Here is a 122,299-nt window from a genome sequence, read left to right on the forward strand (position 1 = left end):
AAAATGCAAGACAGTGGAAAAACATGTTCATATTAATTAATTCAAATTAATTTGAAGCATTTTTCAAGTAAAAATTTCTACTTCTACTTGGAGAGAGGAAAAAAAAAAAAGAAAGGAAAAAAACCCTTCTCTTTTAAAAATATTATTCATCCTAGATGCAAGTTTTCACATTTAAAAAAAAAAACGGGGAAGTAGGTATTTTCTATGAAAAATGTTAAAAAGCAATTTCCATTAAAGTTTTGACAAACATTTCCACCAGTCTCTCATAAAAATAATGATCAGAGTATGTTTTATGGTCACTAATGATGTCATCTCATAAGTACTTGTGAAGTGTTTACCAGGAAACAAAATAATTACATCACTTTTTTCATACATTTGGCATGCTTTAGATACATATTCTTCAACATAAAAGCAGATTGAATAGTAGCTACTTAATTATAGCTTTTTTTTATTCTGAAAAATGTTATAAGGTAAGGTGGTGTTCATATACCACCTATAATACCACCATATACCACTGGGCTAATACAAGGTGTGCATCAGGAAGCCCAGCCCATGCATCCTCCTTCCAGCTGGGTACTCAAATCACTAGCTAGTACCAGGTGCCTTCTGACCTCCTTTCCTTCCCCATGAACCTTGCAGTGTTGACTTGTTGTGGGGTAGATGGGATCCTGGTGCTTTGTGTTGTAACTCATGCAGTGGAGGATGTGTGACCCTTCTGAAATAGACCAGCTCAGACTCTCTTCATTCAGATGCTGCTTCCTCCTTCCTTGGTGGCTGTTTCAGTAGTCAGGGTGCTGTGAAAAGTGTGGCTGAACTTCCAACCACCCTGCACATGGAGGTGAGGTAGCTGAATGTTGAGCAAATGCCTATTTGTAACATTTCTGTTCTATTCCCTGTCCTCTCTGCTGGTAAGGTGCCCTACAAACATGGAAACTGGGATTTCGTTTCCCAGAATTTTGTTTTTTTTCACTGTGTGGTAGATAAAATTCACTTTACAGCATTTCAGTCCCTGGCAGAAGGGATGATTTTGCTGCTTTGGGAGGATGAATCTGTGCTGTAGTTATGCTTGGGTAATCTGTGGTTGTGCTTCAGTCCATCAGAGTTGGCTGTTAATGGGGATGAAAGCCAATGTGACCTCTAAAGGTGAAAAGTCTTAATTTCCTAGTGATCTATGGGATGAAGAAATGGCTAAACAGTAGCCTGAAAGCATGTAAAAGAAGGAAGGTGCTGAGCAGGGCTTTCTGTCCTTGGCTCCAGCCCACCTGTTACCACATCATGCAAAGAACAGGGCTGAGGCAAAGCAGGCTTGTGCTGGGTCTTCCTGGTGATGCAAGCAGTGAATGTGCTTTTCTGAGCTAAACACCTCAGACTGTGCCTGATCTGGAGCAAAGCCACCTAAACATGTTTCCAGAAGCAGAGGCTGGGTTTATTTGCTACTGTTCAGGGGTGGCCGTGGCGTTGAGCCCTGCCATGATGAAGTCCTGGGTGTTGGCCTGCTACTGATGCAGCAAATACTTCCAGTTAACTGAAGTAGAGAACCAGCAAATTCTGTATAGAAGAGGGAATGCCTGACTGTTCATTCAACAAAGCAGCTGGAGAGGGCAGCTGCAACTAAATGATCTCAAAACCTGCAGTACCAAGTCTTAACCTGCTAACACAGTCCTTGGACAGAAATTATTTTTCTCCACAGGTGCAGCTGTTTCACAGCACTCTCTGTGATGCTACAGCCCCTATTCTCAAAGCCTCTGCCTCTGCTGTTTGATCCTGCAGCACCTTCAGATCCGTGGTGGCCGCCAAGGAGGACGCAGCGGTGTGGGCTTCCCAACGAAGTCAAGTATAGGCGATGGGCACCTGGCTGCAGCAAAGATGCCTGCCACTGCTGTGCCATGCCAGGGGCAGTGCCACCCCCATCATCAGACAGCATGGTGATGGACAGAGTAAATAAGATATTTTATGGTTGACTTTTCTTATTGCCACAGGATACGTCAGAACAGCTCAGTATCAAAGTCATTCAGATGGCCTTTCATGCTTAAAGGCGCCTTCCTTTTCTTGTTTTAATATCTCTTCTTATGGAGTGCATACAGGGTGGTAGAATTGTAAAGAGGACGAAAGATACCTCATTGAATTACCAAATTATGTGCAAAGTGTATTTTCCTCCTAGTCCAACCTTATATCAATCTGCCATGTAGGTAGCAGAGATTCTTCCTGTACTTCATTTTCAGGAAGATTTTGAGACGAAAAGAAAGGGTCTAGTGAATATTATTAGTTTATGCTCTTAAAACTCCAGATGTCGTCAAAGAGCAGAGAGCTGAAGCCATGTCTGCAAGATCAACGTGAGATGAGTGGTGCAGTTCAGTAAACTCTTGTTATTCATCATCCAAAGAACTTGAGACAGGTTGTAACAGTTCGCAGTCATGAATTTCATGGGATAGGATGAACGATTTTTCCTGCCTCTGCAGCTTGGGGATCTGGAAAGCACCAGGGGATGTCACTTAACTGAAGAGCTGTTTGACTTCTGTTTTGCTTACCTCCCAGAAAATGTTGTGGTGTTTGCCTCCTTCCTTCTGTTCCTCCCTCTTTACAGTTCTAGAGTTTCTCCCTTGAAGAGAGCTTTGGAATGAAAGCAGAGGCTGCTCTCAGAAGGGTGTTAGAGGTTGACTTAGGAGGATAATATGTTTTTTCTGAGTAGGAGGAATTAGATATAAGATGAAATAGACGAGGCGTGACCTTGTGAAACCCAGCTACAAATGCTACAATCTCAGGCAGAATGCTACTATACTTACTGAATTTCTCCCCTCCCTTTGAGATAACATTCTTTGAAAAATGATCATTTATAAACACATTGCAGCAGAGATGAAGGGATGTTATGTTTGTTTTGCTAGAGAAATATTTGTTCTAGAAATAACAAAATTGAGGACACAAATATGTGTACAGACGCTTTCAAAGTCTGAGTGCTGTAAAATGGAATGCAGTTCGACACTGACCTCTCTGAGTTGCTCTCAATTTGATTTCAGTGACAATGCTTTGGTCTTTGGGGAATACTGCACCAGAGCTTGTGACCAGAGACTTGATAGGGCACCCCATCACATGTGTATGAATGCCTAAAGGACCACAGTCTGCAGGAAGAGCATCTTTTGGTGATGATGTTTTTCCTGTGAAAATCAGTTCTTACAGACACCCTTTGCATGAGACATCATTGACATATTGCTGACTAAATTTCTAAGTGCTTGTATCTCTAAGCGGACTTTGATTTCTTATACTTCTAAAAGGTCATGAGGAAAGGTATAAGGGAAGGATGCACACGTGGAAGTGCTGGAGTGCTGGTTTCCAGCCAGGGCAGAAGAGAGTGAGATTTCTCTGATGGTATCCTACAGACAAAGCATGCAAGGAATTGAAGTATGTATATGAAAAGCAGTATCACAAGGTGAGATGCCATGCTTGGGAAAAGCTTTCTTTAGTCACTTTGATTTGAAGAGTGCCGACTTTGTTATCCTGATCCAGGTCCTTCATGCTTTTGATCAGCTCACATGTTTGCAGATGAGCTGACAATCTCCAGTTTCAGGCAAATGAGTTAAGTTCACATGAACCCCCAACTAAGGATTCAATATGAATGTACTCATGCTGTCCTCAAGCCCTGACTTCGTTGCATAGTCCACCAATGCCAGTCTACACCAAGCATTTCTCTGATGATGCTAACTGTGGTGCTTCTCTGATAGCTTTTTCTCTAATTACGAATAACAGAGACTTTCATAAACTGGATGAAGCACCTTTTCCTTGTAATAAATTTAAAATTCATAAACCTTTTTAGTAATTCCTTGTATTCCTGTTAAGAAAAAGTGTAAAAGTGTTTCCTCTGCTAGAATCTTTTAGCCATCTTCATTATGCTACTATGAACACTGACTTGCAGCTCACAGTTGTGGTTTGTTTCTACAAGCCTGGGAGAAGCCAGGCATCTCCTCTTTGGGGTCCCACTATGGCTAGAGGGCTGCCCTTGGTGACCTGGGAGTGCTAAGGTTTAGAAGCTCACTGGAATGTAGATGCCAATATTTTTCACTTAAGTTTACAAATCACACTCAGAGGCAACCATGGCACCAGGGTGATGACTATTTTGATTTCTTTTGACAAGTTTACAACATGTAATAAGGATCTGGCAGAACATCAGGTTGCTAATTGTGTCCTCAAGTTGTGTAACAGCACTTCTTTGGCCAAACCTAGAATTAAAAAAAAACAAACCAAAACCAACAAACTGCAAAGGCAACTGGAAAATGAAGCTATGAAGGAAGCTCTGAGTTTTTCTTTTCAAGGATATATATAACCATGGGTCCCAGCAAGTCGGGAAATTTGTTTCGAAAACTTTGACATCTTGACATGTTTCTGCCAGTCTGCTGGTATGAAGGGGGATTCAATGCAGCATTCCCTCTGGTTAGGATGCATACTGAGTATTTGAGAGGTTTGGGGTCATGTTCCAGACACTCATTATTTTTTTAGGGCAATCTGCTTTCTTGGTTTGTGCTTCTCATTGCTGTCTCTGTTCTGCATGGGTGTGCTCTCTCACTTTCCATTTTAATTCCTGACCTATGCTCTCAGTCTTGGGATAGTGCCTGTGTTGCAGGGAAGAGGCTCTCAGCAGCTCGTCTGCTGTCTGCATTTGCCAAGGGTCACTATGCTCCCAGAGCTCATCACAGAGGGGAGAAGCCAAAGAGCTGTATATAACCTCAAATATAGTTTGGATTTTATTTTCTCTGGGTGGCCCACATTTGCAGAGAGGGTGCAGCAGCAGATACATGTTTTTTCCCTGGCCTGGACTCTGTTTCCTAGAGAAAGCAATAACGAATTAATAGACATGTGCCACCTTACAAGATTTCTCTCTTGCCTTCAGACTGGAAGAGAGAGAAGAGAAGGTTATGCAGCTCTATCTGGCAGCACAAGGAGACTTGCAGTATACATTGAGGCATTAAGGACTAATACAGAGGTATTTTTATTCCTCTCAGCTCCTGATGGGCAGCTATATTTATATAAATTTATATAAATTACTGTTTCTCCACAATTTTCTAGAATATGTCTCTCTTGGTGTACTGGTGGAGAGGCAGTTTTATTCTGACCATTTCTGCCACTAGACTACGTCTGCCTTCATTAATGGATAACCAAATCAAACAAACCTCCAAACTTTAGCATAAAATACTGCAGCAAACCATGCCAATGTCACACCAGTCTGCAAAGTTGACTGACTTTGCAGCTAACTGTCTTACAATGAATTAATAAGGAAGATTTTTTGTTAGCTTCAAGGCACATGGGTTACAAGACATATAAGGAAGAGTTTTGTGTTCATTTTTTTTTCCTTGACGATGTTGAATTAATCTCTCATTTGTGTACATTTTAATGGCTGTTGATTTGCTTCTGATGTTTTGATTGTTTGCACTTTTGCTCACAGACGAGAATAAATGGTGCTTTTCTATATCCAGTACAGCAAAGGAATAAGCAAATTAATCGTTCTGTAGGGCTTCATCTCTTTTCTAAGCCAGCAACTCAGGTAAGCAAAAAGATGCCTCTTCTCCTCCTATTTCATTAGCTAGACTGTTAATTTCTCTGTTTCCAGTTTTACCATATTTTGGGTTTACTTATACTTGGATCTCTCTGAAAGGCATGTTCATTGATGAATTATTGTGTAAAAAGTGCTCTGAGTCCTCACTACAACAGCTGTGTGAAGACTTACTGGCTTTCTTTACCAAAGGAGGAAGCAACGTTTAGACTTGACATAACTTCATTTTTCTCAGCAAGGTATAAAAATCATGATAGCATATATGGCTAAAAACCTAAAATAGAAAACAATTCACATTTCGTTTCAAACTTTCAAAAAAGAATTTTTTTTGAGTATTGTTTTAAAATAAATATTTTCTTTTAAAACTTCCTATTGGCTTTTCATTTTTTGAAGCAAAACAATACAATAAAGATAATATTCTACTGTAATCGTGTATCAAATTTAGTGTTGATTCAATCAATGAATAAACAGTTTGTCTGGAAAAAGTTTTTCAAGTTTACTAACATTATTACTTCCTAAAGACTGCCTATAACCTTCTGCCTCATCAAATAAAGTTTAATTGACCACTGCTGTAGAAAGTGGTTATTTTTTCTGTCTTCTCCTGTTGGTAGAAAATTCGGATATGCTTTGAATAGTGATGGTTTGCAGTTTGGACAGGCTAGTCAAAACTAAGAACAACAGAACGCTAAAAGAATAATTCACTCCAGCAAAACACTTATACAAAGGGGATTCATAGGCATGTGAAAATGGTTACAGGGTAATAGATGAGCTCATTGCTCTTAATTTCCTGTTTGATTTTTTTCACATTTTATGAGTTATCTCATGCTTTTATTCTTATTCCTAGATAATATTTTTGAGAATACCTCTAAGCAAGAAGAGCAATCGTAGGTTTTTATTTGTCACATTCAAAATTATTTATAAGTGATTTCTTCAATAGAAATAATGTGCAGGCATGATTAGTACTCCTGATAAATAAGTGTCCAAAAAGGCCATTGAGAATTTTGGTCCTTAAAGTATTAATTAAATTACTGATAAATGTGTGTCTTGCATTATTGCCCTTTTCTAGGTACATTGCCTAGCAACTTTGCATCATAAAGCAGATTTATAGACTTTTCAAATTAGAAGAAATGTCTCTCTAAAGATACAGGCATAACTGTAAATGAGTTTCCTGAGCTTTTGTTATCTGCCCATGTGCTTTAGATGGACACCTTCACTACAGACAAGACTATGTTAATTCACCTGATCCTTCTGAGCCTCGTGATTGAGAGCAGCCAGGGGTGCTACTGTGAACATTACCCATGGGGGTTGTGGTCTGCCTGTTCACAAACCTGCAATTATGGCACACAGACGAGGCACAGGTAGGGCCAACCTATCTCATTACTTCTGTGCCTCTGCTTAATCCCTGAGAAAAAGACCCCAGCACTTCTGAGGAGGGGGACCTGTGCCTGAAGCTCCAGCTTCCGTAATATCCTGAGAAAATGTGTCATACCAGTTTACCAGATGAATATATTATATTTTAATTGCAAAACTAAAAAAATACAATATTATATATATACAGCATTACAGTGCCTCCAACAAACCTGTATCTGCCAACAGATGTAGTGAGGGTGAGCCCCCTATAAGAGGGGGACCAGTGCCCAGTGCCCTGGTCTGGGAGCTCTGCCCAGCTCAGAGCATTATCATGGGAGAAGTCAGCTCCAGCTGGCAAGTGTACAAAAAGTTTCTCCCTGTATGGTTAATTTTATTAATCTTATTAAAGTCAAATAAAGATTCAGCAGCACCAAATTAGATGTAATGCGGTGGTATACTCTAAATTTATGAGAAATCCCCTCTTTTCCTCCTGGCTTTTTCTGTACTATTCTCTGGGACAGTAGAAGTGAAGTGGAAAAAGTTGCTCTGTAAACATAAAGCATATTTATATTTTCCTTTTAATCAACATTCTGCAACTACCTATTATCTCTCAAGTTGTTTTCATTGGGCTCAAAATAATTTTCTGTATCAGCCTTCACACACAGTTAGAATATACCTATGATTCCTTCCTAGCATAACTTGTAAATTTGTTTTTAGGCAAATAAGAATGGATGAATATTATAGTCAAAACTTCTGTGACCAGCTGTGCACAAAGCAGGAATCTCGTGCATGTAACCAACAAATATGTCCTATCAACTGTCAGCTTGGAGACTTTGGCCCTTGGTCAGAATGTGACCCATGCATTAAAAAACAAGTAGGTAGAAAAAAAAAGAGTAAATTCATTTATGAGAACTTGCTTCAAAAGTTCCATTGTCACAATTACAGTTGATTTTTCCATATAAAGGATAAATCAAGCTGTAGAGTTTGCATTTTTATTTAAGCAGGAGAAAGTCACAGTATCTTTGGCTTATCCATAGCATGCTATATGTTCTAAAGGTAAGAAAAATGAGATGTAATCATCTACTAAAAAGAGTTTACCCACAAATCCTAACCAGTAGTGGCTAGAAATGCTCAGGCTGTGTGTCAGACTGGTAGTCAGGATCAATTTGAGATTGTTTTTAAGAAATCCAGAGCACCATTCCTCCAACCTTTTAAGCCTATACAAAACTGAAGGGGATGTGCTTAATATCTGTGGAATAAAACCCCAGGATGTTTTTTTTGTTTCCTCTTGGTCTTGTGTCTGTTGACTGTTGGTATACTTAGAGGTGAGATGGCAGAGAGGGAAGAGGTGAAAAGTCAAGTTCAAGTGGATTTGACCTAAAGGAACCAAGTCCTGGCCAATGTAAGGTTCTAGGAAGTGGAGGGGACTGCAGATTGCATGGGGTAGTTATGTGGCTGGGTCTGAGCTTTGAGATCAACTGTGACAGCAGCTCTGTTTCTGTGCAGATGCAGTATACGACTCTGAATGTCCTGCTCAGCTTCCAAAATCCATTCTGTGCCTGAAAAACAGTCTTGAAAAACCTGTCAGATACCCTAAGTGTATCTTTACATACATATATAACTTTCTGATGCCCAGGCAGGATAAGGAAAACATGAAGAATCTGTTCTAGGTGTGAATGTGAACCACCATATGGGGTTCCTATCCTGCAACAGGGATTGAGAGTATGAGGGCAGAGCAGGGAGAAACAGTGAAAGTGGGAGACAGTGAACTGCAAGAGCTAGAAGGGGAATTTTTTGGTAATGAATATCTTCCTAAATGGCTGAGTTTCTTACATATGCATATGTAGAAGCATTGTTCGTATTTGTTAACTTCAAATATTGGTGCAACAGATTAGGTGCTTCAAGAAAAAAAGGTGCTTTTGTGGACTGTGATCCATTTTTCCCTCCAGCATATAAAGATCACTGCTTGTGATAAATACAAGCAACTGTCAAAATGACATGACTTACAAGGTTAAGTGTGAAGATTAGTGTAAACAAGGTCCAAGTGAGGGGAAGAGATGAAGAAGTGGAAGCTCACACAAATAATATTGTGAGTGCTCTGGACCCCAAATGGAGTAATTGTTATCTTGAGCTCAAAAGCTTTCAGATGATCTGGTGTTGCTCTTTGCATTCTCCCTTCATAGTCACTTGGTTACTGATTTTTACTAGACATCTTCCTGCACTGTTTGAGTTCAGTAGTTCTCTACAGGAAGAGAAGTAACAGAAGTCTGCAAGGAACTGTGCTTTCCAGTGGGAAAAAATTCTTGGAGGAGCAACTGTTCAGTCTCATGCAGATAGGTCTCACTACCAGTCTCTTAGAGTGAAAAATATATCTGAAGTGATTTGTCTAGCAGCATTTATTCAGCATTGTTATTCTGCAAGGATGTTAGTGACTTTGGGAAAGAAAACTCAGTCAGCTTTAGCTTTTGCTCCCATATCATGTTTGGTAACAGAAACTGTCAGGAGAACCGTTTTTTTCTTCCAGTTCATCCAGTGCACTTCAGACAAGAGGCCCCACGTGTGGGAGCCAAGCCAGATGGTTTGGGGATGGCATTACATGTCCCTGTCAGAGTATTTCTATTTCAACAGAGATGATAAAGAACATGAAAAATCTCCGTTAAGATTGTTGCACACCATTTCCTGCTGTGCCATTAAAACTGAACACATAGGGACTGAACTTTAGATTCTTCCAGTGATGTAGCCCAGGTTGTCAAGTGCTTCATCATGTGTGCTCTGTCGGGGCTAGTGGGGCCCTTGGATTCCAGATCACTGCCCCCCTTACGTGGGATGATGGCATGGTAGCATGTAAGGAAAAAAAAAAATTATTTCCTTTGGGACCCTAGTTTTGATAAAAGCTTCAGCAGCCCTGAGGCATGTGACTGTGCCTGAGGGGGCACTCAGCTACAAAAACAGCTCACACAAAGCACCCTGGTTTTACTTCTTCTGCCTTACAGTTTCGTGTCCCGACATTCCTGCGACCATCACAGTTTGGGGGTCAGGCCTGTACGGAGTCACTGGTGGATTCCCGCCCATGCTTCCCAGCTAAGCTCTGCAATGTAGTGGAAATTGATTGCAAGAATAAATTTCAGTGTGAAAATGGTAATGATAATCTTCATTGCACAATTGTTGCACTATTAGGTAGTCAAGTGATTAGACATTGAGGCAAGAAAGGTCCAGGTAATCTAGGTTTTGTATATTCCATACAAAAATTCCAGGGGAAAGAAGCAGGGACAGAAGTCTGCTTCAGAACTTCATATGAATTAGTAGCAGCTTATGTTTACAGTTTCTTCTGTAACTAGAAGTAATTCAAGTGCAGTCTCTAGCCTGGGATGTCAGTATGACCATGAGAGATAGACAGCAGCACTGTTCCAATAATATTTCTTTGCACAAATTCTTCATGTACAAACATATCCATAGAGTTTGTCTGAACATAAACTTGCACTGTTTTTGTTGAATTTCTGGTATTTCTTGTTTACTTCAATTTAAATATACCTCATTAGCCTTAAAATAGCTTTATCTTCATACCCTTTTGCTAATCCTAAAATGAAGCCTTCACATCTTCAAAGCAAGGCAAAACTGGCAGAACTGAAATATTCATTTCTCAAAGGAATAATCTATGCATTATACTGCCTCATTATTAACTCCTAAGACAAGTTCACACCTTTACTAGGGAAAAAAAACACACTACCCTTTTCTGTATTCAGACATGCTGAATCTTCACATTGCTGATGCTGTTTCTCTGGTGCAGGCCGTTGTATTGCAAAAAAAATGGAATGTAATGGAGAAAATGATTGTGGGGACAACTCTGATGAAAGAAATTGTGGGAGGATAAAGACCGTGTGTAACAGAAAGTATGAGAGCATCCCAGGTGTGCAGTTAATAGGCAGTGGGTAAGCCATCTTTTCTTATTTTTCGAAAACCTGAAATTCTTACCTCACTAATTTACATAAAAACATAATCCCCAATTAGCATTTGAAAGTATCACATTAAAATACATAATCTCTCATATTAAAATTAAGCAGAAATTGTAAAAATGAAGCCAAACCTTCAGGCTAATCCTTGCCCACAGCATCTGTCAGTCTTGCTCTGAAGAGCTGGTGGACTAGACAAATTACTGTCAAGGAGCACTGCACTCTGAGTTACCCTTCCTGCCTCACAGCAACCTTAGCATTGCATACTGGCAACGTCCATCTCAGTTATTCTTAGTGCCTCAGAAATTTTCAGGGTGTTGAGGGTGTTGCTTTTTTTGTCTATGATACCTTTCACATGATACCAACCATCACTTCTTCCAGACTACTAATTTAAGCAGTGTAAGATCTAAACAAGGGATGCTTATCCCAAGTAGTCATTCATTTTTTAACTGAATTTTGAACTCGGTGCACTCTGCTTAACATCAGTTATGGCAGAAATGGAGAACTGCTTGTTCATTTTACTAGGCCATTCTCTGTTTAAGAGTGACTGTCTCATAATGGTATTGGAATTACCTAGACAGCTAAGCACAGATGAAAAGTAGGAAAAATGGCTGCTACTGCAGCATTTTTCAGGTGAATTAGATGTCCTTGTAGAGGAACTTCTTTCAAAGCACTTACATAACACAGATGTTAATGCCATTTCATTCAAACCTACAAAATCTTCAGTGCAGCTATATACCACAGAAAGTTTCAAGTCTATATGTCTTTCTGGAATTGTTTGATCTCTGGTTATATTTTTTTGTTAGATTTCACATTCTGGCAGGAGAGAGCCGAGGGGAAGTCCTTGGCAACTCGTTCAATGGAGGACAATGCACCACAGTTAAGCGCAAAGAGACAAGGAAATCGTATCGTGTTCCTGCAAACCTGGAGGCTGTCAGCTTTCAGGTATTCTCAAGTAGCAGCTCCTGGCTGAAAAACTATTTCCATAATTACAGTCCAAGTTGTGTGCTCAAGTCTTAGGCAGTAATTTGTGGTTTAGGACAAGATTTCTCAACTTCGTGAGGTCAGGACATTCTTCAAGTGATGTGTGGAAATTGGAAAAATTAAGCTGTCACGTGGCTCTACTCACACCTTTAAGATCTGTGTTTACTCACTGCACAGTCAAATGATTGATTTGGGCTTCTCTCTTGCTTCCCTACGGCTGTGGCCATGTCTTTGTTTTGATTTGAGCCTTGCTCCTTCAAAATGCAGGATGTGAAAAATCTCAACTAACGTGTGAAAACTGAACTGCTGATTTTTGCCAGGAGTGCTGTGCGTTTTTAGTATTACTTGAAGGGGAGCAACTGAAGAAAGGACACCCTAATATGTTCCATGGAAATTGCAATTGGATTGGCCATGACATAGAATAGCAGGCTGGAAGGGATCTCAAGGATCACCTGGTCACTCTTCCTGGCAAAGGCATGGTCTAGACAAGATGTCCCAGTGTCATGTCCAGCCAAACCTTTAAAGTGTCCAGCGTTACTGGAATTTGCCACTTCCCTGGGGAGATTATTCAAAGCCTTTTTGTTCTCATTGTGAAACATGTAGGTTTTATAAATAATGGTGAAAAATTACTGTGTGCATAAATATCCAGTGTGGAAAAACAAGCCTTGGTTTGCCCAGGTCACTTTAAAGCTGTGTGGTTTATTAATTTACAGATGTCCATTTCCAGAAGTGTTAAGGGTTTGTGAATCTGACCTTTAAGAGTATATCTATATCTTCTTAACATTTAGACCAGCCTTTGGTATAGAAGGGTCACTGGATCAGGCTTTCTTTTTGGAACTCCAGTATGTTTTCATGCAAAAGCATATGACTTCTTGCAGAACGGAAATGGGGAAATGGATCACCTCACCTCTGAGGTTCCTTAGCAATACTATTAATTAAACAAGTCTAGAGAAGGAAATCAAAAGGCATCTTTCAGACATGTGGGTTTTGGGAAATTAGTAACTTCTGATCTGATTCTAAAGTTTTCCTTGTGCAACAGCACCATTGAGGCTTATCAACTTGATCAGGCAGGTTTGCTCCCAGCTCCTCTCCACCTACTGGGAATTAAACTGGGAATTATGAAGAAAAGACAGAAAACATGAAGCTCTTTGCCTTGTACAATACAGAAGCCATGGGACTGGGACTTAGTCATAGTGTGGACGTAGCATGAAGGTCTGACAGTCTTTGAAATGTCTGTTGAAATACTTTGTTGAAATTATTCCTAAGCTTTGAGGCATGAGGGTGAAAAATTTAAAATAAAAAAAAAAAAAGAAAGTATTACATGCCTTTTTCTTGTTTTCTCTCTTGCATAAATGCCTGTTAGTAATGCTACTTCTTATCTAGTACTCACTTCACCTATTAACCTTTCTCAGCCTCATCTTTAGGGTTAAGAACAATTTTCAGCTTACTGCCAAGTCTCAACTAATCAGGCATGTTTCTTCCTTAAAAATCAAAAATTCATTGCTTACTAGGCTTCTGTTTCAGGTTATTATTTGGGAAAATGTGTTTTGCTTTACTAAATCTACAGGTGAAAGATGAAGAGGATGATGTAACATCAGATTTCTACAATGATTTAACTCCCCTGAGTGATAGTGCTCATGGACATAGTTCATCCACTCATGGTGCTCAAAGATCTTCTGGTGTTCCATTTTTATTCTCAAGAAAGAAACGGGTTAAAGTCACATCATCTTCCTCCTTCAAGAAAGCTGTTGAAGCCTCATATGAAAAGGTAACTGAATGTTGCCTCAAATTTCTTCATTTGATTTGATTTCTGTCTGTTCATTTCAGAACTGAGCTACCAGGGGCTTCTTTCCTTATCAAGGCATTGGCACAGCATTTAAAAAAACAAGTAAGCAAACAAATAACTATGCTACTAGAATCACACATTAAAAAGTTTTTCTGAAACTATGGGATGCTCCAGGTTATAACATATTTTCCACAATGCAACATGCACTGCTCATTTTAGTATAGAAATCATAACTTACTCCATTTAAAAAAGTATAGATTTAACATAGAAATGAGATTATCAGATCAGGTAAAACACTCCTTTTCCTGTCATAATTATAGAGCAAGTAGGGAGAATGCCATGTAGTAACAGTAGCAAACAACTCTGAAAAGAAATGAAGTGCACTCAAGAATGTTGTACATATGCATGTGCTGGGAATTATTCTACATTAGTTTCTGATTTGGTGACTAACTTGCATATTGGAGTCTTATGGCTGCCAAGATATACTTGATGATAATCTTGGAAATAACACATCCACAGAAAAGTGTCTGAGAACCGAAAACCTTTTTACCATGAAATTCTGCACCTTTAATACAGTTGAATACTGTGGGATATAAGACTGTGCCCTTTTATAGTTTAATGGCAGTAAGGGGTGGGCTATTGTTTACACAGCTGAGTCTAGATGACCACTTCCCACCCTTCTCTATCCTAAATGTAACAAAAAATTCTTACCATAGGACTGGAATATTAAGTAACACATTTTTCTATTCTTTCATTATAAACTACTCCAGTTTGTTGCTATTACATACTATTTATTTTCTTCCTTTTCCTGTCACTGAATTCCCATGCTGTTATTCCAAAGGACTTCTGAAGGCTCTGTATCAGAATTTGTGCCCATTCCCTTAACCTGTGTTTCAAGTGTTTCTGGTGGTAGCTAATTGAGCGGGACTGCTTGAACTACAATTGAAAAACTGAGAGCTCAAAGATAAGAGGCCATCTCTGTCACTGGTGATGTGCCATGGCTTAAGCCCAGCCTGTCACTCAGAAACCCCACAGCTGTTCATTCACTCTCTGCCCCGCCCCTCCCCCCCCCCCCTTTCTCCCACCACTCCCTGAGGGATGGGGTGGAAAATCAAAAGAATGTAACTCCCACAGGTTGAGATAAAAACAGTGCAGTAACTAAGGTATAACACAAACCACTACTGCTACCGCCAATAATAATAATGATAAGGGAAATAACAAGGGAAGAAAATACAACCGCTCACCACCGACCGATCAATACCCAGTCCAACCAGAGCAGTGATCTAACCCTTCCGGGTAACTGCCCCCAGCTTATATAGTGGGCATGACATGCTGTGGTATGGAATACCTCTTTGGTTAGTTTGGGTCAGGTGTCCTGTTTCTGCTTCCTCCCGGCTTCCTTTCCTCCGTGGCAGAGCATGAGACTCAGAAAAGCCGTGGTCAGACTAAAGATTACCAAGCAGCAACTAAAAACATCGGTGTTATCAGCACTGTTCCCAGGCTGAAAGTCAAAAAACACGGCACTGCACCAACTACTAAGAAAGAATAAAATGACTGCTATGGCTGAACCCAGGACATGATGTCAGGCAGGGACAGACATGATTCTGTGGCAAATCTGCTTATGATATTTGGGATAAAAGATTACTTAATCAGCATGTTCAGGTGATACCCTGCTTTGTAGAAAATTTCCAGTTAAAACTACTCACCTCAACATCAGTCCAGCTCAGGTTGTGTTTGGTTCCCTTTTGTCAATGAAGTTGTTTGTGTATCAAAACTGAACTTGGATACTCTCCTGGGTTCAGCTGTAGCAGTCATTTTCCTTCTTCTTAGTAGCTGGTGAAGTGCTTTGTTTTAAATGTGTTGATCTGAACCAAGGACAAGTACTCATGTTTGATTCAGAGCAGGCTTTCTTTAGGAACAATAATTTCCGATCTACTAATATTTTATATTAATACCTGTTACTCATGGATCAAGCTTGCTACAGGCACCAAGTTTTACCACTATGATTAAACATGTGCCCAGAAATAACTAGAGACTTTGGAATCCAGTTTCTTGGGATTGTTCTACAAGTGAGGGTTTCCAATACTGTGTGAGCCTCAGGGATTTAACAGAGAAAACACTAGGTTTGACAACTGTAAGGTAAATTGCTAGTAATAAAAACAATTAATTGCTAGTAATAAAAGCACTTAAGATCAGTAGCAGCAAATGCAAATGCATGATGTATGTCAAGCAGAAATTCATATTTAGTATGCAAGAGATGAAAAGCATGCCACAACCAGCTAAGGTTTTAGAATCCACGTTTGCCAAAGAGGCTTGTAATTCTGTATGTTGTAATTGAAATGTTAGCTGGCACAGCTGAAAATTGAGAATAAGAACCTAAATCACCTGAAAATCCTAAAAATGGATTAACCACAGGGTATTTTAGGAGCTAAGTGCAACTATGGGAAGTGTTACATAACTATTTCTTCCATGCTAATTCTTACTGCAGCAGAAAGCTGCATATCCTTAGCTTATTTTCCAATGTGCAAATGAGGGCAATGAAATGAACACTGCTGTGCAGGACTGAGAGCCAAAATCCAGTTCATGTGCTATGTTGCTCAGTCCTGGCTTGGACCTCCCTGTCTAAATGCATCCTTGAATCTTCCAAGCCAAGTGACCTTGAAGACAGAAATAGAGGAGAGCCAAACTACCAGCAGCAAAATTCAGCAGAAGCACCTATATATAATTCAGTACCAATTTTTTTTTATAATGATTTTTTTCTATCTGCTGGGTGGTCATTTGTTCCAGTTTTATGCCCCTCCTGTTGCTCGTGATCTTTTTGCTTTGGCCTTGTACTGTCTGTTCCTTTTAACACTTCGTAAATCCCTTTCAGTATTTTCTGTTCCTCTCCTTTCTATTTAGTTGAAAGCCTCTAGCACTAGAAAAATATATGAATTAGATGTCTCAAAACCACTAGTTTTTTGTAAGATAGTAGAGGTTTCCAGTTTCTGAACTTTCTTTTCTTTTGCCTCTAGTATTAATAGCCCGACACTTGAACTCAATGAGATCTTTAACACTGTGGTTTAGTTTTAGTTTTAGCAGACTGACATATTCTGAAACTTCATGACATTGACTTAGTATCCAGAATAGCCACTCACCAGATTGCTTGCAAATCAAGCCAAGCCTTTCCTCTGAAATTTTTGTTTGTTTTATCAGTTCCTGGTATATTTGTTTTGGCAGGAATCCTTTTGCTTTCTGTTTGGTAGATGCTCAGGGAGTCCTGATTTTCTTTAGAATGCTGTATACACCCACAGTGTAAAGGAATAATGAGCATTGTCCTCAAGAACCTCACAGGGATCTTGGAATCTCCAGGTATAGTTTGTTCATGGTTAAAGCAGCATGATACACATGATTAATCAGTTCTAGCAACGTATCTCAGGACATAATTTTGGCTTCTCTACTTTTTGCAATTAACTACCTATGTAGATGCTATGACTACCCTTTTCTTTCTTCTAGAATTCCAACTTTATTAGAGTCCACAAAATAACTTCTGTTGCAAATTTCACAATGAAACAGTCAGATCTGCAGCTCTCAGACGTCTTTCTAAAAGCACTTAACCACCTGCCCTTGGAGTACAATTATGCTTTATACAGCAGAATATTTGATAACTTTGGCACTCACTACTACACCTCTGGGAAGGTGGGCGGTTCCTATGACATTCTTTACCAGTATAGCTCTGAGGAACTGAAGAACTCAGGTATGTAATCTTTAAGAAGAAATTATCACAATATGCTTACTAGCTTTTCCTATCACAGTTTTTAGGTCTTTCACCATGTAGTATGTCCTTCAACAGCAAAAAATATTGTTTAGACTTGCATAGATCCAGGAATTACTTACACTGCCTGGATAAAGAACAAGAATAAATTTTGCTTACATTATATTAATTTGAAGAGTTCGAGAGGTCCCTTACTTGATAAAAGTAATTAAGGAAACTTAAGACCTTTAGGTCAAGACCAGGTGCCACCAGGAAAAGGTGTTCCAGCATACTCCAGTGTAGGACTCAAGTCTGATAGGTGTAAATGGTATTTTTAGGGATACAGTCATTGAAATTGTTGGTATTTATTAGAAATTACTAAAAATATTTCCATGACTGCCAGACTATCAAAATGAAAACACAATACAACAAAATTGGAATTTTTAAGTTAAAAGCTGTAATCCTTAATGCTGTTGCTGTAACTTGCATGGATATGGGAGGGTACCTAAACGGTATAGCAGGCATGACGCAGTCCAGTGCTGTTTGTACCTGGGGAAGCAAGCACCTGCAGCAGCAAAATCTTCAGTGGTGGGTGAGGAGCAGGGAGACCTGTGATGGCTCACCTCTATGTGGGAGCCTGGGGGCATGGTGCCATCATGTAATGTGGTTACAGGGATGAAGCTGCTTCTCTGTGATATTTCTAGGCCTGGCAGTGGATGAATCAACAGAGTGTGTCCGAACAGAAACAACAAGGCGTGTGTTCCTCAGGAAGAAAAAGAAAGTCAGTACCAGATGCACCACAAACAGGATGACTGTGAAACATGAAGGTGACTGTGATGAAAACAGGGCTCATGTCCTGTTACTTACCCTGACAGATACCATTTCCCTTAGCTCCAGGGTGTCTCCCAGCTTTGCTGAACTGCAGATGCTCATCCAGAGAAGCCACTGTCTCTGAAGAGAGCACTGGAAACATATAAAAGAAATTATGATGTAGAAACACTACTCTTCTGCTCTGAAGCACCACCACTGGAGATCCAGTGGCACTGGCTCTTCCAGTCAGTCACAGATCTGGCAAACATTCCCCATAGCCCTGGGTCCAGGGCCAAGCGTACTGAAATTGGAAATGGACACATGATCATGACTGAATCTATGATCTTTAAGGGTTGCTCAGGGCTCATTGAGAGAGTTGGGCAACAATAATATACTCCCTGATCTTCCTCTTCTGTTTTTCTCATGTCAGCAGACATCTAGGATTTCCCTGGCCATGTCAGAAATGTGTCTCAGGAACTGTGGAAAGATGGTGCATTCTGCAAGAATAGCAAGAGTCATATTCTGCACCAATGAAAACAGGAATTTCATCACCACCTACATGTTTTTGTCCTCATTTTATAATCATTTCCCATTACTCAGGTGTTAACAGCTAGGAAAAAGATCCTGTCTCGCAGTGTGTATTCTAGTGAAGCCTGCTGTACCTCCTGCAATTTTTTCAGTGTCTTGTGTACTTCTGAATATCTGTATCACTGAAGTCTCAGGCATTTTCTTTTGAAAGACTGACAGGCTGCTGTCATAGCAGGGATTGTTTGTCTGAGCTTAGACTTTATTATTCCAATCTTCAAAAAATCTTAGTATGTTGTTTTCTATCCTCTTACACTTTCAGACTGTTGTTACATCCACCATCTTTAGAGCCTTTGTCTGACAATATTGTGGTGAAATTCCCTTTCAGGTTCCATTCTGGAGTCAGCTGAGCGGTCTGTCTCTCTGGTAAAGGGTGGCAGATCAGAGCATGCTGCATCTCTGGCCTGGGAGAAAAAGGCGGCTTTTCCAGAACACACAGTCTTCACAGACTGGCTGGAATCAGTAAAGGACAATCCTGTTGTGATTGAATTTGAGGTAAGAGAAGAATAAGAAAAATGTTGAGGTAGCAAAGCGCTCACCAGTTAGCAGTTTTCAGAGAGCTCTGCGAGTGTTTTCTCTTTTAATGTAATGCTGTGTGTGATATGAATGTATATGGGCTTAAATACACAAAGCATTTATTTGAACTGCTTCTTGTGCATGTAGGTTTCTAAGCTACACCAGGTTTGCATTGTCCATGGACAATTAGAGTAAGAAGGAGGAATGCAAATGAATTGCCGTGTCACCAGAAGGAGCTCAGGCATGGACAAGGATTAGTTACTGTGCAGGAAAGCAGTCTGAGGTGCTGGGAACACTTTTTATCCCTGTGCTCTTTCACTTGTTGCAAGGTATGGCACATAGCCAAACTGAAGCAAAGCAACAGTCCCCTGTTATCTCTGTCCTGCTCATATAATGCCAGCATGCCAGCACTGTTGTGAGTGCAGTGAGCTGCCTCCTTCCACAGCTGGCACAGCAGCCACTCTGCAGCAGTGTCAAAGCACTCAAGGCAAGTAGCAAAACCAGCCTGAATGCAGTGATCTTTAACTGCAGATGCTGAGCTTCTGAAGGCAGTGTAAGTTTGTCTCACACGGCAGGAACCACATGTAAACAAACCTTATGTCATCTATAGTGCTCTGACTTATTAGACATAGTATTCCACTTGTTTCATTTTCCACCAGCTCACAGAGCCCTAAACTGGGGAAAAGAAGTATAAACGGGGTAAGCATAGAATCACAGAATGCTTTGAGCTGGAAGAGACCTTGAAGATTATCTAGTCCTAATCCCCTACCATTGGCAGGGGCTCCTTCCACTAGACCAGGTTGCTCAAAGCCCCGTCTAACTTGGCCTTAAATACTTCCATATGGATGTATAGCACTGTCATGCTCCTTTAAAGCATCTGCAACTTTCAGCATGCCTGACTCCTGGTGTCCCTGCCCATGCCAGGGGTGTTGGAACTAGATGATCGTAAGGTCCTTTCCAACCCTAACTATTCTATGATTCTATATGGCTTCATATGCAGGCCCTAGTGCCTTTAGAAGTGCTGCAGCTCTCCCAGCAGGACTCTGTTGTGTCTACGTAACTGCTTACTGAACAGCTGCCTTCCAGGTGTCACCCATCATGGATTTGGTGAAGAATGTGCCGTGTGCTGTGACCAAACGTCGCAACCTGCAGAGAGCCCTGAAAGAGTACGTGGGAAGGTTTGACCCTTGCCAGTGTGCCCCATGCCCCAACAATGGCAGGCCTGTGCTTTTTGGGACAGAGTGCCTCTGCCTGTGCAAGGCTGGCACCTATGGCAAAAGCTGTGAGACACAAGCTCCAGGATACAAATCAGGTATTTGGGGTGATACTGTCGTAGTGTAAATATGGTTCTTCTGGTATCTATTAACCAAGGATTAATCTGAAATAACCTTCCATTACTAAATCCATAACATTTACCACACGGTGATGGTCAGAAAGAGTAAGAATAAAAGTAGGATTGAAAATAAAGGATCAAATTGAATAGGCACAGCTGAAAAGAAATTGTAAGACATGGTAGAAGATTCCTTAGCTACATAATTAAGATAATAGCAAATGAGCTTTTCAGCAATATGTAGGAAGTTGAGATCAAAGATAATCGATGTAAAAATTATGAAACCAGTTCCTTAGTTTTCCCTATAGCCTATTATACTCAAGACTAAATGGCTAATGGAGATAAGAATTGATTACATGTTGAAGGAAAACTCAGTTGTCTTGAGGAGAGGGAACATAATCATCATTCTGAAGAATTTAAAGAACTACTTCATGCAAACAGTGTTTTTAATTAAATTGGCACTAGTGCCATGCCTATGGGAAACAGAAGAGACTTCCAGCATTATACTTATGATTATGTATATTTGTATTCAAGGACCAAAAGAGGACAAAGGGAAAATCACTAAGGCAGGTTTCATTTTGTGACCCTGATAAAGAAATACTTGGAAAAGAATGAACAATCGAAGACATGCAGATAGAGATGAATGTAGAAAGTATATTTTACGCAGAAAAGAAAGGATGTGTAAATATTTTTTTTATATATATGCTTCATGGTGCCACAGACAAAAAACCACAAGGGCTAAAAGAAGACAGTAGTGTTTTAGTTTTGCTTGCATATGGTGTGTATTAGGGATTTAGACATGGTGCTAGAGTTCAGGTTTATTTAATAACTTATTAAATACTGCCCTATGTAAAAAGGTTGACAGCATTGTAAAAACTCAAACATCTGTATGTGCAATTGAAATAAAAATTAGCTGATTCTGGGTTTGAGTGTTACCTGTGATCAAAACTATAAAGAAAGGTATATTTTAGGTTTTCATAAACCAGCTGGAATTTGGCTGACCTCTTTTGAAAAACCACTTTTCTAGATACAATCTAATCCCTTAAGAGTAAAAATTTTAAACCTCTGAAAAACGCCATAATGAATTTACCATCATTTCTTTTGTATGTGGCCTTAAGAGAAATACTATGTATGGTACAGATCTACCAAAAGATGAGATTTCTTTTATTTCCTGAAGTTGCTGTAGATGGCCGCTGGGGGTGCTGGTCTGAATGGAGTTCATGCAATGCTTCCTTTAAAAGAAGAAGGACCCGGGAGTGTAATAACCCCACCCCTGTGAATGGTGGGAAGCCTTGTGAAGGTGAACAGGAAGAAGAGGAGGACTGTTATGTCTCTGTGTTCACAGACAGGTAAGAAGATGGTAATTCGAAAGATCTCCTTAGTCATGAGGCAGATACAAGGAGCTCTCCAGAATGGCTTTGTGACTACCAAAGAGAAATAGCAGACATCTGTCCTCTCTGAACTTCTGTGCTGTGGTTGAGAGAAGGAAATACCTGAAAATCTTTGAACTTGCTGCAAGTTTGGTTGTATTCATTGTTCATTCCTAGAAACAACTGATGAATTACATATAAAGTGTGCCTGTAGACCTCTCAACACTGCTTTACATGGCTTCTTGTCCAAAACCATGGAGAACTCATCTGTTTCCTTTCATGGGAGTTTGCAGGTTCTGTTTTTTGAATACCACACCTTATTCTCTTGGACATTTAGGTCTGAACTTAATCTCAGAGAGAATTACACCGAAACCACCGACCTTTTTGTATTTTCACTCTATGTCTGATGTACCTGTTTTGCATGGTTTGAATTTAAACCCTAACTCCAACTCCAGACTGGCTCAGTTTCTTGCATCTTCAAGAGCAAGGCTTTGTGCAGCTTCAGTCTTTCTACTGGAACCAAGAGCTGAAGCAGGATTTTCATCATCCCTGCTGTAATGACTACAGAGGAGATTCTGGAGCAAATAGCAGAGGATTAAAAGCAATGGGCTCCACAGTTGCTACTCATCTCAGTTAGACACCATGGCTGTACAGCTCCATGCTCACAGAGATTAGCCTCCTTTTGCCATTGCCTGATGGCAGCAGGGGGGAGTTGACTAAACCCAGCCAAATCACATGGGTTTCTCAGGGACTTCTGCCATCTGTTGTTCTTCACCTCTTTTTCTTAGCCCATTGTCACGGTTTAAACCCAGCCAGCCAGCTAGTTCACTCACTCCCCCCTCCTTTTCCTCCCTCTTTCTTTCCTTCCCCACACCCCCCCACCCCCCCCGCTCCTGGAGAGATGGGGAGGAGAATCGAAAGAATGCAACTCCCACGAGTTGAGACAAGAACAGTCCAGCAACCAATGTACAACACAAATCACCACCGCTACCACCAACGACAGCAATGATAAGAGAAAATAACAAGGGAAGAGAATACAATACCACCTGCCGAAAAAACGAGTCTGATCCAGAAGACCCCGTGTCCTTCCGGGTAACTCCCAGTTACTCCCCCGGGCATAACGTGCTGTGGTATGGAATACCTCTTTGGCTAGCTTGGGTCAGGTGTCCTGTCTCTGCTTCCTCCTGGCTTCCCCTCCTCCCTGGCAGAGCATGAAACTCTCAGAGTCCTTGGTCAGGGTAAACATTACTTAGCAACAACTAAACACATTTGCGTTATCAGCACTGTTTCCAGGCTGAAAGTCAAAACACAATGCTGCACCAGCTACCAAGAAGGAGAAAAATCGACTGCTACTGCTAAACCCAGGGCATCCATAAAAATATTTCATTACTTATGTCAGTAGAAATTGTAGCCCTGTATCTATCACATTTTAATGTTCTTGCAATCTCACTCCTATCAGAACCTGCAAATTTTGATGTTCATCATATTTTATTTAACAGAATAATATTGGTCTTTTAGCATGGAGAGGGGGACAAGACACACTGCATTCCTTTCCAAAGCTCCTGACATTCTGCCGTTGTCATTTGGTAACATCAATGCTTAAGATACATCATTACCAGCAAATTTTTACTTTTCAGAGCTGCTCCTTGTATAAATGATGATGAAGCCAGGAGAGAAGAGGATGTCTTGATTGGTGAACCTGAGTCTGGATGCTCCAGGCCAGACCCACCAGAATACGGCTTTATTAGGGTGAGCATGAAAAATGAGTGTTACAGAAGGCAAGTATACCAATTGCAGAGCTGGGAAATTTTGCAGCTTTTTTGCTACATATGCCTTACAACCAAGCTAGCTACTGTGCCAGCTGAGCTTGTTGCTGTATATGTGGCATGCTGTAGGACTCTATTCCATCAAAGCCCACCAGCACCTGAAGCAAACACAAGGTAGAACTCATTTCAAACAGTAGTCCTTGAATTGTTTTGTAACCATGACATCTGGTAGTTCAGATGAACAAACATACCGTTATATAGGTTGAGTGGATGACTCATTATTTCAGAGTAGGAAAACCACGCATTCGTTACGTCGTATCATCAGGCTTTTACCATTGTTTCTTTCAACAATGTCTAGTCTCATTACCATAGATTTCTGAGGTTTTTTTGGTTTCTTTTTTTTTTTTTTGTAGAATGAAAAGAACCAGTATGCTGTGGGGGAAGAAGCCGAAATTGCTTGCGTGAGTGGTCATGTTCTCAGTGGCTATCAATTCTTTCGGTGTCTGCCAGATCAAACCTGGATGCAGCAACCTGTTGAATGTCAACGTAAGAAAGAGAAAACTAATTTAGCCTAGCAACAAAACAGGAGTGGAAGAAAAAGGCAAAAAAAAAAAAAAACATTTTAATGCTGGTTTTAACAAAAGAATCTGTAATGATATTTGAGAAGATGGCATTTTAAAAAGGTGTTTCATGTAGATATAGCAAAAGCCTACTGAGTCACTGCATCATTCCTCTTTCAATTCAGAAGTACAACTATTATGTTCTTTGTAAGGACATTGTAATATTCAGTGCTTTAAAAAGCCCTCAGATGGATGCTGTGACGTCCTTCTCTTGTCTGCTTTTAAATATCTTTACCAGAAAGACTCACCTTTTGTTTCCAGACTTACAAAGGTATCTTTAAGTTGGTAGAGTTATGATGAAGAAAGTGTTCTTAGAGGAATTTGTCTACCACTTTTTGTACTAAATGGTACACCACCCACCCAGGTTGCCTTCAAAATTTCCACAATAAATCAAAGCTTTCAAGTATTTACATTCCAGTTAAGAAGTAAGGACCGGAACTGACCTGGGTTTGCTAACAGGAGAGATTCTGATAGTTTTCTAGAACTGGTGTGATTTCACTGACTTAGTGTTCATTTTATAAAAAAAAAAAAAAACAAACACCAAGTTTGCTATGGCCATTAATTTTAACTGTTCTGTTACTGGCTTCATGTGAAAAAAAAAAAAAAGCTGTTAATGCCATTCTTATTTTTAAACTGTGAAATTAAATTACTCATGCTAGCAAACAGTAGAAACACATTGCAATTATTTAGTTATTGATTGAAAAATATTTAAAAAGACTATGACAGTTCACTGAAAATTTCTAGACTTAATTATGTTAAATATTTATTAGTTTTTAATGTCAGTCAAATGTTCAGTGTTATTAAGCGCCTTTATGGCTCTTTAGATGAAGCATTAGGACTCGCTGTAAATATCTACCATAAAAACACCATAAAACCATCAAGAATTATACTTATTTCTTGTTTATTACAGCCTTGGTTTGTCTCAGGCCACCAACATCTGACAGTGTCACAATTTCCCCATTTAAGCAACAGTACAGTGTTGATGAAACTGTGAAGCTGAGCTGCCAGGCTGGGTTTATAGTCACAGGTCAAACACAGTACACCTGTGGGAAAGACCTGTCCTGGATACCACCTGTTTTGAGACCTATTACATGTGGAAAAGGTCAGTATGCCTGCAGATACCTTACTGTTTCTATAGTGCTGGTATTAACAGCACAGTTTTAGCTAGTTGCCTGATTTAAAGATGTATAACAACTGTTGATTAATTTTGGTTTTACTTTGTGCCTGCCACAGTGCCATATAATTTCACCCCCAAACTTCTGCGTTAAGTTCAGAAATTTTGGGTGCAATGTACCATTTAATTATAAAATTGAGATACTAAACCTGTTTTCTTAAAAAAAACAAAACAACACCCAGCTGTGTTAACAAGGCTTTACAAAGCAGAGTAAGAGAATGCATTCTACTAAAACTTCAGCTTCTCTCATTGTACAGGATTTTCAAGTGATTTTTGCAAAGACTGATGTCTACTTGCAGAATCTCAACCACAGCAGCTTCTGAAGAGAAAAATAAGGGATAGGTAGAAATAAATCCATTTTAGGTTTCATAGCAGGAGTACAACATATTTTTGTTCACTCTGTTGCTAGTTACAGTAACTCTCACTCTTTTGTTTCAGATGTGCAAACTGAAATTAGAGGTGTTTGCAATCCAGGACAAAAGCAGGTTGGATCTCAGTGTGTTTGTATGTCTCCAGAAGAAGATTGTGGGTAAGTTAAGTACTTTAATTAGAAAAAGAAAAGCCAAAGTTTCTCCATTTATAGGCCAAGAGCCCACTGTGACACAAAACAGAAAGACTAACAAAAGACAACAACAATTCACTACTTTCTGTTCGGATATTAGGCACCTATGCCTCTGTATCCAAATTACAGCCCCATTTATAGCCTGTGAAATAAATGAATGATGACATTAACCAAATGGCACATGATGGCACATCTTTCTAATATACATTATCATCTGCTACTAGAGTCTTCCTTTTCTTCTCTATATTCCTCCAATTTCTATATTTTCACTGTCATCACCTTGCTATAACAGGCCATACTCCTTATGTTTGAGATTTACCTTTTTCAGATTAACATTCTGCAAAATACTGTATGTTTCAGAATCCAGAGCATATGAAAATGTATGGAACTTGGATTTATTATCTCCATACAACAAGACCTGCAGAGACCATTAAGCAATCAAGTGAACTGAGGGCTATCCTAGAGGATCTTAGTAAATGACTGGCCAAGGTGCAGATGTGGGTCTGGAGATAGATAAGATGATCACAAACTGGATATGAGCTGGGCAGTTCTAGTGCTGAGATCACAACACATTCCACCACAGGGCTCCTGTGTGACTGCAGGCAAGTCCCTTGGCATGGGATTCATCTCATTCATGTCAATGCCCAAATAACCAGGTGTCTTCTCTGTCAAGAGCCCTTGGGAAGGGAGAGAGCATGTTAAGGGGGTGATAGACGTTGTCAAACATACATGGGCCAAATCCTCTGAGAACTAGAAATGTTTCGTTGACTATAAACTTAATTCAGAAACATAAACAAGGTGAGTTGTATTGCTCCCTCTCTTTGGGAGATGACTAGGCTCCACAAAATAGTGCTGCTTGGAAATGCCTGTACTTGCTCAGAACAAACCCACTCAGGAACCAAGAGCAATACATAAAGAAACTACAAGCAGCACGGCTGTTTTTGCCTGCCATTGGTCCCAAACTAACTGTGCTTCAGAGGCAAACTGTCACACACAGCTGCAGGGCTGCATTAACTCAGACAAGCCATCTTGCAGAGGTAATGGCACTTCCTGATTTCTTGTGTAGATACACATCCTCCATTTCTCATCTGTTTGACAGGACCAAAGCTTCCTCAGCTCACAGCATGATGTTGTATCAGGTGCAGGTCTTGCAGTAGCTAGGACAGCCTAGACAGATACGCAGCCTGGCCATGGCTTTGCTGTGTTTGCTGGTGGAGTGTTTAGAAGCATGGACTTGTTCCACAGCCTGCTAAAATTTTTCTTTTTCCCTTGGACCAGTCACTACTCAGAAGACATCTGTGTGCTACATGCTGCTTCTGAACAGAACATTACCAAGCCCAGCTGTCAGTATTCAGCTGAATTGTGCCTTGGACAGCAGTCATTTCATTTCTTACATGCTGGCCCTTGTCATGGTAATTCCAGCCTGGACTGGGCTATTGAAAGGGCAAAGCTCTCCACAAAGAGCTTGAAGAAAGTTCCCTGTGGCTATGACACCTGCTATGACTGGGAGGAGTGTCCAGGTACGACTTTTGAATGGTGGGATTTATCCAGCCCTTTGGATCTGAAAATGAAATGTGATGACTCCTTCACTGCTCCAGGAATGAGATTTAGAAGCATTGTGGTCAATATGAGCAATTTACGGTAGGAGGAGGGTGGAACTGTGGTCAGCCCTGTGTCTCTGACAGCAAGTGTTATACCTAGATACACGCCTTTTCCCTTTACCCACAAGTGGTGTAGCATTGCCACTTCTCATTAGTAAGGCACAAAATGAAGGGAATTTTTTCAGTAAAATTAACTTTTGAATCTCTAATCACAAAAATGTAGTTGGCAGTGTTATTGTCCATTCCCTTTCAGACTACTATAAACAGTAGTTTGTAATTCAGGAGTTAATTTGGGCCACACCTTCTATAGCATATAATTAAATTATGAAATTAAATCATGATGCTACTTTAAAAGCAAGACTGGGGCCAGCAGGCTTAATGGGATCTTAATGGTAAAATTTGAAAACAACCATATGTGAAAACTGTGTTAGAAGTTTTAATGAACTCACTAAGCTGATGAAATCCCTAAGAGGATTATTTTATAAACACTGTTGTGCAACTTGGCTATTTACTGTGTAAGTTGGTGATAAGAGCAGTAGGTTTTCCTGTAAATGTCTGAGGTGCTGGCTGGCTCTGCACATATTGAGTATTTGCCAGGAAAAGGCTGAGTGGCAGCCACACTTATTCCTTCACTTGCTTCCAGAGACAAATGTGATCCGTATCACACCTTGTCTTGTTACGATAAATTAAGCAACAGCAGTGTGCAGTAATCTTGAGACCCTGTTTTGAAGATGCAAGATTTCGGTAGCACAGGATTTGTAATACGTGGTTATAAAATTGCTACATGAAATGCTCATTGTGGGGCTGTAGCAGAGGGCATCACCATTTTGTGGCCCTGAAGGTGCATGCTCTAGTGGAGCCTATAGACACCTTAGGCTCCTGCGAAGGTGGCTATAATTTAAAAAAAATATATTGGGTTTATTTATTCCAGAGCCCCTAAGATGCCTAGGTCTGCTCTCACTGTGGAAGTGGCTTAAAGCAGGATTCTGTGACAGCACCTCAGTGTTTTTCTCTCAAAAGCCTACAGAGGGGCCTTGTTCAGTGAGGAAAAATGAGAGAGACAAAAAAATACATTAAATAAAATAAGTATTTATTGTGGCGCTCAAGAGGTTTGAATTGGACTTTCCTCCTCACCATGTTCATAAAAGCCCTCTTTCTTATGAGAATACACAAACATTCAGATTTGAAGTTTTGATTTTAGAATGTTTAGTTGGTATCAACAGATGCAGAAGACACTGCAGTACGGCTAAATGGAAGAAAACATGTTTTTCGTATGTTTTCAGAAAAGGGAAGCAGAAACTTATTTTCCTGCCTAGGGAATTTCTGGGAAAGAATGTGAAGAGTCAGAATCTGATTAGGTCAGAAATGGGTAATGAAATAACCCGCAGGACTGAGCTTTACCACAGGCCAGCAGCAGGTAGCTTAGCATTCATAAAAGGAGCTTTAATGAAATAGGAGTTGACACAATGTGGACCTTAAGACACCATTTCACAGCAACATTCTGTGATAGGATAATTTGGAACAGAAAGTCAACTTAATATCTTTTTGTTTAAAAGAAAAGTCAGGGAAAGTCAGTGGATAAAAATAGCTACTTAATTTATGCTTCTGTATCTAAACCATTGCTGCAAATCCTGGCATTTAAAGCTGGTTTTGCATCTAGTCTTAATACCCTACCATCTAGTGTATGACTATAGGTTTTTGTAACTAATGTATCATGAGCCTCCTATAATGTTTTTTCCCACTGGACTTTGACACGCTCTCAAGTTGTAAAATATGGGTTTAGTCATGATATTTGCAGCTAAAATTCCAACATGTTCATTCGCAGAGACACAGACCCAGTGCTCCTGCCTGATGCCTTACCAATGCCCCAAAGAAGAGAGACAAATTCACTGCATCCAAATGGAGTCGACAGGGAGGAGGAGGACAGTCAGTCATTGCATGCTGGCAGCCATGAAATGTGCTGGCATCAAACTGGAGGTGCTGGAGCAGGGGAGCTGCCTAGTGTGACCCATCAGTTCTCCTGGCAGTCACCATGACCATCCCACCATGGGCAGGCTGAGCAATCCTGGGAACAACCTGGCTAGTTACAAAAGGACAAGTAGATTAAAAATTAGATTAAAAAAAAAAAAATAAAGCTCACTTAACAGATTTTTGGGAGATGAGTGGTAATGGCCTTTTTTTGGTCTGAAAATTGTGGCATTTCACAAGAAGGGCTCAAGTTGATGCAGAGACTCAAATTCTCATTTATTACCACCAAGCCCTTTTTATCCCCTTGTTCGGTAGTTTCCCAACCTGCACATACATACAACGTTCAATCTCATTGGCCACTGTGAAACTCTCCAGGTAAATAGTCCAATCACAATGCTGCAGACCCTCTCACAATCCCCACATTCTCTGGCCTCCAACTGAGATTCCTGCCACAAATACATCCTGGCCCATCCTCCCAAGGCTTGCTCTTCGACCTTCCCTATCCTTCAACGTTCCAACTCATTGCCCCAGTGCTTGTCAATCATCAAGGCCTCAGAACTCATTCCCAAACTGTTCTTCATGCGAATCTTATCACCTCCACTCCCCACAGAAAATGACTTGGGTTGTCGGGTACAGGGACTGCTCTCAGTGCTGGTAATTGGATGCGCAGAGAAGGTGAGAAGAGCAAGAGGGCAAGGAAGAAAGAGAAGCCCTACTTCTGGCATTCTGTGGTCCTGGATGAGAATTTTCCTTTCCTCAGCCGCTTGTTGCTTGTCCTTGTCTTTGTGACTGCTGTGCACCCTGCTGACTAGTTATAATTAGAATTTTCCCTTCAACACCCAGGATTTTACAAAACTGAGGTTTAGAAGCCTGACTTCCAAAGAGAAAGCTGAAAGTTAACTTTTTTTCACCAGCAGTCAGCATAACAATGAAAATCATGAGAAGTGTCCATTGGTGAATAACTTGTCCTATGTATAAGTGTCCCATCTCACCAGGCGCTGGGCAGGCTCACCTGGGAGGTGGGAGTAGGCTGGAAGCCTTGCATTGCCCTGCAAGAGGTATCAGACCCCTATATGTGGGATGTTGCCAAGCTCCGCAAATCAGCAGCTGGTCTCAGCTGGATGAAGTTCAAGGAAAAGAAGCAATTAATCCTACTGCTAAACAGAATGAAGCATTATGTTTTCTTGCTTAAAACGTGTAGTAAAAATTATTACAAAAGTAGATAGACTTTCCTTTGTAGTTCTACAGCTCTTTCCTCCAAGTGAAGATATATACCAATATGCTGGTTATAGCCTAGGAGAGGGTTGCAAATTTGATCGCTCCCAGATTGGTTTTAGTGCCCTTATTTCCCATTGCTGGTTGCATTCTGTGGGGAAATAATTCAGGATGGCTATGTACGCTTTCGTCACAAGAAATAAAGATCTCTTGCTCCCAACCCTCTAACCTTAATACTATCTTTCCATTACAGAGTGATGAAAATCTGATTCCAGTGTGACTGTCTAGCAATGTTTCTGATAGGAAAATTTCGTCATTTGATAGGTGGAACTTTTTTTTCCCCTGATACTTCTCACCATAATAAATTGCGAGATTAAGGTATTTCCTGGTAAACTGAAGGCAGCAGAGAGCTCCCTGGCTGCCACTTCTCCAGCACCTCTGGTCTCAGGGTGGCTGTGTGCTGTGCAAGCACTTGTGTTAAGACTCATCGTGTTCTCTCTCTTGCTGATGTAGATAACTCCCATTTTTTTTTCTATTTTACAGTTGAGCATTATGGCATAGAATTAAGACATCATCTGCCACTCTCTAATAATGTGAGATTCAGCCATAAACTGAACCCAGAGAAAATATTCAGCTTGCTGAAATTAGTGGGAGTTTTGCTGCTGGCTTCAGTAAGGTCAGGACTGAGCTTGCAAGAACGTTGGGTTTTCTGCTGTGCTCTGTCACAGGGGTCTCCAACCCCAACACTGAAGATTGCAGCTCTTCAATGCTTCCTGCAACATCTCTCTTTTTCTTGGATAAGGTCTCTTCTACTGTGATAGCTTATATCAGGTAATGATAGATTTTTCTTGTTTACTGGTGGCAGGAAATGTCATCCCTGCTTTTCCGTTGTAAGCTCTGACTAATGTTATATGCCTTGATGGGTCATTGCCTTGCGTCATAAATTGTAATTGGGGAAGATGAAGCAAAGCTGAGCAGAATCTGTCAGAGTAACCAGGGTCACAGAGAAATTACAGATTCTCAAAGAACAGCTTTTTTGGTAATGCAGCTTCTCAAATCCCATCTGTTTGTTCTTAGTGTCAGAAAAGAGGCATTATCCAAAATGAATATAATGAGCCTTTCCACTGAGGCAAAGTTCCATACAACATCACAGCATATATAATTTTTCACTAGCACAAGACTATGTGAAACGTATGTGGAATACACTTACCACAGTGAGACAGCTGAGGCACAATTCAATGGCTGAACAATTATCAGCTGCTGTTGTGGGCTTCTGTATAAATAGTTATTGCAGTTGTAACATAGAATATGAAATTTGACCAAATATAGGAAAGAATTGAATATAATGTTTCTTATAATGTTTATCCTTATGCAACCTCAGAAAGGGGTAATCCAGAATTTGCCTCAATGGTTTGAAGATAAGCAGATATATAGGTTTAAATATCAACCACCACATTTTTGCCAATAAGCCACTGCTTAAGTATAGCAATTAATATTTCCTGTTACAGCTATGACAGAAATTATCTTGTTTTAACTCTTTGAGTCCTGATGTATTTATTTCAGCTCCTATGTGAGAGGAAACATCTCTTAATTTAAGAATTAGGTACAAAATATGACTGTGACAATTAAAGGCAGAGATTCTAGATACAGGGAGCACAGTAGAAGACGGGTACCCGAGTTTTTGCTAGTGCCACTTTTGCAGAGACTGATAAACCAGAGACAATCTTGGCCAGTTTTTTCCCACTGGGTTCCTGCAGAATTCACTGTCCAACGCACTCCTGGGCTTGTATTCCAGGGAATCCAGGGATGCAGCTCCAGCAGCAGCATAATTTGTGGCATTCATGGTAGCTCCAGCTCAATGTATTCAGTTTATGTGTATAGTGGAAGAGGTACATGACCTTTCTCCTCACCCAGAGGTCCCTCAACAGTAGGCTTTGGCCAGTTGTTTCAGAAAATGGAGGCCTCAGCTATATCTGTCATAGAACTGACCCAGCCCTGCTGGTGGAACGTTATGGGATAAGCATGCTGCAAATAACATTGTCTATAAGTTAAAACTTAACTAGATTTAATACACTCTTGTCTAGGAGATGTCAATTTCATTATAAGGGGTCTTTCAGCCTGCTCCTGAGGCTCTGTGTGCTCATGTGTGGGTAAGTGTGAAGTATTCTGACATGGAAGATTTTGAGTAAGATGATTTTCCTTCTGTGGTTACTAGGAGTGAGATGCCACTAAAAGGTGGCTAATGATCTTTGGTTGTCCTTTTAGTCAGCTGAGGAAAGAAACAGTCCTTTCTAGGAAAGAAATAGGCTTTCTGTCTTCTTAGGTGGACATCTAATAACAGGCTTGGTGTGTCATGCACTTAAGGTGCCTGTCTTCCACTGTTGACTGTGAAATGAGCTAGCAGTGTCTATGCCATATGGAAATATTTACGCTATAGATGTCTAAAATTGGATTCAATTAATCTTAGCTCTTCTATTTTTAAAAATTAATATATTTTTAAAGTATTTAAATATATATACTGCAATTTGTCTTCCAGATCAGTGCCATTTATATCACTGCTTTTCAGGAATAACTGGCTTCATCCACAAAGGGTGAAAGCTGTTGTGGGGCTTGGCACCTAGGTAACTCGGGGTTAGAGACTGTCTCCCAAAATTCTGCTGAACACTAAATAAGATGTCTGTACTCCTTCCTATTGCATGCTCTGTGAATCAGAAACCATTGAGTGTTATTCACATGTGGGTGGAAGAGATGAGCCTGTCCGTATGAGACACAGACAGCCACTGGCAAAATGAGGGTGGGATGACTTTAGTGCATTGTGCTCTACTCATTACCCAATGGAGTTTGGGGCCCAGTTGTTCCAAACCTGGTAATAACCAAACCCAGAGCAGAAGGGGCTTGATTTTAACATGTTGCTTTTTAGATGAAGCCCAGTTGTTTTTTTTAATTTTTATCAATCCTCCCTAGAGTCCCCATCTATTCTAAGTTGAGAGTCAAGGGGTCTTCAGCCTGACACAAATGAGCTTAAAGGAAGACAAGAAACTACTGTAGAGAGGTATGCTAATGTTCCCATTTTGTTTCTGGAAGCTGTTACTTCCCTAATTTGCAGGGTAGCAGAACCTTTAACCCAGCATCATCCTTATGTCATGAACTCATTCACCTAGAGCACACAAGGTAATTCAAGCATCAGGACCTGAGGGCATAAGGCACAGACCGGCTTCCCATGGGGCTCCCCCACACTGCCCATGGACCAGGACACCATTTCAGCCCACTGAGGCCATCAGAGCCTTCCCTGCCTGGCCATGGACCTCATTGTTTGGGATCACTGCCCATGGGACAATGTCCCAGCCTGGCCTTGGCTTGTCTCCATCCACAGGGCCTGGGCTGCCCAACTCCCTGCATGTATGGGGTGACACACTTGGGCTTCCTGTTGCTGCTTTCAACCCTGGGAGTCATCAGGGAGCCCTGGCCTTTGTGTCACCCTGCCAGGAAGGCAAAGAAGTGCACATTTAGCTGGAAATCATAAGCATGTCAGCAAGTACAAACTTCTGATGATATTGTCTTTATTGGGTGTAAACCTCTGTCTCCAGGGACTTTCTGTCTCTGCTGCTTTCTGCTGCTGAGATCTTGCTGAAATAAAGACAGTCTTCTTCTTTTATTATATCCTTGTGCTGGCATAGTGTAAATAGAGCAGATGATAGGAGAGCCTTAGTTTTTCTGTGGTGATATCTTACTTTTTACACAACTCAACAAAAGTTATCACACACAAGTGATTGCACATAACTGGGCACCAAATGGAATTTCAAGTCTCTAAGGAAGAAGAAAGTCTTGTCAAATGCTGTCTCAGAGGCTTCATGTCCCAGTCAATGTGACCTGTGCGTTAAAACCCACTCAGGGAGAAAATAAAGCTGATTATCTGATGTTTCCTCAGCACAATGGCTGTTTACTTGCTTCTCATTATGGCTTTCTGACACAGCACTGCAAAGCACCCAATCCATAGCTTGATTACCAGTCTGGAGAGAGAGCTGCAATTAACAGCAGAGCAGAAATTAGATCTGTTCCTGAAAATCAGCTTGGCTAGAAACAATTTAAATTTATAGCATAATAAAACATAAATGGTTGAAAACATTTGGGACTTTTTTCCTCTGATTTCCACAATTAATGTTTACGATTCACATGCAATCAGGGTAATACAGGTTATATACACAGGTGGTATATGTACCATTGCCACAGTGTCTCTCCAGAAATGAGTCACTGAATGTTCTGCCAGTCATTCTTCAGGGGGTGTGCAAGACTTTGGAAGGCCCTGACTGCCTTTAAACCCATTGAAGCTCACCCTAGGAGTGTGATGATTGCTGCCTGCCACCTCCTGCTGTCTTTCAGGGGACCTCAAGGAATAATTGTAACTTTGGACAAGGCAGGTTGGATCCCAATGCATCTGTACAACTGCAGCTGTCAGTGACTGTGGGTAACAACATGCGAGGAAGTTTGGTGTTTCCATTCACTGAGATTATTGCTCAAAATAGTCTGAAGCCCTGAAACAACTGTTCTAGATAACCCATTAAAAGTGAACCACGCTTACAGCCAGTGTGGTATGATTTCAAACATGAACATATGCCACATAGTGCTAGATTGCATTACAGAAAAATGGTGGATTTGGTTCACCACGGCCATGCACCAGGGAAAAACATCCATCCAGAAAAAGACGTATCCAAGCGCTGCAACAGGAGCAGGGACAAATAACTATGACACATACCAGTCAGGCTGCCAGATTCAAAAAGCATGCTTTAGATTTCAGGAGGCAGAAGTGAACTAGCCTTTTGTGAAGTCTGGGAACTAAGGATTTTTTCTGATTAACTTTGAATTTTTCTCTCATGATAATGACAGTTCTGGAGACATTTGTGTCCTTGTCAAAGTTGCAGAATGGAAGAGGATGAAGTCACATTGCCAGTATTTGGTTGAAAATGTCTAGACTTCTGTGTCCTGGTCTCTGTAATCATGACATTGACATGAATTGGGCTATTGAAAAGATAAAGTCTTCAGTGAGGAATGAAAGGAAACAGCCCTGCAGGTATGACACCTGCTAACACTTGAAAATGCATTAGGTATAATTTTCAAATGCCTTGATTTAGGTCTCACATTTTGAAAGCTAAATTTGATGGTCAGTCCTTGGACTCACAAAAGTTTCATGACTGCTCGTTACAAAGCTTTGTGCTGCATATAATGACTTGCTGATTTCATTTCCAGAGGTTTGAAAGGTAGCGATGAGTCTGGCAAGTAAGTACTTATCTTATGAAACCATTCTGGGAGCTGCTGTTATTAACAGTGGTCACCCAAGGAATAAAACTAATCTAACAAATGTATAGCACTTTAGAGTTGAGCCTTAGCAAATGGGCTAATTTCCTGGAATTGTACCAGAACTGTTGCTTTATAAAGAAATTGTTCTTAAGATTTTATTGTTCCTGTAAGTTCAGAATATATTGCAAGGGCAGTGTTTTTAATCCCGACTCCCTAGAAGTAGCAGAGTGGGGTCACTGTAACACTGCCAGCATTTCTGTTCCCTGCTGACCAGTCTGGTTGTGTCTGTGTTGCTTAAACTAATGAGGCCCAGGACATAGCCTTCAGGAAAGGGCATGATTATCCCCTGCTGAATTATTGAACATGGTTTTGGTCAGTGCTAGCTAGTCCTTCCCCAGGAGAGCATTTGGGCCCAATTCCACCACTCACATAGGACAAGGACTGTCTCCAGCAAGACAATCGTTTTTGGTCGTAGGGGGTTAGCTGGCTGCATGTGAATTGACCCATACCCCTTTGCCTCTGGGATTGTAAAATGAGGTCTGTCCAATTTTATTTACTGTTATAAGCACTGATTATTTTCTCTTTTCCAGGAACTCATAGACTTGATTTACTTTGCTCTCATTCCTGTATCTGTTTTGAAACTCTCTAGCATGCACCAGGGACACACAACATTCCAAAGGGTCAATGTTCAGGGCCAGAAAAATGTTCCTCTTTTGAAGTGTAAATGAAACTTGGCAGTAGTGTTTCAATCATTTGGGATGTCTAAATGTGGATGGGAAATTTAAGAAACTGAGATTTTTTTCGGTATTGGCTGAAACCTCAAGCAAAGTTCTGTATGTTCCTTCAAGTTCTCTTAAGTTAAACCTGAATAGTACAATACCTGGTGGTACCAAATGAGTCATGATAATCATCTTATATCCTTGGTCTAATTTGCAAGGCAATAATTTCTTACTAAGTGCACGTGAAATCCCAAGTTACTTTGTTAGCATCTGTGCATACATGGTTGTTTTGTCTGTGAAATTCCTCTGTGAGTTACTATGTCAACATTGCTGTACAACACTTTTATTTACTGTGTAGCAAGGTGAGAACAGCAGTGGTTTTTCCTGTAAACGTGAATTTTTTCTTGGCTGACACAGTGTGCAGAGCCCTGTCAAGAAAAAGCTGCATAGTGGCTGCATTCCTTACTGGTTCGATGGACATGCTTGGGGGTGTGTGCAGGTATGTGTTTGTGAACATGTGCAAAAACACACATTTACTGGAGGGGCTAAAAATGCTTTAGCACTGGCCAACACCACCACATGCTCCCATCACTGATATTGCCATGTATGTTGCAGTCCCCAGCTAGGCTGCAGCTAGCTTGCATATATGAGTACGCACAACAAAGAGATTTCACCAAAGGCTTAATCATTTGTGCCCCCAGAGGTACAAGCTCAGTGTCAGGATTTCTGCTTACATTTTAACCTTACAGTACATGTCCTCTCTTTTTAAAATCAACAAGACTTGCAAATACTGAGAAGCATCTTGAGTGCAGCAGCAAAACAACACAAGCAGCCAGTCCTTGCTGGATGCGTTTGTGGCTGGCACTGCTGGACCTGGCTCTGTATTTGTGCCACTTCTCAGACTGAAAGCTGGCTGGAGTTTCAAAGCACAGCCCTGTGCTCAAGTTAATCCATTCTGATCTCCCCACAGGCTTACTAGCTTAGCCACTGTATTATCCTAGTACAGCTACATGGCCCCCAGATCAGGGTATCAGTGTCCAGACAGCTTAAAGAGTAGATATGCATAGCTTAAAGGCCATCTTTGGGACTTATGGGGATTTGGCCTTCTTGGGAAGGCATCTTAGTGGTGAACTTCCATAAAATCGGGTAAAAGGAAAAGTAGAGAGGAGAAAAAGAATAAAACTTCAACTATTCTGTAGATGTTCCCCAGATTTTCCCACTGAGTGTCACAACACCTATTCCTCTTACTTCAGCCAGTGTTCTAAGGATTAGAAGCGGTCTGATTGCATCTTGGTGTCAGCTTCATGTAGAAAGACGATATCCAGTATTTGTGTACTGAGAACAGTGGTATGCACTGAAACAAAGAGGCAATCCTGTTTTCAGGGAGATAGCAGCATACACGTGTCCCAGGAGATGATCCAAATAAATCAATTCTCACTCAAGAAATGCCAGCCTTGGTGTTTGTTTGTTTGGTTTTTTTCTATTTGGAGAAGATTTGCAGCAGCCTTTGCTGCTACATGTGCCTGGACTAATTGCACAAGTAGAATGCTATAACCTGCTTTATGCATGTGACAGTACTTACACAGCTCTCCTTGTCATAAGATTTGATCGCCTGAGCAACAGTTCTCAAAATACAAGAACATTGCTTGAGTTTGTCAATTGCCTTTAGATCAATAAGGTCTTGTAGTACAAGCAAGTTCAGTTAGCATTATATATTGTGTAATTATTCTGGAAGCTAATACTACAATCACTGTAGAAGTCTCAGCATAATTGCTGTCAGAAGTAAAATATAAAATCATGACTTTGCTTTACCAGAAGCTAATGATCTAGTCTGGCTAAAAACACTCTGCTCAAAAGCACCACTTGCAGGCTGCTTGTCACTGCTTCCCTCTTGCTTAATTTTATTTTGTATATTCACATTCAATACAATTCTTAGAGGCTTGACTATACTAAAAATACATTTGAAGAAGTGCTAAGGTGAGTTGATGGTTTTCCATTGCCTGCTGTGGGGCAGGATTCCGACCCCTGACCAAGAAATGAAAACAGCTCCCTGAGGAATATGTGCAAGAGAGCTGAGCCCTGAGCAGTTAACATGTCTCCTGAATTTGGCCAGAAGATCCAGGGTGCCAGCACCATCCTTCCTGCTGGTCAGGGACAACTCTGGTGTTTTGCAAGAGAGAAAGAAATAAATTAATAGCAGTTTATGTTCCTGTGTCTCCTGTCATACGCAGTAATGACTCTGCTGTTATTTACAGTGGTGGCTTATCACAGTGAGCAATATGGCAGAGCCACAGTGTGGTGGAGCTGGTCTGTAGTAATGTTATGAATATGGTGATGCAAAGGCTTTAGATGGTGACAAGACCAGGGCAGGAGGTTACTGATTAAGCTTCTACTGGGGCTGGAGTCAGAATGCACAAAGCAGCAGTGCAACAGCTCCCAGCTTGAGAGGAACTGGCAAAATCATCAGATATAAAGATCTGTTCCCAGAGAAACTGCAAACGCGTTTTGTCAGGTTATGAACTAGCAAGTGAGGGAAAACAGCAAATTAAGCCTAACAAGAACGGGTATGGGATAGAAGTGCGCTTGGCCAAAGCTGGCTAAAGAAGACAGTAACAGAACAAGAAATAAAAATGACTTCTCAGTGGCAGGGAATAATATACCTTGGAAATATTATTTACACCAGCTTTTTAATGTTTTCACATAATGTTTTTCTTGAGAACATTTTTGGTTTAGTTAGTGATGTTTTGCTTTAGGCAGGGCACTAAAGTGCTGGTCCATTTACATCTGGGAAGTTCCTGAGTGGGCTGCAGATCAGCAAGTGTTTCAGGAACCACAGCCTCCTGCTCCATGTGTCTCTACCCTAGAAAGGTGGAGGACACCTATGGGTGCCAGGGTGTGAGCTCAAAGAGCCAAGAGAAGCACACCAGGGATAGTCTCCAGTGAAAGAGATTTGCAAATGGTAGCTCACACAATTAGTCCTACTGTTGTTAGTTTAACAACAGTAGCTTGGTGGACATTACTTGTCCTCCTTCAGTTAGTCTGCAGGTACATATTGGTTCCAAATCTTTTCCAAGCAAGCAGGCTCCCATCTGGGAGCAAACTGGGAAGTTTCTCCCACGTATAGGAAGACAAAGTGTCTATCACTCTTAAGGTGTTAATTTGCTGCTCCCAGCTTATGCCATGTTTTACAAATAACCTGAGGCTGCTACTGCTTTGTTCCAGTCCCACTGTATACTTCCCACTTTTTCTTCTGGATTATCTCCTTTCTCCTTTTCCAGCTTGGCATTTTTCAGAAAGGGAGCCTGCTACAGGCCCATTTAAGAAGAAGTCAATCTACCTGTGTTGTCCCTTCAATAGTATTTGAACCTGTTGTCTACCTTTTAACATGTAAGTGAAGGTTAGACATCCCAAAGGTATTATTTATTACCTTTCATGAATATAGGAAGCTGAGTAGAGGAAAATCTATCCTGTGTCTTCCCCAAGGGCAAGGATGCAGTGAAGACTTGTTCTTATTAATTAGAGACTCTAAAAGAAACAAATTTGTAGAAAAATGGGTCTTGATAGTGCTGCTGCTCAGGGGACCATATTTTTGCAATACAGAAACAAAGGCTGAATGGCACTCCACATGCTGGTTCTGTCTACCAAATAGTGTCAACAAGGTGGAATTTTTTTCAGCATTACTGTCCTTGTACCTGCTGCTCTACATCAGATAAGCTTTTTCACTGAGCAGTTTATGATGGTATCTTCCAAGTCACTAGCCAAAGATGATCCCATGGGTCTGGCTTTTCAGTCTGGATAACAAGTGTACCTTACCTAGATCTGAGTGAAATTTAATCTGCCACAGCATCAGAGCAGCACTTAATTTCCCAGTTAGTTTCTGTCTCTCAGCAGCTACTTAGAGGGTAATATTTTTTTTTAATTGAATGTAATTTGCAAAAACTTATCAGCTTGCTGTGAGTTTTCTCCATTCTTTTTCCTTCTCTCTTCACACAATGTATGAAACTGTTGGTCCCTCCACACATCCCTGCGAGTATCTCTTCCCGCTGATAACAGTGGCAGATACTGAATGAACATTAAGATGCTCCCTCCTGTGACATATACGCATTGCAGATCTTATTGGATCTGGTATCATTGACTGAGAAATGTGAAAGCATGGCTCTCAGTAGCTCAAAAAAACCCAGTTCCCATAAAAGCCTGTTGTCTGCCACAGAAGTATTCTGCAGCATTCCATTTCTGCTCTTCACAGTTCAGCTGCCCAAAGCTCAGGTCATCTGATATCTAATTCCTCCCAAGTACCCTGACATATGGTGATGTGGCTCAACCAAAAGGAGCATGTGGTCATTTCATTCAGGTAAAACAAAGGGGTTCACCAGTCCCCGCCATGTAAGTTTTGCTAAGCTGATTGACTCTATGGAACCATGGTCCCCACTTTGTTCTGTTCTTCTTAGTGATAATTCATCTCACTGTGTTTTATCACTAAGAAAAAATGTCCTGCACTTCTTTTTTGGTTTAAGAACAGTATGGTGATGAGGTGGACAACAGTGACACGGGATGCTTCTATAATGAAAGAGCCAAATTATGGCCAGCAGATGTACACACTATAGAGATGAACAAATGATTGCACAGACTGTCATCCCAGCCACTGGTTCTACATGAACCTGGTTTTCCTTCGTTAAACAATCATACTGCTTTGAAGAAAACTTCTACCTACCCACCTTACTTCTTCCTACTGCCCAAGCAGCATTAGACAATCAGCCGGTTGTTAGAAAGAGAAAAAGAAAAGGAATCATGTCTGTTCTAAAATGCTGTCAGATATTCTCAGATTTCCAGGAAAGATGATGGAATTGAAGTGCTTCATGACCTGGAAAAATACATACTGAAACGGCATGTGACAGAAGTCAGGCAGAGAAAGGACTGCGGTTCCACAGGAGGAAGGGAAGCAGACCCTTGCTGAACACCTGCAGGCAGGCAGTGAGAGGAAAAGGGCCTGTGACCTACAGGGAAGGAGCTGACTGGGCTGAGAAGCAGGAAGGGAAAAAAGATGGAGTGAGTTGTGGGGAGTGAAGGTGATAAGATTTGCATGAAGAACAGTTTGGGAATGAGCTCTGAGGCCTTGGTGCTTGACAAGCCCTGGAGTGATAAGTTGGGGTGTTGAATGACAGGGAAGGTCAAAGAGAAAGCCTTGGGGGGATGGGCCAGGATGTATTTGTGGCAGGAATCTCAGTTGGAGGCCAGAGAATGTGGGGATTGTGAGAGGGTCTGCAGCATTGTGATTGGACTATTTACCTGGAGAGTTTTACAGGGGCCAATGAGATTGAACGTTGTATGTATGTGCAGGTTGGGAAAGTACCGAACAAGGGGATAAAAAGGGCTTGATGGTAATAAACAAGGATTTGAGTCTCTGCATCAACTTGAGTCCGTGTTGTGAAATGCCACAAATGGTGCCCACCACGTGGAGCATTAAAACCGACTAGTTGTCGATCCAGTGGCATGGCTCAGCCGAACTGCTTGCTGAATGTGAGCAAAGGTGTATGCTGAAAAGAAGCGAATTCAAACCATACAGATTGCCTCTCGCAGGATAGGGATAAGTGGCTTAGAATTATGGGGTCTGCTTTAACAAAAGAGCAGGGAAATGTTCTAGAAGTCTTTGCTATGATTCTTAAGCAGTATGGGAAAAAAGTTGACAAGGAAGAACTGAAATGTATCCTTGTCTGAGCATCCAAAGTCAATCCATCTATTAAGTCCACTAATATTTATACCCTGGAGATCTGGGACAAAATTGGTGTTAATTTGTGGGACTGTGCTACAATGATGAAGTTGCTGCCACTTTTTTGAGCCCGTGGTGAGTTATTTCTGAAACTTTAAAACCTCATGCCGGCTCAAAAGCACAGGAGGCAGAAGCAGCACCTTTGTCTCCCTCACCACCACCCTCTTTGCCGGACTCTGCCGTGAGATTGAAAGGTCAGTCTGCTGTTCCTGCTCCTGTAGTTCTGCCGCCTAATAATTCTGATGCTGACCTGGATGGTCCTTTTGACCATGTGGATCCAGAAAAGGAGCCTGATTTATATCCCCCAGATCCTTATGACAAATGGGCAGCTGTAAAGGGGAGAAGCGAGACGAGTGGGGGATGTAGATAGATTGTGTGCTTTCCCTGTGCTGTATGTCCCAGATCAAGACCCACAGTGAGAAGGTCTCTCCTATGCTCTTATCAAAGATATCAGGCAAACGGTGGCAGACCATGGACTTGGAGCCCCATATACATCTCATTTGGTAGAGTTTCTCTGTGATACTAATGTAGCAGAAGTTGGCGAATACAAATATGTCCATGTTTCTGTTGACCCTTGGAGACCTTTCTAGATATGGCTAGCCACTTCTTCCGACGTCGGCTGGCCCCCTGCGTTGGAATGAGTGTGCATTTTGGTCAGTATAAAAGCCTGAGCCTCATGCAATGTGTGTGGGGGGGAAGAACCTAATATCACCCAGGGTCACCGCTGCATCCACGGGGACACCCGCTAAGATTGAGCCTGCCACCTCACGCTATGGTGATGCTTCTCAGAGCTGGTTTCCTGGAGGTCTTCACAGAGTCTTTGCGCCACGTTATGAACACAGGGCCATGTAGTGGTGGTAACGATTATCTGGATTTTGTGTTTCGAACATTGTAATTCTGTGGAGTGTGCTTGTGGGATCCCTTCCCTCTGTGTGTGTGTGCATGTGTGTGTGTGTGTGTGTGTTGAGGGTAGACAGTGTTCTGTGTATTTTTTGTTGCTGGGTTCGCGTAGAAGTTTTTAATGGGGGGCGTAAGCAGGTAGTGAGGCCCCTTTAGTTGTTTGATAACCATGTTCAAAGGAAGCTGCCCTCCGATTTGTCTCCCAGCCTAAAGAGCGCCTTCAACATGCTGGTGGCATGGGAGGAGGCCTGCTTAGTGTGTTTAAAGTAACCTGGGGTGAATCTGAGACTTGGAGGAACAGATGGATCACTTGAAACAAGAACTGCTAACTGAAAAAGCGAGAGGGGCAGCGCAACCACAAGCTTTATCAGCCATCACCCAAGCAGCATCAGGGTGGCAGAAGAAGAAGAAAAAAAGAACGAGACAAGGCAGCCATGAAAAAGGAAGGAGCCAGCTCAGCTCCTGTTTCCAACCTGCCTGGGCCTTTAACTGCAGGTAATGACACAGCAAATTCCTTGACTGTTAACACTGTGCAGTTTAATTCTTCAGCCGCTTCGCATTCCTTTTGTATCAGAATGCCTCTGCTTTAAGGAAACACTTTAACCTGCCTCCTTGTCAAGAACTGATAACCTGGGGGAGGGGGTATATTTGTGTCCTCCTACCTACAGGTCCATGGCAGCTGCCTGCAAAGTCTGTCAAGCCACACCATGGACACACTGATGGAAGAACCCGATGCCTCCACTACAGGAGCTGACAGTGAATACCCCGAGCAGAAAGAGATAGAGGAAGAGAAAAACAAATGATTGCAAAACATCACTTGGGGGCAACTGGAAAGTAACAACTTGAATATGTGTGCTTGTAACGTAGCTATTAGAGGCTGTGATTTTGTGTATAAAACCACCTGTATTTGCTAGCCAGTTGCTAATAAGAAACTACACCTTGTATTGTATGGATTTGTCATTTGTAATAAGAGATGTTAGAGCATGCAAATTTTCTAATATGATGGTAGTGTTATAAGCAGGTATTGATAGCAGATACATAAAACAAAAAAGGGGGAGTTCAGGGTTAACCGCACAAGAACGTAAAATGAAAGTTTTTATGCTTTGAATTTTTAAATCGCTGGACAGAGGATGGACCTCCTATACATCTCCATTTGGGGGGTTCTAAGAATTTTGAACAGGGGAAAGCTCATGTTAAAGTACGTAATCTTGAAACTCATGAATGGGAAGGCCTGTTTCCTTTAATAACCTGAGGACAAGGGCATGCTTGTGTTTCCACAGATAAAGAACCTTGTTGGGTCCCTGCACAATGGGCTCGTCCTGCCTTGTCTTCTGTCTCTTCATCACAAGAGGACTGACCCTACCGTGGTTTCCCGCCCAGCCGAAAGAGAACATCTGTAGCCAACGTGACAGGACAAGACACCCTGTTCCTGTTGGTTGCCACATGTATGAGTCCTTTCAGACTGCTATTGGAAGCAATGGCAGCCTCCAATCCTGTGGACACATTGGATGGCTGGAGGGTATAACAACACAGCAGCAAGAAATCGATTTGTTAAGATCTGTAAAAATGGATATGTATCTGTACTTTCATTATATAGTTTGAAACCAATTCTTAGTGCAGAATGTTAACTCTTCTTTAACTGTTTATTTGCTAGGCTAGGAGCACGATTGAAAAAATTGTATTAAGAGAGTTTGTTTTGTTAGTTTTTACTAGCTTATACAGTTTCTTATTAATCTAGCTGTTAAGCAGGTGTTGATAGTTAATACACAAAAGAGAGATGGAGTGAGTTGTGGGGAGTGAAGGTGATAAGATTTGCATGAAGAACAGTTTGGGAATGAGCTCTGAGGCCTTGGTGCTTGACAAGCCCTGGAGTGATAAGTTGGGGTGTTGAATGACAGGGAAGGTCAAAGAGCAAGCCTTGGGGGGATGGGCCAGGATGTATCTGTGGAAGGAATCTCAGTTGGAGGCCAGAGAATGTGGGAGTTGTGAGAGGGTCTGCAGCATTGTGTTTGGACTACAGGGGCCAATGAGATTGAACACTGTATGTATGGAAAGTTGGGAAAGTACCGAACAAGGGGATAAAAAGGGCTTGGTGGTAATAAATGAAGATTTGAGTCTCTGCATCAACTTGAGTCCGTGTCATGAAATGTCACAGTGAGTAATTATAAAGAAAAAGGATAAAATATGGATCCCTGTGAAAATTCTGATGGGTCAGATGAATAGAGAATTCAGGGACTGAAGTATTTGAAATGCAGCCTTCATTAATATTTTGTCTCTCTTATCTCTGACTAATTTATTTTATGGATGCAGAGATCTGTTCCTGCTGATGTTTCAAGATGATTATCAGGCAACCTTACTGGTTTTTGAGCTGTTTCTTAAGCAGGAATTCTCAACATTTCTTAAAGGCTTGTGCTGGATTTTTGCATTTCCCTTTGTTTGAAGACATGTCACCAAGTCACTATTTTTATGTGTTATCTATCAGGAAATTTCCAGGTGATTCTCTCTTGCCTCTAGCAGATACAGAAGGTACTGATACCCAGTGGGATCATGGTCCAATCACGTTGTGCCAGTTGCCCCAGGAAAAAGGCTAGAAATTGTGAAAAAAAAATTCGTAGTAACCAAGGTGCAAACATCTGTCTGCTCTCCAAACATGATACTCCTGAGCAAATAATACAGAGAAAACTGATCAAATTAATTTGGCTTTTATTCTACTTGTTTTCATCTATAAGATATTCACAAATATTCATGATTTTGCTCAAAACCCAAAAAATTGTTGTTAAGTTCCAGGTGGCATAAGGTTTATGAGATCTTTTCTATTAGTGTGGTGTCAACCATCTCCAATATAGCTTGCCCAGGGAGAAGGAATCTCAAGGCAAAGCATGCAGCTCCTGCTCTGTCTTAATCCTCATTGCCAGCAACACGGAAAGCAAAGCTGTTCCAGCTCAGCACAGAGATTATGTGAGGAAGCTACAGGTACAAACATGATAACCAAGAGAGATGATTTATCTGGTAGGTATTTACTGATAGTGAGAAATAAAATCTGTCACTTAAAAAGCACACAGGCTTCCTGCTGATAGTACTGCACTTCCTTGATCACCTACTGGCTATCCAGCCCTTTGCCCTTGTTTGCATCTGAAAATAGTCAGAAGAGATAGGACTGGCACCTGAACAGACTTGCAGGGTACACCATATGTGAGCAAAGATGTCACTGTCTGACTACTCTAGGCAGCATGCCTAGCTGTCTAGTGTCTAAGGAAGGGGCTGTAGGAACAGTTGTAGGAGATTGTCCAAAGGTACCTCCAGGAGGACTGCATGTGGAGTGTCTCTGTTTCTGTGAAGATACACTTTCCCTGATAGCTGCCTTTGAGAAAGTTTTGTGTGGTGGAAGGCTTCTGTGTGCAATGGTCTGTAAGCAAACTGGTTTTGGCGCAAGCATAAATGCAACTGAGCTACCTGAGCTTACAAATGTAGCTCAAGATGATATAGATGACAACGTAAAATGATAATTTTCATTACATGGTTCAATAGTCCAGTGTACAAGAAACTGCATGCAAAGAAGTTTTCTCATTACTTAAAGCTGGCTTTACTATTAACGCACATTGTGTTCACCTTTAAGAGCTTCAGGCTCAATAACAGGTTCAATACTGTTCATACTGTTTGCTCTGCTGAATAAGACACAGAGGAAGAAGATACTTTATTAAAAGAGAAGAATCATACGTCTTATTCTGTATAGCTTATTCCTTTTTTTTAAAAAAAAATCTAAATCTACTCCATGCATGCATACGTTTGTGTGACTTTAATAAAAGTGCATTTACAATGTTAGACACTGTAACCCATCACTATAAATGCCACTTTGGCAGTCGCACTTCAGCAATATTTTTTAGTTATGATGGAAACGTGAACTAAGCTTGCAGTGCTCAGTCTGGGGCCTAAGGAAGACCCCTGTCATGAGCAGTAGTGGCAAGTGCAGCTCTGCCTAATGAAAAGCCTTGGGCCCTGATTCAGAGCCCACCAGAAGCAATGCACACTCTCATCAGCTGCAGAGGACTGCACAGTAGAGCTTACATTTGATAGAGCAAAGTTTAAAGTATGTCCTGCCCATGAGTTGACACATTTTGACATATCCCATGGCAACAAGCAAAATGAACCATAACATATCTTATTTGCTTTGTACCTCGCAGGGCCTTACGCTGACAAGGGTGACAGTCTTCCCCTGGCATCTGAGCTTCCCAGCCTCACACTCGGTCATGGTCTGATGGGCAGCAGAGCCACCCACTTCAGCACAGATCTGGATGCCTCCCTCCTCGCATGGCCCATCTTTGTCACAAACACAGCTGTTGGATTGTGCTAAGTAAAAGCACATAGGAAAATACTCAGGATGGCAGCCGACTCAACAAAAAGCAGACTAAAATATTCACAGCAAAACTGCAGGATTAACAGCAATTTTCTGGAGGGTACAAGAAAGCACAAGACATGGCCCTGTTGGAGTGGGTCCAGAGGAGGGCCACAGAGATGATCAGAGAGCTTGAGTACTTCCCTTCTGAGGTCCTGCTGAGAGAGTTGGGGCTGTTCAGTTTGGAGAAGAAAAAGCTCAGGGGAGACCTTATTGTGGCCTTTTAATACTTAAAGAAATACTTACAAGAAAGACATAAGAAAGAACAGACCTTTTAGTATGACCTGTAGTGATAGGACAAGGGGTAATGGTTTTAAACTAAAATCAATTTGGTTCAGACTAGATATGCTTTTTATGTTGAGTGTGGAGAAACTCTAGAACAGGTTTCCCAGGAAGGTGGCAGATTCCTCTTCTATGGAAACATTCAAGGTCAGACTGGGCAAGGCTCTGAGAAATGTGATCTAATTGAAGATGGGAATGCCATCCAGAAGGACCTTGACATGCTTGTGAGGTGGGCTGATGCCAACCTTATGAAGTTTAACCATGTCAAGTGCAAGGTCCTACACCTGGGTCGGAGGGATCAGTCCCTTTGTTAGGGACTGCAGTGATAGGACAAGGGGTAACGGGTTAAAACAAAATAGGGGAAGTTTAGATTGGATATAAGGAGGAAGTCTTTACTGTAAGGTGACGCACTGGAATGGGTTGCCCAAGGAAGCTGTGAATGCTCCATCCCTGGCGGTGCTCAAGGCCAAGCTGGAGAGAGCCTTGGGTGACATGATTTAGTGTGAGGTGTCCCTGCCCATGGCAGGGGGATTGGAACCAGATGATCATAAGGTCCTTTCCAACCCTAACTATTCTATGATTCTATGATTCTATGTCCCTGCTCATTGCATGGAGGTAGTGGACCAGATGGCTTTTCAAGGTCACTCGCAACCCAAATTATTATATGGTTTTATGATTCTATAATTCTGTGATTAAAGGAATAGAAACCAAGAAGCCATACTAGAGGACCAGTAAGCTGAGAGAGTTGGGGTTGTTCAGACTGAAGAAGAGAAAGCTCCAGAAATAATGTATTGTGGCCTTTCAGTACTTAAAGGGGGCTTTTAAGAAAGAGAGGGACAGACTTTTTAGCAGGGTCTGAAGCAATAGCACAAGGGGTAATGGTGTAAAACCAAAAGAAGTTAGATTTAAACTAGATATAAGGAAGAATTTTTTTATGATGAGGGTGGTGAAACACTGGAGCAGGATGCCAAAAAAGCAGGTTGCCCAGAGATGCTCCATCCCTGAAAATATTCAAGATCAGGTTGGACAGAGCTCTGAGCAACCTGTCACTGCTCAGTGCAGGGGATTGGAATCCTTTACAGGTCCCTTGCAACACAAACAATTCTATGATTGCCATATTTCTTTTCCTAACCAGAAGCAATATTAGCTGATATTCAGGTTCAGTGGAAAAACTAGAAGTGGAAACAAGGGGTGCACTGCTGGGGCTCCATCTGCTTCAAGGGGCTGATTGTTCTTACGGGAAAAGCTTGCTCAAGGTTCCTGAGATATTGCTCTCAAAGCATTCTTTGATGTTACTGCTTGAACTGGTTCATGTAGCTACTGTTCCAGAGTTCGGAGACCATGTAAGATGAGTGATCTGTCTTTGGACTGCGACAAACTGATCATTCCAACACTTACAAGTGGTATCTTTATTTACATACAGGCAGTTTCACTAAGATCAAAAGATCTAGTACTACAAATAAATGTGTGTAATTGTACCAGGGACAACAGATAAATAATCAGATAAGAAGAAGGTCCTATCTGAGATTTCTTTTTCATAACTATGTCTTTGTTCTGGTATTGTACTTTTTTGGTTTGTGGTTTTTTGTTGTTTTTTTTTTTTTTTGTCTCTGCTGAAGCTCCAGCCAGTTTTATAAACTTTTTATTTATTATTTTTCTCTGTTCAACCCTGTTACACAAAATAGGTGAACTCCCTGTCAAGTAATCATTTTATTTTCAAAATACGACAATAGCTGCTTTATCTGGGCACTTCTAAAAACCTTATTTACTTCTTTATCTTCCCATTTCAGGCAACCCTCCATTAAATGCAATGTAGTGTAGGACACTCAGGGAAATTAGATCAGGGAATCTGAAAACTTCCACAGCAGACAGATTGCAAAAGGCTAGGACTATTTCCTCTGAGGGAAGAGATATTCACCTTTGATCATGATATGAGAAACTGGAGATAGGCAGTGAAGTACTAACAAAAGTAGCTGTCCTAGCTAGTGTAGAATAAGACATTCAATTCTTTGTCATAAGATACTGCTGAGGGGACTACTCAGCTTCAGGAGAGGATTCCTGTGGCAGTCAGGACTCCCACAATTGCTGTGTTAAGGAATTCAAAACCAGTGGATACAGTGAATAAAGAGGTGGATAAGGGTTGCACCTCAGAATTCCAGAGTATCAACAAGGTAACTTGCTTACAGGGACTAAGAATAAGCTTTTTGTGTAGATAGTGCATTTTGTTACAATATCCTGCAGGCTTTTCTTTTCCATGGTTGGAGCTTCCTGCCATGATTGGGCACCAAACATTGAGCTGATGGTTTGAACCAGCTTAGCCATGCTGATGCTTCTAGGAAGAACTGGAGATATCTAGCTTGGATAGACCTACAGCTAATCTGTAATTGGGGAAAAAGATTTTGTTTTGATCATATAAACATTTTTTGCTTATAATTGCAAAGAATCTCTTACCATCACATTTTTCCCATGGACGGCACAATCCACACGATATCTCAGCTGCCTGAGGTACTTTGCAGTTTTCTTCATCAGTAAGAGAATATTTTCTGCCCATGCACTCCAAGGCATGCATCTTGCAAACAGTTAAATGTGTGTTTCTCTTGGTTCTTTGATCTGTAGCACAGGTGTCCAGAGAAGGACTGGAAACAGAAGCAGGGATTGAGCTATTTACATGTGCTTTATCTTGGTACGCCTTGAAAAGACCTGAGGGAGTGGAAAATATTTAGGATCCACTTCAAATTTCCCTGTTCACTGAAGTATATCCTAAGAGTGCAGCAAGGAAACTTGAGACATAGACATGTGAGTAATTCAGACTCATTTCCACAGGATGCTACATGTCAGGAGAGTCAGGATTTGTCTCCTCAAAAGGACAGGAATACTACTTGGTATTTGCCATTGACCTCAGTAGCAGTGAGAGCAGGACTTCTGTTAAAAAGAGTTCAGCTCTCCTTTATTTGGTAATATACTATATATGCACACACCTAAGCAGATACAGAAAACATTTCATTTACATATAATGATACACACACAGAGGAACATATATTAAAATATTTTGTAACTGTTTCTTAATTGCAAGACATTAGAATACACTTAAAGACTTTTTCTCTGCTGTTCTTTAAAAGCCTCAGCTTTTACTGAATAAAATGTTATGATCCAACACCAGAGACCAAAGATACTTCTGGAAATCCTCATACATCTCCACAAAAAATTTATGAAAAATCTGCTCAAGTTATCCAGGGAATTTGTTCGTATATTTTTTAACATTCAGATATTGTTCTAACACCTGCAAAAGCTAAACCTTAAACAATGTTTGCTTTGGGGACAGTTAAAGGAAGTCATCATCATTTGTGTTTCATGCTTCAGTATAGGAGGGGAAGAAACAGCCATTCCACTATTTCTGGACTTTAATGTCAAATCCAAAGCTTCTCCACTTGTCCTCAATGCAATCAGTGGCATCTGTGTGATTTGAACAAAAAAAGTGCCTCTCTGGAGCAGGGCATGCCTGGCATCTCCTGGACATTACAGCCACAGGTACGGTGCTGTGTAGGAGAGATGAGAGACAGGCTCCAAGGGAATGGAGAGCATTGAAATACAGCCCCAAAGGCTTATTTTCAGCACAGCTCCTCCTTTTGAGCTCACAAACACTCCCACAGAAACTTTAAGTGTCTAATGGGTCAGTTCTGAGGGTGAACCTCAACTAAACAGGTGTTTGTTGGTGAGGAAAGGCTGATAAGGAGCAGGCAAATGGCCTTAATGAGCTTCAGAAGGCTGCCTGAAGGGAAGGATATTTCCCTCTGAAAATGGTTGTCAAAGCATAGAAGACAGATTTGGAAGAAGGAAGTCTAATAAGAAAGCCCTGACTCAAACCTTGCTCATTTGTTGGCCAAGTGTTTAGGTGTTTTGTTTATTTGTTGGTTGGTTTGTTTCCCTGGGACTTAGGAAGGTGGTTTTGATCTATAAATAGGCCACTGAGGAAAAGCGCCTGCTCCAAGCTTTGGGGATGGTCCTCTGAGAGATGATTCTGAAGACTCAAAAGAGCTAACTTTACAGAAAAGCAAATCAAGGAATTAATTCAACACATCCCATAGCCAAGCAGGTATTCAGTCATCCCCAGGCCAGCAGGGCTCCATCACGTAATGGTTACTTGAGAAGACAAACACCATCATTCTGAATGCCCCCCACTTTCTTCTTTATATGCTGAGCATGACATTGTACAGTGTGGGATATCCCTTGGCTCCACTGGGGTTTGTGTCCCCTTCCAACTTCTTGTGCACCCCCAGCCTCAGGTGGGGTAAGGAGCAGAAAAGGCCTTGACTGTGTAACTACTGCTCAGCAGTAACTAAAACATACATGCCTGTATTATCAACTCTGTTTCCAGCACAGATCCAAAACATAGCCCCATACTAGGTACTGTGAAGAAAATTAACTCTACCCCAGCCAATATGCAGCACCTAGCATCTGATAAAGGCCTGTGCATTTGTCTGCATTATACTGTTTACTCGTTTGGTTGCAAAGACCGTGACTGCACCGATTTGTAATGTGAAAGTTATCCTTACAGACAGGTATAAGAAAAACTACATCTTTAAATATCACCTTCAGTTTGGAAGAACAAGTTTGATCCAGTGAAAACATCTACTCTGTAATTAAGTTGTTTACTGTAAGTTGTTCAGAGGCCTTCTTTATTTGCCTGAGTAATAAATCTCAGCACCTGAGTCTTAAAGTCAAAATCTTGTACACAAGGCTACGTAATTTAGCTGGAAAGATCAAGGCCAGGTACAAGTGCACTAATCTCTTTGCTTTTCCCCTTAGCAACACCCAAAAGAGGGGAAGGAGGCTGATTCAACCAGCTTCAAAGGTTAAACGCAGGAGCTCATGGTCCATGTTGCCAATTTCTTGCTGCAGTATAATCTCTCAAACTGTCTTGAAAGTGCTTCCCGTGTTTGCTACAGCTGGGGTAGCTGGCAGAAAGCCAGTGGAAATCAACATGTTTAGATGAGTAAGAAAAAGGAGGGAGAATCTGTACCCATAAGAGAAATTTGCACCTATTACAGGGCTGGGAGCATCTCAATAGTGCCAGAAAAATGATTAGAGGTAAGAAAGAATCTTCGTGTAAAGTGAGAAATTCAGTACCTTTTACCTGAAAAAGGAGGCTTGGATAAGAACAAGCTTTTACTAAAGCACATATCATGAGAAATGGAATAGCATATATAATTCAGCAAATACTTTTTCTCTCTTTCACCTACAATGAGAGGCAGGCAACTCTTGGTGAAACTAAACAGTGAAAAATTCAGCATCCTGGAAATCATTTTATCTTCTGAAATTGTATTCAAGACCCTAAGTTTTAATACAAAACAGGCCAAGAACTCTTAGGAAGACATAGGTGCTACACAAAGTAAAAAAGAAGGGCTAATACTTAAAAATTATCAAATCTTATGTTTCACTGTGGATATAGTCTTTAGCTACCAGAAATCTGTATTAACACACTAACTGTGCTCTGACCTCTTCCTTTCACAAGGGTAAACTTACACAGAATAGTTGGTGTCTGGAGTGCTAAATTCTCTTTGTGCCTAAAAGATGAGGACTGCATCAGAGTGGAATGGTCCTGACCTTAGTAACTCCTGTGCTGTGCCTGGGAATTATCCAGTAGTCGGCCCAAAATCTTTACAAGGGGCTGTTTTAGCAGTTTAGAAGCTCTGGTACCCAGAATCATTCCCTTTCTCTAACTGATGAGGACAGATGTAGCCTAAGGCACTACATCATGAGCAACAAATTTCCCCTCACCAGCCTGTTGGGGTTCTTGTGCTGTCCCTGGAAGTCTCAGTTGCTAGTGTCTTGGAAACTGAAAGGATCTATGATGGCTCTGATTCCCAAATTGCCTCACAAAATCTTCTTTCCAGCACTCTTCTGAGCAGAGGCTAGTGCTGAAAGTCACTGCCACAGCAAAGCAAGCCAAGTTACTTCTGGTCTCTGAGGAAGGACCAAGATCTGCTTCCATGCCCTATTCCTACAGCCTTACAGTCTGGCAGACTGGTCTGCTTTGACAGCTGATGTTTTATCCTTCTATTATTAGATGTCTTATTTCAAGACAGAGTTAAATAGACAGCATCAGCTAACAGAAATGACTGTTATCTATCTTCCTGCCATTCTGAATATAATTATTAAAAAATAGAAACAGGCAAGAGTAGATTAATTATAACTGAAACCTGAATGCATAACTGAATGTAATTCATTCAGCTTCCAAGGTTATTGTGACTCTGCCCAAGGCTTTCCCTAGCACTGTGAACTCCTCTCATCTTCTATGTAACTAATCTCATCACACCAATGAACTAGAGGAGGGGTTGTTTCCTCACTTTAATGAGTTTTGAAACAAAAAGAGTAGGACCAGATTATTTAAAATATTTAGTTGTTTGTTTAAGGACAGAATAGTCTTAGCAGAGTGCTTACAAACCGAGTTTGTATTGGAAACTCCAATATTATTGCTGAGGTGCGTAGCTCGAGAGAGGACACCTTCAACACCGGAGCAGGGGGAAGCTCAGCTTCCAGGAGCCTCAACTCAGAGAGGCGAGAGACACCGAGGGAGCCTCAAGTCCTCGACGGGACCTGCCCAGGCGCCGGCAGCTCAGCTGAGGCGAGCAGGGACTCACAGCGGGCGGAGCCAGGAGGAGCGGCACCAGCCCTGAGTGGGTAAAAACCTGCCCCAGGGAGCGCGACCGAACAGGGGGCAACGGCGGGCAAACAGGTAGAGGCAGTTTGCGAGGGCCACCAGAGCGGGATGGTGAGCACTCGCCGTGTGAGCAGGGCCCTGTCTGGGAGCTCTGCTCTGGCTGCCCCGGCGGTGGCCAGCGTAGGCACTCAGACAGAGCTGATGGGAGGGGAGGCTGCAGGGCAGAGCTCGGGGTGTAGAGAGGAGAGTGCCTGCACTGGTCTGGTGAGGAGAGGGTGCTCAATGGGCAGGGCTGCACTCGGTGCTCCCTGGTGGAGGTCCTCCTGCAGCAGGGGCTGAGCTGCGGGATGCTGTTAATAGGCTGCGAGATGTCAGGGAAGCTGAGAGGAAGCAGGAATGCTTGCTCCTGGCCCAAACTGTGCAGGGGCCTCAAGAGTCCCCTGTAGCTCATGGAGGAAGGAAGGAGGCCGTTAACCCAGGAAACTGAGAAACCGTAACAAAAAAAAACAACATAAAAAAGAAGGAAAAGGACAATTAAAAGCAAGGGGCTTCCTCTTAAATCTGTTGTCCCCACTCAGAACCACTTTGAGGTTCTGCAGGGGGCTAACAAGGAAACACACTTGCACCATGAAAAACTGGCTGATGCACTGGTAAAGAAGATCACTACTGGTGCTGCCAGGAAAAAGTGGTGGGTCATAGTAGTAGGGGACTACTTTGCCAGGCATAGAGGCACCCATCTGTCAGCCTGACCCAGTCTCAAGGGGGGTGTGTTGCCTACCAGGGGCACGGATCAGGGATGTTGCAGAAATGCTGCCTGGTCTAGTGAGTCCCACTATTACCCACTTTGTGATCCATGCGGTGCTAGTGATACAGACAGCAGTAGCCTGCAGAACATTAAGATGGACTACAGAGCCCTGGGAGAGGTGGTTAGGGGCTCTGGAGCTCAGACAGTCTTTTTATCAATTCTCCAGGATAAAGGGGAGGACTTGAAAAGGCTAGGAGGATTGGCCAGGTTAATAAATGGTTAGAATGGTAGTGCCATAGTCAGGGGTTTGGGTATTTAGAACATGAGACTCAATGTGAGAGGCCAGGTCTACTGCGGGCTGGCAGAGCTGGTTTTGGTAGGAGGCTTGCCAGGCTGGTCAAGAAAGCTTTAAACTAGATGTGTTGGGGGAGGAGGCATCATTCCATCCCAACACACCCAGTCAGTTGCCAATACCTGTAATAAATGCTTGGAATGATGCAGAGATATTTCAGCCCCTCTAACCAATGACTCGGCTTCATTTGGAGTTTGGTTCAAATGCCTTTCTACAAATGCCCATAGTACGAGGAATAAACAAGAGGAATTAGAGATGTGTGCATGTCTATGGGGGTATGATATAAAAGGTATCACAGAAACATGGTGGGATGGCTCCTATGACTGGAGTGTTGGAATGGAAGGTTACAGGCTCTTTAGAAAAGACAGGCCCAGCAGGCAGGGAGGGGGAGTAGCTATTTATGTCACTGATAGGCTGGAGAGTATGGAACTCTGTCTGGGGACAGGTGAGCAGTCAACAAAGAGTCTGTGGGTCAGGGCCAAAGGGAGAACAGCGATGGGGGACTTTACAGAGACGATCTGTTACAAACGGCCTGATCAAGAGGACTCTGTGGAAGAAGTGCTCTATAGACAGATAGGAACAGCGTAATCCTCACAGGCCCTTGTCCTCATGGGGGACTTCAACCACCCTGACACCTGTTGGAGGGACAGTACTGCCCAGCACAAGCAGTCTAGGAGGTTCCTTGATTGTGTACAAGACAACTTCCTTCTGCAAGTAATAGAGGAGCCAACAAGGAGAGGTGCCATGCTTGACCTCGTGCTCACCAACAGGGAAGGGGTGGTTGGAAATGTGATGCTCCAGGGCAGCCTTGGTTGCAGCGATCATGAGATGGTCGAATTTGAGATCCTCAGGGCAGTGAGAAGAGCATGCAGAAAGATCATTGCCCTGAAATTCAGGAGAGCAGACTTTGGCCTCTTCAGGAACCTGCTGAGTAAGGTTCCATGGGATATAGCCCTAAGGGGCAGGGGGGCCCAAGACTGTTGCTTGATATTCAAGGATCACCTGCTACAAGCTCAGAAGTGTTGCATCACAACTGGAAGGAAGTGCGACAGGAGGGGCAGGAGACCTCCTTGGATGGATAAGGAGCTGCTGAGGAAAAAAGATGCTTATAAAAGGTGGAAGCAAGGACAGGTGGCCTGGGGAGAATACAGGGATGTTATCCGGGAAGCTAGGGACCAGGTTAGGAAAGCTGAGGCCCAGTTAGAATTAAACTTGGCTAGGGATGTGAAAGATAACAGGAAGAGATTCTATAGTTACACTGCAAATAAAAGACAGAGTAGGGACAACATGGGCCCTCTCCAGAAGCTATCAGGAGGCTGGCTACCCTGGATTTGGAGAAGGCTGAGGATCTTCATGACTTCTTTGCCTCAGTATTCACTGGCAAGTGCTCTGACCACACCACCCAAGTCTCGAAAGGCAGACACAGGGACTGTGAGAATGAAGACCTTAGGCCCAGTGTAGGAGAGGATCTGGTTCGAGACCATCTTAAGAACCTGAATGTGCACAAGTCCATGGGACCCGATGAAATCCATCCTCCGGTCCTGAAGGAGCTGGCAAATGAAGTTCCTAAGGCACTGGCCATCATATTTGAAAAATCATGGCAGTCAGCTGAAGTTCCCAGTGGCTGGAAAAAGGGAAATATAACCCCCATTTTCAAGAAGGGGAAAATGGATGACTGAGGGATTTACAGACCACTCAGACTCACCTCCATGCCTGGCAAAATCTTGGAGCAGATTCTCCTGGAAGGCATGCTAAGGCACATGAAAAACAACAAGGTGGTTGGTAACAGCCAGCATGGCTTCACTAAGGGGCAATCCTGCCTGACCAATTTGATGGCCTTCTATGATGGGGTTACAGAACTGATGGACAGGGGTAGAGCAGTTGATGTCATCTACCTAGACTTGTGCAAAGCATTCGACAGGACATCCTTGTCTCTAAATTGGAGAGACATCAATTTGATGGATGAACCACATGGTGGATAAAGAACTGGATGGATGGCCGCATGCAAAAACTTGTAGTCAATGGCTCAATGTCCAGCTGGAGACCAGTAACGAGTGGTGTCCCTCAGGAATCAGTGTTGGGACCGGTCTTGTTCTAGATATTTGTCAGTGGCATGGACAGTGGGATCGAGTGCGCCCTCAGAAAGTTTGCCGATGACACCAAGCTGTGTGGTTCAGTTGATACACTGGGGGGAAGGAATGCCATCCAGAGGGACCTTGACATGCTTGTGAGGTGGGCTTATGCCCACCTTATGAAGTTTAACCATGCCAAGTGCAAGGTCCTACACCTGGGTCAGAGCAATCCCAGGCACAGCTACAGGTTGGGCAGAGAAGAGATTCAGAGCGGCCCTGCGGAGAAAGACTTGGGGGTGTTGGTCGAGGAGAAACTTAACATGAGCCAGCAGTGTGCACTCTTAGCCCAGAAAGCCAACCGTATCCTGGGCTGCATCAAAAGGAGTGTGACCAGCAGGTCGAAGGAGGTGATCCTGCCCCTCTACTCTACTCTTGTGAGACCTCACCTGGAGTATTGTGTGCAGTTCTGGTGTCCTCAGCATAAAAAGGACATGGAACTGTTGGAACAAGTCCAGAGGAGGGCCACGAGGATGATCAGGGGGCTCGTGCACCTTTCGTATGAAGGCAGGCTGAGAAAGTTGGGGCTGTTCAGCCTGGAGAAGCCTGTGTGGAGACCTCATAGCAGCCTTCCAGTGTCTGAAAGGGGCCTATAATGATCCGGGGAAGGAGTCTTCATCAGGGACTGTAGTGGTAGGACAAGGGATAATGTGTCAAAACTTAAACAGGGGAAGTTTAGATTGGATATAAGGAGGAAGTTCTTTACTGTGAGGGTGCTGAGGCACTAGAATGGGTTGCCCAAGGAAGTTGTGAATACTCCATCCCTGGCTTTTTTCAAGGCCAGGTTGGACAGAGCCTTGGGTGGCATGGTTTAGTGTGAGATGTCCCTGCCCATGGCAGGGGGATTGGAACTAGATGATCTTAAGGTCCTTTCCAACCCTAAATATTCTATGATTCTAAGACCTTTGCATGCAGGACAATGGCCTCAGACTTTGGGCAAGTGCCCAGTGGATCTATAAAACCTGAAATAACCCCACCAAGCTGAATTCTGAAATGTTCAAATTGTGATAATTTGGCCTTAGAACCAGCTACCATGCAGGGCACTCTTGAGCTATGTGGCTGATGGAAAGTACACATCCTCTACTAAGAAGTTCTGCTACCTTAAGTCACTTGAGAAGACTGCAAAATTTCTTATTCCCACCATGCAAGGATAAGAAAATTTGGTCTGTTATCCTTGGATATCAATAATCACTTGTTTGGAGTTTCCAAACTCCTCAGCTCCTGCTGTGACATAAACCTGGCCAGATTTCTTATCTAGAACTCACACCCACTTTATAGGAGACTTCATCCAGTCTATGCAAGCCAGACCAAACGTGCTGAGCTCTTTGACACGTCTGACCATCAGCACCAGGTGGTCTCAGGAGTCCTGTTACCTCTATGTTTAGCAAAGAACAGAGAGCTACTGATTTCCTTACATTTCTCCTTCATTGCTTATTACAGAATACAGGCTTAAATCAAACAGGATTGCAGACTCTGGTCTGCAAGTTATGAGGTCAGGAAAGGTGATATGACTGGTCTGTGCATACTGCTGTATAAATGGAAGATTAGATTATTATGTCTTTTATAACTCTCCATTCTCTCAGCAGAGGAAAGAAATCTCTTTTATTTCTCTACTTTACTGCTGTGATGGTTTATGTCCCAAGGGACTCTCTTCTAACTTTTCCTCAATCTTCTAAATCTTAAAAATATCATTTTATCTTTTCCCATCTGTTTCATAGATCAAGTGGAGCTGAAATTATGCCTTCTTCTTCTCTCATTCAACCAAATTCCATCACTGCTAAGACCCACTGACAGCTCTGACAAGGCAGGTAAGTGATGAACAGGACGTTGAGTTGTAAAGCAAACAAAATACAATGCCTCCTCATATGAGTAAAGCTTTCTCATCTGTCATGAAATGAAGACTGAAGGAATTTAATTGGTCTTGAATAAAGTGAGAAATTGATTGCCAAAATCGTTTTGTACTTACCCACACTCATAGGGCATTTTGCACACACATTGCAACTGATGTATTTTTTCCCATGGTTGACATTTAGGCTCTGTCACTTCTGGTTTCATGCTAGGCTCTGAGGTAGAACACAGACAGTGCTATTCAGGTTCAGAAAACACGGGCTGTTAAAGGTCTTCTCTGAAATTATTCTATCAGTTGATCTTAAAAGGCACTGAATTATACAGCCATAACATAAAGTCACATCCTCCATGTTCATTAGAAGTATCTACTGCATGGGAAGAATCAACACTATTAAAAAGATACGATTTACTTTGCAAAGTTATGGCTCGGTAATCTATCCACAGGTCATGAGTCAGATGGAAGGGAACAGGTACTGTGTTCAAGGTTAAACATCCACTTAATTTCTGCGGCAGCTGGTTGAACTGTTGAACTTAGCAGTGCTGAATCACAGCTGGTAACAGCTTTACCACTAGGTTTCAGAGTTACTGGCTTCACTTAAAGAAAACCACAAGTTCCATCATTCATCCTCAATCTGCATTAACTTTAAAAACAAAAGCAATAGTGATTCTTGGGGAACTTTAGTCACTGCACATGTATTATTCTTTGAGTGCTATTTCAAGCTTGAAAATTAAATCAGCCTTTCCTAAACATTCTTCTGGAGATTTCTGTAGGAAGTAATTGCAAGACCTTGCTAAATCTGTAGAGACACACTTTCTGAGAAAGTTTTATCCTGATCTGTGTTTTAAATTACGTGTCTGTAGCTTTCTACTTTAACATAAAAATTTAATACTCCTTAATACTGTGTTCTATAAAACAAACCAAACAAATAAACATCTCTCTTATGGATTAAGACTTGGTAAGCAAAATTGACAGGATTGCAATACAGAGAGCAGGCATAACCCTGTGTTTATGCAGAGGGGAAATTTCCACCAAAAGTCACTGCATTATCTCCATCACTGGGGCTGTTGGTTGCATAGCTGACTGTTACTGACACTACTGCTGACTAAATATTCTTATCCAAATATATGTGTGCCACTGTGTCTGTGTATACACATCTTCTTAATTTTTATGCTTCTTAGCTCATATTTCTTGGGAGTTTTAACTGTTGTTCTAATCTAATTGTCCCTCGTTTTCTAAAAAAAACCAAAAAACAACAAAACACAACCCTTTTGTGCTAATGTAATGTTCCCATACAGCCAGACATAAGCTGTTTCTAAAGATGGAAGCATTGGAAATTGTTTTTAATTAATAACTGGAATTTGAATACAGGACGTAACAAAAAAAATTATGAAAAATCACTCACTAAGGCTAAGCCTAAGAAGTAATTGGCAACAGTACTTCCCTGCTCGTACTTTAACACTTCAGCAGCAGTGAGCTGTACAGATATTTCTTATGAAATCCTTTATACTTCATGTGGATACGACACAGAGGCAGATGACTTCCACTGGAAATCTCACAGGGTCGCTACCTTTTGAGGTCTAAGCCTGACTGTCACCTGCCTCTTACCTTAGGTGAGATAACCCCAGGCAGCAGTTGCCTGTTAAGAAGATGGACATGAAATGTAGGACACATGCCTAGTCTTCTACAGCAGTGTGTGTTTTCCACAAGCAAGGGTCTCCCCAGAGGTTTGAGAAAATCTGAGACCTTGGGTGAAGATGTGATTAGTTTGAAACAGCAAGCTGCTTGGATGCCTGTATATTACTGATCAGCATCATAGGAGTACTCTAGAGAAAGCCTTGTCTGCCTTTGACAGCTGGAAAAGGTGATTTGAGCTGCTGTATGTCACATAGTCCACTTACCTCTCTGCCAGTGCTTGCCGGTATCAACCCAGGTCTTAAACAGCTGTTACCATGAATTTGAAGCAGTATTTTCCCTTTGCTTCCAGTTAGAAATGTAGAATCGTAAGGGAAGGAAAGGACATTAAGATCATCTAGTTCCAATCCCCTTGCCATGAGCAGGGACACCTCACACTAAACCATGCCACCCAAGGCTCTGTCCAACCTGGCCTTGAACAAAGCCAGGGATGGAGCATTCACAACTTCCTTGGGCAACCCATTCCAGTGCGTCACCACCCTTACAGTAATGAACTTCCTCCTTATATCCAATCTAAACTTCCCCTATTTTTTTTTAACCCGTTACCCCTTGTCCTATCACTACAGTCCCTAATGAAGACTCCCTCCCCGGTTCATTACAGGCCCCCTTCAGATACTGGAAGGCTGCTATGAGGTCTCCACACAGGCTTCTCCAGGCTGAACAGCCCCAACTTTCTCAGCCTGTCTTCATAGGGGAGGTGCTCGAGCCCACTGATCATCCTCGTGGCCCTCCTCTGGACTTGTTCCAACAGTTCCATGTCCTTTTTATGCTGAGGACACCAGAACTGCACACAATACTCCAGGTGAGGTCTCACAAGAGCGGAGTAGAGGAGCAGGATCACCTCCTTCGACCTGCTGGTCACGCTCCTTTTGATGCAGCCCAGGATACGGTTGGCTTTCTGGGCTGCGAGCGTACACGGCCGGCTCATGTAAAGTTTCTCTTCGACCAACACCCCCAAGTCTTTCTCCACAGGGCTGCTCTGAATCTCTTCTCTGCCCAACCTGTAGCTGTGCCTGGGATTTCTATGACCCAGGTGTAGGACCTTGCACTTAGCATGGTTAAACTTCCTAAGTGGGCATGAGCCCACCTCACAAGCATGTCAAGGTCCCTCTGGATGGCATTCCTTCCCTCCAGCGTATCAACCGAACCACACAGCTTGGTGTCATCGGCAAACTTGCTGAGGGCGCACTCAATCCCACTGTCCATGTCCCTGACAAATATCTAGAACAAGACCGGTCCCAACACTGATTCCTGAGGGACACCACTCGTTACTGGTCTCCAGCTGGACATTGAGCTGTTGACCACAACTTTTTGAGTGCAGCCATCCATCCAGTTCTTTATCCACCATGTGGTTCATCCATCAAATTGATGTCTCTCCAATTTAGAGACAAGGATGTTCCTGGAGATTTACTCTGTATCAGCTGTGTGAATGTCATATAAGCAATAGGAGTCATCCAGCCCTGTCCTTACCTGCCATGAAATGCTGTGACGCACAGATCACCCTCCATGTAGAAAACCCTTATCTCTAAGGTGCAGCTTACATGTTAGCGGTGTTAAACAACATAGGTGGAGGGTAAAATATACTTGGAAAGCAGAATAGGCAGCATACATCCCAGGCAATCTCTCAAAATACTTTCAGAGACAATACTTAATAGCAACAGGGGAGTGGGAAGCAAAAAGCTGTAAGGAAACCTCACAAGAAATGTCTTATGGCATCTTTTTTGAACAGCCCACAGAAAACACCCACCCACATTTTCTGTGCTTCCAGCTGGTGATAGAAGTATGCTTCTCTATCACTATATCAGCTATAGCTCTGTCTATATCTTATCTACATAAGACACAGTCTGTCCAGGAAAGAAACTCCTGCACTGCACTTGAAGGACAGCAATGTCTTACCTGGTCTCTTGCACTGGATAGTCTTCAAGGAAGGAGACCACTTGAGACTGGGCTCGCACAAAATGGAGTGTGCCCCTTCTAAGTGCATTCCATGTGGACAAGACAGAGTTATTCTCTCACCGATCTCATACGCAGGTTTCCATAGCTCTCCTTGCAAGCCCCCCTCAAGGACGGGAGGAAGACAAGCAGTTTCTAACGATTGAAGGATTTGAGATAGCCACAGTGAAATCAGTGCATTGCAGAAAGCAGTCACATCATTTATGTTCTCCTAAATTTCTTAACAAATTGAATTGTAAGATTAGCTGATTTTCCTGTAGAAACATATCAATCATGTTAGCACAGGATACTAATTCATCATAGCAGGCAAAGGTGCAACACAAGGGACAGAGTGACAACATCTCCTACTGCCTGCAGGTTCAGCCATGGCTTGAGGAGTGTTTCTCTGTCCTTAGGACCCATGCTTCTGTTGAGTGTTCATACTAGAAAGTAACGCCCTAGTAGACAGATGTCATACATACAGGTCTCTGGGAAACTGTATACTGATATGCAAAATGGTGGCATTTAAACAGTGTGGACTAGCATTTATAGGCAGTCAGTCCTGATTGGAAGGAGGAAAGAATGGTGTTGAACTGCAGGTCTGAAAATTCCCAGGTCTATATGATCACACTCAAAGTTGACTCACAAATAAAATGTGCAGGGAAAAAAGAAAACCTAATGGTTACTGACCAGGTTAGAGGAGAAGAGTGAAGTTGGGAGATCATCCAAGATATAAAGTGATCCTTGGAGTTGTGTTCTTATGACAAGGTGGTTATTTGAGAACTTTGTGGTTGCCCAGTGCTGCCTCCTGACCTTTTCCTCAGGTGGCTTTAGATATAGACTCATTTCCACGGATCTTGGATATAGCCACAGGACTGAATTAAGTAACAAGTTTGTTTCCACAGGAAGTAATTCCTAGACTGAAATTTAGTCTCCCTCACTTTCAGCCTTCCTTAAAACGAGACTTTCTGGCATGTTTCTATTTCAGTATTATGACATCTGAATTTAAAATAAATCAATTGAGACCTGATTTTGTCTAGAGAACTGGGAAATGCAGATGCGTATTTTTTCCCCCATTATTGTTGGAAAGCAGATGTTCAGAGATGTTTCACTGGAATTCAGGAATGGAGTTGTATTTCAAATCAAAAAATAGTTAAACATACCCTGGCAATATCTGTCTCCAACTTGCCACTGTAAATTACTGCCACACTTAGCAACAGGGTCACCAACAAGAGAATATCCATGCCTGCAAGCATAAACAATGCTTTTCCCAGCAGGGTATAAGTTTTCAGCATTCTGAAAGAAAAAGAACAGGTGAAATTTTGGATACACTATCTAAAAACCACCAGCAGTGTTGAACTTCCTTAGATTCTGGAATGCAGTGGCTGAAGACAGCAAGAAGTATTAATGCCATTCTGCAATGCACTGGTAGGAGTGTCTAGAATACTGTGGGCAATTCTGGTTATCAATACCCAGCAAATGTAGTAAAAATGGAGATGATGCTGGTGGTTGGTAGAATACAGTGTATTTGGGCTATCTCCCTTAGCAAAGGGAGGGTTAGAGTTGAAGGTACCCTGTGACAGGGGTCTGGCAGTGGTACATCAGTGATGGAACAGTGCTATCCTGCCATTTTATGAATTGACTGCAAATATGGCTGTTGCGAAGCATTAGCGGGTTAACATAAGCTCTCGAACAGTCTTCCAGGGGAGAGTATATGCCTTTGCTAATTCTTAGGATGACACATTATCAGCTTCCTAAAGGTTAATGTGATACAGTCACTCAAAAGAGCTGGACTTGAAGATGTGAATCTTTTCTTACTTTAAATCTCACTTTCTTGTTTTTCTTTTATTTTTAGTGGGAAGTCTTGGCCAATGTTATGTAAACTTCAGCCAGGGAGAAATGCTGAGGGAGCTGCTATACAATAGCTCTGATACTAAACCTACCAAGATAAATACAAATTTACAAGTGAAAATCTGCATGAACTTTAACAGAGACACTGCAAGTAGGGATAGAACAGATAACAGAGTAATAGAAATAACTTACTTGAACAAATCCATTTTCCAAGAGAGGAGGAGGTGAACAGAACTCTGTGGGAGTTATGGATAAATCAAAACAGTGTGGTTCAATCAAGCTATGAATCAAACAAAAGTACAATTTAGTTTGAATTCAGTCTCCCTTCCTTGCAAAATTCTACACTTTTCATTGAAGCCCAAGACTATTATGCATTGCATTTACATCACAAGTATACTTAAACTGGGAACTGCCAGGTTATCTGAGAGAATGCCAAATAGAATGGAGTCAACTTTACCAGCTTTTACTCAATTTTCTTCTCTTACCTTGTATCAGATTCACAGCTGCTGAATTTCATTTTGTTTCAACTTAAATAAAAAAGCTCAGTAAGTGATCTCCATCCTGAGCTCAATTGCTTATGCACCCTCCTGAAATAGATTTTTAAACCTTCCTGCAGCTGTGTTCCAAATGGTTTTGTTTTTCTGCTTACCGAAAATGCTGCAACTCCTCATCTTCACATGATCTGCTTTCATGCTGCTCTCCTATGCAGGCCTTCCCATTGCCATGGGGGGATGGATTGTTGCAGCTCCGACTCCTTGATTTCCTCCCCCCTGAACAAGGACTCCAGGAAGACCAGCAGCTCCAGCGTCCATCAACAACACCTATGCAACATTTGGGAATATTTCACATTAATCCTCTCTGTAGGTGATTTCAAGGCACAGGCTATTCAAAGCTAGTGATGGTCCAAACTGGGCCCTTACAGAGAATTCCAGGTTGCAATGATCTAATCTCGCACCTTTCTCCAGCTTGCATTTTATGTAAGTATAATTCTACAGACGCTATTCGTTATCAGAGCCTTAGGGAAAATAAAAATATTTATTAGCTGCAATTAATTACAAAGTTTAAAAGCAAAAAATTTTGAAGTTGCTAATACTCATTTAGTATACATACTTATTTCTAGAAAGTTACATTTTGAGCAGTTAGTATTGTCCACTGCATTTAACAATAATAAAACCAGTTCTTTGTTAAGTACTGTTTGGACAGGCTAAGACTCAGGCTTAGCATGACACTCTCTACCTATGCTGTATGTCTGCAGTGATATCTGGCCCAAGCAGACACTGCCCAGCAGCCACTCATTCAGTTTGTGCAGTGAGACAAACAGACCTCCAAAGTCGGAGAGCATATTTTGCCACTTCTAAACTCTCACAGGTTTAAAGAGCGCTAACCTGGCTGATCTTGCACGAGTCTTCCCAGCTCACAAGCTGCTCCAAAGGTGTAAGGCTTGCAGTAACACATGCACTGAGTTCCTTCCATGGCTGCCTCACCACCATTCTGGCAAGGCTGACATTTGCAGGGATCATTTTCAGCCATATATTCTTCAATGGCTTGTTTTAAGTAATGCTTTTTGACTGAGGAGCAGGGCACTTCCTTTACCAGCTCATATAATGGTGTTAGCTATACACAGTAGAGAAATATTTATATTAAATAGTGATAATCTGAATAATAACAGTTTATGAGCACATTTCATCGTGCAAAATAATTTGTGACGTATGCTGCTGCCCATAGTGGTTGAAAGATGCTCTAATTTGCTATCTAGTTTGCTAAAACCTTCTGTTAGTATTTCATACCAGCCTTTTTCTGAAAAGTCAGTCATGTTTAATAGCATCCCTTAAAGCTAGCACTGGATTAATCATGTTTAAACATATTTGAGCTACGATATTATGGTTGAGATAAAAGTGTAACACAGACCATCAGTGCACAGTAACTTGAATTCTTACCCAGCTGTTCCTAGCCCAAGAAGCTGGATGCTTAAGCAATCCCTTATGGTATTTCATTGAGCAGTGACTGAAGGTAACAATAAGTGAAAACATTTTGCATTTCTCTTGCCTATTTTATGATATTCTGTGCTTTTACATTTAATTGAAAACTTCCTGTCAGAAATCTTTTGGGTTTATACTATTCTTCAGTACATGGTCAGTTCCCAAAAGAGACATAGACAAGGCAGCAGTGATTACGGCCATGCCCAACTTTGAAGTGTCTGGCTTCCGGAATCTCATTATGCTGAACTTCTGGATGATGAGAGAAGGAGGAGGGATAAAAGTGGTACAAAGAAGTTAGCAAGCTGAGTGGAGCCACACTGAAGTGGCCATATGTATTTCAGGAAATGGGCTATCTCAAATCTGCGCTTTCTCCAATGCTATCGTGACCCTCAGTTCTTAAGCAGAACTCCCCTGTAGTCACAGAAGGCTGGTAAGATTGATCTGTTAAATGACTTAGATTTGTGATGCAGCTGATTATGTTAACCTCATGGAATGTTCCTCCAATGAGCTTTTCTTTCTTACGAAGTGATCTGAAAACAACATGATTGCAGACTACAGCTTGATTAACCATAGCTTAATCATTTCTCCCCTTGAGGTGATCCCAACTGCTCATCTTTTCTTCAGGAAAATAGCCTTACCTTTTGTTTAATTACTCTGGGATAGTCTGTCACTGATCCAGCCCAAAACGAATATCTCTGACTATTGCCAGCAGGATCATTAAGCTCTAGATAATTAAGGCTGGCAACAGCACCTGGGCTTCCTCCTTCTATGTAGGGGTCTCCTTTAATCTTACTACCACTGCTTCCTGTAGATTCAGGATGAAAAATACAGAAAAATACCAGCATTGCTATATTCACAAATGGAAATAGAAACAATGCATGCAAAAAACTATGCTAGCAAGTAGGGAAAGTACTCATTAGTGCATATCAACCACCTGTGCCTGGATCAAGAGCTCCTACGTTGATAATATGTAAGTATGTGGTTTTGTAGCTATCTTGGCAGCTGTGACTTAGGGTGTCCTGGAAAGTGCCAATTACTGGGAAAGTATTAGCAATGATTGATGAGAACTGGAGAGCCATGCACTTGATGTCTGGGTTGAGTGTGTTAAGGAAAACAGTTCAACAAAGCTATCAACACCTGCTTCAGATTTTGACAGCTACTTAGGAGGAGATGGAGGATGGAGACATGATAACTACACAAGTCACTGTTGAACACTTACCTGAAGAAGTCTGTAGCAGTTCATCCAGTTTGGAGCACTTTACTTTCTTCTTTTTCACAATGAATGCATTCCAGCCTGATGTGGTGCAGTCGTACATGTCTGTTATAGTCATACCTGCAGATAATTGATGCTTTAAACAGTACTGTACACAGAAAGTGTGTTGGATTAATTTCTAAGTTTCCCACTGACTTGAGAGGTCATGAAAAATTATGCCTAAATTAGAAGGCAACCAACTTGCACATCCTGCTAGAGAAATAGGAGGTGTATCTGGAAAATGCTTATTTTTTATTCTATGTCATTTCTCAGCAGTCCCTAATTCTACAGCACTGCTCCACATTGAGTACCATCATACCCGTCACTCTGGTGTTTGCTCTGTTTGTAATTTATTCTGCTTTACACAGTTTTATCCAACCTTCATCTCCAAGTAGCTCTTAAGATGTAGCATTATTTGAGATTTAGACTGGCACTAGAATTCAGATTTAGCCTGAGGAAGTCCTGAATGAATTATCAAATCTTTGCTATTCTGATCACAGCAGTTCACAGATGTGGATCTAGAACTGAATGCTGTGGTTTGAGCACATTTTCTAATCTCCTTTCTTTTGCCTGTGAAGATAATGTGGTGACTAACATATGTCTCTTCCCTGATTTTAGACACTAGCTGGCAGAGCATGCAAATAAATTTTTATTCCTGTATATTCGCTTAGATTCTTGTAACCAATACTCTAGTACTCTACCTTCTGCTTTCATTTTGTCAGTATCCATATAAAAAATAATTTTGTAATATCCTCCTAGAGATCCAGAGTGCAAGAAATGAGTCCCAAAATGTTCAATAAGTCTTCGGTAGGCATTGTACTCATAGACGACTGGAAGGTTGGCCAGTTCCCTCCAGAAGGACTCCGCAAGAGTAAGAAATTCTGGGTGGTTGTTAATAAACTGGGCAACTTCCACGCTGTTCTCAACAACCATCAGCTGCTTACTCTGGGGAAAGGAAAAGATGTTAGTCATGCCGCATGTTACTGTCAGGGTGGTTCCTACTATCCAGATGACATGCACATTATATTGGACACTAATCAACAGCTTATACAGAGCTGTTAGAGATATCTAAGCAACTTGGTGAATGCAAAAAAAAAAAAAGCCCCACTCTGAAAATAGAAAATATCTTTTGAACCTTTGTTTATAATTGCTGCAACATCTTCATTTTTCTCCTATGTGCTGGAAAGCTAGCATAGGGACAGACAAGAAAGCAAAGTATCATTCGTCAAAGCTAATGGTGGTGTCCAACACCAGCAGCCTGGCAGTAGCAGGTTAACAAGCCTTGTCTGAAAGCAAATTATAGGCAGTTAGAGAGGTCTTCTTTGTACCCTGTTTTGTCTGAAGAAGCCTTCCTTTGAAAGCAGCTCTAGCTGAATTATAAACTCTTATCTGCCTATCCCATATTCCTTACCTGAGCTTCTCGAAGTTGCTTTTGAACTTTGTTAGAGTAAGTCTCAAAATATATTACTGTTAGTGCAGTAAAATGAGCTTTTCTTCTGTCAGCTTTGGGGACATAAAATATATGAATTTCTTACTTGATTTTTTATTTATACTTGATTATACTTCACAATTGAGAGTTACTCTCTATTTATTTAATGCTCCTTTTTAGATAAGTCAAAAGCATAAGCACTGTAACCTTCAGGATGTTTAAAACAGAAATCTTAATGAGTTTCTGTTAGTGGAAAATGAATTATATAACAAATTCACTTTAATCACAGATGCTGATAGAAGTAATAGGGAAACAAAAGGAGTAACTCATTAAACAAAAATGCAAAAGATTAATTAAATTTTTCTTCCTCAAATAGGGACAAAACCAGATAGTAAGTAAATAAATTGCTAATAGGTAAAATGGAGAAAATAAAAACCACAGCCAACACTTCTTAGTTGATAACCAAACCAGTGATCTCTTTGTAAAAATTTTTATGGGATTTTTATTGTTATGCACTTTGTGCCAGAAATATCTGGATAAAATTAATACTTGCATCTCACTATATAATTACATGAAAGAATATGAAAATATTTATGAAAATTACTAAGCCACGGTGACAACATATACATACTATATACATACCTTTTGGCTGTGCTGCAGAATTTTATTCTGTGAATAACTGTGCCCATGGTTTGAGTTTTCATACCTCTCTGTGTGTTTCATGTAAGACCAGCTGCTGTTGAAAAACTTGTAACTGAAATCATTCTGAATTTTAACCTAGAATATAAAAGACAGAATTCTGTATAGAGCTTCATGAAGGATGTTAAAAATGATAATTTATAGGGTAAAGCAAGTCCTTCCTGATGCAAAAAATCCGATGTGTTTTCCAGGCTGAATCCATTTCAGATTTCATGAAAAGTAGTGAACACTATTGGAAAAGCATTACATGTATATATTCATATACTAAGTATTTACGTTATAAAGTACATTAAGGATTGCTTAGCATGTTTTTGATGAATGTGAAGTGACCCAAGTCTCTGAGACTTCAAAGTATCTCTCTGGAAGATTTCCACAAAGCCTTGTGCACATACAGAAATCCCATCCAACAATATATACCACCCAATAACATTTTTTTTCCCTTTCAATTTAGCAAGATATACACCAGTTTGTATTTCAAAATATTAAGTGACTGCAGAAAAGAAACAGGTGTCATTCAGCTGCATTTAGGAAACCTGCCTACCAAGAGAGCCTACAAGCTTTGCTTCACTCTTCGTTTTAAGCATGACTCTGAATACAAAGCTGTGTTTAATGGAAACATACCTGAAAAGTATAAGCAAGAACACTTTCACTAAGCCTGTAGTATTCTCTCCTATCACCACTGAAGACCTTTCTGCACTGTCCTGCAAAGCTTTTTGTATGAATGACTCTTCCCCTTGTATCACCAGTAATGGCATCAAAACTATGAGAAGAAAAATATGAAGAGTCAGTAAGACAGAGAGGTAGCAAATTATTTTACAGGAAGCAAAAATTACAAAGCCATCATAACTGAATGCTGCATCTTCAGATAAAGATCACAAGCTGATTTACCCAAAAGAAAGGGGGATATCAACCGAACAACTTCTATACCTGCAGAACCGCAATGTGCAGAGCATGTTACAGTATGGAAAGCAAAATTTTGCTCTTTTTTTGTCAACAGAAATGAGCACCTATCTCTTAACTTTAAGACATTCATATGTATCACAAATGCTTTTATCAAGTTTAATTAAGCAACACCACACATAAACAACAAGGCTTCCATTCCAAAATGAGTTTTTTTATTATACCTGATTTATATTGCATAACAATAATTTATATTGTAGTGACACAACTACCCTAAAGAAACTTAAGATAATTATTTTGCTAGGTTGTAAGTGGGATGTATAAACAGAAATCCATATGGATCCACAGTACTAAATGCAAAGGCAAGGAAGAAGAATAATGAGCATTGCTAGTTCATTTTTTCTGTGCTGATGATCATGTGGTATTGGTTAACATTTCATCTCATATCTTAAAAGATGTTTTTCAATAGCAGGAGTGAAAAATAAAAAGCTTTATTCTGTGCTTCAGATCAAAGGGTCTGCACATTCTGGCTGCACTGAGCCGTTAGCATGATGGAAACCATTGTACTGAACAGTTTTGCATATGGAACATTTTACCGTAAGCCCAGGAAGCTTATTTGTACAGCCAGAGCTTGTAAATACTACAAAAATGTCAATGCACTTGGCGCCAGTACTACTGATTCTAGCAGAGAACATTACCCTGTTCCTGTAAGTTCTGAATTCGGAGGGGTTTTATCAATATCACATACAGTCTTCTTCTCTTCACATCGATCTTCATCTGCACCATCCTCCTCACAATCCTGATCTCCATTGCATACAAGAGATCTGCTAATGCACTGACCTAAATCAGAACAAAAATGCAAAGGGAAAGAAGTGTTTGTTCATTTAAAAATAAATCACCTAAATCAAAGCAAAAGTCCCACTTAGCTACTACACTAATTAGCTTGCTCGCACTCATGGTGAACAGTCTGTGCCCTGGAGGGCTTGTGAAACAACAGTAAACGTAGACATAAAGAAATGGTTTAGAGTACACTTGAGGGAACCACAGCAATTTGGGGCTTATGATATATTAATAAAACAGTTGACTTCTAGATTTATTTCCTGAGCTTTCATCCTTTGATCCCATCACTTGTGATTAATTATGATTATCTCTCTGGTAGCACCAAAACACGTTTACCATGCTCCTCTTTGACAAGTGTCTACCAACTGAGACAATGCACTTTTCTGTGAAGGTAATGGAAGCTGCTATTCTAGGACTATTCTAGGAAGCATCAGTTTCCATGACCCAGGTGATTTCCAAGACGTTTGTATACAGCCTAGCTTTGAACAATAAAATCTAAGGTTGCATTCCTCAGTTACCTTCTTGTAAGGTCTCTGGGTCAAACAAGGCAGAATGACTACAGAGGCTACCAGAGCTGCAGCCTATTACCTGCAAAGCTCTGCAACACTCCAGATGAATAAAAAACATGCATAGTGGAGGATGGAATTAAGGAAATATCCTCCTAAATCGAATTTATATATAGGTCAAGGGTTCTGCAAAGCCATTGCCCATTTACTAAGTTCAAAGATAACAAGGTTATCTTCTTAACTTTATGTCCAGAAAACGGTGAAAAAGATCTTGGATAGTACCTGAGTAACACCTGAAACGATCACCACAGCCATCCTCTGTTGGGCATCCCCCTGTGGTGGTGCATGGTCTTGTTTCAAAAGCATCCCCAGAGCAGGGGTTTCCCCCATACTGGCCATAAACTGCTACTGTCCGTCTCCGAATCTGAATGCAAATCAAGGGAGAACTCAGAAACATAAATGAAAAGCAGGAACAGTCTGCTAGTGTCAAGACAATGCTACCACTCTACTGCTGTAAGGAAATTAGACATTCACTGTTTTTTCTAATACCCACATTTGCAATTACCACAATATGGTAACAAGTTAATAAAATGACAACTATTTTATCTACAAGGTCTTTAGACTGATGCACAAGCTTGGCTTTTTTGTTCAAAAAATCTGATAAGTAACTGAAACCAAGAGAAAGCTGCTGACAAATCTCAGTTTTGTTTTACATTTTTAATAGGACAAATCATGCCTGATATGAATTTGCCAAAGTTCTTCAAAGTAAACAGTGTCATTAAGGAATATGCTAAACAAGTGGGCTATTTGTTGCTTCTAAAAAGAGGAAGTACTGTCTCATGGCACAGCTCTAATTTTGATTAATTCCTCCCTAATTGATGCAACATCAAAGTAAATGAGAAAGAAAATCAAAAGCAAGTATCTTGAACAAGAAGACAGTTGCACTGTAAAAAGAATCATTTTGTTTTCATTGAATATAATACTCTGCAACCAACTCTTCTTTCCTTGAGATGTGACACGACTAATGAAAAATCAGCAGAATTGGTACAAACCAGCATCAGTGGAGGAATATCTCTGTTAACTGAACAATTGAGTCAAGCTTTTTGGAACTATCACCAAAATAAAAAGTGCACAAATTATTTTACAACATAAATATTGTAGCTTTGAAAGGGAATAGATTTGGGACAGACTGGAGGATTTCCCTTCTGAGATTTTTGTTCTTCAGCCTTCTTGATCTGCTGGGGCTTTTGCTTGACACCGGATTTGGAGTTTTAAAGATACAAGGCTCCTTAATTATTGGCAAAAAGCATATGCTTATGAAGTCATGAATACAGAACAGAAGTGTCCATCTATACCTGGTTTTGAGTACAGCCATTGCACTCAGACCAAGGGCCAAAAGAATTCCAGCTGCAGTGGACTGGAGAGGAAGAGCTACTCCAGGAGTATTTTCCAAATTATATTAAAAAAAAAAAAAGAGAAATATTATCAGAGATTTCTATCCCTAAGCATTAGTGCAAAACATCCCTAAACAGCAACACAGGTCTGCAGTAACAATTAGCAATATGATCAGGCTCCCTCTAAAACCACTTGGATTTGCTTTTCACGTGTATGAATGCAATCAGACCCAGCTTGGGCTTTCCAGCCACTGAAAAGAAGAAAGTAGGCACATTTACCTTGCCTGAAGATCAGTAAGGACTTTGTTCAACCATAATACAAGCTTCAAAGACCAGCTTCATGCTGCAAAGCAGGGAGCAGACAGACCACATCTGGGAATGGGAGGGAGCTGCCAGGGGCTGTGTGTGCCGTGGCATGCAGCAGACCTTCCCACAGCAGCTCCCAAAAGTTTGCCAACAGGAGGCACTGAGGGTGCAACCTGCCCCTGGGATCCAGGCTGCTTGGGGCAAGCTGTGCTGTTTCACACATGTAGACTGCTGTGGCTCATACCACTGCTGTGTGCTCTTTTCCTGATGGGTGGCTGACTCCTCTGGGAAGAGCTGAGGGAGACCATAACATCTCACTCTTGTCACCACTGATGGCAGTGGCAGTCCTGACACCAAGCAGTGTCTTTTCTCCCAGGAAATATATTTGAGAGCCATGTCATGCACCAGAAGTGCATGTCTGTTAAATTACACATGCTTAGTCTTTAGCATGTAATTTACTGAAGAAATATTCACCTGGAAAAAGTGGAAAAGAAGCCTGAAACTTCCAGCAACAGAAAAATTCCCAGCACCTGAAAAAAAGAGGAGTAAAAGCAAACTTACTTTCTGCTTTTTCCTCATGCAGCTCTTCTAACTTTCTGCAATCTTTACACTCATCAGCTTAAGAAATAATGGAGAGTGTAATGCTTATTTTCTTCAGCTTTGTTGTGCAAGCTGTTGTTTTTTTATTTCTCTTCTTTCTCAGAATACTACCCAACTGCATTCAGCTAAGTAATTCTCCATATAAATTAATATTTCATTGTACATATCATATTCACTTCATCAGTATGAATTAAGTAAGCAATTGTCTTACCTTCATGTTAGATGAAATACTTGGATATCCAGCAATTACCAGGGAAAATGCACTTCCACCCAATTCAGCAGCCAAAGGAGTCGGTCAGTCTGTCTGCTACTGTATGTCTCTTCGCACTCTGCCTTGCTTTTCTGCTCTTGTTTCCCTAAAAAGGCTGAATGTTGCCAAGGACTTTTAACTCCTCTAGTCCTCTCCAGGGACACAGCCTGCTTTGGGAGCTGCTTAGGGTTTTTAAGACATATAAATCAAGGCCTGGTGTACTGACTGGGGCTGGCACAAAGTTCTGAAAAGTGCTTACTGGAAGAACAATAATCTTGCCTTTATCTTGCATCTCACAGTTTCTTTTCCAGGCCAGTCCTGGTCACATACTCTGCACCACAGCTGAGCCCTCAGCTTCAGTAGGAAGTAGGAATGAAGCTGATGTTGTTACATTTTAATTTTGATTTTGATGCAGTCCTCTGTCTCCGCTTCTGCAGTTTCTGATTTTTGTGTATCAGTGAAATCAGCTTATGGGTCCAAATGCAAGTTTAGGCAAATTCTGCCTGATGGTACTGCCTGTGAAAGACTTCTTAAGATCACACACAACCCCTAGTTCTAGTGACACATCAACAGCTGGCTTTATGTGGGGATGCCCCTGAAGTGTAAAAGCACTCCATTTTCTCTTTCCTCACCCTGATATGCGCTCTTATTTTTGACTATTTTTTTTTTTTTTCACTTGCCAGAGTTGGTCCATTATAGCAACAGCAAGAAAATGCCACGGTTGAGAAAATGTACATTAATTTATCCTAATGGAGCCTGGATGAAGCCCTCATGGAGAAGCAGCGCCCCTCTGAAAACTCTTCATATACTACATCTCAGATACTACATCTATTTTGTACAGTTTAACAGTCCTCAGGAAACTAAATGCTTCATGTCACAGCATTACTACATGGTGACTGTTTAACCTTACTCTCTTTTGGCATGGTCTGCTTTCCTTAAGAAGATGCCCAGATGTTGGATCACATTACTCCATCCATGTGAGGGATGCCTATGCCTATGTCCACTCCTCAGAAGCTGGCAACCCCAGAGGCAACTTAGCTAAGCCAGAGCCTGTTTTAGGGACTTTTCAGGTTAAGTAACTATGAATCTCTTTGTTAATGTAATTCATACACTTTTCATCATTTCTGTACATTTGTTGTCTTTGATCAAAATCCTCATATGCCTTTTAAATTTTATGGGACCAGTTTGTGTAAGATTGTCCGTGGTCATTTGCTATGAAGGAAATATTAAAACTGAGTTAAGCCCTTTAATACCTGTCCCAGAATACGGGAACTCTAAAAATATTTTGTCTTGATCCTGCAGTTAGCTGTTTTAATGGCTTAGATAGCAATTTCATTTTCTGTAAGTACCTCATTAGCTATAATAACTCTCAAGATAAATATATACTGTGATTTGCTTACAAACAAAACACAGAAATAAACATAAGAGGACAAATACAGCTAGCGAAGAAATTACGGCGGGGATCTGCCCTTCATTAACAGGTAGTAAAATCATTGGTAATACTGGGTATCATATTCCAATGAGTTTATATAGATGGAATGTCTTCTTGCAGGAAGCATTTCAGCAAGACAAATATGTTGCTTTAGTAGATGCTGCACAACAGTACTTTTAGTGCATATTTTCAGGCACCTCAGCTCAAACACTTTTTCCATTTGAATCAGGATCTTGCTTTTTTATTGAACCTGGCTTCAGCAGTAACAAAATCAAAGAGACTGAACTGACAAGGTGCAAAACAGAGGGAGGTTAGAGCTGGAGTTGTGTCACTCCTAGGACTGCAATTCCACAGGTCCCAAGACACTTTACTGGTTTGCACTGTATGGATGTTCATTCAGTCTCCTCTACAACAGAATGGTTCATTCTTCTTTCATTTCATAGGATACTTATAGTAACCTTTTTTTCTACTTAGCATTTAGACTCTGGACCATTAGATAGCTTCCCTCTTTCATGTGATTTTGACACTTAAGACTATGTGCAGTTGCATGGTGAGGCACTGGAACAGGGTGCCTAGGGAGGTCGTGAATTCTCCATCCCTGGCAGTGTTCAAAACCAGGTTGGACGAGGCCTTGGGTGATATGGTTTAGTGTGAGGTGTCCCTGCCCATGGCAGGGGGGTTGGAACTAGATGATCTTAAGGTCCTTTCCAACCCTAACTATTCTATGATTCTATGATAATCTACTTACACTGCAATTTCGTGATGAGAGACTATGGAGCACCTAGCACAAACCCAGTCTGACTGATATGCACTTCTACAATAACATAAATTATAAGAAAAGGCCTGATAGAAAGAGCTGACTGCATGGTACTGAGGTACAGAGTGTAGCTTATAGGAAAGACAGGGCTCATTTTCCCTTACTGTTAGTGAAAATAGCAACAATTTACTATCCATTTTGCCATTAAAAATGTGTTTTATCATAGCAACTTTAAGTTTTTTGCTAAACATTTCTATGCTTTACTTAGAAATAAACTGCCTTCAGGCTTAAAACCAATGGTTTAGGGGGATAAAAGAGGAGCAGTTTGACAGACACAAAGCGTTAGCCATAAGGCAAGGCATTTCTGGTCTTGCACCAAATGATAATTCTAGCACAAGAATGATTAATGCAATGCTTCACTTGCTGGGCTAATGATATCCTGCCTAGTCTGGAGACAGCATGAAATGGTATTGTCCAAATTCTACTTCACACTAAGGTCAGCCAGAATATAATTATATCAGCAATATTTCCCTGTAGACTTCCAGCCTTTTATAGGATTGATGCTAAGGTTACTCTATAGTTTACGAAGCTTTAAATAGTCTTGTGTCTTCATTATGTATTAAGGCATTAAAAACAGCCTGTGCTCTGTGACTGCTGCAAATGCCAAGGATCCAGTGACAACTGAGTAGAGAAAGAACATCTTGTCATTATGGTTTTAAATTGTGAAACTGACTTGGAGAGTTTCTGGATTTGTTTCTGTTTGCTAATGACATCTCACTTTTTTTTTTTTTTAAGCATTTTAATTGCCTATTTTACTTTTAATGTATTTGTCACATTTCAAGGATTAATGACAATGCCTCGGGATGTGTCTCTATGAAATATGTCAGATAGGATTACTGCTGTGCTAACTGTAATGCAAATGATTCTCTCTCAGGGGACCTTGTAGAAGGATTCTGCCTTAGATACTAGAATCCATATGCTGCAGAAACTATACAAAAAGGGCTGTGAGAGTTCAGTTTTGAATGAACTGAGTTGGAAGAAAAGAGCTCATGTTATTTTAATTCAAAATTCACAGAGCTTTAGTAGTATATATGTAATAAATCAGACTTGTCTAGAGCACAGACATTTCGGCCTGTGTGCACACAACTGTGGGCAAACAAATAATTACTGTTCTTCAGGATTAGGTTCTGATCTTAGGACACAAGACAAGGTGAACAAATTCAGCAGCTTGAAACTGCACAAAATGGTGAGTTACTATTCTGCTTTTTCCACATTTTCTCCTGCTTTCATTTCCAGTCCCCACAATGTGTTCCTTCTGCACATCTGGGTTCTGTGTTTGGCACAATTTGGTCCTCTCTGCGAGCCAGTTTAATTTATTACAATGACAGAAAATAACTTTAGCAAAAAATCTTGTGGTTTTGTGCTGGTTTAATGAGTTAGATCATCTCTCAGGAAGGTCTAGTGGGCAACAGACCCAGGAAAAGGTTAAAAACATACAACCATGGAGGAGAGAGAGGAGAGAAAAGAAGCGGGAAGCGTGAGAGGAGGGAGGGCAGCAGGAAACACCTCCGCTTGCAGATGCAGCCAGCCACTGCATCTCCTCAAATGCCAATGAATCACCACCTTGCACAAACCCTTCTGGTTGCTGCTCATCCTACAGCAGCAGATTTAGAGCACCCCTGCTCACTCTTCTGGACAGAATTGTGGCATCAAAATTCACAGTTCACTATCCTAGCTACTGATCAGCTGCCTGACAGACCTGGTTTAGGTTGTGATAGAAGCTGAATACGTATTTTTCATTTCTACCATTACTGATACTTGCCTCCCTGAGACATCCCACTTTCAGCATGAAAAAAACTGCTAAGACAATCTGTCTTTGAAGATAATTGCAATGGAAGTATGGATAGTAAATATGAGTGAGATTTCCAATGACCTTCATCAGTCAGGTACTCCTTGAAAATCATACCCAGAGAGCTCACAGGGGTCAGGGCTTCTGCACAAGCTCTTCTGAGAGATCACCTGCCAGCTATGTGCAAGAACAGAGTATCTACAATAGATCCATATGCTCTCACATTGCTGTCCAGCAACAGAGAGGCTCACACATACATAAAACAGGTGAATTAAATCAACTTTAAACACTGAAAAGTCACATGAAACAGTCTGAAGTGGAAGTATTACTGCATTTGTGTTAATAGTGACACAAAACCCCACATAGTTTTTAAAGGGATGCATCAGAAATGAAATCATTTGGACGACTGCAGGCCCCTTTGCAAGCAATTAACCCTCACGGTCAGACAAAGTCAATTTTTCACATGTATCCAATGAAATAAATTTTTATGTATTTTATCTTGTACTTTTCTATATCAACTACTAATCTACTTTATAGTTTAATAAACTCATAAACAGCTTTATATGACTGCCAGAGACAGCAGTTATCTTGAGTTACTGATCCAGAATTTCTCTTTAAGCTTGATGTCTTGGTGCTTTTCAAAATACCATCTCTTTATGATTGTTCTTTTAGAGTGAATAGAACGTCAAACATCATCCATTAGCAACCTTGCCCATGCTTTTATATTTCTGATTCTTTCTGAATCAGTAATATATGTGCATCATATATTTTAGAATTATTATTGTAACTACTTGGAAATCTAAAATGTTCCAAGCAGCAAACTTTGAACAAAAATTGTTCATTAAAGTCCATCAATCTCCCTCTGAAAATGTCCAAGTATCTTGAAATTAAAACCTAAAAACCAACCAACCAAACAAAAAAAAAACAACAAAAAAAGAGATTCATTAAGCAGAACAAGGATTCCTATCCTAAAAGGAGAGTTAAGGAAGAAAATTAAGGTAGGACTTCAAAGAAACAGATCTTCTTAGGATGTCTTTTTGAACTACAACATTTTTAGGACAATCTGAAGTCCATTAAAAATTTTGTCAGCTTACTCAAGAATTCAGTAACTAACCCTAACTGCTACTGTGACACTTTCTGGAATGAGCTTTTCTAGACACCTTCCAGCTGGAACCAAAGTTTAACAAATAAAGTAAGCTTTTGCAAACTTGCACGGAGACAACGGAGATGCCGAGCATTGTGTAGAAACGGAAATGACATAGCATTGACTTTTGTCCCCTCTTAATCTGGTCTGGCTATGAATACAACCATCACACTGCAATAAATGAAAACACATCCCAGTAATAACGTTGTAATCACAGAGATTCACCTGAGCTCCAGAGAAACTTAGGCGCGCGCAACGTTTGTTATTTCTTCTAACATTTATGAGCCATTGTCCTGGGTTCAGCAGTGTCAGTCATTTTTCTCCTTAGTAGCTAGTGCAGTGCTGTGCTTTTGACTTTCAGCCTGGGAACAACACTGATAACACCAATGTTTTTAGTTGCTGCTCAGTAATGTTTACTCTGACTAAGGACTTTCTGAGTCTTACGCTCTGCCAGGGAGGAGGGGAAGCTGGGAGGAAGCAGAGACAGGACACTTGATCCAAACTAGCCAAAGAGGTACTCCACACCACAGCACATCATGCCCAGCATAGAAACTGGGGGCAGTTACCCGGAAGGACCAGATCTCTGCTTGGGTCGGGCTGGGTATCGGTCGGTGGGTGGTGAGCGGTGGTATTCTCTTCCCTTGTTACTTCCCTTATCATTATTATTATTGGCGGTAGCAGTAGTGATTTGTGTTACCTTAGTTACTGGACTGTTCTTATCTCAATCCGTGGGAGTTATATTCTTTCGATTCTACTCCCCATCCCTCTGGGAGTGGGAGGGAGAAGGGGGGGGGGGGGGAGGTGAGAAAGAGACTGCATGGCTGACTGGGTTTAAACCACGACAGTTCTTTTTGGCATCCAATGTGGGGCACGAAGGGTTGAGATAACGACAGATCTGATCAGAGTGCATCTAATCGTATTTGTGATAAGCATTTATTGTTTTGGGTAAATAGTCACTTATCACAATGCTGATTTATTTGCTCTCAAAGTTGTTGCTCTTGATTTCACAATTTCACCATGTTGTATCTTACTTACAGCCGGTATTTGCTGTGTTAGCGTTTATTGGCTGGGGGCCTTGGGCTAAGGTTCTTTTTTCATTGTACTTTATGGTAATGACTTGTAATACGATAGAATCATTGATCATGAAACTGATCTGGCTTGTGTTCTCATTGTGGTCACCACCTCTATACTGTGGGAGGTATATAATAGAAGTGTTTAACAATTACACATCTTTTTTCTCCTCCTCCGGTGGTCAACCCATGAAGGAGACATTCCCTCAGAGAAGGAAAGGCTGTGTTATTCTGGCTTTCCTCTGTACTTGTGGTTCAGTTCAAAGAAGCATCACTGAAGCACAGGGTCATGGCAAGAGTGGTGCACACTTCTGCCTGTTTATTGGTGACTATACATTATGTCTTCTGAGGCAGTAATGAAGTTAGGCCAGGGAAATACAGCCACATAAAAAAATGTATCAGCCATGAGAAAGGTACATTGAGAAAAGCCGGTGATCAGTTTTGACTGAAGTTAATAACAAACTTGTAAAATGTTTGAAAGACTCAGCAGAAAAAGTCAATTACCAATATAGTTGCTTTGAAGGTTACAAGATTTTATTCTGCTTTTAAACCACAGTAAGACAGAATAAGTAGGCTTGGACTTGTCACAGTTTTGTGACCTTTTTACAGTACAATGTACCCTCAGGTATTTTTTTCTTCTCAAGCAGTCATTTTTTAGGCTACATCTCTCCCTACCAGATGTTCAAGCACAAATGAAAAACACCTATAATTTATCTAATTAATTAACAAGTACTGACTAACATGATAAACTAAATTTAAAACTGTAAATACTGGCAAGATCTCCACCATCTGCATAAGTGCTGACAAAGAGGAGCTTGCCCTGCTCCATCCAAAGGCAGACTTTCAGAGACAGAAAGGTGCCAATGTGTAGCTCCAATCATAATAATGGGAGCTACTTAACCAGGCATTTTTTAAAACTTTTCTGTCTACCTGCTGCCTTGGCAGGCAGACCAATAACAGCACCTCACTGTGCCCTGACGGCTGGTGGACAGCCTTTGCCTCCAGAAGACTGGCTGCGATGCATGTGGCAGTATAACCTAAGTCTTGTGGCCACACGATTGTGAGCTCCATGTTGGGATAAGACAAAAAATCAAAAGGCTCCATTTCTTTTCTGTGTTCTCTTGGCACACACTATCAAGGCCAAGTACTGTTTTGTCCTCTATTTTTATTAAAGTGAAATAGTGTAAGAGGGAAATTGTACATGGGTGTTAGGGGAATTCCCTGATGGAGCCAGTATGCCTCAGTTCCAGTAAATGCAAAGCTGAAAATGCCTGATACAGGGAAAACATATTCCAGAATAAACAGAAGATAACATTTGTAACAGCAGAGTTGAGCTGACCTTTGTTAGCAAAGCATTTGTACTTGGGGAAGGTTATCAGCTGGTGAAAATAATGAAATGCATCAGTGATTTTGATGAAGGAAGGTGAATTTATTTTTCTTGGGGAAACAGGCTTTATCTTTAATATATATGGAACTTGCATTTGCCTACTTCAGTCCACTGTAAAGCCTTCTTTTTCTTAGAGGTAGTGTCTCACATCTATCACAAATACTAAAGGTAAACCCCACAATACCATACAGGATAAAGCGCGCTGTGCAAGCGACAGGTTTTTCTACTTTAAAGCGGGCTTTTATTTTTATTTCTAGAGAAGAGAGAGAGTGACCAGGGAAAGCAGCCATTCGTGATAGTCCCAAAATAAACTATTTGAGATGCCTGAAGTGAGATGTGAGATGAAGTAAATAAATAACAAATAACGTATTGGGCTTATTTTATTCAGATTAATCCTGAATGCCCCAATTTTCCTCAATGTTTTCTCTTCTTACCTCCCACTTTACTACAGGCATCTGTATTTTTTCCCCTGAATGTTAAGCCAAAGGAAAACTTGAAATGTATGAACAACAAATATTTGTGAGAAGTAAATGCATATTCTGAAAGAAAATCAGACATCTTATATTTAGCTCATGCATGTTTTGTACACAGCTTTGTATTTATTTACATTATTGGATACTTTGAATTGCAACATATATGTACATGGTACTTAATAACACACCATGTACCACGTACCATGTACATTCTGTACCAGTGCTTTTAACACCAACAGGTGCCAAACCTGCATGTGTCTTGTAAAACTGAACTATCTGCTTACCTTTGGAGACAGAAAGCACTATAAACCATGCATGTGTGTTTCTCAGCTACCCAGAAGTATTCTGGGAGGAGAACACCAAATCGTTTTCTAAGGAATGGCTAGTGAGAAGTAAGATCATTCACATGCTTTTACTAAAGATAAAATCATTCACATATGCAGTTAAAGCACAGCTGAGTAGCACATGGAGGGAACATGATGACAGAGATATATCTAGGCAACTGATTAATTCCGCATAAAAAGTGAGAAAACTGAGAGGGAAAGATAGCCAACTGTTTGAATCTAACTTTAAATTTAAGGTGGCTTCCTTTCCTGAGCTTCTGGCAGACTTTTACTTCAACATTTCTGCAAGAAAGGTTGTTAGGTGTTTTTTTTCCAGACAGTTGAAATTCTGTTTCTTTTAGAAAAAGTATGCCCATGTATCATTCATACCAGAACATTCTGAATTATAAAAGAGTTGACATTGTAAGTTCTGTTTAGACACTTGGCTTTCAAGTTAGCAAATTCCAGCAATAATGTCTGGGCTTAGCCAAAAGCTGCGTATAGCTGTGAATTAGACAAACTTTTAATAAATTTTCTAGTTAAACAAAAAAAGGGAAGAAAATACTGCTAATACTGCTAAGTGTGCTTAGAAGCTGGGTCTTTCCATAATACAGACTACAATTCCCAGATGTGGTGGCTGAAATGTGGTGGCCCAACATAGGAAGGATGTCCCAATGTAAGAAGGATGTGGGTGTGTTGGACTGAGTCCAGAGGAGGGCACAGAGATGATCAGAGGGCTGGAGCACCTCTGCTATGGAGACAGGCTGAGAGAGCTTGGCTTGTTCAGCTTGAAGAAGGCTTGGGAAAGACCTGAGAGCAGCTTCCAGTACTTAAAGGGGCTGACAAAAAATGTTGAGCAACCTGGTCTAGTGGAAGGTGTCTCTGCCCATGGCAGGGTATTGGAACTAGATGAGCTTTAAGGTCCCTTCTAACCCAAAGCAGTCCATAATTCTGTGATTCTATTAAATTCTTTTTGTGCATGTCCAGTGAAAATTTTGTTCTAGGCTTGTATATGCATATATTTGTGTATAAATAATACAACAAATATTTAAGACAACAGTATAAAACAAAAGATGAATATAGGTTGCTTTATCAAAATAATACTAGCAGCACAAGAGTATCTAGTTGTTACACAACTGAGAAGAAAATGGCTGCCACTTTGTAAAGGAACTTGTAGCTTTCTCCTATGCACCCCCTCTGGTGCTCAGCTTAAACTGCCATACAACTACCTCTGCAAGCCTGAGGCTAGCCAATGAAATCCCCTCTGAGACTTACTGCTTTGATGCAACAACACACAACAACCTTGTGATGTACCTATGTTTAAGCATTTAAAAAAACAAATCAAAAACCCAGGAAAATTTTAAAATTCTCATTTATGCTGTTGCACTGTGTAACAAGCATACCTCTTCTGCAGAGGTATGCTGTCCCTGTTCCCCTAGCTAGATGGAGAAACAGAGATTTTTGTGGGGTTTCTGGTGGGGAAGGGCACAGGATCCCCACCTCTCCAACTGTTCTAATGTAAAGGTTAAAGTCAGGTAAAGAAATGAGTGGGGAGCGCTTGCTTGTGCTGGTAGTCATTCATTCAACTGTTATCTGCCATGTATTAATACCACCCTCCGAGCATTTGCCCATGTTATGAAGACTACTATCTGGTCTCTGCTCAGTGTGAAGCAGTAGTGAAAAATTGCTCTTTGAATGTAACTTACCGATAGGAGCACTGCTCATGAGCACTGTAGAAGAGCTATTTATATGATCATCAGTATGAACATGCTCATGCTGTCATAAATTGAAATGATAACTGGGAAAATTTCTAATTCAATACTGAGAAAAACACTTGGAGACTTTCTTTAGTATTAATTTGAATAATTGATTATTAAACTCTGGCATCGAATTCTGCATGCTGCGTGAAGGGTCATAGTTTGTGCTGGTTTTATGAAAGAGTCTGAAAGCCTTGAAAGAATACACAGTTGTAATAAAGGGGCTCTTCCCTTCCCATTCAGGACTAGAGACAGGAGGCAACAGTATCAAATGCATTTTATACACACTGTATAAGCTTTGTTATACAAAGAGTTTTGTTTTTGTTTTTTTTTTAAATCATTTCCACTACATTTTAACAATCAGTGTCATAATTTCGTGACAGCTGTTTTAACTTTCTATCCATTTTCATCTTAAACAAATGAAAGCTTTTTGTACTACATTTACTTGTTCCTTAGCAGGATGCAACAGCCTTTTTCATAAGCATTGCTGTTTGCTCATATCATCTATTATTGTCATAGAGATGTAAGAACTATACAGATAATGTTGTTTTCAACTTATTTACCTAATTTACAGCTACTGTTTAGAGAGTTTGTACTGAGTTGTTTAGGAGAAAAATGTTTAGTTGAGCTATACTGTCATCTGGTGGTGACCAAAGTTTCTGGCTCAAATTCACACATGATCAAACTGAAGAATCTGGATACTGTACAAATGAAGTTATGTTTCTTGTAGCTGTTTGGCAACAGATATTCAGTGTAGTTTCTTCCCCACCATTTTCAGCCAAGGTGTCTACCTCTGCAAACGAGGCCTTGGGTGATATGATTTAGCGTAAGGTGTCCCTGTCCACGGCAGGGGGGTTGGAACTAGATGATCTTAAGGTCCTTTCCAACCCTAACGATTCTATGATTCTAAATCAAGATGATATCCAGACAAAAAAGCATCCAAACTAAACCTCATGAAAATGTTGCCCCTGAATACCTCAGTTCTCCTGGAGCCTTCATGAGACGGTGTCACAGAATCATAGAATCATAGAATAGTTAGGGTTGGAAAGGACCTTAAGATCATCTAGTTCTAACCACCCTGCCACAGGCAGGGACACCTCACATTAAAACATATAACGCAAGGCCTCGTGGGACCTGGTCTTGAACACTGCCAGGGATGAAGCATTCACAACCTCCCTGAGCAACCCATTCCAGTGCCTCACCACCCTAACAGGAAAGAATTTCCTCCTTATATTCAATCTAAACTTCCCCTGTTTAAGTCTGAACCCGTTACTCCTTGTCCTATCACTACAGTCCCCAGTGAAGAGTCTCTCCCCAGCATCCCTATAGCCCCCTTCAGATACTGCAAGGCTGCTATGAGGTCTTCACGCAGCCTTCTCTTCTCCAGGCTGAACAGTCCCAACTTTCTCAGCCTATCTTCATACGGGAGCTGCTCCAGTCCCCTGAACATCCTCGTGGCCCTCCTCTGGACTTGTTCCAACAGTTCCATGTCCTTTTTATGCTGAGGACACCAGAACTGCACACAATACTCCAGGTGAGGTCTCACAAGAGCGGAGTAGAGGAGCAGGATCACCTCCTTCGACCTGCTGGTCACGCTCCTTTTGATGCAGCCCAGGATACGGTTGGCTTTCTGGGCTGCGAGCGCACACTGAAGCCGGCTCATGTAAAGTTTCTCCTCGACCAACACCCCGAAGTCTTTCTCCACAGGGCTGCTCTAAATCTCTTCTTTGCCCAACCTGTAGCTGTGCCTGGGATTGCTCCAACACAGGTGTAGGACCTTGCACTTGGCATGGTTAAACTTCCTAAGTGGGCATGAGCCCACCTCACAAGCATGTCAAGGTCCCTCTGGATGGCATTCCTTCCCTCCAGCGTATCAACCGAACCACACAGCTTGGTGTCATTGGCAAACTTGCTGAGGGTGCACTCAATCCCACTGTCCATGTCACTGATAAAGATGTTGAACAAGACTGGTCCCAACACTGATCCCTAAGGGACACAACTCATTACTGGTCTCCAGCTGGACATTGAGCCATTGACCACAACTCTTTGCATCTGGCCATCCAGACAGTTCTTTATCCACCTAGGTCAAAGTGATCAACATCAAGAGGACAGTGAAAGGCATACCTCTGATCTAAGATGATGTTTTGAAATAAAGACTTCAGCTTGTTTGCACCTCTGAAGATAATTGGTATCAAACACTCACTGGCTTCTTCTGTGTATGAAGCTTGAATCTTCACTACTCCTGTCCTCTGAGGTCATCCCTGCTTGTGCAAAGGGCGCTACATATGAGCACAAATAATGTGAAAGCATATGATGACATCAGACAGAACTTGCTTGGATGTCAGGCTTCCATTCGCCACACACAAGTCTTTTCAACAGTGTTCAGGTTTTGCAGAACCAGTACAACTTCTCTCTTTTGGAGCAAATCCCACAAGGTCACATCAGGGACTGCATGGCTGTACTGCACCCTTGTGACCTGTGAAGACAGGCTGAGAGTCCTGGTTTAAGCCAGCCAGCAAGTAACTACCACACAGCCGGTTGCTCCCCCCAGTCCTCAGTGGGATGGGGAGGAGAATCGGAACAAGGTAAAACCTGCAGGTTGAGAGATGAACAGTTTCATAATTTAAACAAAGTAAAATATAATAACAATATTAGAAATAATAGGAAAAAGAGAGGAAGAGGAATAAAATTCAGGAAACCCAATGCAGTTGCTCACCACGCACTGACCAATTCCCACCCCACCCTGAGGTGTGATCATCCCCTTCCACCCAATTCCTCCCAGTTTATATACTGGGCATGACATGCTGTGGTATGGAATACCCCTTTGGCTAGTTTGGGTCAGGCGTCCTGTCTCTGCTTCCTCCCAGCTTCTTGTGCTCCTCCTCACTGGCAGAGCATGAGACTGAAAAGTCCTTGATCAGAGGAAGCGCTACTTAGCAACAGGTAAAAAATCAGCAATGATGCTAAATTGAGTCAGTGGTCACAATTTCCCCCTGCCACCTTTGCCTTTCACCCACCTACTGCCATTTATTGTTGTCTGCTTATTTTCTCATACTTGTTTTGGTCACCTTCCAGTGCAGGTGTTCTCCTTTTATCAGTCCTTTAGCTCTCCTTCCAAGTTTAAGGTAGCTAGTAAGGAATGTATTGCTTATACAAACTCTGTTTTTTCCAAGTGATGTTGCTCATCAGGCCAGACACTGTTATCACCATGGCAAATTCTATTCTCACTGTACATAAACAGGAAAAGGGGGAAGTGCTTTAAACTGAAACAGAGGAGATTTTGATTGGTTATTAGGAAGAAGTTCTCCCCTGTGAGTGTGGTGAGACACTGGAACAGGTTGCCCAGAGAAGCTGTGGCTGCCCCATCTCTGAAGTGTTTTAAGGCCAGGTTGGATGGTGCTTTGAGCAACCTTGTCAAGTGGAAGGTGTCCATGCCTGTGGCAAGGGACTGGAACTGGATGATCTTTAAGTACCGTTCCATGATTTTATTTAGGCTGGTGCATTCAGTGGTGCCAGGAAATGAGTCTGTGGGTTTTGAGCATTCTGGATTTCACTATGGGCAATGAACTCTGTCCTCACCCATGAACTGCATGGGGACTAAGAGCTTCTGCGATGGTACTGGGTCAGCCACAGTTCTGCCCATCTTCTACACTAAAAGTATGCAGTGTTCCTTAACACTGAAGACAACTGCATGAAAACACAAAATACTCTTCTTTCCTAACTGGTTTGAAGACATGTAAATGAATAGGATTATTTTTATCCCACAGAGGACAAGAATAATTCCTCTGGCAGCATATCCTTTCACACAGCCAAACCAACACACTTCCTTTGGAAGCTGTTGCCATGGCATCTGTCCAGTGTCTTCACAGGATCTTCCAGATTTCTGAGATCTAACAAGAAAGAAAGAAAGCACTAGTTAAATGACACACAGCAAAGTTGCTGGGAGATACATGACTCCAGTACAGCCTGTAGAATGTATTCATACTGTTGTAGTTAATTGGGATTATTTTTTTTTTTTTCTGTATGGCATTTCATTCATAGGCATTGAGTTTTCTCTTCTGATTTTTGGCAAAAAAGACCAAATTGCTATAATAATATTTTCATTCAGTCAATCAGGGCAAAACTCATTTTAACTAACTTCAGCCACCTATGTGCCTAGCCTAAGGGCTCTGTCTAGGCTCCTGTTAGAATTAGTGGAAGGAGAAGGGTTCCTCCCAGATGTGATTTTTCCAGCCTACTTTAGACACCTAATTTAGAGGTGATTTACCCTTTGGAAACATTTATCCCTCTCCTTTAACTACAGTGGGACCATGAATGGACTAAATTGATGGATAGGTAAATTGTTAAAATGAGTATGAGCAAAGACCTCTGCTTTCAGTGTCATTTCTGGGATAGAAATCACCAACCAAAACAAAACCACTGAGGGAACGGCCTGGGCCACACTTTCATGTGTCTGGAAACAATGGTGCTACAGTCAAAATGGCTTTTTGTCCCATCCTTCAACCCTAGCAGAGGAGAAAAGCCTCCCAGCATATAAAGGCAGTGGGATTCCACGCCCAGGAAATAAGTGAGGATAAATTAACACTGAGACAACTGTATAAGGCTGCTTTGTCCAGGACTGGAAATGCAACAGCTGGACACAGTTTCACTGCTCTGCGGCTTGTGCAATGGGAGGATCCTTTATTCTGGACAATAAGCACCGCATTACAGGGCTTCAACTACCCACTGTTCATTGTGGCAGGGTCCCCCACACTTTTATGGCCTGTGGCAGGCCCGGACAGCTACATTTTGGAATAACTGCATTTTTGGTCAGTAAACTGGAAGTAGGAGTGAGGAGTGAGATCTAGCATGTCAGACAAATATATATGTTTACCAAGAGCTGTTAGAAAAGATTAATTCTATAATCAAGGATTAAATAAATTTATCACCAATTTTTGAATTTGGTGTTTAACTTGTGATTAAAAGAAAATGTATCTTCAACATTCTTCAAAAAAAACCAAAACAGATTTCTTCAATTTCTCTCTGTATGTGTTATTTTCCCCCAAACGAACTCTTCTAAGATAAAATTGCATCTAGATTGTCAGTCTGCTGATGATGCACAATAGACTGGCATGTGACAGGAGACAGGTGAATCTGAATAGATCCAGACTTTTCATTACTGTGATGCTTTCGACTGCAGGCAGACTTCAATGCACATGGGGAGCCTGGGGGGACATGGACAAGCAGAGAGTGCAGGAAGACTGCCTATTTTTTGTAGAATCACAGAATAGTTTGGGTTGAAAGGATCTTCAAAGACCATCTGGTCCAACCCCCCTGCAATGAGCAGGAACATCTTCAACTACATCTGGTTGCCCAGAAACACATCCAGCCTGGCCTGGAGTGTCTCCAGGGATGGTGCATTCACCACCTCCTGGGCAACCTGTGCCAGTATTGCGCCACCCTCAATATAAGGAATTTTTTCTTCATATCATGCTTGAATCTCTCCTCTTTTTAGTTTAAAACCATTATCCCTCATACTAATGTAACAGGCTCTGCTAAAAAGCCTTGCATCTGTGAGTTATATCAGAGTGACTCAGGTCAGCAACTCAGGGGTCCTAGTGATCATTGCACACTTTGTGTGGAGATGGAATCCCTTGTGATCATTGTGCTATGTGCAAAGGGTATGATAAGTGTCACTGTCAATACCACAGTGAGGAGGAAGAAGAAACAAGGGAATAATTCCCCTGGGTCAACCGCAGTATTGTGCAATGAAATGTTTTGTTCACTGTTTAAATTGCCTGAATGTTCTTAGGAAAGGGGGGGGGGGGGGGTAGGTAACTTAGAGATATGTCCTGTTACAGGACGTTGTGAAATCTGTACGCTGAACAAATAAACACATAAGGAGAGGAATTTATGGGGGCTAAGACGGCAGTCAGATTTGTGATAGGGATAATATTTGTTCACCCAGAGACAAGACCGCAACAACAGGTGGAGAAGCCTGGGAAAAGAAGACAACAGGACTGGCTGGAACCCAAGAAGCCCAGGAAAAGAAGACAACAGGATTGGCTGGAACCCAAGAAGCCCGGGAAACCAAAAAGTATAAGAGACTATCCCCAGAAGTTCCCGGTGTGAGTCTTGGGCAGAGCGGAGACTCCCCGGCGTACCTGGAGCTGCTTGCTTATTGTCTCTTGATACTAATTATAATAAAAATCAATTAAAACAGATCAGCTAGATTTTTATAACACATCTTCCTCACAGGCCTAAGAACTGAAATGCCACAAAAAAGGTGTCTCCTGCGCCTTCTCTTCTCCAGGCTGAACAGACCCAGCTCTATCAGCTTTCCCTCATGGTCCCTGCTGATTTGAGACAGCTTACTTTGAAATCCTGTATTATTAGAGCCAAAAACGCTCTGCCCCTGAATTTCATTTACTAAAATTATTTTCTCTGAAGGTGTAAGCAGGGCCAGTACTCTGCAGAATGAAGCAGAGCACCAGGCACGTCTGATCGGCACCAGGGGCAGAGCAGCAGCATTACTTAAAAATGATGTGCCGGTATGGCAGCTTGGGTGTATTTGACCTTCTCTTTACCAGGCAGATATATATTCACAGACACCTCCCAGCTACTACTACGAGGCCCACGGCTTCGGCACACCGCAACCGAGCTTTCTTGCCTGGACCGCCCAGGTCTCACTGCGACACTAGGGCCTTCAGGGACGGTGATGAGGATCAGCCCCTGCCATCAGGCCAAGCCAGGGCGGAGCGGGCAGGGAGAAGACGAAGCCCGCCCACAGCCAAGCCGCCGTAGCACTGGCACAGCCGCGCGCAACTGTCCCGCCTCCGGAAGCAGTAATAGGGCTTTAGCGGAAGCGAGGAGGGGCTTGGTCTCTTTGGTGCTGGTGGCCAGGCAAGATGGTGAGTGTTGGGGCGCGGGCGCTGAGTATCCGCCGCCATCGCCTTCGTGTGGGGCCTCGCGGGGCTGCGGGAGTTCTGTGATGTTCGGGGCGCGCTTACGCTTTGCTGCGGCCGCGTTTGGCGGCGGGGCGTTGAGGCGGGGCAGGTTTGGCGGAGCCGGGACGTGAGAGCCCAGCAGCGGACCGCGCTGCCACCGCTTCTGGGGCGCGGGGCGGCGCATTCGCGTGGGAGGGCCGTGGCGGGGCCCTGCAGCCGCCCGGGCGCCACTGTGGTCTCCTGCGGAGTCTGGGGGTGCCTGCTGCGCGGTACCACAGCAAGAGGAGGTTCTGTGGGCAGACCTTGTGAGTGTGCGGCGGGTCTGCGGGAGGCAAATCGTTCTTACAGCAAAAAGCAGCTTATTGTTCATTAGTGATGAGCTTGGGGGTGCCAGGAAGGCAGCTGGGGATGACAACTCAGTGTTACTTCAGAGTATGGGCGGCGGAGGGGAGGCCATAATGAATGGCGGCGGGAGGCATAAGGAAGTGATCTCTAGAAATGGAGGCAACCTATAGGCGAAACTGAGCTGGTGCTTCAGAGTTCAGTGTGCTGCTGATGTGATTATTGGGCTCTGGTCTTTTGAAGAGCTTGCTTGTCTAGATGCATGATCTGTAACTGCTGGTGGTATTCCCAACATGCTGTGTCTTTAAATGCTTTCCAGACGAAGGGTACATCGTCATTCGGTAAGCGGCGAAATAAGACTCACACCTTGTGTCGCCGATGTGGGTCTAAGGCATACCATCTGCAGAAATCTACCTGTGGAAAATGTGGTTACCCTGCTAAGCGTAAGAGAAAGTGTAAGTAACAACGCTTTTACTTGGCTTCTTCAGTAGTCTCTGATCAAGGAGGAATACTGTGTCATCCTGCAGGGTTTGGAGTTTATTAAACTAATTCTGATTACCTATATTTTAGCTAATGTGCAGTATTACTGCACAGAAATCGACTTTATAGTTACTCTTTTTTTTCTGACAGATAAGGATAATTGTGTTATACAAATGTAATGTGCAACTTAATGAATTGATGCAAAAGAGTGACAGTAGCTTGTATGTTTTAGATAACTGGAGTGCAAAGGCTAAAAGACGCAACACCACTGGTACTGGTCGCATGAGGCACCTGAAGAAGGTCTACCGTCGGTTCAGGTATAATGTTTTATTACAACCTGGCATGGTGTGAAATCCTGCATAAATACCACTTAATGATAAAACTCATCAATAAAAGTTTTTTTATTTACTTAGCATATTTGATATCATATATTCTTTAATATATCATGAAATAAATGATGCTTTATATAATTGACTCCATATTCCTTTGAGGATAAAATACTCAATCCCTGTTAAGGCATACTGTATAATAAGCTCTTATGTTTTTATTAAGTGTAGATACTACAGAACACAGATTATTGTTTTTAAATTACCACATTTTAACATACATATTTTATGTAGTATTACCTCTGTTTGTGAGACAGTATGCTGGTTACACTGAAGTGTGGAGGTTTCCTAAAACACAAGTCAGAAATGCGTTCCAATTCTCTTTCGCCCACAAAAAAAGTTCAGGACTGAAATAACTTCAGTAGTTACTCTCTTATTTCAAGTTAGCAAGGAAGTAAAGTATCAGGCTCTGATTTACAGGTTTCTGAAACTTGTTACAAAGCTTTGAGTTGTACTTTTGAGGTAATGGTAGAGATAGATACTGTACTGTTAAACTCGCTGAGAAATTCTTTTGTATGACCTCCATGTTCTAAAACTGAGGCCTATAGCTTCTGGCCTAATACTTCAGAAAGCTGGGTGAAAAATACCAGTTCAAGAGTCTTGTTGTGAAAATGTTGACTGGCTTTAGGAGGGGAAAGTAGGAGTCGTCTTAAGCCCGAGACATGGGTGTAGTTGGGAGATCATTTTGTCTGTGCTGGTGAGCCTAGACTTGCACAGCAGCAGCCGGAAAGCACGTTGCAGTGTACAGCTGTAGCCTGCATTCCACTGGGCATTGGTGACATAGAAATGTCAAATCCAAAACAGAGCTTAGGGCTGAGGCTTCTTTTTGTCATGTCTGTCCTAATGTCTGGTTGCAGAAATAGAGTATTCCAGTAAGAAGTTTGCTTGTACTTAACAAACATGAAATATTTTGTTGAATTGCTTAGTAGGAGCATGAAGTGAGGTGTGCTTTCAGCAGGTGTGCTGTATCTGATGCAGTCTTGCAGTATTCACTCGGGTACTGAAATCTTGCTATTTGAAGAAATCAGGTTTACCTCAGCAGAAAGGAGTGAATAATGTATTGCTTATTCCAAACACTTATTAATAAGGTGTTTCTTACTAAAAGTGAACATAGGAATTCCACAGTGATTTCAGTGCATCCCTGAAAAAAGCTGGTGAACTTGATACAAAATATTGCTTGTAAGAAAATAACTTGGAGGGGGAATTATCCTTTCAAAATGTAACCATATTTCTGTTTGTAGGAATGGATTCCGTGAGGGAACCACCCCGAAGCCCAAGAGAGCAGCTGTTGCGGCCTCCAGTTCATCATAAAGACTCATCTGTTTGTTAAAATAAATGGTCTTAGACAGAAAATCTGTCACCTTCTATGTTTTACTTAGTGAAATGTAGGATTCCTGAAAATGCATTTATTTACGCATGGTGTTTCTTGATGGTATGCATTGAAGTGATTTACTAAAAACAGTCTTTTCACTTCTCATTTGATAGTACCTCTGTGTTGAAAAGAACTGTTATCTCTGTGCTGAAATTAAAAAAGGCTTGTATGTGTTACTCAAAAGAACTCAGCTGGGAGAGAAATGGAGTATTGGCCCCATGGAGTTGCCTTGCTTGCTTCCCAAGTTTCATTGTGCTCTGGCATGGAGAGTCAGAATTTTATCTTGAAGAGACTAACTTGAATAATGACTGCCTGCTGTTGTAGGAGGCAGTAGTTAATGAGGCACTTCCAGTCTTGGCCTTTTTTTCACAGCATGGGGCTGGAAGGCCTGCAAAAGTATTGTTCAGTGGGTCATTGAGTCGGGCAAAAAAGAAACTCCCAAGTCTGGAGCACACATACTGCCCAACACAAAGGGGTTGAAGATCTGCTGTAGTTTGGACAGAAGGTGCCAAGATGGTCTGGGGAGGTCGGTGAGATAAGCTGATGCACAAAGTGATCTGTGTTAACTATGCTGGGTGTAGACAGTAAAAGGTAGGTAGCATGATCCAGAAGCAAGTCCCCTGGGGGATTTCCAGACTGATGGACTGGTGCCTCATGCAACTTGCAGCCAGGTGTGAAATTGGAGTGCACCTGGCAGTACTTTATTGCATTTTTGAATTAAGTACAGTTAATGCTTTTGAATGCTTTACCTACTTGGGCTGTTTCTAAACAAAGGTCTTTTCCCTGCTGCTCTGGTTACATGTAGCAAACACACTATGCACTCTGCTTTCAACTGGTCCTTCTGAGAGTGCAGGTGGTGGTGAAGCTGTTAAAATACACTTCATGTACTACATCCGTATACATCCAGGGCTCAGAAGTGCATCTGAAGTGTGGGTTTTGGTGGTACACCAGGTACCTCAATACCACCAGGGCAACATGTATGTGTAGGAGGTAGTAAAGGTAAATGTGTCTTTGTTAATCTCTAACAACAAAGTGCATCAAAGCATCTTAAAACAGGTCAGCAAGGCTCTAAAGGCTTGTTGGGCAGTGCTACAGCAGGTATTCTGGCTGTGGGTGGGAATGAAAGCCTTTGTTTTGCAAAGTCTTGCATAATCTTTCCGTAATGGGGTTTTGTTCTGGACAATGACTCACATGGTACAATACTGCAAGAGCCAATGCTTAGCTGTTCACTGCTGCTACTTAACTAGCTCTTCAGCATAAATCTTGCTGAAAAACAAGCATTTATGTAATGCATACCAAGGTGACTGAAAGCTGAGAATTTAACAGACTGTTTCAGGTGGAATTTTACCTATGACAAGAAGTTGCTGCCCTGAGCAGCAATCTGGGCCTTCGAGATAACTTCCCCCCCCCAGTTTATATACTGGGCTTGATGTGCTGTGTTATGGAATGTCCCTTTGGCTAGCTTGGGTCAGGTGTCCTGTCTCTGCTACCTCCTGGCTTCCCATGCCCCTCCTCACTAGCAGAACATGAGACTAAAAGTCCTTGATCAGAGTAAGCATTACTTAGCAACAGCTAAAAACATTGACGTGTTACCAGCGTTGTTCTCAGATTAAAGTAAAAACAGCACTGCACCGGCTACTAAGAAAGAAAAATGCCTGCTACATCTGAACCCAGGACAACACCAAATTTGACAGCCACTGCACTTTGAACTGTTAAAAAATTCTTGGTGATGGGCAGGAAATCAGTTAACTTGAGTTTGTTTTAGACCTCTTCAGAAGAGCTCAGGTAGCTCATGTATCGGTCATAGCTGGACTGAAATCTTTACTGGATATAGATTCTGAAGCCCTTCAGTTTTCATAGTGTTTTCTTAAATGTTGAAAGCTGGACTGTGTTGTAGTTTAAACCCAGGCAAGCAACTCATTCACTCACTCCCCCCCCTTCTTTCCCTCCCCCTACTCCCGGAGGGACGGAGAGGAGAATCAAAACAAATGCAACTCCCACAGGTTGAGATAAGAACAGTTTAATAACTAAGGTAGGTATAACACAAATCACTACTGCTACCACCAATAATAATAACAATAAAGGAAATAACAAGGGAAGAGAATGTGACACCTCACCACCACCCAACCAATAACTCACCCCACCTCAGACCGACCAAGCACCAACCGATACCTCCTCCAACCCCGCAGTCCCCCAGCCCTTCCGGGTAACTCTCAGTTTCATCCTGGGCATGACGTGCTGTGGTATGGAATACCTCTTTGGTCAGTTTGGGTCAGGTGTCCTGTCTCTGCTTCCTCCTGGCTTCCCCTCTTCCCTGGCAGAGCATGAGACTCACAAAGTCCTTGGCCAAACCAAAACTTCATTGTTACCAGCTCTGTTCCCAGGCCAAAAATCAAAACACAGCACTGCACCAGCTACCAAGAAGGAGAAAAATTACTACTGCTGAACCCAGGACAGACTGCCTTGCTGTTTTTTCTGTATATGAATAATCTTTTGTTGAGATCTTGTTACAATCAACTTATGGGTTACCAGTTACCCACTTAAACTTTGTGACACCTCAAACCTAGATGGACCATTATCGTCATAATTGGTTCCACTTGCAGAGCCTTTTACCTCTTGTACCAGGGCACCTGGGAAGATGAGGCAGCCACAGAGGAGATGCACCTACTGTGCTGGGCAGGAACTAATAACCATTGCCCCTTACCACTTAAGTAACTGCGTTCTACTGGATGGAGAGAGGATATCCATATCATGTCCTTTCTTGCCTGACAGGCCTGTCCCAGTGATGATGGGGTGTGGTTCCCATAGTCAATCTCCTCAGACTCTCTGCTACTCCTCAACCTCCCTCCCTTGACGCAGGAGTTATGGACAATGCAGAGACGATCAATATGATCAAGCGATTGCCAAATTTATTCACACACCTCAACAGTTTTTATAGTTTATAAGACTAGTTGATGTAACCAATACAGATTCTGATTGGCTCAAAAGTGCTGTCCACACATTTTCGTAGTAGATAACAGGTTTGCTGAAAGCTTGTTCATTTGTTACTTTTTGCACACATCTTATAGTTTTCCCATCCTGCTTCTATATCTTGTTAACCTTGAGCAAACACCAAGTTCCTTGTTCTATCGCACATAGCTGTCCTTTAGTAACCTAAGGTTAGGCCTTGCAGCCTGGGTAACTTGAGTTCAGGCCTTACAGCTTAACTCAGAGTTTGGCTAAGACCAAACAGCTGGGATGGCTCACATGTCCATTGTTCAACTGTATTCTTCATAGCCACCATCTCCTAAGGCTAAGACGTCTGGGTTGGTCACAAAATGTCCACGGTTCCTTAGCCAATCCACACTCCCTCCTCCCGGAGCTCTGTCACAAAGCAGGAGTTGCTCTACAGCACCAGCTGGTGTAGGAGCCGGGCACAGCCTGCAGCCTGGAACCTGGGTGGCAGCATGTTCCCACCGAGCTCTGCCTGGGAGAATGCATCATTTGCGGTGGGTGCAGAGTTTAGAGGGGATACAAGCTACTTCAGATAGATGCCATTGCTCCCTGGCAAAGCTGAAAGAGCTACAGCAACCATCCTGCGCAAACTGCCAAGCTCTGCTCAATTCACGTGCACAGCTTGCAGTGTTCCTGCTCACTAGGGCTGCCCTGGGGGTTATTTTATAGGTGGGGGGCTTGGCCACCATTGCTCCTGGCCCTGCCCAGGTCTTGTCATCTGCTGTTACAAGTGATGAGGGCTCCTGGTAGGTTTCTCAGCGCCTTGGAGTTCCCCTGGTTCAGGAGAATCCCCATGTGTCAGTGACAATAGATAATGGTCCGTGGTGAAACACACAAAAATAGAACAGTACTGTTTGGCACAGGTTGTGGGAACATAACCTTGAAAATAGGGGAGTTAACACTGCTGTTATTAAAAGGGAGTCTTATACCAGTTGCAAGACACATGAGATAATGGTCCATGGTGGCTCCTCCCTGAAAATCCCCTAAAAGTCCCTCAGTCCACTTTGAAAATCCCCAGAGACCCTTTTGTACTAACTGCGCAGTGGTAGCAAATAGCCACAACTGGCCACTCCTTCTGATGTAGGCTGGCCCCCTATGTCGGAATGAGTGTGCCCTTTTGCTAGCATAAAAGCCTGAGCCTCATGCAGCGCAGGGAGGCAGACCGTCATACCACCCAGGTCAACAGTTGAGCCTGTCACCTCATACTGCCATGATGTCTCTCAGAGATGGTTTCCTAACCATCACCACGTGGTCTCTGGGGTTGGTAAGATAAACACTGCTAACAAGATCCACCACTGTTTCTTTAACCCTTTCCTGCCTTTTCCTCCCTAGCTCTTTCCCCGCCCTCTTTCCCTCTGATAATAAACTACTTTTTTTATCCATTGTGTCTCACCTGTCTCTCAACTTGGAATCCTCAAACTCTGGAACACCCCAGTACATTGCACCAAAGCACTCCAGTGCAGATCGTGCCAATACTGGAGCAGACTGTCTCAACAACAGAGTGCTAATTTTGGTTATATAATGTTTAAATCTCCTACCACTGCTACTGGCCCTGCCCAGTGTGTTGACATTTTTGATATGCAGGAAATCAAGAACTGAGGAGGTCTTTTGAAGAAATCAAACATTAGGGAAATGTTAATGTATTGATACTAGTCAAGAGGTTTTTTGGCAAGGCACTCCCTTTTGCTCCAGCGTTCAGACAACACAATACCACTAGATGGAAGCGTCTCAGTGGGGACAGAAAGAATGGGAAAGACAGGCAGAAGGAAGAGGGGGCAAGAAAAATAGGAAAAGGGAGGGAGGAAGAAAGGGAAGGAGGAAAGGACTGAAGGAGAGAAGGCAAGAAAGAAGGAAGGGAGGACAGAGCAGAAAGAGGAACCTGTATGCGGGTTTTGGGAGGCTTGCAGAGCGCCAAGCTTGCTCCCCGTGGACAAGAGGTGCTCCCTCTCCTGGGGTATGGGTGGCCTTTGGTGGCTGCTGCTTCCAAACATGGTCTGTAGCTCAAGCTGGAAGTGGCAGCTGTAATTCACACATGAACCCACACTTTCTAATACATATTTGTATATCCATAGTTAGAAATTCAATAGAAATTGCCCAACAGGAAATTAGAAGAAATATTTGTCTAAGGCTGGGGGGAGGTTGGAAGAACTGTAGGCTGTTACAGAAAAGGGAATATGAAGTATACAGTATATTAACAACCAGGAGGTGTTGTGACCTGTGAAATACTCTGCCTCATATAAAACTGGCCTTTAATCCTACTGATACAAACCCAGAATGACTGCAGCTCTCAGTGTCACTGCTTGCCTTAAACTGATGGTCAGCTGTTCATTGATTCTGCATGTCCTCTTTACTTATAGTCAGAGATACATACGACATTAAAGGACTGACTTAATACCAGACCACTTTTGCTTTTCTGTAGAACATAACCCCTCAAATCTGAAAATTCACAAGGTAGAAAATAAGGGTTATTTCCTGACTTTTGCAAATCCCTGGGCCAAGCCCTTGGTGGGTTTCACCTCAAGTGGAATTAGACAGCAAAGAGAACTTCCACCCTCTTGCAAATTCCACCTTAAAAAGAAATCTGCTGCACTTCAAAATACAATCCTCATATTTGAAAAGAACTGGAAAATAATGTTTTCAGTAAAAGCATGTATGTGTCAGTCAATACTGCAATTTAGTGTCTGTTATAAACTTACTACTTTACAATACACTGTAACAGAATACATGACAAGATGTCTGACACAATATACTGAAATGAAGTTTTATTTTGCTAGAATTTCCTTTGTTAAAACATATTCTACAGAATACTATACTTATACATAAGAATAATCAAAACAGAATCAAAACAACTCCCCTTAGTTGCACTGTAAAACCCCAATAGCTGAAAGCGAGTCTGTACAGCCAGAAGTCCTACATCCACTGCAGTCAACAGAAAATTAAAACACTTACTCATTTCCTGGAAGTCCATAGCACACTGTAGGGTTGGGCCTGGGACACCTATTTCTTTTCAGTAACATTTTCTCATGACCTTATGAGCATACAAGACAGCTATGAAATAGGATTGCTTCTGAGCACTTGGCTATAAGCATTGATCTTACTGATAAACTTGCTTGGACAACAGTGTGAAAGAAGAAGTATATTGACTGCAGAGAACTAAAGAAATATGATGAATGGCACATGTCTGCAAGTGTAAACCAATACAACTGAAGAATGCCAAGACAGACACAGTACCACATACCTTCAGTTCATCTTTGTAGGACTAAACTGACACTAGTGCAAATTAATTAAAAAAAGTTAGATAGAGATATTCAAGTTGTGAAAGTCATACCAGCAATGTTTCATATAGGTGAGGAGGACTGATTCAGAGCAATGAGTGTTAATAAACACATTGGTAATAAAACTTGTTAACTACTCCGTAATGAAAAACAATGCCCACATGTGGCCAGAGCCAGCTTCTGCCCTAGGAGGTATTCAGAAATGCTGAAACTAGGATTCTTCCTATAATGTGAAAATTTCTACAGCCTGAAACCACAGCAAGAACCATTATTTCTTCCTGTAATTTCCATTTACTGAAAAAATAAAAACACTGAATTGTAGTAGTGAAGAGATTCTTCCTTGGTGAATACAAACTATTACTTGATACTCTCACACACTTGGGAAGTTTATATAGAGAATGCCAGAAAAGATTTGCCGTACTAAAATAGCCATAATGATAAAACCTTTCATCCTGGGACACCTACAGTGCTTACAGCTATAGCCCAAATTCCCAATAAGCTTAGACTAAAATTACTTCTAAAGTTATAATGAAAACCTCAAGAGTGTGGAGCAAGTGTGCTACTTGGGCCACGTGGAAAAGTGCCTCCTCTTCGGGCCTTGATCCTTCAAGGGGATCTATGCTTTTCATGGCACACACAGCCATCCACTTCCACAGAACTCCTAGGAACATCAGAAGACAAAACCAAGGATTATCTGGATCACTAAATCTCATCTCCTGCAAATGCAACAATTGTGAAATGAGCAATTATTTCAGAAGGACTCAAATAACATCTTCCGGCCCCTACAACTGGTACGTGTAGAACTGTTTTGAAGCAAGACAGGGGAAGGAAAATCCTTCTGCTTCAAGTCCCTCAGTGAGCTTGTAGAAGGGACCCCAAAGCAATACCTGAGTCAGGTTATGAAGCAAGGCTCTCTTAACTCTACCTTAACTTCCAGATGCCAGGGCAGCATTGCAGCTCATGAAACCTAGTAACCCTCAAACTTGTTTATGTTTTCAGCCCACACAGGCCTGTGTAGCCTGGTAATATGGATTAAACCCCTTCGAAGTGTGAGTGAGGGTGCAAAGTGACCAGGGGAGATGCAGCAGATCACTTCCCAGCTCTTTGCTCGTTACCTGCATAGACGCAGAGCACTTGTCAACTCAGAGGAGGTGGTGACTGATGATGCTTCAAGACTCTTTCATAGCGCCTAGAGCAAGCCTTGGGCAGCAGTCACAGAAGGTACCACACCACTAAAGGACAGCAGGTGGCAGTGAAAAACAGGTCTGAGGACAATACCGTACTTCAGGGATGCCCTAGGGGAGAGCAGTCTGCTGCTGATTAATTCCAGTTCTGCACAAAACGTGAGAGTGGAGGGAGGGGAATATCTTGGAAACCTTTTTCGGTATCATTTTTGTCTCCTAATTTGGCTGGTAAACGGCTGCTAGTAATTTCCTTAAGTTTTGAGGAAATTTCTTCTTAGGTATGAAAGAAGCCCCAAATCTTTGGCCTCTAACAGCATTAACAGAGTGCAGCAAGTGGACACAAAATATGATTTACTGATTTTTCTACCAACATTGACAGTTTTGCAAGGACAAAACTTATTGACTTAGGCGCCTAAGATTTTTAGATACATAGCATAAGAGCAAACTCCTGAGACTGAGTATCAACAATAACAAGAAGGGCTTCTGTAAGCATGTGAGCCAGAAAAAGAATCACAGAATCACAGAATCCTAAGGGTTGGAAGGGACCTCAAAAGATCATCTAGTCCAACCCTCCTGCAAGAGCAGGGTAACCTAGAGTACATCACACAGGAACTTGTCCAGGCAGGCCTTGAATATCTCCAACGTAGGAGACTCCACAACCCCCCTGGGCAACCCGTTCCAGTGCTCTGTAACTCTCACAGTAAAGAAATTTTTCCTGATGTTCATATGGAACCTCCTATGCTCCAGTTTACACCCACTGCCCCTTGTCCTATCACTGGACATCACTGAAAAAAAACTAGCTCCATCATCCTGACACTCACCCTTTACATATTTGTAAACATTGATGAGGTAACCCCTCAGTCTCCTCCAAGCTAAAGAGTCCCAGCTCCCTCAGCCTCTCCTCATAAGAGAGATGTTCCATTCCCTTAATCATCTTTGTAGCTCTGCGCTGGAGTCTTTCAAGCAATTCCCTGTCCTTCTTGAACTCTGGGGCCCAGAACTGGACACAATATTCCAGATGCGGCCTCACCAAGGCAGAGTAGAGAGGGAGGAGAACCTCTCTTGACCTACTAACCACACCCTTTCTAATGCACCCTAGGATGCCATTGGCCTTCTTGGCCACAAGGGCACAATGTTGGCTCATGGTCATCCTCCTATCCACCAGGACCCCCAGATCCCTTTCCCCTTCACTACTGTCCAGCAGGTCAGCCCCCAACCTGTACTGGTACATGGGATTGTTCTTCCCCAGATGCAAGACCCTACACTTGCCCTTGTTGAATTTCATCAAGTTCCTCTCCACCCAACTCTCCAGCCTGTCCAGGTCTCGCTGAATGGCAACACAGCCCTCTGGTGTGTCAGCCACTCCTCCCAGTTTAGTATCACCAGCAAACTTGCTGATAGTACATTCAGTTCCCTCATCCAGGTCCTTGATGAAAATATTAAACAGCACTGGTCCCAGCACCGACCCCTGAGGGACTCCACTAGTCACAGACCTCCAGCTAGATTCTGCCCCATTGACCACAACTCTCTGCCTTCTTCCTTCCAACCAGTTCTTGATCCACCTCACTACCTGATCATCAAGCCCACACTTCCTTAGCTTATCTATGAGGATGCTGTGGGAGACAGTATCAAATGCCTTACTGAAATCAAGAAAAACCACATCTACCGCTCTACCATCATCCATCCACCTAGTCACTTGCTCATAGAAGGCTATAAGGTTGGTCAAACATGACGTCCCCTTGGTAAAGCCATGCTGGCTGTTCTTAATGACCCCTCATCCTTGATATGCCTAGAGATGGTGTCAAGAATAAGTTGTTCCATCACCTTTCCAGGGATGGAGGTAAGGTTGACCGGTCTATAATTACCCAGGTCCTCCTTCTTGCCCTTCTTATAGACCGGCGTGACATTTGCCATCCTCCAATCCTCAGGCACCTCACCTGTTTCCCACGACTTACCAAAGATGATGGAGAGTGGCTCAGCAATGACCTCTGCCAGCTCCCTCAGCACCCGTGGGTGTATTCCATCCAGACCCATCAATTTATAGATGTCCAGATTACTTAACTGATCCCTAACCCAATCCTCATCTACCAAAGCAAACTCCTCCTTTATCCGGACTCCTTCTGGGGCTATAGGAATCTGGGTCCCCCGGGGAGAGTCTGCAGGAGTAAAGACAGAGGCAAAGAAGGCATTCAACACCTCTGCCTTCTTTATATCCTTTGTCTCCAGGGCACCCACCTCGTTCAGCAGTGGGCTTATACTGCTTCCTGTGTTAGTTTTATTCGCTATGTATTTGAAGAAGCTCTTTCTATTGTCCTTGACCCAACTTGCCAGATTAAGTTCCAAGGAGGCCTTAGCTGTCCTAATTGCTTCCCTACATCGTCTAACAGCTGTCCTATATTCCTCCCAAGTAGCCAGCCCCTCTTTCCATAATCCATAGATTCTCTTTTTCCATACGAGTTTGCCCAGCAGTTCCTTGTTTAACCATGCTGGTCTCCTGGCTTCCCTACTTGACTTCCTACTCATTGGGACACTCTGATCCTGAGCTTTGAAGAAGTGGTTCTTGAATGCCTACCAACTATCTTGAGCCCCTTTACCACCTAGTACCCTTTGCCATGATACTTCCCTTAGCAATTGATTGAAGAGGCCAAAGTTTGCCCTTTGGAAATCCAGAAATGTGGCCTTGCTAGGTATTCTATTCCTCCCACACAAGATCCTAAACTCCACCATCTCATGGTCACTGCAGCCCAGGCTGCCATTGACCGTCACTACTTCAACCAGACCCTCCTTGTTGGCGAGTACCAGATCCAGCAGCGCTCCTCTCCTAGTTGGTTCGTCCACCATTTGCATTAACAAGTTATCATCAATGCACTGGAGGAACCTCCTAGACTGTGAATGACTGGCTGTGTAAGTCTTCCAGCAAACATCGGGGTAGTTAAAATCCCCCATAAGGACCACGGCATGTAGTTGTGAGGCTGCTGTCAATTGCCTGTAGAAAGTCTCATCAACTCCTTCGTCCTGATCAGGAGGTCTATAATAGACCTGCACAACTTGCCACCCGTACCAGCCTGTCCCTTAATTCGCACCCACAGACTTTCCACTTGGTCCTCATCTGCCCCTGGACAGAACTCAATACATTCTAGTCACTCTTTCACATAAAGAGCAACTCCACCACCTCGCTTTGCTGATCTATCTTTCCTAAAAAGGACATAGCCATCCATAACCACATTCCAGTCATGTGAGCTGTCCCACCATGTCTCTGTAATTGCCACCAGGTCATAACCTTTAGACTGCACACAGACTTCTCATTCCTCCTGTTTATTCCCCATGCTGCATGCATTGGTGTACAGGCATTTCAGGGAGCGAGCTGAGCACGCTAGTGGCACCCTTGGAAAGCAGGAGGCCTTCTGGTCTTCATTCATACTAGAACATTGCCCCACTAGTTCAAACCCAGCTACAACCCCCTCGCACTTCGAATCTAACCTAGAGCTCTGTGAGTGAGCTCTGTTAACTCTTGCTCAGGTACCCTTTTTCCCCTGCAGGACAGGGTTTAAACAACTACACTTTCCCTCAAATGAAACAATAGATTGAGAGTTCTCCCTAGTCTGCCATTCAAGCCCTAGCATGTTTCTCTTGGGCTTGTCCCCAACAGGCCCAGTTATCTCCCCTTCCCCCTTCCCCCTTCCTACCTAGTTTAAAGCCCTGTCACTGAGCCCTGCTAACTCCTGCCCCAGAAACCTTCTCCCCCTCAGTCAGCTGATCGGAGCTAGCCTAGCTAGAGCCACAGCCCGCACGCTTCAGCGACCGAGAGGGTCAACGGAGATGAGGAAAATCAAAGGGGATAGCACAGAGACATCGCGACTCCTGACATCTGCGATCCCCGACATCTCCCGATCCCCGAAGCCCCAGCAGCCCTTGCGAGAGAGTGGCTGACGTGGCGGGGGGCGTTCCACGGTGACGGTGACCACCCCCCTGCCCCTTGCCTTGAAAGAGCCTCTGAGGCACCAGGCGCAGGGAGGAAAAAGCAGGGCGTGTTGCTGACGCTGTTGCTGGTGTCCGACTGCTGCCCAATATGGTCGCCTCCAGAAAGAGAGCTTGCAGTAAGAAGACTGCAGCAACTCAGACAGAGACCCTGTCCCAAACTGTGGCTGTTCAGGTCTCTGGATGCAGGGAGTGCCAGAGCCTGCTGCTGCCGGGGGAGGGAGGACAGCATTCCACCTGTGTGAGGTGTGAGCAGGTAGAAGATCTGCTTAACCTGGTGGCAAAACTTAAGGAGGAGGTTGAGACGCTGAGGACCATCAGGGAGTGTGAAAGGGAGATCGACTGGTGGAGTAACTCCCTGGCGTGCCAGTCGGAACGGTTCCAGGGAGATACCGCCCAAAAGGGGAAGGACCCCCTGCCCTCTCAGACAGAGGGGGATGGCCCGAGACAGCCCCTGCCCTGTAGCTGTTGCACAGAGGTAGGGGACCAAAAAGACAATGAGGGTTGGAAGCGAGTTCCAGTTCGGCGTCGTGGGAAACCCTCCCCCCTTCCTGCCCTGCTTCCCCAGGTGTCCCTCTGTAATAGGTTCAAGGCCCTAGATCTTGAAGGAGAGGTAGGTGAGGATGTGGTGCAAGGCCAGCCTACAAGGCCACATAGGAAAAGGCAGTCGACTTTGCACCTCAGAACTGCCTCTGATAAGAAAGAAAGAAGGGTCATTGTAGTAGGCGATTCCCTTCTGAGAGGAACAGAGGGCCCGATATGCAGAGTTGACCCTCATCATAGGGAAGTGTGTAGTCTGCCTGGAGCCCGGATCAGGGATATCACTAGGGCGCTCCCCAGCCTGGTGCACCCGACAGGCTACTACCCCCTGCTGATCTTCCAGAGAAGTAAGGGGGAAGCTGCTTCCCGCAGTCTGAGGGGGATGAAGAAAGACTACAGGGCCTTGGGGCGCATGGTGAAAGAGTCTGGGGCTCAAGTGATCTTCTCCTCACTCCTTCCATCTTCCACTGATGATGTGGGAAGGAGTGGGAAGATTCAGTCCATAAACGACTGGCTTCGAGACGTGCTACAGGCAGGGCTTTGGATTCTCTGGTAACGGCTGGTTTTATAGGGCACCAGTCTGGACAATGACAAGTGGGAAAGGTTTATCTCACAGAGGCAAAAGGATACTGGGGCACGAATTAGCAGGGCTCATTTGGAGAGCTTTAAACTAGATTCGAAGGGGGATGGGGTTGTAGCTGGGCTTGCCCCAGTGGGCAGCACTCCAGAATTGATGAAGACTGGGAGGCCTCCTATAATCCTAGGGTGAAATCGGTGTGCTCAACTCGCTCCCTGGAATGTCTGTACACCAATACGCGCAGCATGGGAAATAAGCAGGAGGAGTTGGAAACCTGTGTTAAGTCAGAAGACTATGATCTGGTGGCAATTACAGAGATGTGGTGGGACAGCTCACATGACTGGAATATAGTCATGGAGGGCTATGTCCTTTTCAGGAAAGACAGGCCAGCCAGGCGGGGTGGCGGGGTTGCCCTTTATGTGTGGGAGCAACTACAATGCACAGAGTTCTGTCCAGGGACAGATGACAAGCGAGTTCAGAGTCTGTGGGTGAGAATTAAGGGGCAGGCTGGCAGGGGCGATACTGTTGTGGGTGTCTGTTACAGACCACCAGATCAGGGTGAGGAAGTTGACGAGGCCTTCTACAGGCAGCTGAGAGCGGCCTCACAGTCACAGGCCGTGGTTGTCGTGGGGGATTTTAACTTCCCTGATGTTTGCTGGAAGGACCACTCAGCAACCCAGCCACAGGCCAGGAGGTTCCTCCAGTGTATGGATGATAACTTCCTCCTGCAAATGGTGGATGAGCCAACTAGGAGAGGAGCGCTGCTGGATCTCATCCTCACTAACAAGGAGGGTCTGGTCGAAGCAGTAAGGGTTGAGGGCTGCCTTGGTTGCAGCGACCACGAGATGGTGGAATTCAGGGTCTTGTGTGGTAGGACTAGTAGAATAGCAAGTAGAATTGCAACCCTGGACTTTAGCAGGGCAAACTTTGGCCTTTTCAAGCAATTGCTAGGGGAAATCCCATGGGCAAGGCTGTTTGAAGGTAAAGGGGCCCAAGATAGTTGGTTGGCATTCAAGGATTGCTTTTTCCGAGCTCAAGATCGGAGCATCCTGACACATAGGAAGTCAAGGAAGAGGGCCAGGAGACCTGTGTGGCTAAATAGGGAATTGCTGGGTATGCTCAAGTGGAAGAGGAGAGTTTACAGGTCATGGAAGGAGGGGCTGGCCACTTGGGAGGAATATAAGGCTGCTGCTAGAGGATGTAGGAAGGCAGCTAGGATGACTAAGGCCTCCTTAGAATTAAACCTGGCGAGAAGGGTCAAGGACAGCAAAAAGAGCTTTTTCAAATACATGGCAGACAAAACTAACACCAGAGGCAATGTAGGCCCACTGATGAACGCGATGGGTGCCCTGGTGACAGAAGATACAGAGATGGCAGAGGTACTGAATGCCTTCTTTGTCTCTGTCTACTCTGCTGCAGGCAGTCCTGAAGAGCCCTGTACCCCTGAGACCTTAGATGAAGTCAGGTCAACGGAGCGGTTTGCCTTAGTCGATGAAGAATGGGTTAGAGACCAGTTGAGCAATCTGGACATCCATAAATCCATGGGTCCAGATGGGATGCACCCGCGGGTGCTGAGGGAACTGGCGGAAGTCATTGCTAGACCACTCTCCATCATCTTTACCAAGTCTTAGGAAACGGGAGAGGTGCCTGAGGACTGGAGGAAAGCAAATGTCACTCCAGTCTTCAAAAAGGGCAAGAAGGAGGACCCGGGTAACTATAGACCGGTCAGCCTCACCTCCATCCCTGGGAAAGTGATGGAACACCTTATCCTTGGTGCCATCTTAAGGCATATCAAGGATAAGAGGGTTATGAGGGGCAGTCAACATGGCTTCACCAAGGGGAAATCATGCTTGACCAATCTCTTAGCCTTTTATGAGGAAATAACACGGTGGATGGATGATGGCAGAGCGGTGGATATGGTCTACCTTGACTTCAGCAAAGCATTTGACACAGTCTCCCACAGCATCCTCACAGCTAAATTGAGGAAGTGTGGTCTGGATGATCAGGTAGTGAGGTGAACTGTGAACTGGCTGAAGGAGAGAAGCCAGAGAGTTGTAGTCTATGGGGCGGAGTCTAGTTGGAGGCCTGTAACTAGTGGAGTGCCTCAAGGGTCAGTACTGGGACCAGTATTATTTAATATATTCATCAACGGTTTAGATGAGGGAATTGAGTGTACTATCAGCAAGTTTGCTGATGACACTAAGCTGGGAGGAGTGGTTGACACGCCAGAAGGCTGTGCTGCCATCCAGCGAGACCTGGACAGGCTGGAGAGTTGGGCAGGGAGTAACTTGATGAAATATAACAAGGGAAAGTGTAGAGTCCTGCATCTGGGCAGAAACAACCCCAGGTTCCAGTATAGGTTGGGGAACGACCTCTTAGAGAGCAGTGTAGGGGAGATGGACCTGGGGGTCCTAGTGGACGACAGGATGACCATGAGCCAACACTGTGCCCTTGTGGCCAAGAAGGCCAATGGCATCCTGGGGCGTATTAGAAGGGGGGTGGTTAGTAGATCGAGAGAGGTTCTCCTTCCCCTCTACTCTGCCCTGGTGAGACCGCATCTGGAATATTGTGTCCAGTTCTGGGCCCCTCAGTTCAAGAAGGACAGGGAGCTGCTGGAGAGAGTCCAGTGCAGGGCAACTAAGATGATTAAGGGAGTGGAGCATCTCCCTTATGTGGAAAGACTAAGGGAGCTGGGTCTCTATAGTTTAGAGAAGAGGAGACTGAGGGGTGACCTTATTAGTGTATATAAATATATAAAGGGGGAGTGTCACGAGGATGGAGCCAGGCTCTACTCAGTGGCAAACAATGATAGGACAAGGGGTAATGGGTACAAACTGGAACACAAGAGGTTCCACTTAAACTTGAGAAGAAACTTCTTTTCAGTGAGGGTAACGGAACACTGGAACAGGCTGCCCAGGGAGGTTGTGGAGTCTCCTTCCCTGGAGACATTCAAAACTCACCTGGACACATTCCTGTATAACATTATCTAGGTGTTCCTGCTCCGGCAGGGGGATTGGACTAGATGATCTTTTGAGGTCCCTTCCAATCTCTAGCATACTGTGATACTGTGATACCTAGTTTAAAGCCCTGTCAATGAGCCCTGCTAACTCCTGCCCCAGAAACCTTCTCCCCCTCTGGGACTGATGTATCCCACCTGCCACCAGCAAACCAGGTGTCTCATACAGCAGCCTATTATTGAAAAACCCAAACCCCTGCCTTTGGCACCAGTCCTGTAGCCATATATTGCTCTGCAGTCTCTTCCTATTTATCTCTTCACCTTTGCTTGTAACAGGTATGGAGGCAAACACCACTTGTGCTCCAGACCCTCTAACCAGCTGTCCCAGGGCCCTGAAGTCTCTCTTCACTGCCTTTGCCCTGCTTGTAATAATTTCATCACTGCCAACCTGAAAAACTAGCAGCGGATAGTAGTCAGAGGGCTGCACCAGATCAGAGAGTTTCCTTTTAACATCTCCAATCCGAGCCCCAGGTAGGCAGCAGACTTCCCTGTGGGATGGATCAGGTCGACAAATGGGCCCTTCTGTTCCCCTCAGAAGGGAGTCACCCACCACAATTACTCTTCTTTTCTTCTTCGTTGAGGAAGTTCTAAGGCATGGGGGTGAGTGACAAGCCCTAGGTGACTTACTAGATGGATCAAATCCTCCATCACCATTTACCTGGCCCTGTAGTTCCAAGACCTCATACCTGTTACTCAAGGGCAACTGGGAGGAAGGAAGGGATTGCAAGGGTTTTCGCTTACCTCTCCGAGGAGGGACCTCCCTCCATACTTCCTTGTCCCTTAAGTTTACTCCTTCTGTCTGATGGTAGGAGGGAAGGGGACCTATCACTTGTTCAACCACTTCCCTCTGCCCTTACCTTAGGCTGTGGCTCCACCAATCAATTTCACTTTCACACTCTCTGATAGCTCTCAACCTTTCAACATCCTCCCTCAGTTCAACCACCTGCTTTAGCAGGTCATCTGTTTGCTGACACCTCACACAAGCGGTGTCCTTGGCTCTCTCCGATACAAGTGCCAGGCTCAGGCATTCACTGCAGCCAGAGACCTGCATGACCGCATGTCTGCAGGAAGGCTCAGTCTGGGTCCCCACGTTATTCCTAACTACAGGTTTTGATGGAGTGGTGACCATGATCTATCTGGTTGATCAGTCTGTCTATGTCTCTTTGCACAAGCAAGCAGTCCTTCCTCCTCCTGCGCTCCAGTCAAGTCCTCTTCATCAGGCGGTCACCCCACTTGCCTGCCCGAGCAAACTGCCTTGACCTGCTCTGTTCGCTGCACTCCTGGTCGCTTGCGCTCCCTGTGCAGGTTTTTAACTGCTCACAGCTGCCGCCGAGCCTCCTGGCTCCCCCCCTGGTGAGTCAGCTGCTCACGAGAGCTGAGCTGCTGGCTCCTGGGAGAGTCCTCTTGAGGACTTGAGGCTCCCTTCTCAATGGCTTTTGTCGCTCTGAGTTGAGGGTCTTGGACGCTGATCTCTCCCCGCTCCACTCCGGTGTTACAGGCGTCCTCTCTCAATCTACTCACCTCAGCAATTGACCTGTGGTCAAGGTCAAGGAAAGTGTACCATAAGCCCAGTAAACACAACTGGCAAAATGCAAACAATAAATGAGGAGAAGGCTGAGAAACTCTACAATGCTTTTTCCTCAGTCTTCACTGACAACCTCTCCTCCCACACATCTTGGGTGGATGAACTTCAAGACAGGGACAAGGGGCGCAAAGCCCCTCACACTGTAAAAGAAAATAAAGTTTGACACTCCCTGAGGAACATGAACATACATAGGTCATAGAATCATAGAATGATTAGGGTTGGAAAGGACCTTAAAATCATCTAGTTCCAACCCCCTGCCATGGGCAGGGATACCTCACACTAAACCATGTCACCCAAGGCTCTGTCCAGCGCCAATAATAAATGGTTGGAATGATGCAGAGGTATTTCAGCTGCTCTAGCCAATGAGTTGGCTTAATTTGGAGTTTGGCTCAGATGCCTTTCTACAAACGCCCATAGTATGAGTAATAAAAAAGAAGAATTAGAGATGTATGCATTTCTGTGGGAATATGATATAAAACGTATCACAGAAACATGGTGGGATGGCTCCTATGACTGCAGTGTTGGAAAGGAAGGTTGCAGGTTGTTTAGAAAATACAGGTCTGGCAGGCGGGGAAGGGGAGTTGCTATTTATGTCACTGATAGGCTGGAGAGTATGGAACTCTGTCTGGGGACAGGTGAGCAGTCAACAAAGTGTCTGTGGGTCAGGGTCAAAGGGAGAACAGCGATGGGGGATATTACAGTGGCGATCTGTTACAAACGGCCTGATCAAGAGGACTCTGTGGATGAAGTGCTCTATAGACAGATAGGAACAGCCTAATCCTCACAGGCCCTTGTCCTCATGGGGGACTTCAACCGCCCTGACACCTGCTAGCAAGGAGACCCATTGGCAATCAGGAGGCGTCTAGGTCTAATGATGAGACAGTACGAGAAGGTAAGGATGGAAGACCACAGGAAAAAACGGTCCTCAGCTTTATTAACACTATTAAGGGGGCTGATGGATGTTGATGCTCCCATTAGGATCTCCTTCCCATTACTGCTACGATTTGCCACCATGCACTCGGCTCTTGCTCCTTCTTTTGTTTGGGGAGACGCTGTGGGACTTTGTCCTGATGCCTCCAAGGGAGGCACGAGGCGTTATGTAATGGACCCTCTTGCCGCATGCGCCCGGGGAAGTCAGCCACAGACAGAGCAACCTCATGCTGACGCAGGATGAGGTGGCTGAGGCCTCGGTGACGGGCGTGAAGCACTGATAGCGGGCACAAACAAGAGATGGGAGGTCAGCGCACAGTGGCATTGCAGTGATGCCAGGCACATGTGCGAATGCCCGACCAAGCGATGGACGGTGGTGTTACCGAGCCACGCCTTCTGATGTCACTGAGGGATGAAGCGTGGCATTCCAAGTGATGGGAAACGACTTTCCCGAGCAATGGATTGTGACGTCCTGTGCCTGGTGGCTTATAGGCGGGTGCCGCGTCTCACCTTTTGGCTGTGCCCGCACTCCAGCTGAGCGAGTCCGTGAGGTTGGAGTGTTGAGCTAGGCTGTTGCTGGAGCTGAGGTCGTGCTCAGGGAGTTCTTCACTGCAACTCTCAGTGCCTGACCCCAGAGCCACTGGAGGATTTTACCCGCCCTGTCTGGTTCGGGCAGCTGGGACAGCGCTCAGGAGCACTCACAGCAGCAGAGGTGAGCTGTGCTCAGAAACCTCAACCTGGGCAGCCAAGAGGGTTTCCCTCTTGGGGAACCTGGACGTTTGTTCCAGCCCTCCCTGGAACGGCGGATGACTGACTGTGGCCTCTCTTCCAGCGTGACACCCGCTGCTGCAGCGCTAGGGAGTGGGAGCGCCTCGACACTGCCTGCTCCCCCCAGCTCACCGCAGCCCATGAAGAGCATGGCCACGGAGCTGGAGCACCGCTGTCCAATATGCCTGGACAGCTGGGAGGAGGCCAGCTACGTACTGCCATGCCTCCACCAGTTCTGCTACCCCTGCATCACGCGGTGGGCTGACACCAAGCCTGAGTGCCCCCTCTGCAAGAGGAGGGTGACGTCCATCGTGCACTCGGTGAGGGCAGACAACGACTTTGAGGAACGAGTCCTGCCACCACCTGCAGCGGCATCGCCCGGCGTCCGCCTGACAGCAGGGGCGCCGGCACACTCAGCTGCCCAAGGCCTCCATGGCCCTGCAGCACGCCAGCCACCAGCTGCGAGACGCCTCCGCATGGTTGCTTTGGGCGGCTTCCACGTGTACGTTTGGGCTTTCATCTTTCGCGTCCACCCCGCTGTCCTCAATCCCCTGCTGCCCTGGCTGCAGCAGCAGCTGGGCCAGCTGCTGGGGGATGCCCAGGCAGTGCTGGCAGCGCAGAGCCTTGTCGTCTCCAGCCTGTGCTTCTTTGGGCTGGATGAGGAGTCTCTGATCCAGCTGCTGCAGCCCTCGCTGGGCAGGCGCACGAGGAGCTTCGTCCACCAGCTCATCGACACCGTCGTGCGCCGGCGCGGCGTGGAGGCCCGACACCGCGTGGGCCTTGGGAACGCCCGTGCTGCTGGGGCTCCTCCCGGCTCCTCTGCCTCCCGAGGGCGTTCTGCCCCCAGAGCAGAACTTCGTGGGGGTCCCGGCAGCTCCCCCAGTGCCCCCGTTGGCACCCACAGGGAGCAAGCAGAGCCCCAGGAGGACCCGCAGGAGCCTGTGGCCGGCTCCTCCACTCCCAGCCGCAGCAGCCAGAGCTGCCCTGGGAGGCCCCGGAGAGCCCTGAGGAGGAGGGCTGGCAGCCCCGAGCACCCCTCCCAGCCCCCCAAGAAGCCATCCTACCGTCGGTGACACTGGGAGGCTGCCTCAGTGCCCGGCCAACGCACAGCCAGGCTGCCAGCAGGGGCTCGAGCCCATCTTCAAAAGATCCGGCATCCGGCCCCGTTATTATTATCATCGTTATTTTTCTTATTTTTAATTACTTATTATTCAGTAAATAAAGAACATCATAAAAACTGCAGAAGAAGTGCCAGCGGTACTGGCAATGCCGGTGGCGTCGCTATCCCCACCCGTGCTGCTTTCTCCCGCGCTTCCCGGTGCTAAGCACTTTGTTTCCTGACGTGCCCGCTGGGTCTTTCAGCTCCTCCACCCAGAACCCTCTCAAAGTCGCACAGAGGCTGCAGTGCAGGATGAGCCTCGGCGGCGCCATGCTCCTGAGCTACGGGACTCAAGGGATGGGGTGCACCCACGGTGGGTCTTGTTACGTCGTGTTGCTCAGGAACATTGGCACGAGATGTGGCGAGGCTCAGTCCCATGGAGGAGCCGAATCACAAGCCTCTCGCCTTTGGTTCCCTGGCAACGGTGGGAATGTCTTGCACCAGCATTTTCCTCAGGGTTGCTGTGCTCGAAGCAGAGCTGCTGTTCCCTGGAAACACCACACCCTGGCGTGATCCAGGGGCTTACAGCTGCCCCGGGGAGCTCCGTGTGGTGCTAAGGTGTGGATTCTGTTCGCAACGCACAGGGAGCCAGCACTCTGGGTAAGGGACACAGCAGGGCAAGAAATGTGGAGTCTGCTCTTGTCCTTGGTTTCCAAAACCACCGTCTGTGGGGATAAACAAAATGCTGGGGGGCTTCTTGTGTCTGGCCAGGGAAAAGCTGCCCAGTTTAGAGCTAGCAAGGAGACCCATCGGCAATCAGGAGGCGTCTAGGTCTAATGATGAGACAGTACGAGAAGGTAAGGATGGAAGACCACAGGAAAAAACGGTCCTCAGCTTTATTAACACTATTAAGGGGGCTGATGGATGTTGATGCTCCCATTAGGATCTCCTTCCCATTACTGCTACGATTTGCCACCATGCACTCGGCTCTTGCTCCTTCTTTTGTTTGGGGAGACGCTGTGGGACTTTGTCCTGATGCCTCCAAGGGAGGCACGAGGCGTTATGTAATGGACCCTCTTGCCGCATGCGCCCGGGGAAGTCAGCCACAGACAGAGCAACCTCACGCTGACGCAGGATGAGGTGGCTGAGGCCTCGGTGACGGGCGTGAAGCACTGATAGCGGGCACAAACAAGAGATGGGAGGTCAGCGCACAGTGGCATTGCAGTGATGCCAGGCACATGTGCGAATGCCCGACCAAGCGATGGACGGTGGTGTTACCGAGCCACGCCTTCTGATGTCACTGAGGGATGAAGCGTGGCATTCCAAGTGATGGGAAACGACTTTCCCGAGCAATGGATTGTGACGTCCTGTGCCTGGTGGCTTATAGGCGGGTGCCGCGTCTCACCTTTTGGCTGTGCCCGCACTCCAGCTGAGCGAGTCCGTGAGGTTGGAGTGTTGAGCTAGGCTGTTGCTGGAGCTGAGGTCGTGCTCAGGGAGTTCTTCACTGCAACTCTCAGTGCCTGACCCCAGAGCCACTGGAGGATTTTACCCGCCCTGTCTGGTTCGGGCAGCTGGGACAGCGCTCAGGAGCACTCACAGCAGCAGAGGTGAGCTGTGCTCAGAAACCTCAACCTGGGCAGCCAAGAGGGTTTCCCTCTTGGGGAGCCTGGACGTTTGTTCCAGCCCTCCCTGGAACGGCGGATGACTGACTGTGGCCTCTCTTCCAGCGTGACACCCGCTGCTGCAGCGCTAGGGAGTGGGAGCGCCTCGACACTGCCTGCTCCCCCCAGCTCACCGCAGCCCATGAAGAGCATGGCCACGGAGCTGGAGCACCGCTGTCCAATATGCCTGGACAGCTGGGAGGAGGCCAGCTACGTACTGCCATGCCTCCACCAGTTCTGCTACCCCTGCATCACGCGGTGGGCTGACACCAAGCCTGAGTGCCCCCTCTGCAAGAGGAGGGTGACGTCCATCGTGCACTCGGTGAGGGCAGACAACGACTTTGAGGAACGAGTCCTGCCACCACCTGCAGCGGCATCGCCCGGCGTCCGCCTGACAGCAGGGGCGCCGGCACACTCAGCTGCCCAAGGCCTCCATGGCCCTGCAGCACGCCAGCCACCAGCTGCGAGACGCCTCCGCATGGTTGCTTTGGGCGGCTTCCACGTGTACGTTTGGGCTTTCATCTTTCGCGTCCACCCCGCTGTCCTCAATCCCCTGCTGCCCTGGCTGCAGCAGCAGCTGGGCCAGCTGCTGGGGGATGCCCAGGCAGTGCTGGCAGCGCAGAGCCTTGTCGTCTCCAGCCTGTGCTTCTTTGGGCTGGATGAGGAGTCTCTGATCCAGCTGCTGCAGCCCTCGCTGGGCAGGCGCACGAGGAGCTTCGTCCACCAGCTCATCGACACCGTCGTGCGCCGGTGCGGCGAGGAGGCCCGACACCGCGTGGGCCTTGGGAACGCCCGTGCTGCTGGGGCTCCTCCCGGCTCCTCTGCCTCCCGAGGGCGTTCTGCCCCCAGAGCAGAACTTCGTGGGGGTCCCGGCAGCTCCCCCAGTGCCCCCGTTGGCACCCACAGGGAGCAAGCAGAGCCCCAGGAGGACCCGCAGGAGCCTGTGGCCGGCTCCTCCACTCCCAGCCGCAGCAGCCAGAGCTGCCCTGGGAGGCCCCGGAGAGCCCTGAGGAGGAGGGCTGGCAGCCCCGAGCACCCCTCCCAGCCCCCCAAGAAGCCATCCTACCGTCGGTGACACTGGGAGGCTGCCTCAGTGCCCGGCCAACGCACAGCCAGGCTGCCAGCAGGGGCTCGAGCCCATCTTCAAAAGATCCGGCATCCGGCCCCGTTATTATTATCATCGTTATTTTTCTTATTTTTAATTACTTATTATTCAGTAAATAAAGAACATCATAAAAACTGCAGAAGAAGTGCCAGCGGTACTGGCAATGCCGGTGGCGTCGCTATCCCCACCCGTGCTGCTTTCTCCCGCGCTTCCCGGTGCTAAGCACTTTGTTTCCTGACGTGCCCGCTGGGTCTTTCAGCTCCTCCACCCAGAACCCTCTCAAAGTCGCACAGAGGCTGCAGTGCAGGATGAGCCTCGGCGGCGCCATGCTCCTGAGCTACGGGACTCAAGGGATGGGGTGCACCCACGGTGGGTCTTGTTACGTCGTGTTGCTCAGGAACATTGGCACGAGATGTGGCGAGGCTCAGTCCCATGGAGGAGCCGAATCACAAGCCTCTCGCCTTTGGTTCCCTGGCAACGGTGGGAATGTCTTGCACCAGCATTTTCCTCAGGGTTGCTGTGCTCGAAGCAGAGCTGCTGTTCCCTGGAAACACCACACCCTGGCGTGATCCAGGGGCTTACAGCTGCCCCGGGGAGCTCCGTGTGGTGCTAAGGTGTGGATTCTGTTCGCAACGCACAGGGAGCCAGCACTCTGGGTAAGGGACACAGCAGGGCAAGAAATGTGGAGTCTGCTCTTGTCCTTGGTTTCCAAAACCACCGTCTGTGGGGATAAACAAAATGCTGGGGGGCTTCTTGTGTCTGGCCAGGGAAAAGCTGCCCAGTTTAGAGCTAGCAAGGAGACCCATCGGCAATCAGGAGGCGTCTAGGTCTAATGATGAGACAGTACGAGAAGGTAAGGATGGAAGACCACAGGAAAAAACGGTCCTCAGCTTTATTAACACTATTAAGGGGGCTGATGGATGTTGATGCTCCCATTAGGATCTCCTTCCCATTACTGCTACGATTTGCCACCATGCACTCGGCTCTTGCTCCTTCTTTTGTTTGGGGAGACGCTGTGGGACTTTGTCCTGATGCCTCCAAGGGAGGCACGAGGCGTTATGTAATGGACCCTCTTGCCGCATGCGCCCGGGGAAGTCAGCCACAGACAGAGCAACCTCACGCTGACGCAGGATGAGGTGGCTGAGGCCTCGGTGACGGGCGTGAAGCACTGATAGCGGGCACAAACAAGAGATGGGAGGTCAGCGCACAGTGGCATTGCAGTGATGCCAGGCACATGTGCGAATGCCCGACCAAGCGATGGACGGTGGTGTTACCGAGCCACGCCTTCTGATGTCACTGAGGGATGAAGCGTGGCATTCCAAGTGATGGGAAACGACTTTCCCGAGCAATGGATTGTGACGTCCTGTGCCTGGTGGCTTATAGGCGGGTGCCGCGTCTCACCTTTTGGCTGTGCCCGCACTCCAGCTGAGCGAGTCCGTGAGGTTGGAGTGTTGAGCTAGGCTGTTGCTGGAGCTGAGGTCGTGCTCAGGGAGTTCTTCACTGCAACTCTCAGTGCCTGACCCCAGAGCCACTGGAGGATTTTACCCGCCCTGTCTGGTTCGGGCAGCTGGGACAGCGCTCAGGAGCACTCACAGCAGCAGAGGTGAGCTGTGCTCAGAAACCTCAACCTGGGCAGCCAAGAGGGTTTCCCTCTTGGGGAACCTGGACGTTTGTTCCAGCCCTCCCTGGAACGGCGGATGACTGACTGTGGCCTCTCTTCCAGCGTGACACCCGCTGCTGCAGCGCTAGGGAGTGGGAGCGCCTCGACACTGCCTGCTCCCCCCAGCTCACCGCAGCCCATGAAGAGCATGGCCACGGAGCTGGAGCACCGCTGTCCAATATGCCTGGACAGCTGGGAGGAGGCCAGCTACGTACTGCCATGCCTCCACCAGTTCTGCTACCCCTGCATCACGCGGTGGGCTGACACCAAGCCTGAGTGCCCCCTCTGCAAGAGGAGGGTGACGTCCATCGTGCACTCGGTGAGGGCAGACAACGACTTTGAGGAACGAGTCCTGCCACCACCTGCAGCGGCATCGCCCGGCGTCCGCCTGACAGCAGGGGCGCCGGCACACTCAGCTGCCCAAGGCCTCCATGGCCCTGCAGCACGCCAGCCACCAGCTGCGAGACGCCTCCGCATGGTTGCTTTGGGCGGCTTCCACGTGTACGTTTGGGCTTTCATCTTTCGCGTCCACCCCGCTGTCCTCAATCCCCTGCTGCCCTGGCTGCAGCAGCAGCTGGGCCAGCTGCTGGGGGATGCCCAGGCAGTGCTGGCAGCGCAGAGCCTTGTCGTCTCCAGCCTGTGCTTCTTTGGGCTGGATGAGGAGTCTCTGATCCAGCTGCTGCAGCCCTCGCTGGGCAGGCGCACGAGGAGCTTCGTCCACCAGCTCATCGACACCGTCGTGCGCCGGTGCGGCGTGGAGGCCCGACACCGCGTGGGCCTTGGGAACGCCCGTGCTGCTGGGGCTCCTCCCGGCTCCTCTGCCTCCCGAGGGCGTTCTGCCCCCAGAGCAGAACTTCGTGGGGGTCCCGGCAGCTCCCCCAGTGCCCCCGTTGGCACCCACAGGGAGCAAGCAGAGCCCCAGGAGGACCCGCAGGAGCCTGTGGCCGGCTCCTCCACTCCCAGCCGCAGCAGCCAGAGCTGCCCTGGGAGGCCCCGGAGAGCCCTGAGGAGGAGGGCGGGCAGCCCCGAGCACCCCTCCCAGCCCCCCAAGAAGCCATCCTACCGTCGGTGACACTGGGAGGCTGCCTCAGTGCCCGGCCAACGCACAGCCAGGCTGCCAGCAGGGGCTCGAGCCCATCTTCAAAAGATCCGGCATCCGGCCCCGTTATTATTATCATCGTTATTTTTCTTATTTTTAATTACTTATTATTCAGTAAATAAAGAACATCATAAAAACTGCAGAAGAAGTGCCAGCGGTACTGGCAATGCCGGTGGCGTCGCTATCCCCACCCGTGCTGCTTTCTCCCGCGCTTCCCGGTGCTAAGCACTTTGTTTCCTGACGTGCCCGCTGGGTCTTTCAGCTCCTCCACCCAGAACCCTCTCAAAGTCGCACAGAGGCTGCAGTGCAGGATGAGCCTCGGCGGCGCCATGCTCCTGAGCTACGGGACTCAAGGGATGGGGTGCACCCACGGTGGGTCTTGTTACGTCGTGTTGCTCAGGAACATTGGCACGAGATGTGGCGAGGCTCAGTCCCATGGAGGAGCCGAATCACAAGCCTCTCGCCTTTGGTTCCCTGGCAACGGTGGGAATGTCTTGCACCAGCATTTTCCTCAGGGTTGCTGTGCTCGAAGCAGAGCTGCTGTTCCCTGGAAACACCACACCCTGGCGTGATCCAGGGGCTTACAGCTGCCCCGGGGAGCTCCGTGTGGTGCTAAGGTGTGGATTCTGTTCGCAACGCACAGGGAGCCAGCACTCTGGGTAAGGGACACAGCAGGGCAAGAAATGTGGAGTCTGCTCTTGTCCTTGGTTTCCAAAACCACCGTCTGTGGGGATAAACAAAATGCTGGGGGGCTTCTTGTGTCTGACCAGGGAAAAGCTGCCCAGTTTAGAGCTAGCAAGGAGACCCATCGGCAATCAGGAGGCGTCTAGGTCTAATGATGAGACAGTACGAGAAGGTAAGGATGGAAGACCACAGGAAAAAACGGTCCTCAGCTTTATTAACACTATTAAGGGGGCTGATGGATGTTGATGCTCCCATTAGGATCTCCTTCCCATTACTGCTACGATTTGCCACCATGCACTCGGCTCTTGCTCCTTCTTTTGTTTGGGGAGACGCTGTGGGACTTTGTCCTGATGCCTCCAAGGGAGGCACGAGGCGTTATGTAATGGACCCTCTTGCCGCATGCGCCCGGGGAAGTCAGCCACAGACAGAGCAACCTCACGCTGACGCAGGATGAGGTGGCTGAGGCCTCGGTGACGGGCGTGAAGCACTGATAGCGGGCACAAACAAGAGATGGGAGGTCAGCGCACAGTGGCATTGCAGTGATGCCAGGCACATGTGCGAATGCCCGACCAAGCGATGGACGGTGGTGTTACCGAGCCACGCCTTCTGATGTCACTGAGGGATGAAGCGTGGCATTCCAAGTGATGGGAAACGACTTTCCCGAGCAATGGATTGTGACGTCCTGTGCCTGGTGGCTTATAGGCGGGTGCCGCGTCTCACCTTTTGGCTGTGCCCGCACTCCAGCTGAGCGAGTCCGTGAGGTTGGAGTGTTGAGCTAGGCTGTTGCTGGAGCTGAGGTCGTGCTCAGGGAGTTCTTCACTGCAACTCTCAGTGCCTGACCCCAGAGCCACTGGAGGATTTTACC

The 122,299-nt window shown here is 43.8% G+C and overlaps 3 protein-coding genes and 2 long non-coding RNA genes across 8 annotated transcripts; 4 read left to right on the forward strand and 1 right to left on the reverse strand.

Annotated features, from left to right (window-relative positions):
- The first annotated feature begins 5,093 nt into the window (after positions 1–5,093).
- Positions 5,094–29,810, forward strand: C6 (complement C6). 2 transcript variants are annotated; one of them, XM_061469464.1, is made up of 18 exons: positions 5,094–5,530; positions 6,740–6,897; positions 7,607–7,763; positions 9,883–10,027; positions 10,677–10,818; positions 11,646–11,784; positions 13,391–13,591; positions 17,105–17,345; positions 18,047–18,169; positions 19,066–19,232; positions 20,340–20,565; positions 21,761–21,932; positions 23,591–23,702; positions 24,133–24,265; positions 25,250–25,441; positions 25,952–26,042; positions 27,354–27,595; positions 29,502–29,810. In XM_061469464.1, the coding sequence occupies exons 2-18, from the start codon at positions 6,740–6,742 to the stop codon at positions 29,681–29,683; spliced, it is 2,823 nt and encodes a 940-aa protein (XP_061325448.1). In that variant the 5' UTR covers positions 5,094–5,530; the 3' UTR covers positions 29,684–29,810. The 2 variants fall into 2 exon arrangements, with proteins under 2 accessions (XP_061325448.1, XP_061325449.1); XM_061469465.1 differs by lacking the exons at positions 6,740–6,897; positions 7,607–7,763 and having other exon boundaries at positions 5,167–5,530.
- Positions 29,811–30,493: 683 nt separating this feature from the next.
- Positions 30,494–36,906, forward strand: LOC133277560 (uncharacterized). Of its 3 annotated transcripts, none has more exons than XR_009746246.1 (3): positions 30,494–31,452; positions 35,744–35,927; positions 36,538–36,906. It is a non-coding gene; the product is annotated as an uncharacterized LOC133277560 (long non-coding RNA). The 3 variants fall into 3 exon arrangements; XR_009746245.1 differs by having other exon boundaries at positions 30,498–31,452; positions 35,773–35,927; XR_009746244.1 differs by lacking the exon at positions 30,494–31,452 and having other exon boundaries at positions 34,485–35,927.
- A 10,390-nt stretch (positions 36,907–47,296) lies between these two features.
- Positions 47,297–75,756, reverse strand: C7 (complement C7). Its single transcript, XM_061469480.1, has 18 exons — positions 75,543–75,756; positions 75,206–75,261; positions 74,387–74,462; positions 73,314–73,455; positions 72,384–72,525; positions 71,407–71,545; positions 70,729–70,863; positions 69,359–69,602; positions 68,625–68,738; positions 68,044–68,210; positions 66,812–67,040; positions 66,076–66,247; positions 65,619–65,706; positions 64,739–64,871; positions 63,540–63,731; positions 60,069–60,165; positions 50,667–50,851; positions 47,297–47,887 (listed from the first exon to the last, which is right to left on the reverse strand). The coding sequence occupies exons 1-18, from the start codon at positions 75,546–75,548 to the stop codon at positions 47,700–47,702; spliced, it is 2,505 nt and encodes an 834-aa protein (XP_061325464.1). The 5' UTR covers positions 75,549–75,756; the 3' UTR covers positions 47,297–47,699.
- LOC133277562 (uncharacterized) lies at positions 66,259–76,864 on the forward strand. Its single transcript, XR_009746248.1, has 3 exons — positions 66,259–66,403; positions 73,756–73,922; positions 76,265–76,864. It is a non-coding gene; the product is annotated as an uncharacterized LOC133277562 (long non-coding RNA).
- Positions 76,865–92,556: 15,692 nt separating this feature from the next.
- Positions 92,557–95,260, forward strand: RPL37 (ribosomal protein L37). Its single transcript, XM_061469466.1, has 4 exons — positions 92,557–92,663; positions 93,361–93,496; positions 93,754–93,838; positions 95,149–95,260. Exons 1-4 carry the CDS (start codon positions 92,661–92,663, stop codon positions 95,216–95,218), a joined length of 294 nt encoding a protein of 97 aa, XP_061325450.1. The 5' UTR covers positions 92,557–92,660; the 3' UTR covers positions 95,219–95,260.
- The last annotated feature ends 27,039 nt before the right edge of the window (positions 95,261–122,299 follow it).

The sequence above is a fragment of the Pezoporus flaviventris genome, unplaced genomic scaffold, assembly GCF_033815535.1.
Source record: "Pezoporus flaviventris isolate CSIRO_AGI_PZ_B2104156 unplaced genomic scaffold, CSIRO_AGI_Pfla_v1 ptg000057l, whole genome shotgun sequence".
In the NCBI taxonomy this organism is placed as follows: Eukaryota; Metazoa; Chordata; class Aves; order Psittaciformes; family Psittacidae; genus Pezoporus; species Pezoporus flaviventris.

Coding starts and splice junctions, on each gene's coding strand:
- RPL37 (XM_061469466.1), top strand. Junction 93,497..93,753: donor TGCTAAGCGTAAGAGAAAGT/GTAAGTAACAAC, acceptor TGTATGTTTTAG/ATAACTGGAGTGCAAAGGCT. Junction 93,839..95,148: donor AAGGTCTACCGTCGGTTCAG/GTATAATGTTTT, acceptor TTCTGTTTGTAG/GAATGGATTCCGTGAGGGAA.
- C6 (XM_061469464.1), top strand. CDS start 6,740: ATGGACACCTTCACTACAGACAAGACTATGTTAATTCACCTGATCCTT. Junction 20,566..21,760: donor AGCTCCAGGATACAAATCAG/GTATTTGGGGTG, acceptor TATTTCCTGAAG/TTGCTGTAGATGGCCGCTGG. Junction 24,266..25,249: donor GCAACCTGTTGAATGTCAAC/GTAAGAAAGAGA, acceptor TGTTTATTACAG/CCTTGGTTTGTCTCAGGCCA.
- C7 (XM_061469480.1), bottom strand. Junction 74,463..75,205: donor TTCTTTTCCACTTTTTCCAG/GTGAATATTTCT, acceptor CTCCTGGAGTAG/CTCTTCCTCTCCAGTCCACT. Junction 63,732..64,738: donor TGGAGACAGATATTGCCAGG/GTATGTTTAACT, acceptor TTCAATCGTTAG/AAACTGCTTGTCTTCCTCCC.